Source organism: Spermophilus citellus, assembly GCF_964194105.1.
Source record: "Spermophilus citellus genome assembly, chromosome: 1".
In the NCBI taxonomy this organism is placed as follows: Eukaryota; Metazoa; Chordata; class Mammalia; order Rodentia; family Sciuridae; genus Spermophilus; species Spermophilus citellus.
The window spans coordinates 238530803-238674981 of NC_138182.1; the positions used below are offsets into that span (position 1 = coordinate 238530803).

Sequence of the window (144179 nt, forward strand, 5' to 3'; positions counted from 1 at the left end):
AACTCGGGATGGTTCACTTCCTGACAAGTCCCGATTTGTCTGGGCTTGATCCTGACAACAATGAGAAACTATTGAGGAATTTTCTGAGGGCATGTCATGGACCTATTTTTGTTGTAGAAAAGATCAGTCACGGAACCACCATTTGACCCAGCTATCCCACTCCTCAGTCTATACCCCAAGGACTTAAAAGCAGCATACTACAGGGACACAGCCACATCAATGTTTATAGCAGCACAATTCACAATGGCTAAACTGTGGAACCAACTTAGATGCCCTTCAATAGACGAATGGATAAAGAAACTGTGGTCTATATACACAATGGAATGTTATTCAGCATTAAAAGAGAATAAAATCATGGCATTTGCAGGTAAATGGATGAAGCTGGAGAATATCATGCTAATTGAAATTAGCCAAAAAAACCAAATGCTGAATGATTTCTCTGATTTAAGGATGCTGATTCATAATATGCTGGGGAGGGAGAGGATTAAATTAACCCTAGATCAGGCAAAGGGGAAAGGGGGAGGGAGAGGAAGGGAGGGAGAATAGGGGTAGAAAAAAATGGTGGAATGTGATGGTCATCATTACCCTAAGTACATGTAAGAAGACACAAAGGATGTGACTCTACTTTGTGTACAATCAGAGAAATGAAAAATTGTGCTCAGTATGTATAATATGATTTGTAGTTCATTCTGTTATCATATATAACAAATCACAATTAAAAAAAAATATCAGTCACAACCAAAATAAAGGGAAGTTCTTATATGTGTGGTCCCAGACCCACCAGCATCAAATTCATGTGGCATGTCAATTAAAATTGCAAAACCTTGGCCGCCATCTTATATTTGCTGAATCACAATCCCAAGGAATAAACCCCAATGAGCCTACTCACATATAAGGCATTCTCAAAGTGACGCTGATGCCTACTAGATACTTAAATGTCAGTGGTGGTAACATCTTAGTACTGAGGACCATATAATAGGACAACCACCTTTAGGGACACAAAAGGAGTTTCAGGTGCTGACAGATACTGGAGGGGAGGGTGGGAAAGCTCTAATCCTTGGCATGGGAATTAGAGATCTCTGACTCTTTAAGCAAACTTTGATCCTGAGAAACAATTGCTGCGATTCCTTCCCCACAGACACAAACACAGAAAAGTCTGGTAAAAGAAGATAAGGAATAACTCTCCCTCCTCTGGGTAGGCCACGGACACTCAGAGAGCCTGTTCACAGGATGTGATGGGACTGATGCTGTGGAAACAGATCATACTCCAGGCCAGGAGAATTTGAGCTGAGAACATGGATGGGTGACACATTGCACGCTGTGGCATTTTTTTTTTGTTGTTGTTTGTTTTTTAACTAAGTCAACTCAATATTCATCCTGTGGCTTAGAAAGTTGACACTGACAAGGACAGAAACATTTTGATTGGTGCATCTGCAGTCTGCCTGCACCGACGAAAGGTCAAAGTGCTCCTCTTGGCTGGCCAGGCTTGGAATCAGTAAGCAGTATCTGTAGGACTAGAAGGCATCATGTGTTAAGACTGCTAAAGCCCGAAAGAGACCAATCTAAGAGCAGAATTCTCTCCTGCAGCAGAAATCAACGTCACCTGCATTTTTGCTGGGGTGATTGCTTTTATGTATTTTCCCTGTGGGTGGGTGGTTTTAGCACGCATGCTGTAATTTTCCTTGGCTGAGTACCCAAAGCCGGTGGGGGGCAGACCCAGGAATAGAACCTAACCTTCTCACCACAGCCGACTACCCCCAAACTGCCCAGCTGCCACATACCACGAGTGACCTTTTCCTAAGACGTAGGAGGCCAGAAACAACTGGGAGGCTTTCCAGAATAGAGTTCTTCCCTGTTTATGATATTCACTACACTCAGAACCTGGTTTAGACTCAAATAATCCTTTGGAGTCCTGTATCAGGATGGTTAGTTATTTAAAAATAAATAACTAACCCTCCAAATTGCAATGACTTGACACAATGAAAGTTGCTCCCTCCTGTAAAGTTCAATGCAGGTGTTCTTGGTTTTCTATTGCTGGGGTGGGAAAGGGCTCACCTCCTAGGTTATAAAGGCTCAGCATGATAGGGCTTTACTGCCTTCAACCCTTAACTTTCAAGGTCACTGGGGACATTCCCCAGCCAGTCAGAAGGGAAGCATGGAGGATGGCGGTTTTGAAGTACAGGCCAGGAAGTACTGCACCCTACTGCAATGAAACCACTTCCACAGTCACACCTAACTAAAAGAGAGGTTAGAAAATAAAGGAGAAACAAGTTATGGTAAGCAAATAAGAAATTCCTGAAATCTGTGGATCAAAATGGGGGAGCTTCCAGGAATAGTTGTGGCAGAAGCCAGGGAACTCAGACCAGAGACTCATTTGTTACTTGCCATTTCTAATTTATTCATATGCTACCTATTTCATAAGCATCTTTTAAGCTCTTGTTGTATATCAGGTACTGTGTGAAATCATTTGAGGCATACAAAACTTGGTCCCCCACCTCAAAGAGTTCGCAGAAAAATCAGAGAAAACTTTAAAAACAGTAACAAAGAATGAAGTAATTTCTGCAAGAGAAGAATTATACAAGCACACAGGGGAGGTTCACCTTCAAGGATAATTAAAGAACTTTCCAGAACAAAAAGACAATTTCAGATAGAGAACAGCATTGGAACTCATAAAGTTATAAAAGAACAGGGAGTATTCAGAAAATGGAATTTGGTGTACACAATGAGTAAAGCAAAGAGCTTGGAGAGAGACAGGGGAGGCAATGGTGGAGAGATTGTTAGAACTAGATTTTAAAAGGGTATGTGAACCTGCAGAATATTTTTGGCATTTACTCCTAAGCCAGTGATTTTCCCTTTCTCTGATTATTTCCTCCTTCACTGGTACCTGGTTCAAATGTGTCCTGTCTCTGAATATTCTGGAATAAAGCTATAGATATGACTGGATTCAAGACGCAGGTTCTCACCATTCAGGCTAAGTGTCAAGTTAAAGCCTCAGGTTCTGCACCTGAGGAGCATGATGGCAAAAGCAAACTTGGCCCTGTATTCTCTCAGGCTCAGGTTCAACAGTTCATCAAAGATCTGGGGTGTCATTGGCCTAAGGGGGCCCTCATATCCTGATTCCTAAACAATATTTATCTTGTTTCTAGCCAAGTGTCAGATTTATGCTGTACTTCTGATCTTGGGTTACTGGAAAGATGATTGCCCCCAAAGAAACCAAGGTACCCTATCAGGTGATGGGTGAATGGTCACTTATGCAAGAAAAATGTCCACTACCCAGAATTCCACTGGGCAGACTTTCCAGTCGAACTGGCCTACTGCCAACACTCCAAAATATGCCTTGGATTTTCTAACAACATCTACTTTTATTAAACCACATCCCTTTTTGGAGTTTTCCTAGCTGGTTCAAATCCTATCTTCTTTTAAAATAAAGGGGGGAAAATTCCAATCCATTTCCTTCACAAAGCCTGATGGGTTGGTTGGTTCACTCCTTCCTGAAAACAATTATAACACTTTTTATCTACACAGCTCTTAAGGAAACAAATGTTCTGTACCTTCAAATGCTTGCTGTTAATGAGTACAGTTTCTGTGAAGCTTGACTCCAAATTCCTTGAGGGAAACGATGATATACTTCTTTATCTTCTCTTGATACTTAATTCATATTTCACTCAATATACATGTTCATATCTCACCTTGTTCTAAAATGAATTTAAGGTAGCATGCAAAAATGCATAGGTACCACGAAGTAGAACAAAACTGAAAAAATAAGTGACTTTCTTTGGAGAGTCCAGTTACTCCACAAGAAATTTGACGGCTGTGAGACTGCCATGCTGTGAGGAAGCTAAACTTATCCAGTGGAGAGTGAACTGACCATTAGCCCTTTGCTTTCAACTATTCTTGTTCCTTCACCAGACATATGACTACAAAAGCTGTTTCTGACATTCCAGACTAAGCTAAAGCCAATAGAGAAAAACAGAGGAATCTGGCTAATAGCCAGAAATTAGGACTCAGAACTATGACACAGCCAAGCTTTCCCTGATGCATCCAGCGTATCTGAGCCATGTTGTGGAGGCCTCAAACATGATGGGGTAGACACCTTCCAATGTGCTCTGATCATTCTTGAGGTGACTCATAAAATCTTATTCCAGGCACTGCACTTAGAAAGGCTTGCAAAGATGATAAATCTTGCTTCTAATCTTCACAGAATATAGAATCCATTTTTTTCTGCTGATATTGCCCAGACTGTATTAAATGTAGCCCAAAACCTGGAAATGGTGTGCAGACAGAGCTCCTGGATCAGCCATCTAGTGCAGGCTTGAGCAGGAAAAGGCTTTCCTAATACTCAGATAGGAAGATATTCCTCAGTGTTTTTTTTCCTTGTCTCTCATTTCTGAACCTCCTAGAAGTTTCATGGTAGAAATAGTACAGGGGTTTACAGGAACCAAAAATCTGAGGAAGTGTTACCTTCCTTTCTGATCAGTGGATTTGCAGCACCAAAATGTGTGGCACCTACTCTTGCTTTCCTTTCTTTATCTGGACCTGGGCACAGCTGCAAGAAGTTTGTAAGCAAGTTGGGTAAATAAGGCCCCATCCTTCTGACTAGAGAATTAAAAGAGGAGTCCAGGTCAATAGAAAGTATCAAGGAGATCACAAAGGGAGAAAAGCCTGGAGGATGGCCCCACAATTGGTTTATGAACTCCTAAACTCACTCTTAATCTATTACATGTGAATTTGACGCTAGATAGCATAGCGGAACTTGAGAAAACTGAATTATGGAGTAGAACACTACTGAGGTCTCAGAGTGGCCAATGGATGGCATACATACAGGACAAATCTAAATGGCACTACAAGAACTTTGAAGCCAAAATCGGAATCAGATTCCCCTAAAACTGGACTACCTGGCCTAAACCCAACCATAGAAATTGTTTACTAAAACAAAAATACCAGTGTTCTCCACAGGATTTCAAAAAGACCTCCAGTTACACAACAAAATACTTAAAGTGTTCAGGACACAATCTGCAAAATTACTCAGCATATAGAAAGCTAAGAAAATCCCATTCAATTCACATGATGTTGATCAATAGATGTCAATGATAAGATTAGAAAGATTTTATGCAGCTATCACAAAAATACACCAACAGGAAAGGATGAAACTCTCCAAGTGAATAGGAACATAAATAGCCTCAGAAAAGAAACAAGAAATATAAACCTGGTGCAGTAGCCCAGGCTATAATCCCAACAACTGTAGGCTGAGGCAGGAGAATCAAAAGCTCAAGGTCAGCCTCTGTGACTTAGCAAGACCCCATCTCAAAAAGGGCTGGAGATATAGCACCCCTAGGTTTGATTCCCCCATCATACACGTGCACGCACACACACACACACACACACACACACACACACACACACACACAGAATAGAATATATATATATTCAAGAGAGAGAGAGAGAGATAATTTAGAATTGAAAAAAAAAAAACCTGAAATTCTAATACTCACTAGATGGGCTCAAGAGCAGAATGGAAATGGAAGAAGAAACAGTGAATGAGCTAGAGGTTAGACCAATAGAAATCATCTAATCTGCACATCAATGAGGGAGGGAAAATACTGGAAAAAAGAATAGGCCTCAAAAACTGTGTTAAAATATCTAAACATGTAATATTCCTGTCATCAGAGCTTTCAAAGGAGAGGAGAGAGAATACAGTGGAAAAAAATAACTTCACACACACACACCAAAAAAAAAAAAAAAAACACTTCACAAAAATTGAGTGGAAAAGACAAGTCTACAGATTTAAGGAGTTCAGCAAACACAAATAAGATACATTTCTTTAAAGAGTGCATGCTCAGACACATCAAAATAAAACTAGTGAGAACAAAAGCAAAAGAAAATATCTCCACAGTAGCTAGAGAAATGACGGCACATTTCTTGTCAAAAACTACAGAGACCAGAAGGAAGGGGCACAAGTTTTAAAATAATGAAAGAAAAACTCTCAGGCAGGAATTTTTATGCAGAAAGAATACACTTCAGGAAGAAAGGTAAAGTAAAGAAATTTTCAGGTAAAAGAAACCTGGAGAATTTGTTGCTAAGAGACTACTCTTAAAAAAAAATGTTAAAAGGCATTTTGTTTTCAGATAGAAAAGGAATGGTGCCGTAAGAAAACTTTCCAGATAAGAAATGAATAGAGAACAACAGACAGGGTAAATATCTCAGTGAATATAATGGATTATTATCCTTTGGGGTTTTTAAAATATATGTAGATATAATACACAAACAACTACCATATAAATGGATGATGGCATAGGGGCCTATATAATGGTAGGGTTTCTGTATTTCACTTGAAGCAGCAAAATACTGACTCTAAATAAACTGTGAAAGGCCTAAATATGTATAATGCAATCACTAAAAAACAGACACACAGTATAAGAAAAGTACAAATGTCTCTCCTGATGTTTGACACAAAAAACTACAGTAAAAGTAAATCAAATTATGCAGTATATGAAAAAATATGACATGCAAAAATCATCATTTTCTATTTGTTGGCAATGTACAATTAGAAATAAATTTTTTAAAAGCAATGCCTTTTATAATATCTCAAAATAATAAAATACTCAGGTATAAATTTAACAAAACATTTGCAGGATCTGTATGCTAAAAACTACAAAACCCTGATGCATAAAAATAAAGAAACCTAAATGTTTAGAAAGATATACTATATCCATGGGAAGAGTCACAATATTAAAGATAGCAATTCTCCCCAAATGGATTGACCGATATTATGTAATTCCAGTCAAAATCCAAACAGGAATTTTTTTTTATTGGTTGTCCAAAACATTACAAAGCTCATGATATATCATCTTTCATACATTTGACTCAAGTGGGTTATGAACTCCCATTTTTACCCCAAATACAGATTGCAGAATCACATAGGTTACACATTCACATTTTTACATAATGCCATATTAGTGACTGTTGTATTCTGCTGCCTTTCCTATCCCCTACTATCCCCCCTCCTCTTCCCTCCCATCTTCCCTCTCTACCTCCTCTGCTGTTATTCAATTCTCTCCCTTGTTTCCCCCGCCCTTTCCCCTCACAACCTCTTATATGTAATTTTGTGTAACATTGAGGGTCTCCTACCATTTCCATATGCTTTCCCTTCTCTCTCCCTTTCTCTCCCCCTATTCATCTTTGTTTAATGTTAATCTTTTCCTCATGCTCTTCCTCCCTGTTCTGTTCTTAGTTGCTCTCTTTATATCAAAGAAGACATTTGGCATTTGTTTTTTAAGGATTGGCTAGCTTCACTTAGCATAATCTGCTCTAATGCCATCCATTTCCCTGCAAATACCATGATTTTGTCATTTTTTAGTGCTGCATAATACTCCATTGTGTATAGATGCCACATTTTTTTTTTTATCCATTCATCTATTGAAGGGCATCTAGGTTGGTTCCACAGTCTAGCTATTGTGAATTGTGCCGTTATGATCATTGATGTGGCAGTATCCCTATAGTACGCTCTTTTAAGATCCTCAGGGAATAGTCCAAGAAGGGCGATAGCTGGGTCAAATGGTGGATCCATTCCCAGCTTTCCCAGGAATCTCCATACTGCTTTCCAAATTGGCCTCACCATTTTGCAGCCCCACCAGCAGTGTACAAGTGTACCCTTTTCCCCACATCCCCGCCAACACTTATTGTTGTTTGACTTCATAATGGCTGCCAATCTTACTGGAGTGAGATGGTATCTTAGGGTGGTTTTGATTTGCATTTCTCTGACTGCTAGAGATGGTGAGCATTTTTTCATGTACTTGTTGATTGATTGTATGTCCTCCTCTGTGAAGTGTCTGTTCAGGTCCTTGGCCCATTTGTTGATTGGGTTATTTGTTATCTTATTGTTTAATTTTTTGAGTTCTTTGTATACTCTGGATATTAGGGCTTTATCTGAAGTGTGAGGAGTAAAAATTTGTTCCCAGGATGTAGGAATTTTGTATATATAGATGAACTGTTTCGAAAATTCATATGGAAAGGCAATGGAACTAAAGAAAAGCCAAAAGGATTTTGAAAAAGAATCAAGGTGGGGGAAATATACCACCTGATTTCAACAATTACAATAAAGTTTTGGTAATCATATAGTCTGAAATTGGTGAAGGAATAAATATATAATTCAATGAAGCAAAATAGAGAGTTCAGATAGAGAGCCATATAAATATACCAATTGCTGACAAGTACACAGATATTAATTTAGAAGGATAACCATTTCAATGAATGGTTAAATTATTGGGTGACCCTATACAAAAAAGTAAAAATAAAAGAGGAACCTTGAGACAAACCTCACAACTTCAAGGTTTATTCAAAAATTAACTCAAAATGGATCACAGATCTAAATCTAAAATATTTTAAAATAAAAATGTTGAATGAAAATATAGGAGAAAATTTTCATGAACCACAGTTAAGCAAAGAGTTTTTGACATCCCATGAAAAGTATACCATTAAAATTAATAAATTTTACCTGATCAAAATTCAAAAAACTTCAGCAAAAATGCTGTGAGAGTTATGAGAAACAAACTATGATGAGAATACTTTCAAATCACATATCTGACACAGGACTTGTGTTAAAGATACATAAATAATTTTCAAAACCCAAAAACAAACAAATAATTAAAAACAAACAATTACAAAATAGACAAAAACTTTAACAAGCACTGAACCTTTGAGGGAGATGTAAATAAAACAATGTGTTATGGTTTGGATCTGGAATGTATCCCAAAGGCTCAAGTGTAAAGGTTTGGTCCCCAATGTAACAATGTTCAGAGGTGGGGCTTTTGGGAATTGTTTGGATCATGAAGGCTCTAACTTCATCTATGAGTTAATCCATTGATTGATTCATAACTGAGTGGACTATTTATTGGGAGATGGAGGAAACTGTAGGAGGAGGGACTTAGTTGAAGGAAGTGAGTTCTTGGGGATGTGCCCTTGAGACTATATCTTGTCCCCAGCCCCTTCTTCTATATTTGTTTCCCAGCAGTCATGAGGGAATCAGCTCCACTCTACCATGCCCTCTCTACCATGATGTTCTGCCTTACCATAGGCCCATAATATTTGGAGTCAGCTCCAAGGACTAAACCCCTGAAACCATGAGCCAAAATAAATCTTTCCTCCTGTAAGATGTTTTTCTCAGGTATTTTGTCACAGTGACAAAAATCTGACTAATACATTATGACAAACCACAGCATGTCTATTAGAATGGTTTAAGAGTACAATTTCAAGGGCTGGTGAGGATGAGAAGCAACTAAGTCTCACACATTGCTGGTGGGAAAGTAAAATATCTCAGCCACTCTGGAAAACAATTTGATAATTTCTTGTAAGAATCAATCTACATGTACTCCATGTGCTAATAATTTTCTTTTAAATGCACTTTAGTGGATTAATGACTAAACAGAGGTACATCTTTACAAAGGATATTATTCAGTTATAAAAAGGAACAAACTTAGATGAACCTCAAAGATGTGTTAAGTGAAAAGAACCAATCTCTAAAGGTGACACACTGTATGATTCTATGCATGTGATATTCTTGACAAGACAAAATTGTGGTGGTGGAGAACGTGTCAGTGGTGTGATTGGTTTGGGTAGGGTGAAGGGTATGATAACAAAGGGAAAGCACAAGGGACCTTGTTTCGGTGATAAATCTGCCCTGAATCCTGACGGTGGTGGTGGTCACATGGGTTAAAACACACAGACCTGTCCCCAAGACAAATTTGCATTATGTTATTTTTTAAATAACATTTTAAAAGAGTGAGATGAAAAAATATTACACCTAGACAAGCATCTATAAACAAAAATTTTTAAAAAAGGAAAAACCAGAGAGCATGAAGGAACAGGTGATCTGAGAAATCTATGAGAGAAACAAATTTTGCTTTTAACATATCCAGAGTGTGACTGTGAAGGGACCCAGCAGCCAGTGCCAGACTATTTTCTTTTCTAGGGGCCTTTCCCAGCCACAAACCACAAACTCTTACATGCTGAAAGCTGCTGTTAGAATGGATGGAGGGATGTGTATGCTGACAGCTTAATGCAGATATTAACTACTTTTTTCTTTTCTTTCTTTTTTTTTTGAGGGGGGGTGTGTGTACTGGGTATTAATTCTGGGGATGCTTTACCAATGAGCTATATCCCCAATCCTTTCTATTTTTTGAAACAGAATTTTACTAAGTTGCCAAGCATTTTGTGAAGTTGCTGAGGTTGGCCTTGACAAATGTAACTTCTATGAAAGCTGGAATAGGTATTGTTTTCATTTTGTGAAGGAAAAGACAAAGACTTCATTTTGTGGAGGTTAAGAGATTGGCTAAAGTCAAGCAGCTGGGGAAAATGCACAGGTGGGGACCCAGAATTTCTGGTTTGTGCTCTTTGATCACTCATTCATCCATTCATCTAAACATGTTTATTGAGTGCCTATTATATGACAGGGACTATGGTCTCCAATTGTTCAAATTCCATCTGATAGAAAATAAAGAGACACATGCATAGATCTTCAGAACAAGGTGTTGTGTGATAAAGGCCCTCGGTGTGGTAAGAAAAATAAGTGACACTAGGATTACACTAGTTTTCAACAGATCAGGGAAGACCCCTAGAAGAGATGAGCTTTGATCTGGTTATTGAAAGTGGGAGAGAATTTTGAAAACTTGATATTGAGGGAGAGACATGGTCCAAATAAATACAAAGTCTGTGTGGTGGCTGGTCTCCCAGACAGCCCCTAATAATTGTTGCTTCTTGGTATTCATGTCCGATGGGGTTTATTTCCACTTTGAATCAAGGCTGTGCTATTTGAGAATATGGCAGAGGTGACAGTGACATGTGACTTACATGTTTTCTCTTGAATCATTCATTGTGGGAGAAGTCAACCACCATGTCATGGGGTCTCTCTCAAGCTGCCCTACGGAGAGGTCTACTTGCAGAGGAACTGAGCCCTCCTGCCTATAGCCAGCATCGACTTGATATCCACATGAGTGAGCCACCTTGGGAGTGACCCCTCCAGGCTCAGTTTTCAGATGACTACAGATCTCAGAAGATATCTCACTGCAACCCCATGAGAAGCCCCAAGCCCAAATCATTCAACCAAGTTGCTACCCAAATTCCTGACCCACTAGAAACCACAAGAGATGACTAATTATTGCACTTTCAAGCCACTGAGTTTTGCGGTGATTTTTACATAGCATTAGGTAACAATGAAATACGTGAGCCAACTTGCAGGAAAAAAAGCAAACATAAGACAAGCTCAAAAGACAGACTTCTCAGACCAGGAAGGTGAAGTTTCCAGCAAACTGGGTATGAGATAGAAAAAACACAAACAGAGGCAATGGCAGGAAGATTAAGAAAAGTAGACAGGAGGAAAGGTGTCTTGGAGAAAGAATTCCCCAAAGACCCTGGAGTTGTACTTCTGAACAATTAGTGGTTATTTCTACTAACATTAATGATTCTGCTAATAGCATTCCAAATATCTTAGGTATTGCAGAGCGAGTGGTTTCCTTTATACCTTACTTTTTGTGCTGCCAAATATGGGATAGTCACTCACCATACTCATTTCCCTTTCTCCCCAGACACAACACTAAATCACATCTTTAACTTCCTTTCCTGCTGGTATGTTTGTGCGGTTGCACTCTGGAATATAAGCAGCAGCGGTGTACAGCCCATAAAACCTCCCACAGGGTCCTTTACCCTGTCTCTTCACCCTTGTGCCCACTCCCTGCAGGGAATGGGAGGATCTCAAGGCTGGAAGATCAACAAGGTAAAAGACCATGGATCCCCAAATTATCTCACAGAATGTCCCCTGCAAAGTAGCTGCATTCAGCAATTATGTGAACAAGAAATAAATTTTTATTGTGTGAAAAAAAATAAATAACTGGAGTTATTGGGACAGTACAAAGCAAGTGTAGAGGAAAATGAGATGGAACAAAGAGTGAGCCCAGCACACACACATGTATGTGAGGTACCGGGTAGTTTTGTGAGAGAGAAGCCACAGCATTATGATCTAGGAGACAAGGCAAAACCGAAAACGTGACCAGTGACATGATTCACAGAGACCATGAAATTTTTAAAAGGAAGAAAGGAAAAAGTTGGACTTTTTTCCAACTTTTGGAAAAAAGAAGTGTGACTATTTCCAATAATGAAATTAAATAGAAGTTTCCTCATTGAGTCCTCATGAAAGACACAGCATAATATAGTGATGTCCTATAAAAAATCCTAGCAGCTAATACAACAAGTTCTATAATTCCATTTCTTATTGTATCCTTCAATGAAGGATAAAATAAGTGATAAAACAACATAATAAAATCATGGGGAGAAACACAATACTTTGTGGCTGAATTAGTTCTCCGTTAGTCCGATTGTACCTAATAGCAAATGTAAATAAATTGTGAATGTCTAAGATAATCCACCTCAATGAGTAATAGATGTTTGGCAAGTATATTTTGGTTAATTGATTCACTAGCAATTAGGTATATTTTTGAGGGTGGGAAAATGAGTAGGAAAGGAGGTCCAAATGTCCCGAGGTGACTGCCCTATGCCTCTACATTACCTGTCTAACCCCATCTGGCTACTTGGGGCTGCCAGGGTGTTTCATCAGTTCATGTGTGTTACTGTATTTTCTCTCAGTGCATTTTCCCCGGGCAGTGTAATTAGGAACACTGACTAGAGAATAAGGGAGGAAGAATAACAGAGTATAAGTACAATTGTAAAAAGTCATTATGATATGCTTTCAAAGCCAGTAATTACCACTCTTGCTTATCATGCAAATCACTATTAGTATTTTTATTTAAACTACAACTGTGTTTTGTTACTTGACACAAAAGCTTTTGAGAAAGACCTAACATCTGCCCACAATTGGATTCCTTTCCAAGCATTCCTTGGAAGAAGAGGAAAAGGACAAGTACGTCAAGAGGGTAATTTAAAGCTTGTAGTTAAAACTTTGTAAAGGACCCATTGTGAGGGGGAAAAGCCCAAGGGAATGAATTATGAAATATGCACAATAATTTCTGGTTGTCCCTTTAAAGCAAATCTAGAGATTTGTCTCTAAAGTGAGAAGCTTCAAAACTGGTCTTTTACAAAACTAAAAAGGTTATATAACATACTGGGAAATAAAGGGTCTTTTGAAGAACAGTCAAGAATTGAGAATGGCTGGCTGGGGAAAGGAAGATGGAAGTCAATAGAGGAGATCTCTGGTCCCAGAGACTTGGAAGACTGACTTAGTAACAGTGGTTGGTGAATATTGCCAGTTTTACTGAGCATTGGAAGAAAAGTAGAGAAACCTGTTCATGGGTGGCTGGTGGAAATTGTATTGTAGTAGTAGTTTGTAATCTTTGGATACAGGATGTGGCAGGAGGAGGATGACTGGAATTAAATGCATTTAAAATATGAGTTGTTCACCGTGTATAGTGATCGCCATTTAGATTCCCCTAGAGTCAGGCAAACTAGCTGTGGATCTGACAACAAGATAGATAAATTGTTATCCTGACAACTCAAAATCTGGCAAGAGCTGGAGAATTCCAGTGGTAATGACAGAAACAGGTCAGGCTCGAATTGAGCCAGAGCTAAGTAACAAATATTTCTAGTACTTTTATGCAAAACACTACTCAACCTTTCCCCTTTGAGTTCAGTGAAGCTTAGAAACAATACGAAACAGTATTTATATGACTTTGGAGGGATTTGGGAGGGCCACAAGCATGCCTGAAATCAGAAGAATCAATGGGTAAAGGTGGATTTATGTCAGTATTCTTTTAACTGCTGCTGTAATCTCAGACTTCAGGTTCTCCCTTCAGAGTGACATAAACCTAATCACCTTTCCCAGCCTTGGAAATATTTCTCCTCCTTCAGACTCCAAGGTGACTTCTACCTCCATCTACTAAGCTGTTCTATTCACTCCTAAGACAATACTAAATGCTTCTTGCCCCATAGTTACGGCAGACACCTGCATTGCCTACTCAGCATTAATTCCATCTTTTTTTCTTAGACAAAACTCCAAATTTGCTCGGCAAATCATCCTTTTCCACCTGGCTGTATGCTTCTCTGGAAGTCAGGGCAATCCCATTTCTCTTGTGAGTTCTTGCTTAGGAATAAGCCTGTTCTACTGTTCTATGCACTAAGATGTGAGGAAGAATCCATTGGGGAATTAAAGGAAAGGATTCTCAGCTTTGAAGAAGAGATACATGGGGGAAAGGAGTCACTCTGTTATGGCTGTGTGTGCTTAATACTGGGATACCAGTCTTGCAAGGGTACAAGTCTAGGAAATGTCAACTGAATAACAATAGCAGAGTAAAAAGATTGAAAGAACGAGCATCTTTGATGCCATCAGTGGCACTGAATCAGCCAACTGGAGCTCTCTACTCTAGGACTTTAAATAGTCTCATTGTTTAAGCAATTTTTTTTAAGAGAGAGAGAGAATTTTTTAATATTTATTTTTTAGTTTTCGGTGGACACAACATCTTTATTTTATTTGTATGTGGTGCTGAGGCATGCGCCCCGGGCATGCCAGGCGAGTGCATTACCACTTGAGCCACATCCCCAGCCCTTGTTTAAGCAATTTTGACTTGAGCTTTCTACTACTTGCAGCTGGAATTATGATAACTGATAAAATACGGATTTGTGTACTTATACTCATTGCATACCACAGTAAACATATTTGTTATTACCCACAGAACGTGCAGTATACCAGGCGTCAATGAATGGTGGCTCCCTAAAGAGAGAAATGCATGGGTAAAAACAAAGATGTGCTACATCTTAACCCTAGCTGCATTCCCTGGCTCTACCAATTGCATCAATATCTACCCAGGTGTGTAAGCCAGAACTCACTTCTAGATTTCTCCCTGGTTCTCTCTTCTCCTAGCCAATCCATCTTCATGTTCTATTCATTCTGCCTTCTAGACACTTTCCAAATTCACTTATTTTTATCTCCCTTACCATTTTGTTTGAAGCTACTGTTTCTTAATTGTACCACTACTACAGTAACCTCTATCTAGCTTCCTAGACTTTTAAAAATCTGTTCTATGTACTGCAATCAAAGGGAATCTTTTCAAAATTCTAAATTCCCCCACTTCCCCTTCCATATTTGATTAAAGGATAAAGAAGATTATTCTGAAATTCATTAGGTGCCCATAGGCTTGCATGGTCTGTGCCTTTTAGTCTACCTTTTGCCCTTGCTGCTCTAGCAGGACAAGCCTGCTATTGATTTCTTGAATGTGCTTCGCTTTGCTTGTGTTCTGTATGCTTAGCAGAGTCTTCCCACCAGAACCCCTACATAATCACGTTGTCTGTGTATTTCATTCTCCATTTTCCAGCTCAGTCTTGCCTTTCCCAGTTGGCTGGCTCTCCCTGCTGTACCCTTTGCTAATGCTGTGTCCTTCTCAGCTGGAATGACCATCCAAACTGGTACACTTGAGAGCGGCTGGGAGTACTATTAATAATTACACTGGAACAATATGTATATAAACAGATATTGTCCTGGGCTGACAGAATGTTTGGTTATCCTTTTCTTAATACTTACCATGTTGTAATTTTTGTTCATTAGTTTATTCATTAGCATCTGCTTCCCCCACATCTCTATGTGGGCAGGGACCGTGTCTTTCTTTCAGCTCACCATCATAATCTCCATGCCAAGTCTGTTCAATAAAAGACAAAAATAATTGTTGGAAGAATATAAGAATGAATGAATACAATAACTCAATTCACATTTTTCTTCTCTATTATTTTTTTCCTTAGACTAGTATTGATTATAATGCTATGCAATATTCTGACTCCTAGTTTTTTTTTTTTTTTTGATATCTGATCGTTTGGCACAGAATTGCTTTATAAGTGACTGATGTAGTGAGCAGGTATCTATGAACACCTATGATGTGCTAAGCATAATTCTAGGGATTCAAGGGATAAAACAGCAGATGAGACACAGTTCCTGCACTTGAGAAATTCACAGTCCCATGAGAGAGATACCTGAAGTCTACTAGGACTCTAGATCCATCCGTTTCTGTCCCATGAGTAGCCAATCAGGGAATGTTGTGGACCTGAAAGAAACTGTGACTTTTTCTCATTTCTTTCTCAGCTTTGTAATTTTCCCTAGTTCATTTCCAAGATCAGTGCCCTGAGGTTTCCCATTTCTTAGTAAAAAGTTCCAGGAAACATTTTAATACTTTGTGGTAATTTCAGATTATGTTAATATATTTAAAATGATATTAGTGAATATGAACTTACAAGACATAAATGGAAATATCAAGGTGCCTGAACTTAAGAGCTATAGCCATAGGATCTGACCACAAAACTTTCCCTATGGGTGGTTTATCAAATTCAGTAATAACTAATTGTATGGACTTTGATACACAATCAGGCCAGATATGAGGCCAGGGGTCCTGTGAGACACTGAATGGAGACCTCACACCCCTTCCTGAAACTATAATGTTCAAAGGGATATGGCATCAGTAATTAGGGTCATGGAAAAAAAAAAGGATCTGCCCACCTTCAGAGGGAAAAGATGAATTTGGTGTTTTAGATCACAGAAAAGGAAAAAAATCTACTCTAACAAAATGAAAATCACAGGCCTTGGCCTCGTGTTGTGTCAAAGTTAAAATGCATACTTCTATAATGGTTTAGGAACTGTCAAAATGAGAAATTTACATAAAAATTAATCCTGGTACAATTATATCACTGGAGTACCCAGTGGCAGTGAACAGAAAAATCATTCTGGAGTGACATTTCCACAGCCTCTTGGAACAGGACTTCTACAGGAAGTTTCCCATTGAAGATGACCTGTAATCCAAGAGATAGGCAAAAACAGAAGGACAGGAACCCAGAAATCTGTGATCATAGAAGTTTTATCTGGAAAAGATGATGTCTTGAGCAGAATCTTCTGGAAACAGATTCTAAGATGGAAATTTGCATGTCGGAGATTTTCTGGAGAATGCTACAGGGAACACCTTTGAAGAAATTAAAGAAGTAGGATGAGTCGGGAGAAGATTCAGTGATACAGTCTCAACAGATACCCCAGCTTAACCTGCAGGGATCTCTGGAGCTAAGATGGCTCTTAAGAATGACCCCCATCAGGCGAGGCCTTTATGCCCCAATATCAGTCATTAGAACACACTGATCCATGGGAAGAAGTCATAAACTTGGGAAAGATGGTCTTTGGGGCCAAAAACCATTTCCAGAGAGATCCAGAATTGGCCATTAGCAGCCAATGCACATGGCAGCAGGGAAATAGGGGCCCTGGTCCTGAAAATGTGGGTGGGTGGGAGGTGGGGACTCTGAGCAGGACAGAAGAGCATCCTCTATGTCTGCTCCCTTTGGCGGCTCATTTCCATTTACTTTTGTGTTTTGTAATTTGTCCTATCTAGGAAGAGCATCACCAGTTTTCTGCTTGTTCTCAATTCCTGATGAACCTTACGTACGTAAACACAGTGGAGAAAGTTAACAATTCCCGCTGCCTCAACTAGTTTCAAGAGCACAGCTAAATTTCATCATCTCTTTCCTATATTACCCAATCTAGACTCTTTTCACTTTTAGCAAGTATATCTCATGGTCTTAAGCCGCTTAACTGGTAGGAACTGTGAAGATCTAAGCCTCTGATCACCATGCCCTTTGGAGGCGGTGTTGATGGTACCTATCCATTAACCATCCAAATTAGGTGGCAGAGTAGCAAGATACGTCCCAATGGTTCATTGGAGTGTCAGACATATTATTCCTTTTCTTCACTATGTAACACAGTTGGATCTCCTCCTGAAGATCAGTGTAATATTACCCTCTTAAGGGAGGTGTATCTTCCCTTTCCTGCTGGCTTCTTGAGATGAGGACCCCTGAGAAACCTGGTGATAGCCATAGTTCAGAGTAAAATGGGATTCTTACCATATCCTCCAGTGGAGCCTTCCACCCTCTGAGAATCAGAACTTCTATTATAGAGCCTCTAGTTTCCAGGACAGGAGGCACAAATTTCACAAGCAGATTCCTGTGAGTAATCCAAGATAAAAAGAAAACAGGAAAGAGTAGTTGAGACAGGTTGATTAGAAAGTGAAAGTTCAACACATATGTCATATGAAATATTTATTTGTGAATGAACACTGCAAAAAAGGTAAGGGATAAGAAACAAGCAAAGTAAAAATATGGCATGTTAAAACCAGAAAATGATGGAAATAAAATCCAATGTAGACAATCACAATAAATATAAATGGACTCACATTAAAGTCAGAGATGCTCTGACTGGGTTTTAAAATTCACTTGTATAAAAGATATATATCTAAAACATAATGGCATGGAAGACTTAATTAAAGCATGAAAAAACTTAAAAGGCAAATTCTCACCAAAATAAAACCATTGTGTTATCCTTAACAAATTATTTTATAAGGCAAAGCATCATTTTATGACTAAAGAAGATCATTAAAAAAATAATTTTCCAGGGTCAGGCGCAGTTGCACCCATCTGTAATCCCAGTGGCTTGGGACGCTGAGGCAGGAGGATCTCAAGCTCAAAGCTAGCCTCGGCAATGGCTCAGTGAGACCCTTTCTCTAAATAAAATACAAAATAGGGCTGGGGATGTGGCTCAGTGGTTGAGTAACCCTGAGTTCAATCCTTGGTACTCCACCTCCCCAAAAAAATATTTACTAGGAATATGTATAGTTTTAAATCTATATGCACTTAACAGCATAGACTCAAAATATATAAATTCAGGGGTTGGTAGCAACCCATCAAATTGCTACCTCTTACATGAATTTTGTCTTTTCACAAGGCTTGCTACTTCATGGGGGAAAAAAGATTAAATTTAAAGAGTGGTTGTTGGATCGATGTAATCTTTATTCAGAAGCAAGGTTAATTTATAAATATACTCTGCAAAGTGAATAAATAGATCTTTTTATCTTGTTAAGTTTGTTTTCCAAGTACAGCTGTGTTTATAAAGTTGATTTTTTTGCTTACTGAATCTAGGAAGTAAATTCAGTAAATGGATTGTGGAATTGAGCTGAACTTTCATAAAGAAATACAAAACCTCTGCCAGTTGTCAAAGGTTCATGCACTATGGTGTACTTTCTAGGTAAATTTCCTTTAAAACCAAAATACTTTTTAAGAACTTTGTATTGGCTGACAGTTCTGTAACAGAGCCAAATTCTGGAAAGAAAGAGGGGTGTTTTCTTTTTGGTTTGTTTTTATTTTCTGTTTTGTTTTTTGCTGAACCAGGAAGTTATTTCTTTAATTAAAGTAAATGTGACTGGCATGGCCTAAGCAATCACACTCTCAATCAGACAGGTCTTCCCCGTGGATTAAAATTCTAACAGAGCATATAACTCTAGTTTTCAATGTCTATTTGCCAAGCCAGACAATCCTCTCCTGGATGCAGATTCTTCCCCTTCTTTATATCTCTGTGATTTTCCCACACATTGTTACTTTTCCTTTCTCAAATGAAAGCGAGATGGAATAAATTAATCAGAGCTTAAATCAAGCAGGATTTCCTAACTGGTAAAGCTGTGACAGGATGAAGGGGTAGAGAGAGAGGGGTGGGAGGGAGAGAGAGAATGGGAGAGAGAACGTAGTATAGAGGCTTTCTGTAGGGGGAGTAGCCTTGGGAAGGGGGTGATAGATAGGCTCTTGATGGCCTTGCTACAGGGGAGATTTGGCTGCTAAATTTGACCTTGCTCCGAAGTAATTGATGAGACGTAGCATTATCATCAGAATGATGGTAATGAGCTATAGATGCAGACTCTCTGCCTGTGGAGATTACAGACAAAATAGACTGTAAGGCAAAACGCATTATTCAAGCTAAAGAGACTCATTACAGAAATTCCTGTTAGGAAAGCTTTGGTGGAGTTATTTGATTACCATAGCTCAATTCCACATCTGAAGAGAGGAAAAATCCAATGGGGGGAAAAAAATATATGTCCTAAAGTGGACTCGGTGGTGAAGTCGGTGCCCCAAGTCTCTTGTCCTGTCATCATCAGGAGCTGGATTTCACTGCTTTTCTTATATTTGAAAATGCCAAATATTCTTCTAGTTGTGATTTTGGGATAAATGAACTTCATTTCTACTTTCTTTGCATTGTTTCTTAAGAATTTTCCTTTGAAGAAGATTCTTGGGTTTTTAGTCACAGTAATTTCATTTTGCAGTGAAGGCATCTCATTTCTGATCTGTCATTTGTCTTGTTAAATGAGATTTCAGTCATGCACATTTGAAAAATTCTGTTTCTGGAACTTTGGTTTACCCTTGCAAATGTTCTCACTGAATCTGGACACAATTTTTCATTGTTTCTCTCTCTCTCTCTCTCTCTCTCTCTCTCTCTCTCTCTGTTTGGCAGCCACCTTTCTATGGGTGTCTACATTTTATTGATTTATGGTAATACATGACCAGCCCCTTCTCTTCTGTCATTTACAGGTTGACCTCCTTTAGTTGAGGTTTTTCTAAAACAGGCACACAAAGCGTAAGCACAGGTAACCTTGTAAATTCAAAGGCTGGTTCCACTGAGTTAAAATTCTATACCATCCAGGTGCTGGATCTTGACACAAATGGAAATTTTAACTTGCAGCTTAGTGCTTCATGCCTCACACTGTGAATGGTTGCAACAAATCTGAGTTTATGAACCTAAGTTGGTGACATCTTTCCTTTTAGGCCAGTGGCCTTTAAACTGTGACGTGCATCCAAATAATGCAGCAAGCTGATTAAAAATGCAGAGTTTTGGACCCTCACCCTAGACATTGATTCCAGAGTTTGAGGGAGCTAGCGTGTACATTTTCAAAAGCTCTCTGAGGGTGATTCTGATGCAGATCATACTTCAACCTCCATGAAAGAGACTGAGAATGAGAACAGCAGCACCAGTCAGCTGGACCTTGACGCTGACAAGAGCTGGCCTGGCTCTGACAGCTGGGCCCTGTGTTTTCCTGGTGGACATAGACAATTTCACAGAACATCAGCATCAAACAAGGCCGCTCTGACCATGAAAAATCAAGACAAAAACAAGACCACTCACTCTCAGTCTGAACTGAGGAGAAAAACAAGAAACAAAATATCAAACATCACCCTCTCTCAGCAAAGATGAGGGACTAATGTTACTTCCCCAATTATAGTTCTGTCTTTGTTCTATCCTGGCCTCGCTGTAGATAGTATCTACTGAGGTACCCTATCATAGAATTGCTCCTCACATCGTCGACTCAGAGCAAAGCCCTGCTTCCTACACCTTCTCCAAGATCACTGAACCCAAGTCCCATCCTACGATGAATCTTTTCTAATACAATCTTGCTGAGATACCTCCATTCTTCCCCATGGTATGCTCTCTCTTTTGCTGAAACAGAGAACACACCTAACTAGCTCAATGACAGGTGGAGACATTGACAAGTCTCATCAACCAGACTAGTGCTTTCCATTCCTCCTCTGTCCCTAGGTGTGCTGGCTGTAGCTATGAAACCACTCAAGGATCTTACAATTCCTGGGTATTGCTTTTCTGTGCTGTGGAAATGTATGGGTACTTACTCTATCAGTCGTGATCCACATAGGGCAGTACACACAATGTGAGTCATCAAGTTCAGGTAATTTGAAAAGTCATTGTCAATAACAGATGATGAAGCACCAGCGTCTAGCAACAGCAGGGAGCTGTCACTACCTCTAGGCCTGAAAGAACAAGAGCAAGGAGAGGTTACCAAAGACCAAAGAGAGCCACGAAGAGGGCCACCCAACAGTTGCTGTGGCCTTCAGAACAGGCATGTGGCCCCTGCTCACTGACTGGCCAGCAAGGCCGGGGCAGGGGAAGAAATGCCCTGATCATACTCTTCTTCCTTCTTTTGATGTCCTGTCCAATATCTATGTGGAAGACAAATGAAGTTGGAGGATGTGGTGAACTTCTATAATTCTTTTTATCTCAGCATTTATTTTGAATACAGGTCTAACTTTCTTGTGCCAGAAGCCTCCCCATTGACACAGTTTTCATTTCTTCACCTCCTCTCAGGTCCTCAGTGTGCTTGATCCAGATGTCTGCCTTATACAATAGCCTCCTGGGAACCATCCCACTATGGGACATCTGGATACGACCTACTTGACTTGCTCCATTGACCCTCACCCCACATGGACTGTGCAGATATGCCACAGCGACCACCTCTCGGTCACAGCATGACTCCATGGAACTTATTCTGGCTTGCTCTAAACCCACCAATCAGAACTCCCCAAGGAAAAACTGCTTGGGTAATGCCCTGGACCCCAATAAAGCCCCATAGGTCTGCTCCCACCACTACTGGCTGAGCACTCACGTCCAGAATGGCCCCCACCTTCTGCTTGGCCCTGGGAGGCACACTGCCCTTTTCTCTCTGGAATCTGTAAGTAATGAAACTGCTTCTGTTGCTTCCTGGGTTTTCTTGAGCAGGCTCTGCTGCATCTGACCTGACTGGCACATTTGAACCTAGCTTCTCTCCAGGTCAGTGCTCCCCTAGAGTGTGGTTCACTCGGTCAGAATAAGCTGGACACAAATCAGACAAGAGCCACAAGAGTGTCTGCCAGCATAAACCAGTTTCCCGTAAGAGGGATCCCTCATCACAAGTCAGACGCTTAGGTGTCAGGCTGACTGCCAGGACAAAGAAGTAGCCTAGGAAAGGTACACTGGGAACCTCCACTTCTTCTGGAACCCCTCTGTTTCATAGGTGCTCTACGGAGAAGGTCTCAAGACCAAATTAGAGGAAAACACAACAGAGGGCCAGAGAGTCCATTATGCAGTTTATAAGATCAGCTTCCAGAGACACAGAGCAGGTGGAACTTGAGGGGCAAATGCAGAATAAGCAGGGCACTTACCAAGAGTCCTTGTTGTGTATTTGTAAACCTATTTATAACACCTGCCCTGTAGATACTACTGTTATTAGGTATTTTATGAATCCACAAAACTAAAGTACAAAACAAAGAGTCCTTGCTCCTAACTAAACAAAGTGAATGCTTGACTGAATAGCACCAACAATATTAGTAGACCAATGTTCGTGATTGTTGTGTGCCAGGTATTGCTTTCAGCACTTTACATCTATTATATTAGTTTCCTATTGCTGCTGTTAACAATTCTCATAAATTTAGTTGCATAAAAGAAAACAAATTTTTCTCTTACTGTTCTGAAGGTTAAAAATCCAAAATAAGGACTTTTAAGGACTAAAAAATCTTATAAGGGTGTCCTATTAAGGAATTTGGAGCCCGACCCCACAATATGTAGATCGTAGCCAACTTTTTCTTCTATCAGACGCAGTGTCTCTGATTTGATATCTAGCTCCCTGATCCATTTTGAGTTAATTTTTGTGGATGGCGAGAGAAAGGGATTCAATTTCATTTTGTTGCATATGGATTTCCAATTTTCCCAGCACCATTTGTTGAAGATGCTATCCTTCCTCCATTGCATGCTTTTAGCCCCTTTATCAAATATAAGATAGTTGTAACTTTGTGGATTAGTCTCTGTGTCCTCTATTCTGTACCATTGGTCCACCTGCCTGTTTTGGTACCAGTACCATGCTGTTTTTGTTACTATTGCTTTGTAGTACAGTTTGACCTCTGGTATCACTATACCTTCAGATTCACACTTCCTGCTTAGAATTGCTTTTGCTATTCTGGGTCTTTTGTTTTTCCATATGAATTTCATGATTGCTTTGTCTATTTCTACAAGAAATGCCATTGGGATTTTGATTGGCATCGCATTAAACCTATAGAGAACTTTGGGTAATATCGCCATTTTGATGATGTTAGTTCTGCCTATCCATGAACAGGGTACATTTTTCCATCTTCTGAGATCTTCTTCTATCTCTCTCTTTAGGGTTCTGTAGTTTTCATTGTATAAATCTTTCACCTCTTTTGTTAGGTTGATTCCCAAGTATCTTATTTTCTTTGAGGATATTGTGAATGGAGTGGTTTTCCTTATTTCCATTTCAGAGGTTTTGTTGCTGATATACAGGAATGCCTTTGATTTATGCGTGTTGATTTTATATAACCTGCCACTTTGCTGAATTCATTTATTAACTCTAGCAGCTTCTTTGTAGACCCTTTTGGGTCTGTTAAGTATATTATCATGTCATCCGCAAATAGCGATAATTTAATTTCTTCTTTTCCTATTTTTATGCCTTTAATTTCTTTTGTCTGTCCAATTGCTCTGGCTAGTACTTCGAGAACTAAATTGAATAGAAGTGGTGATAGAGGGCATCCCTGTCTTGTTCCAGATTTTAGAGGGAATGTCTTCAGTTTTTCTCCGTTTAGGATGATGCTAGCCTGAGGTTTAGCATATATAGCTTTTACAATGTTGAGGTAAGTTCCTGTTATCCCTAGTTTTTCTAGTGTTTTGAACATAAAGGGATGCTGTACTTTGTCAGATGCTTTTTCTGCATCCATCGAGATGATCATATGGTTCTTGTCTTTAAGTCTATTGATGTGGTGAATAGCATTTATTGATTTCCGTATATTGAACCAGCCTTGCATCCCAGGAATGAATCCTACTTGATCATGGTGCACAAGTTTAAATAATAACAAGAATAAACAAATGGGACTTACTTAAACTAAAAAGTTTTTTCTCAACAAGAGAAACAATAAAAGAGGTAAATAGAGAGCCTACATCCTGGGAACAAATTTTTACCCCCCACACCTCAGATAGAGCCCTAATATCCAGAATGTACAAAGAACTCAAAAAATTAAACAATAAGATAACAAATAACCCAATCAACAAATGGGCCAAGGACCTGAACAGACACTTCTCAGAGGAGGACATACAATCAATCAACAAGTACATGAAAAAAATGCTCACCATCTCTAGCAATCAGAGAAATGCAAATCAAAACCACCCTAAGATACCATCTCACTCCAGTAAGATTGGCAGCCATTATGAAGTCAAACAACAATAAGTGTTGGCGGGGATGTGGGGAAAAGGGTACACTTGTACACTGCTGGTGGGGCTGCAAAATGGTGAGGCCAATTTGGAAAGCAGTATGGAGATTCCTGGGAAAGCTGGGAATGGATCCACCATTTGACCCAGCTATTGCCCTTCTTGGACTATTCCCTGAGGACCTTAAAAGAGCGCACTATAGGGATACGGCTGCATCAATGATTATAGCGGCACAATTCACAATAGCTAGACTGTGGAACCAACCTAGATGCCCCTCAATAGATGAATGGATAAAAAAAATGTGGTATCTATACACAATGGAGTATTATGCAGCACTAAGAAATGACAAAATCATAGAATTTGCAGGGAAATGGATGGCATTAGAGCAGATTATGCTAAGCGAAGCTAGCCAAGCCCTAAAAAACAAATGCCAAATGTCTGCTTTGATATAAAGAGAGCAACTAAGAACAGAACAGGAAGGAAGAGCATGAGGAAAAGACTACAGTAAACAAAGACGAATGGGGGGAGAGAAAGGGAGAGAGAAGGGAAAGCATATGGAAATGGTAGGAGACCTTCAATGATACATAAAATTATAAGAGGTTATGAGGGGCAAGGGGGAGGGAAAAAAAGGGAGAGAACTGAACAACAGCAGAGGAGGTAGAGAGGGAAGATGGGAGGGGAGGGGAGGGGGGATAGTAGGGGATAGGAAAGGTAGCAGAATACAACAGTCACTAATATGGCATTATGTAAAAATGTGAATATGTAACAGATGTGATTCTGCAATCTGTATTTGGGGTGAAAATGGGAGTTCAAAACCCAATTTGAGTCAAATGTATGAAAGATGATATATCATGAGCTATGTAATGTTTTAAATAATCAATAAAAAAAAATCTTATAAGGACTAAAATTAAGGTGTTAGCAGGGCTGCATTCCTTCAGGAGGCCACCAAGGAGAATGTTTCTTGCCTTTTCCATATTCTAGAGGCTGCCCACCTCCCACAGCACCTGTTTCTTTCCAGAAATTGCCTTTCCAACCTCTGCTTCATCCTACGTCCTTCTTGATTATCACTCTCCTGCTTTCCTCTTTCACTTAAAAGAATTCTTGTGACAACACCAGAAAAATACACCTATGATACTGCACCTTGTAATCTCTTATCTCCAAATATTAACTAATCAAACCTGCAAATTCTGTTTTCCAGGTAAGGTGACACAGTCACAGCTTCCAAGACTAGGGTGAGTATTTTCTAAAAACAAGGACATTCTCCTATGTAACTACAATCTATCTATCAAAATTAGTAAACACATGTTGGAGTTACTACCATCTAATCTTCAGATCCCATTCAACCTTTAACCATTGGCCCCAATTTGCCTTTTGTAGTGAAAGAATCCAGTTCCAAATCATAGATTGTCATTAGGTGTCACTTCTCTTTAGTCTACTTCTGTCCAGAAGAGGTCCTCCATCTCTTCTTGACTTTCATGACCTGGACCATTTTGATAACTGATAGCTAGTTATTTTCTAGAATGTCCCTTAATTTGAATTTGTCTTCTGTTTCCTCATTCTTTTATTCAAAAATTTCATAAAAGCAAAGTGATGCTGTGATCCTTTCCATGCATTTTGTCAGGTGTCACATAATTTTTATTTATCTCATGTTAAGTAAATATTCAACTCAGATCACTTCTTTAAGGCGGAATCACAAAAACTTTTTCTCTAGAGCTTTGACTTTTTCCTTCATTGTTAATAATTAATAAATAATTTGTGAGGAGATATTTTGAAACTATGTACATATCCTGTTCCTCATCAAATTTCAATCCATTTTTATTATCTCCATAATGTTTTTATTCATGAGATGTAATTTAGTAATATAATCATTTTGGTGCTTAAACTGCCATTAGTTTTGCAGTAGGATCCCTCTAAGCTGGCTACATGTAGCTGCTTCACTCTATAAGTTCTTCCTTTCTTCTGGGCCACAAGAAGATGCTTCAGGCTCATGTTGTGCTTTCCATACCCCAAACTATTTCTTTCCTTTTTCTATTCAATTAATTAATTGGTCCAAACCATTTCTCTAAAGAGTCTTGACTCCTTTAGAAACCAAGATGAGGCACCAGATATCTTCGGCACTATTAATTCTTAAGGTGGACGAAGCTAAAAAACATAGATTACATCTATACTTTTCTATTTATGTCAAGAATCATGGCCAAACTGGTACCTTCAATTCCAAACCAATGCCCTGAAGTTCATTCTAGTTTTCCAGATCATGGAAGGAGACATCATTTTGCCTACTCCACCTATGAACTCCTCATGTGCTTAATCCCTATATTCACCTGAGGATTTAGATTTTTAAAAATTGCCAGCCTGATGTTCCATCATCCCCACATACTACAGTGTGCATTTCAAATAGCTCAGGGTGGGCTGGGGAGTTTCTTTGTAGTCTATTTGCAAATTTTTAGTAAGTTTGTGATTGTTTCAAAATAATGATAGGTTTATATTTTAAAAAAAAAAACACTCTTTGGATCAACAGACTATGAAGTACAATAGCATCCATAGTGCTCCTGGTAGTCTGGATGAGAAGAAGGTACTGTAGTTTGGATGTTGAATGTTCCCTGAATGTCCATGTGTTAAAGGCTTGGTCCCCAGGGTGATACTATTGGGGAGGTGGTAGAACCTTTAGGATGTGGAACCTATGGGAGGTCCTCAGATAATTAGGGATTTGCCCTTGAAGGGGATTGTGAGACCCCAGCTTCTTCCTCTTCTTCTTTTGCTTCCAGCCATGTAATAATCACTTTGCTCTGCCTCATGCTCCTTCACATTGCCACCAGCATAGAACAGCAAGTCTACCAGATCATGGACCAAAACCTCCAAAATTGTGAGCCAAAATAAACCTGTTCTCCTTATAAGTTGATTATCTCATGTATTTTATCATAGTAGTGGAAAACTGACTAGTACAAGTGCTGACCGTTTTCCAAATCAGAGAAAAAAAGAGAAAAGGAAAAACAGAATTTTAATCTCAGAAGGATCAGAGCTCAGAAAGGTGATTCCTGCAGCCTTAACACCCTAATATGGTGGTTCCGAATTGCAATTTTCAACTGGTCACCTCAACTGTCATTTACATATGGACATCCAACAGCAATCCAGACTGGGGCTTCACTCAGAAGCTGGAGGGACCCGATTAGCCAAGCAGCCATCTCAGCTGTGAGACAGCCTAGCAATATGGCAGAACACCTTGGCCCAATGTAATGACTGTATGAAATGCTTAGGTCTTCTTCAGCCCACTCAGTGAGAGAAAAACAGAATAAGTGTGATGACGCATTTGGATCTTAGGGATTCTCCTGAGTCCCCTACTTTATAAAGAAACCAAAATAGAAAGTGGTTCAAGGTTTGACAAATTTCACAGCAGCTGAGTGACAGGACTCAGAAAACCTCACATTCCCATCTCACCTTTGATGGCATTCCAGAATTGACTTTTGTGCATGACTCTGGCAAGATAGCAATACACTTTTGCAGTGGAAGGCCTCTTTGTTCCAGGTGATTAGGGCCAGAAGGAGTTTGGCTTATTAATAAAGTCAGTCAACATAGGGAAGTCATAAAAGGTGATATATAAATACCTTAAATGTTTTGTTGGATTGACGGATTTTCTTTTGGATGTGATCTTTGTCATTTCTGCTTAAAGCTCAGTCCTGACGAATCAGCTCTGACTCTTCCTGTTTCTTTAAAGAGTTAGAAGTTAAAGATACTTGTCAAACAATGAGTGCATAAATATTCTGGATTTATTTTTTTCCTGTTCCTCCTTTAGAATTGTCTTATCCTCATTTTACTGAATGTGTGACTGTGTCTCAGTTGCACTTTCTGCAAAATGAGATGTTACAGGCTGTGTTTTCTCTGCTCCAACCCAAGAATTAGCCAGTTCTCCAAATCTTGGCTCCTTTTAGTGGGGAACAGTATTAAAAACTGACATTGGACATAGGTGTACTGATCACTGTTGGATTGCTGCTGTCCCCACATCCTCGAGGCAAACAGAGCTAAGCAATGTCTATTTCTATGTATTTCTCTATTTATATATTTTGAAAACCGTGAGTCATACTGATGTCTCTAATTCCAAATCAGCCCACAAAGTTTGTTCTTACTTCTTCCTGTTCCATATTTGTAACTCCCTTTTCCAACCACAAATAAACTGGCTTATATTATCCTTAACAGATTTACTTATTTGATCAAGACTCCTGTAGGAAACCAGTTCATTTCCTCTACCATCCCCTTGTCTTGTGAACTCTATCACCCATATCCAGCCCCCTCTCTTTGTGGGCAATCTCCAAACTGTAAGTGGACTCTGACACTCCATGCTGGGTCACCTTCACATAGAATGCCCACTCCATTCTGCTTTGATTCCAACTCAACATGTTACGCAGTCTCCTTCTCCTTGGACATCTTCCTCAATCTGTTCGGGCTTCAATTCCCCACACTGAGCCAATTCCTTGCATGCACACATGGATTGCCTTGCTTAGGCTCTGGCACCCTAAGTCAGGCAGACCTGGTACTCTCTATACAAGCCTCAGTCCATTCAGGCTCTGGCATCTCTGGTACCCTCTCTGTGCCAACATAGCCCCCCTGCTACTTTTGGAGTAGATGCCAACCTTATCCTTTACCTCCTGAAGACATTAGGACTGAATGTTCAGGAAGGAAAGGGGACAAGGAGCATAAGTGCTCCGTCTTTGTCTATAGTATCTTCTCTGACACAATGAAGACAATCAATAGAGCAAATAAACAGAATAAAATGTTTGCACTCTCCCACTGATGTCTCACATCTTGACCTATAACATGCAGAGAGAACTATTTCCATATTTATTTATCCACAAAAGTGGTCATTGCCAAAAGACAGAATTTATTCAATCCAAACACTCTCAGCATCCAGATTGTTGTTAAGATAACCAGTCGACACTGTCTTTTTTATTTCTTTTCACTCCATTCCTTCAGTGCAAAAGCCTTACCTAATTCATCTCACAGTATTTAGCTCTGTATGTATTTTTGATAGACATAAAGAGCTGGCACACATTGTACACTTCATACAGCAGAAGAGTGAGACAGACATGCATTCAAATCACTCTCATTTACCAGCTGTGTGAATTTGGCCAACTTAGTAACCTTCATCTGCCTCAGTTTCTTTAACTGTAAAATGGGTGGCAATATCTACCGTTCAGATTGTCATAAGAGTTAAAGATTACACACACACACTCACACACACACACACACACACACACACACACAGACCATATAGTAAAATGCTCTCTAAATGTCCATTATTATCACTTCTACATCCTTGGCAAAGCCTCGTGTGTGTGTGTGTGTGCGCACGCATGCATACAAGCATGCACATCTATGTATCTGCCTGCTTCTCTGTTCATTTTTTTCCTTCAAAACCTGAGACCCCAAGGAAAATTTCTGGCATATAAAAACTGATCAATAACAACAGTTCTAAATACCCAGAGAATTAGCTTAATTTCTCATTGAACTTTAAATAACTTTATCACCTTCTTTTCTCAGAAGTCTTTGACTGCAGGAGCATATTCCCTGTTCTTCCCTGATGGATTTTCATCTTGGCAGTTTCAGGATTGTCCTCAGATCTTCAGCATGATCCCAATGTGCTCTCATTACAGCCAGGGCAAGGGAAGGCAGAAGCATCATTTCTGAATATCTTGCCTTCAATTACCAAGAAGATGCCCTGCCACCTACTCTTGGGAAAGTCCTTCCTTTCTCCAGTTGGTTTGCCTCACTACTCTCAACCCCGCATTATGGGATTCCCTGTTCCCACCATGTTTCGAAGACCATTCCAAGAGAAGTAGAACCATAAGAGTTGTAAAGAATTTATTGGTCCTTTCTGCCCCAGTTAGTTGGAAAAAAATCTATATTTGCTGCTGTATAAAACTATTCTGTGGCATCCTGCATTTCAGCCTTGTCTTTGAACCACTTCTGCTGAAATAATACTTTTCCTTGGTTATTTTATTGTAATTTTATAGTGTAGAACGCTTCCTCTGATTATACCAAAGCCTCGTGCAGAGTGAAGTATAGCACCTCTCTTGCATGATGAGATAGAAATTGTTATCCTTGCCCCCATGACACCAGAGTAAAATGGGAAACTGCACTTGTCTAATCATGAGAATCCGGACCATAGAAGAGGAGGATAGAATTGTTTCCTTTTTAGGGGGTTTAATTAAAATCATTACTTAAAAATAAGCATCGTGACGACATCATGATTGAGCTATTTTCAAAGGGTGGAACACCTATGAGAATTCCCGGTTCCATGAGAAAGCATCTCTTGGTTTATGCATGTATGTTTGCTGGTTTCAAAACATTAAAAAGAAATCTGTCAGTCTTCTGGAAATGGTGGCACTGATTATTTCACGTGGTCTAAAAGTGAAAAGGATATCAAAATAACTTCATATTTTACAATATTTTAGAGGGTCATTATAAGACATTCTCTTTTACTCAGCAAGGATTAAATAACCACATCTATGTTTTTTATTGCTGATTTCTACGATTAAAGCAAGTACATATAAGCTGAGCTGATTGCAATATAAAGAATTATTCTCTTGGGTCCTACTTGTATCCATTCTCTTTCTACATTTAAGAAAACCCATTCATCAATGACTCTGCAGTAGCACCAGGACTTAGCATGCGCATATTATCTTCTCATATTCCCTTGCAGTCTTCCAAAATCACACGTGTGCATGTGGGTATGTATACACCCGCCCACACTCACAAACATACGCATGCAAGCACTTATAATGGCATCCAAACATATTTACCCATAATTATATTCTAGGCACTTTCTCAAACACAGATATTTTTGCATTCATTTGTGGAACCTGCGAAGAATCCATGCTAATGTTTGGAGTCTTAAAGCAAACTGTAATCTTATAAACAGCGAGGTGAACCTCAGAGGCAGGAGTCTTTTGATATGCAGCATAAGTGAAATGCTGCATAATATAAAATGATGGCGCTATTAATCCTACGGCACTGGTGGTGCCCAGCCCCCCCCTCACTATTGATACCAACACCATTGTCTCGGGCTTTAAACTTCATCAGTATGCAAACGGAGTGTCACTATGATGGGTGGTAACTTGGTTGGATGCACTTTCTACATTTCTGGCAAATGAGTATAATTATTTTCAGAGCTGCGGGCAACTCATGCATGTTTTATCCCCCATCTGGACCGGCACGGTACACAATAGTGATAAAAGATGATGTTCCCCCTTGGATGTTCACAGGCCATCATCGACACAGTCCTGATGAAATGGCCATGTATCCCCTAGCAGTTCTATATCTGCCACAGCTTGACAACAAAATTATTTCCCCATAGTACTAAAACACTTCAAATATTCAAGCCCTCTGTGCATATATTTGTGTTTTGAAGCATTCAGCGTTAACATAATGTGGTAATTTATAAACTGACAAATTAACTATGCAGAAATCACAGAGAGGCCTTATGAGGTCTGCAAAGCAGCAGAAAAGAAAGCAGAAGCTTTTTGCGCTCTGTAATAATAATAATCCTATCAACTGTCGCAGATTGCCCGGCCTCCCATTGTTACAACCCAGCCGCTCGCTCCAGAGCTTGCTTACTGTAGGTGATTCCGCCTGCCTGCCCACCAGAGGTGCCTGCCTCAGACAACGCCAGCAGGGAGACTGGCTATGGCTGCAGAGGGCCATCCCTCTCCAGGTCTGGGGCTAACAGGCTAAAGGGCACCAGGGCACCAGTAAAAAATAAATAAATAAAATAATGCAAGTTGCCCCCATTGATCATTTAGGAGCAGAAAGGGAAGGGACGTGTAGAACGGAATCGGGGGGATGCAAGATTTGCCTTCAAGACAGGAAGTGCATTTAGGACTGGCAAAAGCAATTGCAGCAAAACTGAGATCATGCACATGAAAGGAGAATCAGCCTTCTTTGTTTTGTGGTTATAAAATCATTTTAATGATTAAAATCCATCATCTTGCTAGTCCACTCTAGCAAATGCTGGCGATCCTTACAGGCCCACTATTGATCCTCAGGCAGACAACTAAAAAGAGGCTGCATTCATCACAGGACGCAAAAGAGCGCATCTTCACTTTTATTGTTTTAGCTTAATTCTCTTTCGGATGAATTAAAGACTAATTTTGCTAGACCAAGGGGAGAGTCTGTGCATCTTCTGCTGCCCCCATCTGTTTAGCATGTGGATTCTTAGAAGGCCGGAGTAATTTTTTGAGGCAAGCAAGTATTTACAAATTCTTTATGAAAACACCGAACATTCCTTCATGATATGCCAAGCCAGCTCTGCTTCCTTCCTCCCCCTCTGCACCCTGTTCTCCACTCGCCTCCCCCAATCACCCCACCCACCCACACAGGCACACTTGCTATCTTGCAGATTCACACATGCATGCTACACACACACACACACACACACACACACACACGTCGTCCTTTAAATGGTATGTACCATGCAACGAGGCCTACCAAACATCAGACACTCTTTATCAGCAGTTGTGCCAGGGTCTCCATGGCAACAGTATAATAGATTTGCCCTTATTCAATCCCAGAGGCCACATTGAAGCGCAATGCAAAATTTGCTGGGGCCTGAATTCCTTTCAAGCCATGGCTCATGTGTCAGGAAACAAGTCAATGCACAGACAGCACTGCACATAAAGATGGAAAGGAACCTTTTCTCTCCACTGCTGTTTGCTCACAGTGACATTCAGAAGCCCAGGCTCTTCTAGATCTCATTTCTGTCTCGTTTTCTAGTTATTAATTCACTTCTTTGGATGGAGAGGCGAGTGGGGGAGGGGAACACTATGCTTTGCAATAATAAACCGCCAACAAAAGTGCAAAGCCAGCTGCATAAAAACGAAGGGTGCATCCCAGCCTCCAAGGTTACATAGGATTCAATATGGCTGAAACCCAGCACCGCTGCAAACTCAATGCAGGAGGTTGATGCACCTCAGTGACAAGCAGGACTGAGCATCCTCGCCAACCTCCTCGACCCAAACTGGAGTGGCATTTTGTGGTACTCAAGCAACCACCCCCAGGGGAGGAGAGGCGGAAGAATGGACATGTGCCCTCTTGTCCTACAGCCAATCTCAGCAGGCAGGAGGAATTCCCGGGAGCTCACACCTGAAGTACACTGTGGTTAAAACAAGCACAGCTTAAAAGTTAAACAATCATTTGTTTCAGGTTTATTTTAATCATTAGCTTTGGGACTTCCAAGATGATTACTTTGTGGGTTAATTATTTTCTGTGCTGTGGCTTTCCAAACCTAATTGCTCAACTTCATTATTGTACATAGTGATCCATAGCCGGTTCCTAAAATTACCTGTCCAAATATTTTCCCTTTTGATTATCACTGAGAATTTGCTATTTTTCTCCCTGAGTTGAAACTTTGCATAAATGACTTGGTTGGGAGATGATTGTGTGATTTTGAAGATTAAACTGGAGATATCACTGGGCAGGTGCTAGAACTCAATTAGCACTACTATCAGGATTTAGAAGGAGACTCTTATGGGGCTTTGCCCAGGTGAAGCCTGATTAACCTCGGGCCAGCGGTTTTCATACTTTAACAAGCATAAAAATCACCTAGAGTGTTGTTAAAACTCACGTTCTTAAACCGTATCCCCACAGATTCTGATTCAGTGGGTCAGAGCCAGGGAATGAGGGATTTGCTTTTCCAGAAAGTTCACTGGTGATGCCCGTGCTGCTGGTCCAAGGACCATACTGTGAGAACCACCAACCGGGGCCAGCCTCCATGAGCAAAAGTTCCTCAAGCTCTGGATGAAATTTATTTTGACTGTTTTCCATAACTTCACCTTGTGTTCCTTCTGAGGGTAGTATTTATCATCCTAATATAATTAGCCCCTTCTCCAGTGGGTCAGACCTAGAATTTCCCAGAGCCTCTGGTACACAGAAAGGATAAAAGCCATAGAATGAAATGTGAGAGAATAAGAATGTATCTTTAGGACTAGCACTGTACCTGCTATATATTAAGATTTGTGAGTGAAAAAACATGATAGAATTTCAAGGTTTCTGTATTTCAGAGAAGAGACCTTGAGAACATACTAGTGTTGTTCCATGTTTTAATTTTTACAGTGAAATATATTCAAAGGTCTTATATCGGTTTTATAAAGTGGCACATGGATTTTCATGGCGGATGGAGAGTAAATAATGCTTTAAATTTTCCTAAGAAGCTGGAACCATAGAATGAATCACTGTAGAAAGCAAAATCCTTTTTAATTAAAAACACAGCCATATGTAGTGCACGCACCTATAGTCCCAGATACTGGGGAGGTTGAGGCAGGAGAATCACTTGAGCCCAAGAGCTTGAGGCCAGCCTGGGCCACATAGTAAGACCTCTATCTGAAATAACTAATTAATTAATTTTTAAAACAACATCACTCTAATTTATTTATTTCTGTAAGTTTGGGATTTCTTCAAGTTGAAATTATTGCTTTTTCAGTTTAAGAATAACCAGCTTCTTCTTGAACAAAATAAAAGTGTGCATTTCTGCCCTACATTTAAAACCCAAAACCAGACTCCACTTAATTTCATGTGCCTGCCAAGTTGACCCCCAAATCTGGGTCATTTTAATAACCAGTCTTAACAACAAAAACTTGAGCCCATGTGACATAACACTAACTTAAGATGAGTCTCCTTGCTTTGCCCAGGGTTTCTTTGCTGGTGTAAAGGAAGTGACCCACTAGAAAATGACACCTGGGGGTGGACTGAAGGGAGTGTAAACAGTGGGTTGTTGTGATCTGCTTTGTGAATTACCTAGGCTAGGGGGCTTCCTGATAGGCAACTCATAATGTTTTCAGCACACTGTGCAACATGCCTTCACTTCTGAGGTTTTTCTTTCCAGAACAAGGCTAAGTATCCCAGGGTAGCCTGCCTGTCTGAAGGCAGGGACTACCCTTGCTGCCCTTGCAGATGGAGAGACACTGTGAAGACAAGAGCTCACCTCTCTTCTCTATGGCTTTAGCCTTCAATCATCCCACGGGGACTGGCAAGAAATGCAATTCCCCTCAAAATAAACCCAAATACACAGAAATGGTAGAATTTTTAAATGAGAACTTCCTGCTTCCTTATGCCAGAGAGAAATATTAAGGCTTAGACAAGGTAGATCCCAAAATCATGATTAGTCAGAGGGAAAGTGAGCCCAGCACCTAGACTCCACTGAAGTTGCTCTGTGCCACCCTGGCCCATTTTGCCTGCCCAGGAAAGGTGCTGTCACACTGCTGGAGGAGAAGATGGCCACTCCCAGACTCACCACCATACCACAGACAATCTAAAGGAAAAGATGAATGCAGACTGCTATCAACAACTTTTAATTCAACAAATATTTATTGAGCACCTGCTATATGCCTGGTGCCGCACTGTGCTTTGACTGCATCAGAGTGGACATGACATGGCAGTTTATTACAAAGTGGTTACAACCAGTGAGGTCTGTTTTTCATCACTTTACAATAGCCATCTCTTCTATAAAGCTTTGCCAAATGGGAATATGCCCCAGTGTGTCCAAAGCCACAGATTAAAGTGATTATCAACTTTCCCATTTTCCTTTATTGTAAATTACCCTGTTCCTTTGTTTGTATGACATGTTTTCCTATTCATATTTTAAGTTTTGGATATCTGGGATGGATCCCGTTCAAACGGAAAATGGGTGATTGTCCTTTTATGTTCTGATATAGATTGAGCTGTGTCTTAGAATGATGTGGAAGAATCGAGGTACTACAGGGATTAAAAGTGTGCTCTTTTTAAGGTTCACTATTTCAGAGTGCCACATAATATATCAGATTTAGGTACTTTTTTAAAAAGATGAACAAGGTGTCCAAGCAGTCTGCCCCTTGTGAGGAGCCCCTTCCAGCTTCACTTCACTGCACTTGTACTTTTTGCTCCTCTGCATTTGGGATACATAGAGGGGACCCTGGTTTAGATGACACAGTGTTCATAAATTCCCGAGTCAGGAGGATAAAGTGTCTGAAGGAAGAGCATGATGCTGAGAATTCCAGTCAGAACCCGAACTCGAAAACCACAAAGCACAGGTACCTTAGGATGAACTGGCTCATTTTGATGTCATAAACATCCTAGAAGAATTCCCTTTGCATTTGATTGTTCCAACTGCTGTTAAACTCAGTTCTTTTAATCCCAAGAAAAGCTGGTCTGTCACTTCAGGCTGTGTTGCTGTGGTTTTGCACCTTGCCCCTGGCCTCTGTTCTTTGGGACCAATACAGAGTTTGGATCCTGTCTTTCCCCACTTGTCCTGTCCTGCCACTAGTCCAGCCTCTACTGGGCTGGAGTGGCTAACAAACCATGCCTTTCTGGCCAAGTGGAGCTGAGGCTCTGTGCATGGTTGTTTCACGGGGCCACACTGCTGTCCTCCTAGCTGCTCCATCAGGACACTCATCAACAGCTGTGAGATGGCCGGAATGAAAGAAGGGCCTGGAAAAGCTTCTGGAAACATCAGTTCACAGGTCATGACAACCAGCCAAACAATACTGGATTATTCAATGGGCTCCAGTTCATTTTCCTCTGCTCCTCCCCCACGGTTACCCTTGAGAGAAAACTAATTTGCAGAAAAATAGCCCTTGCCAGCTAACTTCTTCTCTCAAATGTATGCTGACCCCGAACTCTTGTCTCAGTGGGTCCTTATTCTCCTGGTCAATGCTGGAGAGTTCTGAAAAGCTGTCTTCTCCTTTAAAACACCTCCCCCAGCCCGCTCAGCTCCTGAGCCTGGGTGATGCTTTCTTTCCCTCCTATTCTTTGCTTCTCTTTTTAAACATGTGTGCTGAAATTGGCACTTTCTCTTTTCAGTTCACTCCCTTTCTAGTATTAATGCAGGCAGCAACGGAGAAATGTGCGCAATTTTTCCAGTCTGTGCACCCGGCGAGCCCATGGGTGATGGATGCAATGTAACATGCTCTCCCTTACAGATCACTATTTAAGCGAAGCGCCTGGGCCGCCTGGTGATACATGGTGTTCTCCACAGCGCCCTGCGCACGCACACGGGGAGCCCAGGCTGCCTCCACCGTTGTCTGCGTAAATAATGGGGCTAATGGCATTTGGTGCAAATGAGACTCCTATAGAACACATCGGGCTTGTTTATCTCATTATTATTTCTCTTTGTCAAGAAGCTTTCTCCGTCTTTCCTCTCCAAGGCTTCCCCAGCGTGGTCTGCCTTGGTTAGCGGGGCGGGGGGTGCGGGGAGGAAGGTCTCAGGGAGTTCAAGATGTTGTAACTAATATTGAATGCCAGGGAGAATAGATGCCAAGGTCAGGTTAAGAATAAAGAAAATTGATTTAGAGGTCAGGGTCATGATGTGAAAGGCCTGAGTGCTGCCAAAATATTTTCATTATCACTGTTTTTGTTATGGAAAAGACCAGGTCCTGTGTAAGAAGGCTAAGAGGAGAGAGAGGAGTCTAAGAGAAAACTACGGAAATCAGAATTCTGTGATTTATTGGGTTTGGGCTTCCCTAGTTTCTTTGCCTGGCATTTAATGCCTTCCCTGTAAAAGTCAGTGGATGGGCCTTGAAAATGAAGCTTTGCCCCCAGAATGAGCAGTTCTGGGCTTAGACTGAACTGACTCTCTCTCTCTCTCTCTCTCTTCCCAAGCTGGAGACAAGTTCTTTCCGTTCTATTTGCAGGAGTAAGCTATTTCATGCATCACTGTGATTCTGCTTTTCACCCATGCCTACAACATATCTGCAACGCAGGCCTGTATATTTTAACAAAATCCTGTTATTATTGGAGCTCTGACCCGATTTTGTTTCTATATTCTGAAGCAGAAAAGACTCCAGTGGCATGAAATTAGCAACACATTCTGCTAGTGTGTTAATTGTGTGAGAGTTTTTGGCAGGAGACTCTCCTAGCACAACACAGAATTTATTTTTTTTATTTTAGTATGGTAGCGACTTCGTATTGTGTTTAAGGAGAGGCACCATGACTTAAACCACTTGGGATTTACTGTACATTCAAGAAAAGAAAAAAAAAACCTTCCTAATGCAGTGGTGCACAAGGAATTATGTAATTTTTTTAACTTAGCAGGGAAGCTGCTAGTGTTGATTTCTACTTCTTTATGAGAAATTGGCATTCCCACACAGCGGTTTGAGATGTCCTTGGGCCCCAGTGTGGTATCAAAATGCAGTTCTATCTGGCCAGTAGCAAATTCCCTGCATTGATAAAAGCAAATACACTTGAAAAGAAGGAAGTCAAAAATCTTGCAGTCTGGAATAGCTATTCTTTTCTCATGGAGAGTCCTTCTGAATTCCCCAAAGACAAAAGAGTGTATTACACAAATATGGCTGGGCCCATAATGGGGATGGCGGCAAGTCCCAGAAAGGGGGAAGGTAGGCAGACATGCCAAGAGATGGACACTGTGGAAGAGGGTGGACCCCTGCCTTTATCTTAGGGATAGGAGGCATCTCTGGGTGAAGAAGAGGGTTGAATGCCTTTACCTGAATGGCTTATGGAAGGCACTGGGTCTGTTGGCGTGTGCAGTCTTGTTCATACCCTAGCCTTAGCCTAGATATGTCAGCAGCAGCCTCTCTCACACTTCTTCTCCTCTGATCCTGGATCCTTGCCCATCTCCTCTTCTTACATCTGAGAGGCTCTTAGTGGCAGCTGCCTTTGCTGGTGTCTAGCTGTTCCCTCCCTTCAGTTTGAGGCTCAGCCCAGCAGTTCACACAGTGCAGACTGTGTCCCTGGTAGTATTACTTTGGTAACAAGTCTTCCTCTTGAATAAGCCATGGCCTGAGTCTGCTTCATGCTGTACTCCAGACAGACAGAACAGCACTCAAATCCAGCCCTCCTGCTTTGCACCTCTGGGAAGATTATTTCTTCCCAGGGTCTGGGTTTCTGCCTCTGTGAAGGAAGCACACTTGAGGCAAGAACTAAACAAGGTGATGGATGTAGAGCACACAACCCTGGGGCTAGCCTATGGCCCCATGTGGTCCTTTTGCTTCCTGACCCCACAGTCATGGAAGTCACATCTATTGAATCCACATGAGGGGCCAGCCTCCATGCTAAGCTAGGCATGAACGGAGATGTCCCCAGAGGTACCACAGAGGACATACAACACCTCATTTAATCCTCACTACCTCAAAGGGGCAGAATTTCAGTTCTCCACCTGCAAACAGAAAATCTGAGGCTTAAGCAAGGGAAACCACGCTGTGAAGGGCAAAGCTGGGTTTTCACCTCGATTTGTCAGATTCCATAGGTTCTTCTTTTAACTCAGTGCTTCTTTACCAGGGCTATCTGGGGAGCTTTTAAAACACTGATACCAAGACCCCTGCCCAAGAACAACTGCATGGAGGTGGGGTTGAGTGTATGTAACCTTTAAAAGTTAACAGGAGGAGTCCGTTCTGATGCCCAGCAAGTGATGAAACTACTGTCTTAATTACGTACCACTCTCTAGTCCTAGACTACTGCCCAGCCCCACAGACCAGGGCTTCTTTACTAACAGAGGAATTTCAATGATCTCTGCTCAGTAATAATCAAACCAGTGTTTACCATCAGTGAAGGAGCTACCATAGGCTCCTTGTTTTCTCGGATCCTCACAGTAAGCACACAGGGATGAAGTTAGTTCTCCTTGTTCAAAGAACTTGCATGAATAACTTAGTGCCTGGTACATGTAAGCCCTCAGTTGATAGGTTTGTTGATGTCATCTTCATCATGTCCTGAGCCCTCACAGAAGCCCCCACACCTGTTGACTCTGTTTCCTGGAACCTGTCTACTTCTGGCCATCCCTGCATCCCCTTCTCCTGAATTCCTGTCATCTCTCACCTGGATAGCGGCCCTAGGCCTCTCACCACTTCCTGCATCCAACCTCAGCCTCCTCTAATCCACTTCCTACACAACAGTCAGGGTGATCTGCCTGCAAAATGTTGGGACCTGTCAGGGCTACAACATGGAGTCGTAGTTGGGCCCTTCCTGAGAGCACCCAGTGCCCTTCCTGAGAGCACCCAGGGCAGAGGCCAAAGGTGCTAACATCCTCTCCGGGCCCTGATTGCCAGGCCCCAGGCTGGAAGACTGTTTGGGCCTTGAGGGGATGTCTATTTGTGCTTTATGGACCCAGAGCCTGTAGGGTTTGTTTTGAAGGAGGCATGTCCCTTCCTGATTCACACAAAGGCTTGCGCTTAACAGCAGCTGCCCTGACACTGAACTTGCCTCGCTGAATCACTGTGCTAGATGAAGGTGAAAATTTAAATAAAACGGAGGCTCCCTGGGGGAGTTAGAATTTGAGCCCACACTGTCAGTCTCTCAAGCTCCCACCTTAACCCCTATGTTTTCCTTGGAACAGAGAAGTGGTGCTTTCCAGGGGGAATCTACAGATGGGCAATTCCTTGGGCAGGCCAGCTGGGGGTCAAAGATGCCATCCCTCCCTCTGAGGCCAGAAGAGGCCAGCCAAAGCCAACCATTTGTTCCCCTGGTCTTCTCATCTGGTTAATATCTCTTTCTTTGACCTTCAAAAAAAAAAAAGAGAAAAGAAAATGTGATAAAACTTTTGATGAGGAAATATCCCTCAGCAGAGAGGAATTTAGGTGACAGGGGAATGGTTACATTGGCACCTGACCTCTATTTCAAGTAGATTCATCTCAGGCTGCCTACTGGATAGGTGAGGTAGAGACAAGGAAAATGAGATTTTAATGAGATAATCTATGATTGTTATTCTCTATCAGATCATTGCTTTGCTGGCCTCAGACTGGATGCTGAGCACAGCATTTTAGAACTAGAAGGTCCCTTGAAAATAATCTAGTCCAATGATTGGCATCCAAGAGCCCTTTAAAGATAAGGGTCTGCCAGGTGCAGTGGTACAGGCCTATAATCCCAGCTTTGGGGGAGACCAAGGCAGGAGGATTACAAATTTGAAGCTATCCTGGGCAAGTTAGTGAGATCCTGTCTTAAAATTTAAAAAAAAAAAAAAAAGGCGGGGGGTGGGGGTAGGGATGGAGTTGGGAATACATCTCAGTGATCAAGTGTCCCTGGGTTCAATCTCAAATACCACAAAATTAATAAGAGGGTCTTCACACAACCTTTCGATATTCAGGGGAGCTCCACTGAGTGTTAAGCTGCCACAGACTCACTGAGACATCCTATCTTTTCACCTTTAACTATAACTAGTAACATAACAGGTGAATGCTTAGGGCCTCCCATGCGAAGTTCTCGCTTGCAGCTATACATCTTTAATTAATAAAAATGAAAATGAAACCACATGACCCCAAATCCTACACAGAGTCCATGGCAGAGAACTGATTCCCAGACCAGGGTTTATTTCCACCATACTCTCCTGTCATCTCTTTGGCATTTATGTCAGTGATGAATTCTGTTTGATAATTAGTTTCAAATCACCGGCTTGTGTTTCAGTGCAATAAATTCTTTGTTCAATTTTCATTTTAGAGAAAACTATAGCTACTGTAAATTTAAAACCAGATCAGTTGCCATGAAAAGAAATTAATGCCGTGAAAACAAAGCATTGTGCTGGAATTCCAGCTCACCCCGTAGCCCACCAGGGCTCTTAAAGTGAGCCCTGTTCACTTTCCGTTAAAGAAAGAAGGTGGGGAATATTAGGAAATGTTTGGGAGGTGTTAAAGGGAAATTGGCACCAAACTGAGGCTCTCTCTAGACTTATTCAAAATATGGAAAGGCAATAAAAAAGGGAATACTTTCCTTACAAAAATTATCTCATGTTCCCTCTGCCTTCAACCCATGGGAGAAATACCATTTATAGAAGCTATAAAACAAGTCAGAAATGGAGCCGAGGCTCCCATTCATTATCTCTCCCTTTTCTGGTTTGGACAAGGACTCACCCCTTTTTCCTCTTAGATGGACTGTTACTATGGCTCCTTCTCCTTGTTTTTTCGATTGCTTCATCTCGTTTGGCTCCCTGCTAATACCAGGGCCCTGGCTATACTCTACTGGGTCTTGAGTCCTGGGATTCCCAGCTGGATGGTGAGGGGTTTCAGATCCTGGAGGCAGAAGAGGGAGTGGAGTGAGGAAGAGGAGGTGAAGGTGATGGTGTTGGTTATGGTGGTGTTTAGAGCCCACCATTCTCTACCAGGTTTTTATATTCCCACTCAATGATCCAGGCTGGTTTTGCCCTTTACCTTCCTTCCTGTTTCCATTGATCTATGGGAATTCAAGGGAACCCATAACGCTAACACTTAGATCCTGATAAAGCACCCACCCTCTTCTCTGATAGCCCTTCTGCCCTTTCCCCTGTCCCTCCATAATTAGCAGGATGCACCAGTCTTATCCTTTAAAGGACTCTGTCCTCACTTCCTCCTCATTCATAATTTGCAAGACATTTTGTCATTTGATGGTAGAAGGTAGGTAGATTATTTAATTACCCATTCATGACCCTATCCAGCTGAAGTTTGGAAACTCATTCAAAGCCATACAGAGCACGGTTACAGATACCAGGCCTCCTTATGCTTCACTCTTTCGGTCTGTCCCTCCTGCTCTCAGTGTTCCTTGTGTTGAAGAGCTAAATTTCCAATTATCTGGAACTCCTTTATCCAGAAACTTTGCTATCTGAATGGGGTTCATGTGACTGGATGTGTTTCATTTACTTTGAAAATGGTCTGGCTCCCCTGAACCCCTGCTTCTCTGGTCTAACTCAATGTTTGCAATTCTTCAGAGCAGCAGGGCCTTGGGGATCCCAACTCCATTTCCTTACTGTTCCACCTCTGCTGCAGAACAACTCCAACTGCAGTCTTCCTTCTGTGGTGGAGACACACGCCACGTTATCTGAATCCTACAGTTGTTCCACTGTTTTTGTTCCTGCTTCCTTTTTAAAACCCACATTAAAAAAAATTAGTAATTGGACTTTTAAAACCTCCTATGGAATCGTGAGGTAGCAGAGCCAAAGAGAAAGGAAGCTGTCTTGAGATGAGGGGCCTATGCTCTTGGCTTGATTTTGCAGCTGTGTATGATGTCAAGCAAGTCCTCTAGAACCCATGCATGTCCACTTCTGAAGCAGCCGGTAGGGGATTATAGTATCCAGACTTCCTTGTTACCCAATGTTCTGTGGATAATAGGGAGTACAGCTATTATCCACAGAACATTATAGAAAGTTTTGGGGAAAGTAGCCTTTTAATAATTAAGCTAAACACAAAATCATTCATAATTAATCATCTAAAAAGTTCTTAATAATTATTTTTATAATAGCTCACATTAGGCAAAGAATAAGATTGAGGAATATTACAGGGAAATCAGCACCAAGTTGAGGCTTTCTCGAGACAATAAAAAATGTTGATTCCTTGCACATGAACACCCTCACTCTGTGCACACTTTTCCCATAATAGAAAGATCACCGTTTCCTTTCAACATTTCCATTACTGAACTCTTGATTTGATATTTCTTTCCTGCATAGGGCAAAAAGAATCCCTTCATGGAAATTTCACCTGGTTGCTTGTCCTACTGTAATTCAATTTATCTGACACTTGCCAAGCACCTAGTATGACAAAGTCATGTGTCAGTCACCTGGGGTTACAGAGGTAAATTCAGCTTAGTTACTGAATTCAAGATCTTTGCAAGTAGTGAGACACCTAAGACATGTTCTACAAATGAAAACTCAAATGCAATGTTAGATTTTTGAAGATAGAGATACTTCCACTATTGGCTAAATTGGAGGAATGGGAACCAGACTTACCTTCCTTCCTGGAACAACCAAAATAATGAACAGAATATATGAAACAACAGTTTTCAAAACACTGGATACAAGGGGGGAAAAACAGTAAATCCCAAGACGCGGGAAACTAACAATTGCCCCTACAAAATAGGCCCCACTAAGTTCATTGCCTGAAGAGAGTTTTCAGGCCCCTGTGCAAGGCTCCAGGCCTAGGAATCCCGTTAACTCTCCAAAGAAAGATGGAATCAAGTGATTGCTGAAGACTGAGATAGCTAGATTTGCCAGACAGAGTACTGAAGAGGAGAGAGCTTCCCACAGTAAGAATACCAGAGATCTTCAGAGGGTTTCTCCCTTGAATGTTCAACAAAGAAGTGATCAACAAATGCATGTGAAAGTCCTGTGCAATGAAGCAATTACCATCCCCCAAAGCTGGAGGGAATAGTTTACTACACACAGTGCCTGTTTCCACCAGCCAGACTGGAAAACCTCAGAGTTTGTGGGGCACTGGGTAGTCAGAATGCTTTTTTTCTCAGCAGTGAAAAATAATTCACCCTAGACTAAACATGGCTCTGGGTTCCTTCTAAGAAATCCTAAAAACAAGACCCAAAAGGAGCAAACTGCTTACAAGCAACTTAACTGTATCCCAGAACAAAGCTCAGGAATATTTATAGGAATACAAAAATAGCCAGTGCCCAACAAAGTAAAATTCACAAAATATGGCATTCAGTAAAAAAAAAATTACCAGATATTCAAGGAAGCAGGAAAATATGACCAATAATGAAGAGAAATATCATCCAACCAAAACCATCCCAGAACTGACACAGATGTCCGAATTAACAGACAAGCATATTCAAGCAATTACTATAACTGTATTTCATGTGGCTATAGAGTACAGACATGGAAAATATTTTAAAAACCCAGATTGAACTTCTTGTAACGAAACCTCTATTTCTAAGATAAAAATTACCAAGTGGTAGATTGGACACTGCAGAAAAATAAATTGAAAAGCGTTTAAGACATAGCAGCAGACATTCCCAATTAAAAACAAAGAGAAAAATGAATGAAAACAAAAGACTCACTGACTGTTGAATAACAAATGGCCCAACAGTCATGTAGTTGGTGTCCATGAGGAGAGCAGAAAGGGGTTTGGGGAGACAATTGAAGCCCAGGCACAAGAATCTTAAAGAAAACTAAACCAAAGGACATGATTAAAAAAAAAAAAACTAATAAAGGAAAAAAATCTACAAAGCAGCTACAGCAAAGAGCCACGTGATGTACAGAGGAACAACAACAAAAATGGCAGCAGTTGCTCATCAGAAACAATGCAGGGGAGATGGAAGTTGAGTGAGATCTTTATCGGCAAAAGACTGTCAACCTTGAACTCCATCCACATCCAGTAAACAGACCTTTTAGGAGAGAAGAAAAGTAAAGACTTTTCAGACACAGAAGAAAGAAAGAATCTCCTGGTGAGAAAATTCATTTAAAAGAATCTGAGAGGGGAGAAGCAGATGTAATCAATTGTAAGTTTTTAAGTTATGTGTGAAGTACAGTACAACAAAACAAAGTGTTTTGACTGAGACACTTTATGACTTTATGTTTCTTGAACAAAGAACATAAAGCAGAGTCATAGAAAATACTGAATCTAAAAGAAGGCAGAAAGAGAGGTAATTACAAATAACAGATTGGAAAAATGGGGAAAAGATCACAAGAGAGTACTCTTAAATATAACTAAATCAATAATCACATTGAGAGATCTAAATGCCAAAATTAACAGACAGAAGTTGGCAGATTAAAGATAAGACCCAACCATATACTACCAAGAAGAAACACACTTTTTGGATCAAAGACATAGGAATTAGACCAGAGACCCTGTGCCTAATAGAGGAAAAAGTAGGCCCAAATCTTCATCACATCAGATTAGGCCTCAACTTCCTTAACAGGACTCCTACAGCACAGAAATAAAACCAAGAATTAATAAATGGGGGCTGGGAATATAGTTCAGTTGGTAGAGTGCTTGCCTCATATGCACAAGGCCCTGGGTTCAATCCCAGGCACCATGGAGGAGGAGGAGGAGGAGGAGGAGGAGGAGGAGGAGGAGGAGGAGGAGGAGGAGGAGGAGGAGGAGAAGAAGGAGAAGAAGAAGAAGAAGAAGAAGAAGAAGAAGAAGAAGAAGAAGAAGAAGAAGAAGAAGAAGAAGAAGAAGAAGAAGAAGAATAATTAATAAATGGGATTAATTCAAACGAAAAAGCTTCTTCTCAGCAAAAGAAACAATGAGGTGAAGAGAGCGCCTACATTTTGGGAGCAAATTTTTGCCATATGCACATCAGATAGAGCACTAATCTACAGGATATATAAAAACTCAAAAAACTTAACACCAGGAAAACAAACCCAATCAATAAATGGGCTAAGGAGCTGAACAGACACTTCTCAGAAGATATACAGCCGATCAACAAATATATGAAAAAATGTTCAACATCTTTAGCAAATAGAGAAATGCAAATTAAATCTATTCTAAGATTTCATCTCATTCCAGTCAGAATGGCAGCTATCAAGAATACAAACAACAATATGTGTTGGCGAGAATGTGGGGGAAAAGGCACACTCATACATTGCTGGTGGGACTGCAAATTGGTGCAACAACTAAGAAAAGCAGTATGTAGATTCCTTGGAAAACTTGGAATGGAACCACAATTTGACCCAGCTCCTTGGTCTATACCCAACGGTCTTAAAATCAGCATATTATAGTAATTCAGCCATATCAATATTTATAACAGCTCAATTCATAATAGCTAAACTATGGAAGCAACCTAGATGCCCTTCAACAGATGAATGGATGAAGAAACTGTAGTATATATACACAATGGAATATTACTCAGCATTAAAAGAGAATAAAATTATGGCATTTTCAGGTAAATGGATGGAGTTGGAGAATATAATGCTAAATGAAGTAAGCCAATCCATAAAAACCAAAGGTTGAATGTCTCTCTGGAAAGTGGATGCTGATCCATAATGCACAGGGCAGGGTGCATGGGAAAAATGGAGGAACTTTGATTGGGCAAGTGAGGGGGAGAGGAGGGGAGGAAGTATGGGGGCAGGAAAGATGGTGGAATGTGATGGATGTTATTACCCTAGGTACATGTATGACTGCCCATATAGTACAATGCTACATCATATATAATCAGAGAAATGAAAAGTTGTGCTGCAGAGAGAGAGAGAGAGAGAGAGAGAGAGAGAGACCCATTTTTAGCTGGGCATAGTGGTGCATGCCTGTTATCTCAGTAACTCAGGAGGCTGAGGTAAGATGATCACAAGTTCAAGGCTAGCCTGGACAATTTAGCAAGATCCTGTCTCAAAACAAAACAATAATAACAATAAAAGGTGTACTGGGTTCAATCCCTAGTACCACAAATATATATATATATATGGAGAAAGGGAGAGGGAGAGGGAGAGAAAATATCTCACTTTGGGAAGAACTGACTTCTCAATGATATTTAGTTGTTTAACCCATGAACACAATATATCTCTGCATTTATTTAGGTTTTTAAAATTACTCTCAACAATGTTTGTAATTTTTATTGTACAGATCTTGAACTACTTTGTCAGATTTGTCTGTATGTATTTCATGTTTCTAATATTATTGTAATTTTAATTTCCAAGTCTTTATTCCTACTAAATAGAAATATAATTTATTACATTGATCTTGTATCCAACAACATTGCTAAGCTCCCTTATTCTAATGGCCATATGACTTTAGGATTTTCTACACAGGAGATCTGCAAATAAAGACAGTTTTGCCTTTTCTTTTTCAATTTTAAGTGCCTTTTGTTACTTTTTCTTGCCTTATTGCACTATCTAGAACTCCAGCACAATGTTGAACAGAAAAGGCATTCTTATTTCTGATCATTAAGGGATAACATTCTACTTTTCATCACTAAAAAATTTTAGGTAAATTCTATCCTCTGTAACAATGCAAGATGAGCCCACCCCTTCTTTAAATGAAAGCATACTTGTGTATCTATTATGTGCCATGTATTAGGGGTATAGCTGTAAAAAAAGAAATCTCTGTCCATCATGGAGCTGATGGGGCAGACAGGCAATGAACAAGATAAATTAGTAAAATACAGGGTGTTTTGGATGGTGAAAAGTGCTGGTGGAAAGGGGAAATGAAGTGTCAGGGGGCTTCATGAGATGTTAGATATTTTGGCTTGGAAAGGCTAGTGAGCATTTCAATGAGTCATCTCTTTTTCCTAACCATTCATTCTGTTATTTCTCATGTGTACTACTGCAACAGTTCCCTACCTGGTATCCTTGCTTCTGAGCATGTCCTGATCCAATTCTCTCTCCACACTCCTGCCAAAGTGCTCCTTTAGTAAAGCCCCATTTCTCATGGGATAAAATCCAAATTTTCTCTGAGATTATAACATTCCTTTGGTGAGCTTGCCCTTATCTTTCCAGCCTTATCTTCCCCAACCAAAAAAAACAAAACAAAAAAAACACTTGCTGTTTCTTACCTTTTGAGCCTCTAAGCATTTACCTCAATTGTTTCCTATACCTAGATGCCTTTTCCCCATCAAATGCACCTACCAAATCCTTAAGTCCTTTTTAAATCATTTAAGTCCTACTGTAAGCACCATCTCTAGGAAAAATGTCTCTGAACCTTTTAGGAAGAGTTAGACCTCCCCTTTTTGGTTCCTGGGCATTCCATGTATCCAGAAAGTATGCCACTGAATTCTAGTACTGACTGGTAGTGGTCTATTTCTTTTTATGTCAGTCTTACTGGACAGTGAGTATCTTGAAACAGCAACTGGTCTGTGCATCTTTTGTTTCCCTAGAACTGTTCCTGCTACATAGAGATTATTAACACATTTTTTTTTTGGTAGAATAGATAGAAGGATAGAAGAAAAGAAATACCTGACTTCATTTGAAGACACTCTGGCGTCTTGGGTATTTGGCTTGTCATGGATTCTTGAATAACTGCTGAATCCACACACCCTCTTCCTAATGTATTTGGATCGATGCAGTATCTAGTTGGACAATGACCTTCCTTCATCTAGGCACTTTTTTAAATTAATTCAGTACAAATTTCATTAAATCCTTTGGGAAATGTGCCACACTTTGAGCTTTTATCAAATTTGTGCTCAACTGAGACTTCCAAGTCTTTCTCACTGATGTAGAGCCAAGCTTCCCCACCCAGCCATGCTGGCCAGTCTTTCCTCACATGCTGGATAAAACTCTTCTCACTTTTGTCCCAATGTACCCCCACTTAGAGACATCTTTTTTAATTCATTTTTTATCCTTTCTTCTTATTAGATTTATTGTTATTTAAAATTGTAATAGTAGCCACCGAGATACCAGGAGTGGCACCATTGCCCTAACAATGAAGCTCAAGGCTTCGGCAGAGGGATGTAAAGATGTTACATAGGAAGTCTCAGAATGTGCTCATGTTCCTGCCCTGTGGGAGCCATTTCAGCTAAAACCTAATCTTAAAGTACTCTTCTCGACAAAAGTAGCTGATTTCAAATCTTGTTTTAATCATTAGAGTGGAAAAAACACAGAACAAAGAGATAGGATACAGCTGCTGCTGATCAGACCAGAGAACACTCAAATTAGAGCAAGAAAGAGCAAATCTGCAGTCAGATACCAACACGGAAAAGTCATTCTCTGGACTTCAAGTAACTGATGGCATACATTTAGCATAGGAGGAAGTAACCTCCTTTAAACAAACTTTGAAAAGGTGATGCTTCAGGCAAACTCTGGGGGCTGACGTTGTAACTCAGTGGTAGAGCGCTTGCCTGGCAGGTGTGAGGCACTGGGTTCTACCCTCATCACTGCACAAAAATAAATAAAACAGAGGTATGTGTTCATCTACTACTAAAAAACTTTAATAAAAAAGCAACTCTTTTAGTAATGTCTTAACCTAAAATTGAAAACATACAAGTGGGATACAGGTTTCTTCCAGCATGCAGGAACTACTCACTCAGGGTGTTTCAGTTGATGGAGGTTAATGTTGGTATTCATGGGGAATTCAGAAAGCCAGAACATCATTCACATTACAGAGCCTGTCACTCCCACACTTCATAAAGGACTGGAGTTCCCGCTGCTTTCTCAGGGCTCCTTCTTAAGGTTACCATTGCTTCCCTGCCTCTGGTCCCCCACTTTCTCCCCATCTGTCTCTCAACACCATTTGTCACAGACAGGCCCATGTCAACTCACAGACAGGTTCATGGAGTCTGCTTGGCAAGGTTCTGGGGCACCTTTAAGCTCTGCAACCATAGGACAGACTGTGCTGAAAATCAGGGCTAGAATTTAATTGTGAGGGTGGCAAGCCTGGAAAGACGACGGAAGACACAGCTTCGACAAGTCTCCTCCCAAAATGAAAACTCCTGATAAGGAAGGAACAGGATCCTGAGGCCCGAGATGGGGACATACAGATAAGCAAGCCTGAAAATAATAAACCAGATTTCTGAACTGTCTCCCCAAGTCTAGAGCAAGACAAGTTCCATTTATGTGGGGACACTCCAAAGATCTTATCTGAGCAGGTGCTTCATAAGCCAACACTTATGCTCCAGGAGATTTGACTTTGTCCTCTTAGTACCAATAACTAGAGTTAGGAATCAGCATATCCTGATCCAGGAGTTAAATGGCTGCTGCTTCAAACCAAAAAACTTGCAAGTCCTTGCAAATAGACATTGGCAGAAGCCATGAAAACACATGTGAGAATACATCTTGAGTGCTTGCATAAGGGAGGACTGAGGACAAGATGGATGGGGAGCACTGATTGATATGGCAGCCTGCTTGCCTGATACAGGATTTAACATCCAGATGAAAACATCTGGATCCAGCGCTAACACATTGCTGGGATAACTCCTTGAAGCTTGTACACAAGGAGTAAGGTGGAGTTGCTAAAATGACCTCAGCAAAGTATCAAGGAAGGGTCAATGGGAGATGGAAGGGTCAATGGGAGATGGAAGGGTCAATGGGAGATGGAAGGGTTAAAATGGATTTTTCAGTGAGATCAGAGAATTCATCATCTCTCTATATTCCCTTAGGAAGTTCCAGAGCATGTTCCAGTGATGAAAACAATAGGAAATACACTGATGAAGAGAACACTGGTATTTTTTGAGAAACTCCAAAGTTTGTTGTCTCTACAAATTGGTATTGATAGAAGGAGATGCTACCATGGGACTAGACTCCTTAGCATCAATAATGATGATAGGATTCTAAAATGTCAGAGGCCAAGTAGCAATTCTTAAGTGACAGGAACAAAATATTGGTGATTACTGTACTTGGGAGACACTTTGTTCCCCAGGCACCCGTGGCATTCATCAAAATACCTAGGTGTTCTCAGTGGTGAGACAGATAGACAGCCAACTCAGGTGGTCCTTGACTTGAAGGATTGGGAAAAAAAATCTTCCCACAAGCATAGCTCAAAGTTGATCCAATGGTCCATAGACAACATGTGATTATTTCCACATTCCCCAAATGAATAATTTGGAAGATAAAATAGCCATTAGAATCCTCTCATTGGTCCCCTGACCTATTGAATAGAACTAGTAGGGTAGGATGGGCCAAGTTGGAGCCCCTGAAACTATCTAACTTCATCAACCAAGAGGTAATACTTGAGTCAACACCATATTCAGAAAAATTGGTGCCCTCATCAAACTTAAAGTATATGGGATCATGTTCTCCAGCATATTCCTACATAATTCACATGCATGGCCCTTGAAAGTCATAAACTGACAGACCATGGTGCCTGAGAATGGACCATTATAATCTCAACCAAGAGGTAGGCTCAATCTTAGCTGCTGAGTTAAATGTGGTATCTTTATTGAAACAGACCAACACAGCCTCTGGCACTCAGTACGCTGCTATTGATCTAGTGGATATGTTCTTTTTAATTTCTCATCAATAAACAGGATCAAAAGCAGGTCTCCTTTAAGTGGAAAGGACGTCAGTTCACATTGATAGTCTTGCCAAAGGCTATAAGAAGCCTCTTGTGCAATGTCACAAAGTAGTCTGCAGGGATCTTAATTGTCTTAATATTCCATAGGCACATGGGATATGTTGGAATACTAACATGATCACATCATGCAAACCCAGCACAGCAAGCACAAGTAGCAACTTTTGTGCTAGAGGGTAAGAAGGAAACCCTCGCAAAGATTCCTCCATTTGCCCCATCAGTGAGACTTTTAGGAACCTAGTGATTTGGGGCATGATGGTACTAACTCTGAGGTAAAGGACAAGATGTTAGGTCATGCATTTTGTTCCAGATTTCTATTTCAAGTCACCCCAAAACCTAGTGATATCAAATACTGTCATATTACTATATTCAAAGATTCTCTGAGTCTGAAATTTGGATAGGACATAGTCTCTACTCTTCAATTTCTGCCAGCTTTTCTAAACTGGGATTCCATGATAGAATTTAGCCCTAATGCCCTAAGGCATCCATTTTTATGGAATAGACCAATTCCTCTTGTATACATCTAGAATGGTATTAGTAATGTACTAAACTTGGGACAACTGAGAAAATAATTATTCAAACAGCTGAGGAAGGCTGACCAGAGCCTAAATTAGGAAAATGCAAATGGCTGAGAGTGACTCAAACTGGGCTGGAACCTTCTGGAATCATCTTCACTTACGGGACTAGAAGTAAAAAGTCTAACCAGATTCCAGAAGATGGGATGTGAACCTCTTCTCTTCATAGAAGAATTATCAAATATTTTTAGGCATTTTAAGACAAAACAACAAAATACCCTTAGAAATTAGAGATAGCATAAACCACTCTTGGAGAAATTGCTAGCACCTGAGTTGGATGACTGGAAGGCCAGGTTCAGTGAGGATGACCAGAACACCAACTCATGGCCCCTCCATGCAACTTAGACCCCCACAGTATGACAGCGTCAGACTAGTTGGAAGAGCAAGTGTTCCACTGACCAAGGGAGAAGATGCACAGCCTTTTATGATCCAGCCTCAGAAGTCAGATGGTGTTATCTAATCTTCCACCATATTCTATTAGCTGAAGCAATAAAAAGCCTAACCAGATTCCAGGGGAAAAAACATGGACCCCTTCTCTTGATGGAAGGAGCATCAAAAAATGTTTAGGTATTCAAAAACATCTGAAAATATTTAGATTGGCCAAATTAGATTATTAAATCATGTGCATGTATGAATATGTAACAACAAACCATATCCTTACGTAGAGCTATCATGCACCAATAAAATATGCGAAAAAACTTTTAAAATCCAAAATAGCAAATACAATCCTTGGGAAGATTGCTCTAGGCTATTTATTGGGTGGACTTGAAAGGTTGCAGTGTTGAGTGTCTGAGAAGATATGTAGCACATCTAGACTGTGGCAAAAGTGGCCATATCACTCAGACTATAAGACTAGGGGATCTAATGTTTTTTACTGTTTGTTGAAAATGAAGATGCTGGATGTATGGATTCTCTGTTGGGCTCAAATGAGTGAGCTACAGCATAGATCCTGTGGTTCTGGAGTTAGGCCTTCCTTCTATAGCAGTAAACTACATGCCATTTGAAAATCAGCTACTTCCTGAGCCCTGATAAAGATGGGTCTGCTACCCATGGGCCATCAAGTGACTGTGTGGTGGAAGGTACCCATTCTGAGCTAGATATTATCAGATCCACAATGTTGTTCACAATGTTGAGCAGGCAGAGCAATAATCCTTCATATGATGGAAATGATCTAGAAGAGCTCAAAGGGGCACAACTAAGTCCCATCTGCCCCAATTCCTGTGTTCTTTACTTCTCTACCTCAGTTCATAATTGATACCTGATAGTCCTCATAACCAATAAAGGAGGAACAGAATTCAATCTTAGTTCATAGACAGGTTGACTTGACAATTGTTGATAGTGAAAAGTGGGTTACCAGCAGACTATAGCCCCTTTCAGATGTGGTCCTAAAAGACAGTGAAGGTCACTCTTCCTAGTGACAGTGCACTTGCTCATTCTCTGTGTAGGGAGGAAAAATTGACATCAGACAAGGGGATACCTTGACCCACTGCATTGGTGAATGGCTGGCTTGCTGGATGGATCAGAAACCTCAAAGAAGCAAACTTCAAGTGTCAGCATGGAGGAACTCATGTCAATGTGGATGGACCTGTGGTACAGGACACATAGCACATGATTGATCTTTGTTTCACATCAAGGTCCAGAACTGACACATATTTGGATATGGGTTGGCCTTCCTTGCCCTGATGACTCCACTAGCATGCTACCCATTAAACCATTCTGACATGTTTGCACAACCTTTGACCAATTTGTGCCAGAATTTGGAGCCAGAAGTCAGGAAATATTTCTCCCTCCCATTCCTGGGGGAGACAGTCCTAAAATATAGTCTCTACAGTTCTTCAGGGGTCCAAGCAATATGGAGCTCCATTTGACCACAATGGGGACCAGCTCGATAAAGCACCTGGGGCTTGCTTTTCCTCCTTCTTTCATATCTTTCACTCTTCCATTCCTGGTGTCTGTATTTCCCAAAATACAGGACCCAGGCTAAGACACTATCCCATCTGTGCCTATTCACAAAAACGTGCTTTTTCTATAAAGTGAAAGATCCACGTGTTGTAGTTCAAGCAACCTCTACTCACATCTGCATCCTTACACGTTCAGTAATCAAGTTCCTGCGTAGGTATTGTGGAGGCTTTGGGAGGATTCTATTCGTGGCTATGTCATCCATCACCCTGTCCTGCAGGTTGTGCAGCTGGTGCCCTGCACAGGGGAACCTGACCAAAGGGCAAGTGGGGGCTTCATTCACCAAGCAGAGCACCCAGAGCAAGCTCCATCTCAGAGGAAAGTGCACCTATTCCCAATTTACAAAAGGGAGTGTCAGCTCACTAAGTCGTGACCAGAGAGGCGTTTCCACAAGGGGAAGTGACAGTTTTTCATCACTAGAAAAATCATCCTCTTTAGGGATCAGAAAATGTCCAGCATCCACCCACAATCCCATCTCAGTTTTTGTTTTGTTTTGATATCAGGGATTGAACCCAGGGGCACTTAACCACTGAGCCACAACCCAGCTCTTTTTTATACTTTATTCAGAGACAGTTTCTCCTTAAGTTGCTAAGGGCCTTGCTAAATTGGTGAGGCAGGATTTGAATTCGTGATCCTCCTGCTTCAGCTTCCCAAGCCACGGGGATTACAGGCCTGCACCACAGCACCCTCCTCTCAGCTTTTAACAGCCCAACATTTAATTCAAAGCCCTGAGCATTTTCTTGATTAATTAAAGACTCAACACAGCTCAGCAGATATTTTAAAGACCTTAGATTCAGAACTAGTGAGAAATCATATCCTTCTGAAGTTAGAAAGAACTTTAGAAATAATTTAAAGTTTAGGCCACCCTCCACACACATTTGACAGGTGATGAAACAGAGTCCACATCACTTCTACGTCACCTCCTGCCTTCATTAGGCCAGATGCCAGGCTCCAGCCAGGGTACTGCCTGGCAATATCACTGATGCAGCTCAGGGAACTTCACAAAGATGAGGAGAGTGAGAAAAGGAAGCAAGTCGTGCCAACTTAAATCTTAACACTTTTCACTTGTGTGTGATGTTCTTGAAGGAGTTTCTGCCGTCTATGAACACTAGGCAACCTCCTTTGACTTTAGTTACTAGGCATCTGTAAAATCGAGGACATGTGTTTGCATTCACATTATTTCAATGTACAATGAAGAACAGGTCGAAAACAAAGAGAAACAAAAAGATATAAAAGGAAAAGAGATTTGTTGAATGGCCATTTGATCGTTGGGTTTTCAACAAGCCTCGGACATTACTTTGGGGCCTTTTGACTCACTGGTGACACAGCTCTCAGCGTGTTCTGTTGTAGGTGGTAATTGATCATATTTCACTCTAAAATGAAAGACAAGACTGACAAAAATCTAGTTATAAAGCCTCTGGCTAAGAGGAAGCCAAGAAAGAGATGCAGGTGAGCTTGTTTCCAAGAAATGAAATAAAGAACACGAGGGATCACACCGTGGCCCAGGCTCAAAGAGTTCTTGAATTCTCATCTCGGCTCTGTCAGTTACCTCTGCTCCTGACTTTTCATAGGTTAGGAGATTAAGTAATGACGGTGATGTGTGTTTGCCATCCTCCACGCAAGGAAGGGGTCTGCCCCGACCTCTCCTTTGAGCCAGAATATGTAACCGAGCTCCGGCAGTTACACTTGGGCACTTTTTCCATGACTGTATACAGTGCATATTTTGGATACTGAGAACCCATTTAGGTGATCCAGGTCCTAAAGTTCCCCTTACAACACTGGTTTCCATCTACCTGATAGCTAGGATTATGAGATGGACAAGCATCAACATACCTGCCTGTCTGGGGGTACCTATTGTCAGGCTCTGTACTCCTCCTTATGGCTGGAAAGGCCCAAGTGACCCTGGAGGGGGTGAAGTTTAAAGGATGGAGGGTATTTTCATAGGTCATCACTTGGGCCACAGGGCGGGGCAGAGGGCCCAAAGTGTGAGAGACTCATTTTACATCTTATGCAAGCAGAGGTCAACTACATCTCTCTGCTTTCAAAGTAGCAGGGAGGAAACAAAAGGCAGGGAGCATCTTTTCATGCAATGCTGGATAATGGGTAAAAGCCATGTCCAGTAACCCCATTTCCTGATTAGAGTCCCAATCCTGCTGCTCATCAGCTGTGTGACTTGAGGCAAACACCTTCATGTCTCTGGGCCTTGGCTTGCATGGGAACAAGAGAAGAGAATAACTGACACTTTTTGACTGTTTGCCAAGTGCCACACCCAGTTCAGAACCCTTACTAATATTTATTCACTTTATCCTCATAATGATGCCATGGCGTAGACACTATTACTGTCCCCATTTTGTGGATGAGAAAACTTGAGTCACATGTTTGGGAAGTGGTAGGAGCAACATTCAGAATCAGGAAGTCTGGCTCCTTTACCCATGTTCTCAGCCTCTTAGTAAAGTGGTTGACGGCATCACTCTCTTCACAGGGTTGTTGTGAGACCTGAATGAGTTAATGATGTTGAGTGCTTAGAGCAAGCAGCGCCTGCCACCTGGCAAGCGCACAATCAACGTGCTCCTCTTGCTGCTCCATCATCTGGGGCTGGTAATGAGGACCCTGAAGTGGAAGAGACAGGGGAGTGGGGATGGAACAGCAGGAAAGGGCAAGGTGGACTGGGGATGACTTGGCTCTGCCTTTCCCTGGCGGTCCCCTCTTCCCCCCAAGCAGCAGGGATGAAATCATGAGCATCCAAAGGTGTACAATTTTATCTCTGTCTAAAATTCCACAAAGAAATTCTGCACTCAGTGGGGGCCAGGAGAGCTCTGATCTCATTCTCATGCTTTTGAAACTGAGCACAGGCAGAAAAATCACCTCATTCAGCTCCTATTGCCCCCAATAGACTCTTCTGTTTCAGTCTCCTGACCAAGAGACACCCCTTTTCTCCGGGAAAACCAACCCCCACACTTTACAGTGTGGAAAAACCTTACATATACATTTTCTCGATCGAACCTCACAATGTCAGTGGCAGCCAGGGAAGGTGGACTGTGTCTTAAGAGGGGTGACCCTGAGACGGCGGCAGAGTGGGTCGTGCTGTATTTGGGGAAATTGAACATTTCCCACTGATCCCGTGTTTTGCTCCCCGTGTTTTCTACTCATCCTCTTTGTCAGGCCCATTTTCTGGCCTCCTCCGCCCCAGGCTGTGCAGCACAAAGCTGACGCCAAGGGACTGTGTCCCAGACTCCCTTGCCAGCTGCCTCCTGGTTGGACTTGGTCAAAGTGACCCTCTAGCAGGAAACCAGAAGGCAAGAGAGAGGAGGGAAGGCAGGGTGCTACTTCCCTGCTTCCCTGGTGTCTGACCAAGGCGGCGACCCTTTCCCTGTGAGGCATCCACCTGGGGCACCCCTCCACAGCTCCTGTCTGTTGGGCAGTGGTGACTCTATTTCCTCCTTCGGGTGGTCATGGCTCTCCACTCTTCCTGGGAACCTTGTCATCCTGTTCACTTCCTCTGTCACCCTCACAGCCATGTCTTCATTCATTGTTTCTCATTTGCACCATCTGGACAATTCAGGTCCTTGCCAGGACGGTGGCTGATTCCTCTACATGCCCGGGGATTGCTTTACCCACGAGGCCCCATAGTAGAGCTGAATCTTTTCCATTAATTATCATTATAAAAGTTAATCTGCTTGAAAATGCTGACTAGTTTATTTTTAACATTTATTGACATTAAAATTAGAAGTGATTGATGAGCATGAAAAAGAAAACAAGCAACCCACCTTATTCAGGCCACAAAGATAGCCACTCTTTTACAATTTTTTTTTCTTACAGCAAAAATATCACGTTACCTCTACTATTATTTACTATGTAATAAAGCTTAAGTATGTTACGAACAATTTCCTTCATCAACAACAATAAATTTAAATCTTCGACATCAATGAATTTATTTCTACTACTTCTAAATCAAAATTCTTCAGGGCTGCATCGTATTCTGTCTAGGCCTATACCACAGTTAGTTGGTCTTCTATTAAAGGAACATTTAAGTAGATCCCAAATTTTTTCCTTATTATTCGTACTACTGCAATAAATATCTTTGTGCAATTTAAAAATATTTGAAAATATAGCATGATCCACTCTGTCCTCTGAAAGCAAACCCTGCATGTAGTATGCAGCAGTCTCAGGGTCACCCCTCTTAAGACACAGTCCACCTTCCCTGCCTCCCACTGAAGTTGTGAGGTTCAATCAAGAAAATGTATATGTAAGGTTTTTCTACACTGTAAAGTGCGGGGTTGGTTATTGGAGTGCATTCTTGTTCTTTCACAACAAACCCACCAGGCAAACACGGTGGATATATCCTCAAGGCACATTGTGCTAACAATTTCACCAGACATAAAAGAATTGAAGTCTTACTCTGAGGCTTTTATATATTTATTTCTCTTTAGCACAACAAAGAATTGTGTGTTGGAAAAGCAGCCTTCCTGTCCAAGAGTAAACTACCAGCTGGCAATCTGTTCTATCTGCTTGGTGCACGTTAATTCTTTGTGTTCCTTCTGGAGGATGATCACCAACAATTGAAGGAATTTGAGTTGCTTGGAAGGTCACTGTGGCTCTGAAGCCCCTCACTGTCAACGTTGGTGACTCCAACTCCAAAAGGTGATTAGTCATAATGACTACTTTCTGTTCCTTTCTTGATAGTCTCTTCTAAAAAGCACTTTAGATAACTGCTTGATTTTTAAAAATTGAGGAGTAGTTTAGTTTTTTTTTTTTAATGGGAACTTTCATGTCATGTAAAGAAGCTACTTTGACACCTCACATGAAAACTACCCCATCACTCAGAAGCCACTCCATTTTGGATGAATTTTTGATTCTCCTTCTGTGAATCTAAGTTCGTGGATTTTTCTCTGCTCTTGCTAAATACTATTAACATGTCAGAGCACAATTTCCTGGAGCAAGAGTCTTACAGAGTTTTCAATTCTTAATGAAAGGCACCAGACACATTTTTAAAAACTGACTTGAGTCATGCTTCATGCTATTTGTTAAGTAGTGTGAAAAGAAAAGTCTTGTTACCTGGGTGAGGGTAGGTGTGTTCTTCCTGGGTAAATGGTGTTCTGGGGCATGGTATTCTATCTGGTTGCTTATTTTCTATTGCAGTTCAGTTTCTCCATGAAAATTCAATAAAGGGGACATAAACCTACTTTAAAATGTCAAGAAGGTTTTTACTTTAAATCCCCATGAATTAAGAAATGCACAAAGCTGCCTCTTGGACTCTTTTCTCAACTATTTGATCGTTTCTCTCCCTTCTGTAAAGAATAGAAAGGGGAAGCAGGGCATGCCCGGTGTTTATGTGCCAGATGTAACTTTCCTTCACAGAACGAGGGGCCCAGGACTTGTTTTCTGTGTGAGACAAGGAAGCACCTGCCACCTAGAGAGACCGGCCTGGTCCGGGGGTGCTGGCAATGGAAGATGTGCAGGCCCTGCAGAGAGATATTGAAATTGCTTTTGTTTCCTTCCTTCCTTCCTTATTTTCTCTCTGTAGATGTTTCACTGTTTCCATGGGTTGATTCATTTCCATCACCCTACTCGCCCCACTTTTTTTTTTAACAGCTGTGTGTTCAATCCAAGAAAACAAGTAAGAAACACAATTATGATAGAAAGGTGAGAGGAGACCCTAAACTACCATATTTGAGGCTCATGGGAGACCTGGATTAATTTTCATTTTCATTGTTTAGTTCTGAGCTTAGCCTGTTTCAGTAAATGTGTGAATAAGTAGGATTGGGACCGGGTTTCCCTGCAGCTTTAGGAAAAAATCCAATAGCCCAAGTCTCTTTTTACCATGATGGATTCTTAGAAGGCAAGAACTTTAACTCCATGAGCACAAGGTCCCCACACCACAGCCAGCGCCTTTGTCATGTAGCAATTCCTAAAATGGGAATTCTAGTAAACTTTAGAGAACAGCTGGAGTTAACCAAGTGGTAGGTGAAATTGTCCATCCCTCCGTTTGTCTCTCTTGTCCTTTCTTGGACCCATATTCTCCTGTGCATCTTAGATGCTTAAAATACTAAATAATAATCTAAATAAAATACTAAAAAATAATCAACTAGCAAAGAGTTACAAGAAGTAGAAACTCAAGGAGCCCTAGTTGAAACAAACAAAAGTACCATCAGGATGACTTTGCAAAGAATACTTGTAGAAAAATCACAATAATATATTTGGAAAGATCAGGAAAAGCTAACTATAGGAGCACAGAAGTGAGCTGAGTCTTAAGTAGGTGGGAAAGATGGGTGGGACTCCAAGGTGCATGGGGGAAGGAAGATGTGGTATTTATGGAGTACAAGTCGGCCGGAGTGCAGAGGGAAGTTTGAATAATATGTTAAAAAGACAGTGAGTCTGACTAGAAAAGTGTTCCTGGACGGGCAATGGCACCTAGGGGACCTATGTTAGGAACAAGTTTGTCCAATGAAGGAAAGCCCAAGGGACTTGGACTTCATCCTGGAGACACCAGAATCACTGCATATTTGGGGACAGGAGAGGAACATGGGAAAACATGCCTTTAAAGATGATTAAAATGACACTGATGATCAAGATGGGTGTCAGGGGGCTCCCGACCAGTCTAGCTATGAGACCGCAGGAGCTGGGAGAGGGTGGTGGCTGTGGTCAAGGAGAGAGTGTTAAGAGGATGACCACTGCCACAGAGACTTAATGGAACTCTAGGGGTCGCCCAGGGTCCCCTCAAGGAAACATCTGGCAAAAAAAAAAAAAAAAAAAAGCCTTTTCTCTTTCTCTAAGAATTCCATTTTGCTCCCATACTTTGTCCTTGACAGTCTGATAAACTATGCTGTGCTACAATGTTAAGGGTGGATTATGACTTAAAGTGGGTACAAGATAACACAAAATTGCACAGTGATGAGGAATATGAAGCAGGAGGCACACTGGGAGAAATAACTTCTCATCGAACACCCTCAAATTATATGTAGGAATACATAGTTTTCAGTAGTAAAAAGTAAAAAAAAAAAAAAAAAAAAGAAAGAAAAAATCAGTGTTCAAGAGTTTGGAGGGAGAGTTACACAATAAGCCATTTACTCCAAATTTTTCTTCAAGTTGTAACATCTGGTTGTGGTTGATTGCCCTGACATCAAGAGAAAGTGAGTTAGCTAGGATTAAGTGTCATTACCTAGATTCCTCAGGGTCATTGCGTCTCCTGTATCTGGACTCCCCCGAATGAGTCATTTAAAGAGGCACCCCCAAACAGAAGTTTCTGTTCTTGGCGGTTGCTCTCTGCAGTGACTGTCTGCTTGGACAATCTGATAAACAAATCGGGGAAGAAATCAAGAGTACCTAAAAGAGCCATGCAAATTTTCACAGGTTTAGGGTCACCATGAAACAAGGACTGGCCAAAATGACCTCAGGCATTTGCCAAAGAGAAGAGGCTTGCTTCTAAGAATGTTCTCTCCAGCTTCTGTGTTTCCTTCCATTACAGGCATCAGTGGTGTGACAATTAGGTGTGGTGGGTGGGCACTTCTGTGGGCTGGCAGCCTATTTTAACTTCCAACTGTGGGAGTGAGCTTTAACTCTGTGCTAAAATTAGGGGAATCCAGCAACTCCTGTGGTTATTTCAATCAGTTCCCACTTATTGAGTAGCAGCAGCACAGTTAAGTAATAACATGGTAACCTTGCCAAGACATAAATGAAATGCTGAGTGGTGCCCAGTTGGATCTGAAGTTGCTTCAATGATCTAAGTGGAGAGCCAAACCAACAAAAGGGCTGCTGGAACCTCTGAGGGAGGGGAAGCCAGGGACATGGAATAGAATCCCGGGAGCAGCTCCCCTGATGCAGAGGAAAATTTTAAGGGAACAGGAGTTGATTGGCCTGGTAATCCAAATATCACCAAAGAAATGCAAAGAGCCTTCCTGATCAAGGAAGGTTTGGTTTGAATCTGCCTCTCAGAGAGGGCACACAGGCCCTGCCAGAGGAGCCCACCACCAGAGCCAGGGCCTCCAACAAGAACTTGGCCCCTGGTGCTTGAGCTCGCAGTGCAGTAATGAAGATAATGATGGTGTAGATAGGCAGCTTCCACAGCCACATTGTGCAGAATGTTGCTCTGACCGGCTCTGCATCGACAGGAAGATTTTCTCTAGCTGAGAGAACAAGCGGCCGTGATGCCAGCTTCACATTCAGACCAGCAGCCCAGGTAAGCAGAGGATGCCAAGGAGCAGGGCAGAACCAGAGCCTGGGAGGAAGGTTCTATGAGGATGCTTGGAGCACCAAGAGGCTGCCCATCCTGAGATCATCCCCGCTGGGTTGGAGTTAGAGTAAAAAGAAGGTAGGCAACGAGGTGATGCAGGTCGTCAGTGGCAAAGGTCATCAGTAGCTACAGACTGATCACCCACGTTTTAGGAATATGCAGGCTTTTTCAATTCGCTTTCCCCACTCTTCTTGACTGACCATTTTCTCCTGGGTAGCTATGACCTGAGTTTAAGTTCAACTTAAACTCAAGGGGCAGAGTTTACACAAGGGCAGAAGACAGGATCATTGGTGGCCATGGCAAACATCTGCCCACCACGCCATTATCATTTAGCCTGAGAACCGGAGTAAGTAGCCTCTGGCACTGCATCTCACGGTGGTGTCAAATCTGGCTGCACTTACTAGGAGCTTTTATAAAATACTAATACTGGATACCACCCTGGAGATTCGAATTTAATTGGTCTCAGATAGGCCAAGGCATCTTTATTTGCATATCTCCCTCATGTAATTCCAGTGAGCAGCAGGGTTGACACACACTGATTTGGTCTCTCCACAAACGTCAGGTAAAGGAGGAGACTGAGGTTTTGGCTAACAGAAAGTATGGCACAAGCTCTGAATGCATGTTAAAAGTCATCAGAAGGGCCTCCCCAACACCCACCTGAGGGTGGACTCACCTCCACACCATCAACCACACGGACAGCTGCCCCTTCTGCCCATCCACACCATGGTCAGGCAGCTCACAGAAGGACACAGCTGACTGCCCTGAGGTTACCTATGCTGAACCAATTTTGGTGATCTATTGTTACTCTCATCCTTTGAGTTTTAATAGAAAAAACATGAAGAAAATTCTACAGACTGTCAAAAAATATGTGAGCACCAGCTATATTATTGGATGGAAGCTTTGATCCTACTACCTGTCAACAATGAAGGCTGCTCAGGCCTCAGCAGTTCTTAGCTCATCTTCTATCTCTGCCCCTACAAACGCACCTGCCCAGTCTCCTGTTTCCTGTACACCACAGCATCTTTCATATCCTAGCAGTGCCAAGGGAATAGAGCTTAATGTGTTACTTTGAATTTCGTTTTAACAATTACCTTCACTGCCTTATCCTGAAATTGGGACCATATAGAAAAGTGGGTAGCTTTTGTAGCGTGAATGAATGTTTCCATTCAACAAATGTTTAATAAAAGCCTATTCCGTGCCAAGGTATGCTAGGTTCCAGAGGATTTAATGATGGGGCAGAATTGGCCACTGTTCCTCCCTCACAGGAGCCCTAACCAAATACCCACAGAAATACACACAAGTCCCCACTGTGATGGGTGGTGAGCAGGAGAGGTGGCTGGTAACCTGAGAGCCCATCTCGAGGTCTGACCTTGACTGATAATCGGAGAACATTTGGAGAACATTCCCTTGAAGAAGTGAGGCTTGAGCTGAGGAGGAAGGGGAGAGGACGCGTCAGTACAGGGAGGATGGGTCTGAAAGAGTGGCCCAGGCAGCAGAAGGAGCACAGGGAAGGAGCATGTGTGCAGGAGGAACTGAAAGATGAGCTATGTGGAGGGACAGCATTCCAGAGAGAGGGCATGGCAGGACAGAGGCTCTAGGGTGGAAACAGGAATCCTGTGGGGTGTTCCAGGAACACCAGGCGGTAGTGTAGCTGGAGTGGAGTCCCCAGGGTTGGGGCAGCCAGAGATCATTCCTTGGGAGTAGAGAGTTATGATAGCAGAGAGGGAACAGGACCCAGATCCCAGGCACCCATAGATCACAGTAAGTCTCCTGAGTCCATGTTGCAGTGGGAAACCAGCATCTATAAGAGAGGTGGTTAAGTGCTGAGGGAAAATACGTAAGGTTAAGGGTTAAAGAGAGACTAGAAGGCTGGGCAGTTTACTTAAAACCCAAAGACAGAAGATTTTGTCTGAATTCTCTGACAGGAAGTAACCTCAGGGCTGAGTTTTGAACAATCTGAAGCACCAACCATGCAGACTTTCAGGGGAAACCAGTTCCAGGAAGAGAGAATAGTGCTAAAGTGGGGATAAGCATGACATCTCCTGGAAAGAGCAAAAAGGTCAGAATGGCTGGAACACAGGATGGGAGGGAGGAGTGGGAAGGAAGCAGCCTGGGGAGGAACACAGGGCCAGATGGAGGCCCCTAGAGGCCGGAGCCTCTTGGCTTTTATTCTAAATGTTTTTGGAAGGTTTGGAAGGTTTATAAATGGAAAAAATGGCATGATGTTTGTCTTATTGCGATTGTTCTGATTGCTGTGTTGGAAATTGACAACTATGGGGAAGAAGTGGAAGCAGGGAGGCCAGACAGGAGGCCTTTGTACTAGCTAAGGCCAAAGATGGCAGCAGCCTTGACTTGACTAGGTTCAGAACCTATTTTGGAAGCAGAACTGAGGGCACTCACTGTACAGAGGATATAGAGGATATCATTGGATAGAGAGCAATCAGAACGGCTCCTGTTTCTGTTATGATTGTCCTTTGTTCATCTGTTGAGGGAACTGGCTGAAAACCTTGTGGATTTGGGGTGTTTGCTCTTGACTAAGAAGAGTACAGAGCTCAGGAACAGCCTTAGGCAAGGCTGGGTGAGGGGCCATAGCCTGAGGACAGTGAGACATGTAGGAAGAATGGGGCAGTCCTGGGAGCAAGGAGAGCAAGGGAAGCAGTGTATCTCCTTGAGGAGAATGGGTGGGAAGACCTTATGCTCCCTGGATTATTATTTCTTTAATCATTGTGCACTACAATTGACGTTGCATCTGTGTATCTGTACAGGTCTAGGAATGTTAGGTGCTGTATAATACATACAACTTCTACCACAGTCAGGACACAGAACAATTCCATTGGCAAAACAAATCCTCCCTCATGATCCGCTCTCCACTACTATCGTATTGTCTGTTTGAGACATCCATATAAATTGAATCATACTGTATATAATCTTTTGAGACTAGATTCTTTCACTCAGAATGCCTCTCAAATGCCTCTGAGATTCATCCAAGTTGTTGCTTTTTATCGATGAGTAAATATTCCAGTGTGTGAAAGTACCACAGTTTGTTTATCCATTCATCCATTGAAGGACATTTGGATTACTTCCAGGTTTGGACAATTATGAAGTGAGCTGCTAAAAAATATTCATGTACAGGCTTTTGTAAGAACATAAGTTTTCATCTCTCTAGGGTAAATACCCAGGAGTGGGATTGCTGGGTTTTATGCTAAGCGTATGTTTAACTTCACAAGAAACTGTCAAACTTCCAGTATGGCCATTCCATTTTACATTCCCGCCTGCAACAGATGAGAGTTCCGTTTGTTCTGCAATGTCGCCATCATTTTGTGTTTTCAGCCTTTTTCTTTTATTTCAGCCATTCTAATAGGTGTATAAAGGTACTCAATTGTGGTTTTAGATTTCCTTTTAGGTATCTCATATAAGTGGAATCAGACAATATTTTTCCTTCTGTAACCTAGCTTATGTCTCTTAGCATAATGTCTTTCGTTTATGCTGTTGATATAACATAATTGTCTTCTTTTTTAAGCCTGAAAAATATCCCGTAGTATATTCATACCATATTTTCTTTATCTGTCCATCTATTGATGGACATTTATGTTGTTTCCAAACCTTGGCTATGTGAATAAAGCTACAGCAAACATAGGGATATCAATATCTCTTTAAGATCCTGATTTCAAACCTTTTGGATATGTATACCCAAAAGTGGGATTGCTAGGTAATCTATTATTTCTTTTTTTTTTTTTTAGTTCTTTTAAAAACCTCCTTATTGTTTTCCATAACAGCTACACTATTTTGCAATCCTACCAACAGTTTAAAATGGTCCCAACTCTTCCACATCCTCACCAGCATTTGTTATCTCCTTTTTTGGTAATAATTATCTGAATGAATGTGAGATAATATCCCATTATAGTTTTGATTTGTATTTTCCTTATGATGTTGAATACTTTCATATACCTACTGGCTAATGAAAATGTCTGTTCAAATCTATTGCCCCTTTTAAATTGAGTTATTTGGGGTTTTGTTTTGCTATTGGGTTGTAGGAGTTCCTTATGTATTTTAGTTGTTAATCCTTATCAAATATAAGATTTGCAAATATTTTCTCCCATTTTGTAGGTTTCCTTTGTTTTGCAGAAGTTTTTGTTGTTGTTGTTGTTGTTGTTTGTTTGTTTTATGTAGTCCCATTGTCTATTTTAGCTTTTGTTGCTTGTGCTTTTAGGGATCATATTCAAGAAATCATTGCCAAAACCAACATCATGAAGTTTTTAATCCTATATGTTCTTTAGGAATTTTATAGTTTCAGGTCTTACTTTTAAGTCTTTGTACAATTGTGCAATTAATTTTTGTGTCTGATGTATGACAAGGGTTCAATTTTCTTCAATTTTCCCAAAACATTAAAAAATTCATACATCATGACCAAGTAGGACTTATCCCTGGGATGCAAGGATGGTTCAATATATGCAAATTAAATAATGTGATACATCTTATTAACAGAATGAAGGACAAAAACACACAATTATCTCAATAAACGCAGTAAAACTTCTGCAAAAAAATCATAAAAACCATCAACAATGTAGGTATAGAAGGAATTTACCTCAAAAAATAAATGCCATATATAAAATCACACACTAATATCATAGTCATGGTGAAAAATGAAAATGTTTCTAATATTAAGAATGAGGCAAGGATGTTCACTTTTCCCATCTTTTTCTATTCAATGTGGGAATGAATATCCTAACCAGAGTAATGAGGCAATAAAAAGAAGTAAGAATCACCTGCTGTCCTCTCTGTTTGTAGATGTTGTGACCTTATATATAGAATATGTAAGACAAAGACTCCACAAAAAAATAAAATATTAAAACTAGTAAATAAATCTAGTAAAGGTGCAGAATAAGAAAACAACATTCAAAAACCAGTTACATCTCTATGCACTAGCAATAAACTTTTCAAAAACTAAATTAGCAATCCCATTTATAATAATACCAAAATGTATAAAATACTTAGTAATAAGTATTTTAAAATTTAAAATTTAATAAGTGTTTTAAAATCTACCAAACAAGAAAGAAATTTTAAAAGATGCAAATAAAAGGAAAGACATCTACATTCATGGATTGGAAGATTTAAAATTGTTAAGACGGCCACACTACCCAAAAATATCTATTTACAGAAAGCAATTCTTATCAAAATCCCCATGTCGCTTGTTACGGTGTGGCACATGTCTGTAATCCCAGTGGCTCAGAAGGCTGAAACAGGAGGATCCCCAGGGTCTTTCTCTAAATAAAATATAAAATAGGGCTGGAGATGTGGATCAGTGGTCAAGTGCCCCTGAGTTCAATCCCCAGTAACCCCCCCAAAAAAATATGGCACTGACATGAAAACGTATTTATATATATGAACCAGTAGAGCAAAATAGAGTCCAGAAGTAAATTCATGAATAAATTAATCAACTGATCTGCACTATCAATGCCAAGAATACACAACAGGGAAAGAATAATCTTTGTATAGATTTTTTTTAAAAATCTGCCTGCCTATACCTACAAAAATTCTTGCAGGAATTTTGGTGGGAATTTTGTTACATATAGAGATCCGTTTAATTGATCTTTTTAGAAGTTTTTTATTGAGTTTTTTTAGTCCAAGAAAAGGATATGTTTACTTACTTAGGTCTTTGTTGATTTCTTTTATTATCCTTTCATAGTTTTTGACAAATAGACCCTGTACAAGTTTTGTTATGTTTACAGCCCAATATGTTACTTTTCAGAGATTTTAAGATATTTCTTTAAAATTTTGGTTTATACTTATAAATGACTAGTATATAAAATACAATTGATTTTTTGTGTTTATCTTGTATCTTGAAACTTATTGATACTAGAAGTTGCTTGTTTATTTTTTATAAATTACTCGCACTTTTCTTCATAGAATATATTGCATCAAATATATTGCCAATGAATAGTTGCTGCCTTATTTCTTCCTGTCCAATCATGTCTTTCTCTTGCCTTATTATTCTTGGTCATACTTCCAAAACACTATTGAGTAGAAATAGTGAAGGTGGAGACTATTACTTTGTACCTTATCTGAGAAGAAACCATACAATCTTTTGGTATTTGTTATGCTGTTAGTTATGAGGTTTTCGTTGTGGTGGTGGTAGTCATCATCATTAACATTTATAATTTTGAGGTAGTCTTCAATTTCTGGTTATCTGAGAGTTTTCATCATAAAGACATGTTAAATTTTATCACAAGATCTTTCTGCAACAAATGAAATAAATATGTGACTTGAGTTTTTTAGTGTCAATATGGTATATTGTTCTTGGTCATCGTATAATTCTTTTATATATATTGCTAGATTTGACTTGTTAAAATTTGTTGAAGAGTTTTTTGTGTCTGTATTAATGCATGTTATCAATCTGAAGTTATTTTGTATTGTCTTTTTATTTGTGTTATTATTTTTGTGTTGCCTTTGTATTTGCACTTCTGGAATGCATCTTTGTAAAATGCAGATTCAGATAACATAATGTTTAGAGGAAAATTTATAGCATTAAATGATTACAGAAAGCATTTAATAATGCTAGAAAAGAATAAAAGCTTCAAATCAATTATCTAAACCTCCACCTTAAAAACTTTTTCTTTAAAAAAGGTAAAATAATTTAAAGTATACAGAAAATAAGTACAAAGTTAATTAAATAAAACAGGATTTAATTGATATCAAGTTCATGCAGGTCTCATGAGTTAGTAAGTGTTCCAACATATTCAATTTTCTGGAAGAGATTTTGCAGAGTTGGTCAAATTTCTTATTTAAATGTTCTGGAGAATTAACCAGTGAAATCATTATAAACCCAGGAAATTTCTTTTTCAGAAGAATTTTAGCTACAAATTCAGTTTAACAGTTATATTACAATTTAAGTTATCTATTTCATCTTGGTGAGTTTGGGTAGTTTGAACTTTTCAAGTGATTGTACAGTTTTTTGTTTGTTTGTTTGGTTTGGTTTGGTTTGGTTTGGTTTTTGATACCAAGGATTAAACCCAGGGGCACTTAGCCCCTGAGACACATCCCCAACGTTTTTTATACCTTATTTTGAGACAGGGTCTAGCTAAGTTACTTAGGGACTTGACTTACTAAGTTGCTAAGGCTGGCTTTGAACTTGCTGTCCTCCTGCTTCATCCTCCCAAGCCGCTGGGATTACGAGCTTGTGCCATCACACCCAGCTTGCACAGTTCTTTTAATATGTTGGATTTACATGCAGAAAAATTTTTTCTAGTATTCCCTGGTGATTTTTTCAACTGCCTATAGGACCTATAGTAGTTACCTTCTCTTTCATTTCTTGGTATCCATAAGTGAATCTCTCTCTCTCTCTCTCTCTCTCTCTCTCTCTCTCTCTCTCTCTCTCTCTCTTTCTCTCCCCTTCCTTTCCCCCACCCCCTTCTCTCTCCTTCTTTCTCCATCATTTTACTAGGGACTTACAAGTTTTAATGATTTTTGTAAAGAACTGATTTTTGGCTTTCTTTTTTCCCCTCTATTATTTTTCTGTTTTTCATTGATTTCTGCTCTTCGTTGCTTCTTTTGTTCCCATTGCTGCCATTTAAGAGATTGCTTAGGAACTGGGGTGTAAGGAAACAGGGGAAAATATAAAAAGAAATATGTGTTTTTGCATGATTTCTGAGTTAGGAGTCTCCTTTCCGACTCCTTGAACAAGCTTCTCCTTGGCTCTCTGCTCCCTGATGCCTACTTCTGGCCTTTAGGGCTGCACCGAGTTCAGGATGGGAGAGCACAAGGAGAAAAAGTGGTAAATTACCCTAGTTTCTTGACACCCCAAATTCTGGTTTTTTTCCTCAGTTTGCTCACTATTTACCTTTGAAGCCCTCATACAGTCTGTCCAGGTTCTATAGCTGCAGTCACTCAGAGCGACCAGACGAAATGTGTTTCTTCCCTAGGAGGTCATCTCAGCTTCCATCACCACCCCAGCTCCATCTCCCTGAGCTTGCCTTCCATCACCACTGCCTTCACCAACAGCCCATCTCCGTGAGTCCCATGAGAATCATCTGCATCAAGACAAATTTGAAAATGGGCACATCCAGGAGTAGAAAGATCCTAGCCATCTAAGAAGCTTTTTTTTTACTTTTTCCTTCAGAGAGCAATTCCTGCTACATGAGAATTGGTAATTTGTTCCAAAGAATAGAATACTTAGGATTCTCAATGACTTTAATCTTGGGGCATCATGTTCAAATGTGGCCCAAGTTGTCCTGAAGGTCTTTGGAGGGTTTCCTGACAAGCCAAGACTGATGATTTGGGAGATGACTGGATTTTTCCCAAAGGAAAACTGAGGTTCCAGGATCATGCATGAACCCCATGGTCTTTTCTAACACTAGGTTAATTGATTCCACATTTCCAGTATTCTCAGAATTCAACATCAACTTGAGCTGGGCCTCCATATCGTCATTAAGTATGGTACCAATTCTCCCAGTGCAGCTAGAAAGTAAAGCCACAGTTGGAATAGCCTTGCGGGCTCTATGGAGAGGTGAATAGCCTGACACTAAACAACAAACTCATCCTTTCCTATATGCCTGCCTGAGCCGAAGGAGACTTCTGTAACTATACAAGGGCCTGTCTTTATAATATATTTTAAAATTAAAATGAACATGGAAATGGGGAGGGTGGGTGGCTCAAATTGAATGGTCATTGTGCACCAGGCTGGTTATCTCACCATTTGTTATATAATAAAGAGGATCAGATAAACACAGGCCTAACCTCTGCCTCCATTGATAATGTAAATCATCCCTTGTATCATTTGTCTTTCCTTTGGGCTGGATACAAAAGGCATAGAAACGAACAATTCATGCCTAAACACCAGAGAGCTTGAAAGCATTGTAAGTCAGATGTTTATTCTAGGTCATCATTAAGGGGTTGAGCGAATTTGCTTATAAACACCGGGCTATTCATCAGTGGGGAGTAGGAGAGCCCGGAGTGAATGTTGCAGTATGGAAACAGCTCTTTTAAAGACACATTGCAACTTTTCTGCCATGCACAGTAAGTTATATAGATAATTCTTCTTATAGGATATGAAATGTTGTCTCCTGAGCGGTGCAAAGCATAATATGCTCTAGAAACAGTGTTTTCACTTTGTGCAAATGCCATTTTTCATTACCCACTGAGTGGGAGCTTGCTAGAGATTGAAATGAAAGCAGAGTTGCCCCTCCCAAAGATGGTCAGGCATTTCCTGACACATGCAGCAAAGACCTTCATGGGAGCCCCAGGAGGTCTCCCCCAGCAGCTTCCCCCACAATAAAGTCTGCAGTGCCAAGCCCTTGAAGGATGTTCAATCTGTTCAGCCCATCCATTTCCACCGCCCTCGTGCTCAGCTGAGGGTTTTGTGGGTTGCTGTTGTTGTTTCTCCCACCCAGTCCAACCGAAGGCCACTAAAGAAAAAGTGCCAAGACAAACAGAACAAGAGCCTTGGGGACCTGGTAATGGGTACAGAGTGTGAGTGTGGTAATCATTCTTTTGATTTGTGCTCAGATATGTTTTCTATTTGCTTTCACACAGAATGCACATTTTTCCCCTGGATTGCAAATAATCTGAACCAGGGCAAAGCCATTACAAAGTGGCCTTTCAAGCATCATGTCTGTCTTGAAACCCAATGACTGATCAGACATTTAAATATGGAAAAGGGGAATTTGGGTGAATTGCATTGACATGGTTTAAAAAAAATACTCTGAGATTTGTTTAATCTTTGCTTTCTCTCTCTCTCTCTCTCTCTCTCTCTCTCTCTCTCTCCATTTAACTCTTTTTAAAAAGAATTCTGCATTTTCCCTTTTAATTTGTTCCCATTTCAATGCTGGGGTTTTTTGTTTGTTTTTGTTTGGTTGGTTGGTTGATTGGTTTTGGGTGCTAGGAATTGAATCCAGAGCCTTCCACATGCTAAGCATGGACTCTATCACTGAGTTACACCCCAGTTCAATGATTTGGTTTTATCCACAAAGGTAAAAATCAAAGAAATCATTTTTGCAGCATTCCTAACAAATAGAACAATAAAGCAGATGGAGTGGAATTTTCAATGTTTCCGGTGACTGGGGATGACTGCCCTTTTTCTGAGACCACAGTTCCTGAAGTAATTGACATCTTCTTACCCACCCTCAGTATCTGCTGACCAGCCTTTTTGAAGTCAATCACAACAAAGAAAAAAGTACACTGGTGGAATGAGTGCTTCAGCTGACCATCTGCCATCCCCACCCAGGAGACAGAGTGGAAGAGCTCAATTGGGAAATAAAGCTAATGTGCTCGCACCACGGGGCAAGGCCCTCCTCTGGTAGAGCCCCTGACAGCCGTCAGGCAAAGCATCCACCATGGGCTCCGAGTCCTAGGTTAATGTCAAGTGCTGGTTTTTCTTTTAGTTACTTAAGGATCAAAGGAAAATTATTCAATAAAAAGGAACTTAAAGGGGACTTCTGGGCCCACACAAACCTTAATCAAAAACACTTGTTCAAATGCAATTCTTTGACCTACCTTTTCCTATTGTCTTTCTAGTTCTTACACACGTTTGTGATTAAAATCAGCATTTTCTTTCTCACAATTCAACGTTCCCTTTCCTTTTAGGTGACCAGAATTTCACAAAGATGACATGACAGTGTATCGCTAAGGAACTGAAGACTATGTCACAATTCAGCATCCTGATGAAGAACAGTGAATACTATTCAACAGATTGGATATTGAGTATAAATAAGTTGTGTGTGTGTGTGTGTGTGTGTGTGTGTGTTAAAACTGATGAGAAAGCAAGCATGAGAGTGTTCCAACTGAGATGTGGATTATTAGCCACCTCTCCCCTAAGAACTACTCCAAGAACTTCCAGTTACCCCTAACTTGTAAGGATACCACTCATGCACTTGAACTGTTTCACTCCCTTTTTTCAGATCCTCGTGCCTTCATACATTTTGTCAAAGATTTATCTCGCTATGACCTTAGTCACATCCTCCTTTAAAAGGAGTCAAGCATAAACTTCACAAAATCTCTAATATTTTAGTTGTGCAGCAGGGAGACTGGAACATGAAATTCCTCCCACTTGGAGCACACCCACATCAATGCTTCTCTCAAATCTATTTATCTTAGTCACGACCCAGAGCATGAATAGAATGTGGTGAATGTTCCCTGTGTTCTGTGTGCCTGAGCACTGGGAAAAGTTAGAATTTATACAGTTGTAATTTCTAGGGAGAAGTTCAATAACTTCTTGGGGGTTTTTGTTGTTGTTGTTGTTGTTGTTGTTTCAATAGAATTCTCTAAGAAGCAGAACATTTCAAATGTGTCCTTTCTTTTTCTTTGGCACCGTTACAAAAGTTCTCTGTATCTCAGTTTGGTTCTCCCGTTATTTGTGATGCTGATTTTGTGATTGTTGGATTAAGAAAAATGAGGAAAATCTAACGGTAGATGATCCCACAAATGAATGGTACACACACAATAATACATAAGTACATGCCATGAATAAAAGAGGAAATGGATATATGCGGAAGAGGAAAGAGTGATCCTTTGAAAACTGAAGATAAGAGTTCAGCTACTTATATAGCAAAGAACAGGAAGATGTGATCTGAATTTGATTGAAGGGAAGTAAACTTCAGTGGTCAAATCCTTGGATGCTGGGCCAAGGTTTTGCTTGCACTCTGTCTGTATCTAATGCAGTGCAGGGCAATTCAGAGTAATGCATGTTTACTCTGCCTAATTGAGGAGGTTGGACACTAATGAGTTTTCTGAACACTGCAAAGAAGAATGTTGCATGTGAAAGGGAAACCAATGGGTACATGGAATTGAAAAAACAAAATGTCCTGGGAACGTGGGAAAGTCCATTCTGATGGGCTAAGAGAAGTCCAAACAAAATAGGTTTTAGAAAAAGGTGATGTGGTTAAAAGACACAAACTCACCCAAGCTAGAACTGAGCTATACATGTAGAGTTTGACCCTGACCTCCCATAAATGATACATGCATGTGTTGACAAGCAAACCAACTCCCAGAATGTCACTTGATCCTGCCCATTATGAGTGCTACATAGAATTTCTGTGTTCACCCTAAAAATATAAAGACTACACACAATCAAAATAAAAAGCAAGAGGTACTTCAAAAAATTAAATTAAATTAAGAAAAAGTCTGTGCCCTTGGGGCATTCAGACAAGGCAATAAAAAACATCAAAGAGACGGGATTGCATAAGCAAAGGGTTGAGAGTGCCTCGGGCCAAACACACTACAGAAGAGATGAGTAATCAGGGAAGGCCTCTGGGAAAGGGAGATGCTTGTCCTGAACCACAAAGCCTATGGGGATTCAAAAGGAAAGGCAAGAAAGTTGGAATAGCCCTGAGATGACTAGGAATATTCTAGTCTTCCATTGGTGTATAGCAAACTACCTTAAACCTGGTGGTTTAACACATTGTGCTTTGCTCCCAATTTTTGTGTTTCAGTAATTCTGACAGGGCTTCACAGGTTGGTTTATCTTGGATCTGCAGGCTTCTGCTGGGGTTGGAGGGGACATTTCCAGCATGGCTTCTTCCAAGTTTGGTGCTTGGAACCTGTGGTTGCGCCCTCTCTCTCTCTCTCTCTCTCTCTGTCTCTCTCTCTCTCTCTCTCTCTCTCTCTCTCCATTAAGGGTTCCGAGAGAGTGCTCCCAGGGGCACAAGCCAAAGTTGCAAGGGTTTCTATGACCTACACTTGGAAGATCCAAATATCACTTCTACTGCTTTCTAATGTTACAGCAGGACACAGGGGCCAACGACATTCAAGGGAATGGGAGTTGGACTCTGTCTATCTCTCAATGGAAAAAAAATGCGAAAAATGTGTAACCAACTTTAATCTACCACAGGGAGCAATGAACAAAGCAGAATGGTTTAAGTAAATGGTCAGTGCTGGAGAGCAGGGGCAATCATCAGAGCGAGAAACAGGGATGAGCACAGAGGCTTTGAAGGTGAGGTTGAGAGACTGAACACATCAGGAACAATACCTTTTTCTCTGGGCACGGTCTCTTGTGGAACTGCTCTCAGCCAGATGAAAGAGAGCAGCATGATCTTCCAGAGTTCCCAGCCATTGGACTAGGTAGAACTGGCCACTGCCATTCCCACCGGAATCTTTCAGACAGCAGACTTTCCAGTCAAGGCGCATGTGGTTGTGAAGAACAGAAACTCATTCAAGCCAGTTTCAGAGAAATCAAGACCTATTCAGAAGTACAATGAACAAGCCTAAGAGCACCCCAAGAATAAGGGGAGCTGGGTCCCAGGAAGTTTGACGAGCCTGATACCACAGAGCCCAGAACCAGGGATCCTGTCAGGAGCCCAAGGTTTCCCACTCATTGCTAGCTTTGATCTCTTGTTTGTCTTCTCAGACAAGCTTTCTCCACTGACTCATCAGAGCACAGACAGCTGGCAATGGCTGCCCCAGGCTTCCACGACCTTTGCTTCCTCTGCGACTGAATATGTCTTTCATTCCAAGCACATGACATTATCTGCCTGCAGACTGTGTCTCCTGACATGTATTCTGGAGAGGAGATACGCAAGTTGGATTAGACCAGTCCATGGTTCCCTTGAGTTTAATGTCCACTCAGGGTACGATGAATGATGGCTGCAGAACAGGCTTAGATACTTAAAGAAAAGGACCATCGCCTAGCTCCTCCTGCCACCAGTTAGAGAGTGTAAGTGAGGAACAATTCAAAAGAAAACTGTAGAATAGCTAAGTGGCAAGAAAGAGAGACCACATTAAAAATATGCCATCCCAGTACTGGGACTGGGATAAGGACGGAACAGCTTTGTCCCCAAGTCATTCTTCATTCACATTCCAGACCCCTTACCTGATAGAGTCAGACCCATTTCCTATTGAACTTGTCCTGGCAGCCTTGATGTATGAAGCGGTAGAGTAATGGACAGTAATGGATAGTATTGAAGCATCCTTTCTTATCTGGCTCTCACAGAGGATTTTAATGTGTATGATAGTATTGGGGGTACTGGCCTTCTCTTTCTACATTATTCTCCAGCATATATGTCCATACCCCCACGTCACGGGGGAAAGATGGATGGCATAAGTGTATGTGCCTTAGTAATTTCAATGAAAATTATCAATTTAAAAAATGAGTAAGAAAACAAATCCCAGTTGGAGAAAAGTATTAATGACACTTCATACGCCGCTAGAAAAAAAAATGCAAATCAGGATTTTCCCTTTCCCTAATTAGCAGGCATAAATCAGGATAAATTTTAAATGGATGAGAGCTCTTTCAACACCCAAGAAAGATATTGACCTCCTTATGGTAAAGGTAAGTATGAAGTACATTAAAATCACCATGTTCTCGGTAATCAAGTTTACCTCTACAATAACTTTGGACTATGACTCTCCTTCAGAAATGCTGTCTGCTCAAAATTCTCCAAACAGCAGCACTGAATGGAATTCTGCTTGGGTAGGAGAAATGTGGCCGGGCAGTCAAAATCAATTTGTTCCTGTGATTGACATCAGGGCCCTTGTGTCAGCCAAGCTCTCATACCATCTGTGCTCTGATTATGATCAATAGGTATTTGTGATATGCCCAGGAAATGTGCTGTTTGATTACTTTTACATGGAGAGGAGACAAAAATGTCTCAACCACATGGGAGAGGAGACAAAAATGTTTCAACCTAGAGTGTCCCTGATGTAGATGTAGAAGCTACTTGATGAATTATTAGAATATAGAGTTTGCACTGATAAACTTTTGAACTTTCATTGAACTTGTAGATTAAGAATAGGCAGTTTTTCCAAGAGGAAAATTCACCAGACAACCAACAATTTTTCTTTCACATATTTAAGCGAGATGTTCGATCTGGTAAGGAAATAATAGTAATTTATGTCTTTGATAATTGAGAAGGATTATAGTTCTATACACAGAAAAAGCAACCATCACCCAGGCCCTCTGAGTCACAAAGCCATTAAAGAAGACGTTTCCAGCTTAAGAGCTGATGAAACCTCCGGATTTGGAGGGTGGTATTTTCCAAGAGGGAGTTAAGACACAGAAAAGAAATCCCCACATACTTGTAAAATTAGGGCCCCATCTCTGCCTTCCTTCCAAACAACCATGTTGATGCTTTTCAGACACAGCTTGATATCCCACTCTAAAAGCAAAACACACATACAGAATTGCCTCTCTCTGTGCACCTAGCTCCCCTTCTGATCCTGCCACACCCACACGCACATCACCCGCCATGACCCTCAGTGGGAAGCAACCCTCCAGCAGCAGAGACGAAGCTGCCTACTTCAATCTGCAGAGACCTATCTTTCCACAAACATCATTTGTCCTGTAATCTGTAGGAACTGCCTGGAGCAGATTAAAGGTTAAGAGGGAAGATTGCTGAACAGCTGGAAACATGTATTTGGTACTATCAACTCACTACAAGAAATTATTTTACTGATAAAACAGTGTCAGCTGAGATCCGATTCTTGAGAGACGGGATTCGCTAATTTTGTTGCTATGACACTGAATAGCTGGTATTAAGAATACACGCAGGTTTGTAGCTCTTTTGCTTGGTTGGTACAATGCACCAGAGACTTCAACTAAATGCTAGCCACTCTACAGCTTAGTTGCTCTTATACTAATGATAAATCCTGTCACCTTCTTTCCAAGGTCTCTTCGCTATAATGCTCTTGCTTCTCTGGAATTCGGTTTGAGTCAGCCCTACGTTATTTTTAAGCATGTGCCTTGCTATATGATTTAAAAGGAGGACACAATCCTATCACAATTTGTCAATAGCTGATGCTTATCAGGTGTTCTAGTGTAAGGCTGAGAAACAGCCAATAAGAACAAGGAACACGGTCTCCAAGAGACTAGAGATGGAGCCAGCTCCATTTGAGGGACCCAAAGTAGGCTATCTTGATTGCAAGGAATGGAGATTTCTGGAAGTTTTCGAAAGTAATGAGGGTTAGAAGATGTTATTATTAGAATCTACAATCTGGGAGTGAAAAGGAACTTAGGTCCTAGGATCCCATTATTCACTCCATATATTCCTTTCATGGCATCTCTGCCATGTGGGCATATTTGTCCTCCCCTCCCATCTCTACTGATTGGCTTACTTAAAGCCAAGTCTGTTTCGTCATACCTGTGGTTTGCCTATGACCCCTCATGACCTTGACTCTGTCTACAGGTATTTTAGCTTTAGTTTTACTGCTAACTGCCCTATTTGAATTTGTAAAATAAAGAGAGATAATTTAATTGTACCTGCTTAAATTTCATGAATCACTCTCAGCTTATTGGCCAGCCACCAGATGGGTTATTCTAGTGTTGATTACCCAACCAGGGATCTATCCTCTATAGTCAAAAAGATCAAGTCAAGGGGTATATGTAAAACCACCTCTTCAGCAGCTCAATTTATAAAGGGTCTGGCAGGTGTTCTGAAGATTGGCCTGCCTGGTCCATGGCATAACTAGACAAGGTTCCATGGAGATGGTGACACTTGAGATGATCAGACAAGGAATCCAGAGATGGATAAGCAAAATATGGAGGAAAGGTGAAAACCAGAAATAGGAAAGTAGTCAAAAACCAGAAATAGGAATGTAGGGAGTCTATTTGAACTTTCATTTGGCTAGAATAGTACTTCTCAAACCATGTGTATGTGAATCACCTGGAGATCACCTAGAGAATTGGAAGAACTGCAAATTCCTATTCCTAGGTCCTCAGTGGGCCTGAAATTCTGCATCATTAACAAGTTCCCAAATTACGCCCACATGCTGGGACATACTTTGAGTAGTAGGGCTGGAACAAAGAATATGTCAAAGCCTTGAATGCCAGGCTAAGAAAGTGGCACGTAATCTACCTCAGTAAGAAAGAAGCAGCTCTGAAAAGATGACATAATTAAGGTGGTGTTAAAGGACAATTGATTTGGTGATGCTTTACAGGATAAATCAGAAGAGAATTGGAAGAACAGCCACTTAGCAATCCTAAAGGCCAGTTAGGAGGGATGATCACACTGTGAAAGAAAAAGAAGGGACATAGAAGAAGACATATATAGCCAACTGAACATGCCTTCCCCCTCTCTGTACCCAGGCCTGCTGCAGATGACAAGAAGAGCCACTTCCTCAGGCTTCGTCTGCTGACATCTTTCCATGTCCCTTTGAGGGTGTCTGCTTTTCATTTCAAATCACATCTTAAGATATATCCTCTCTTTTACCTCTAACCCTTAATTTCATTCTCTCTGCCTAACTGCATTTGCTATTGTGTGCAACTTGCTGCATGATTTAACTATATTATAACCATGTAACTGTGTTATTTAGCTATTATTTCATTGTGTACCAGTAACCAAATTCAGTAACTATATTTGTTCTGCTGAGGAGTTTTGTAGCAAGCATATCTGAAGGGCACTAGGCAATGAAGTAAAGTCTATTACCGACTTTATCACCATCAGGAAAATGATCTGTTTGTTTGCAGTTCACTGAAGTACATAGCAAAGAAATTGAAAGAGAGCTTAGGGAGAGTCTAAGTGAAGTCCAGATATGGAGATGGATGGAAACTCTAAATACTATACTGTGTTCAAGATCCCCAAATAAAATAGCTAAGCTGATATGCAGCAGAGAAGTTTCCAGATCGTGTGTGGACGGGGAGAAAAAGGTAGGGAAGACAGACCCTGTCTTGGAATTCAGAATCTCTATTATTATCCAGCTTGCCCAATCTCTACTATACAGTTGAAACCAAGCCAAAGATAAGCTTGGCGTTAAATACAAATTCCCTCTGAAATTTTCTTAAGGTTAAAGGTTTGATATATCCTAAGATTATGGATATAAATGAAGAAATCTGTGCTTACCTACTGGATTGTTTGTGGCATTTTTGAGGTCAAATCCCTGATTGCTAAAATGGCTTTCCAAGGCTCCTGTGCATTAAATTGTTTATCCACCAAGCAGGACTTTTAATCCAATCCTTTTCCTTCTATTTGGATGGGATTTTGTGAACACATGTATGCTCATAACTCAAAAATGAAACCGTTGTTTCTGATCAAAACAAAACCCAAACAAAACAGCAATCATACCAGGTCCTGGCTAAATAAAAGAAAGAGAGAGAGAGAGAAACAAAAAGGAGCTGTCCAACCCTGGGGACTAGAGCTAGTTTGATTGCACAAGAACATAATCAGAGTCAGGAACACAATGGTGGAAACAGTCCCAAAGGAAATCAAGATTAAGATGCACACTTTGGCCTCTTCCTACAAGCTCCAACCTCCCAAGCCCACAGGTCATTTTGTTTGACAATGTCACATCGATTCACATTTTACAATGTGCTCTTAACTTCAGAATCTTAATGTGCTGGTTGGAATTAGCTGCATCTCTGGAAAAGAGTCTCATCTTCACTGTGTTTCCCTTTCTGGTTTGTTGGACGCACCAGCAAGATGTCTTGTTACTCCACTGAATGAAAACCCAGGAAAAAATTAATTATATATATATATATATATATATATATATATATATATATATATATATAGTACATGTATTCTATATACATACATACAAGCATATGTGCTTATTTGTGTGTGTGTGTGTGTGTGTGTGTGTGTATATATATACACAAATATATATGTGTATGTATACATGCGTGCATGTGCTTATAGAACTGCACATGTGGTGTCTCCTTGCAGGACACTGCAAAACTGCGTTCAAGAGCACATGGATTTCTGAAAAGCATCCCAAGATCAATAAGAAATGAGATTTCCCATGTGCAGTGAAGCTAATCGTCATGGGTCAGATGCTCTGTCCCATTCTTAGAAAGTAGAGTTGCCACCAGGAAGCTACTAGAAAGAAGGGGAAGGCTTCAGATGAGTGTGTGAACCTGTGGAAGTTAGTGGGCAGAGAAGGAAACTCGAACATTGTCAGGCCCTCAGCTCCATTCAATGGTGGGACTCAGGAGTCTGAGTCCTGATGATGGCAGGGGGCGGAGTGGGGTGGAGGGAGGAATAGCCTGCCATCTTGATAATCTCTGTTATCACAGGAATTTCCTCCAAGGACAATCAGGAAGGAGATCCCCCATTGCCACAAATTCTACATCCTGCTTCTTCTGTGATACCTTTTGTCAAACCCATCACACCAGAACCATCTTCATTTTAAGAAACATCCTTCTCAGAGAGGTTAAGTGACTGGTCTATGATCTCACAGCTGTTAAGAGTCTTCAACAGGGGGCTGGGGATGTGGCTCAAGCGGTAGCGCGCTCACCTGGCATGCATGCAGCCCGGGTTCGATCCTCAGCACCACATACCAACAAAGATGTTGTGTCCACCGAGAACTAAAAATAAATATTAAAAATTCTCTTTCTCACTCTCTCTTTAAAAAAAAAAAAAAAAGAGTCTTCAACAGAAAAAAAGGCCAGCCTGTTCTGATACAGATTCGCACATGATATTTTCTCCCCATCTCTGGAGCAGGATTTTCAGCAGCGATGTGGCTGCCCAGTGAGCCCTGTCCTCTGAGCTATGGGCAGGACACTGGATTCAAACCTCCTAGAGGAGGCTGATCTCACTTGGTACCTGCTGGCCAAGGTTGCATCCTGCTCTTCCCTGAAATGCCACCCATTAGACCAGTCATAATGAAACCTGTCCCTGGATGTCAGCAGCACCAGCAAACATCTACTTCCCCTGAGAAGGGCAGGAGGGTTGAGATTGACAGACCAAGTGTAGATGCCAGTTAGAACATTTTTAATGATAGGAGAATGATAGTGAAAACTCTTTGAGGACAGAATTGTATTTAATGGCCCAATGTGTATTGAGAAAAATTCCCTGAGTAAAGTTATTGTGAAAGAATAAAAATGGGGCTGGGGTTGTAGCTCAGTGGTACAGTGCTTGCCTAGCATGTGTGGGGCACTGGGTTTAAGCCTCAGCACCTCATTAAAATAATTTTTTTAAAAAAAGGTATTGTGTCCATCTACAACTTAAAAAAATGTGCAATATGTCAAAATACACTCTACTGTCATGTATATCTAAAAAGGAAAAAAAATAAGGAATAAAAATGATGACAAAGAAACATGTCCCAAGTGGAGTGGAGATTCTGGTGGCATGAGGGAGAGCTATGGGTGTTGGGGAACAACTCAAACCCAATAGAAGTTTGCAAATTGAGGTGAAGATTCACAGATATGTGGGACACCAGCCAGAAGTCTCTTCCACTCTGAAGAGCCCAGGTGGGGAAGCTTCCAGGGAAGCCAGGGGTTGAGGACAGCACAGAAATGGCTGCTTAGGAAATGCTTGGTTACAGAGGCAGCTGCTTTACCCAGAAGACAGCAGCAAAGAGCCTGGCTGTCAGACAGGGGAGTCCTTAGCCCTCCATAGCCAAAGGTCAAATGCAGAGATGGTGGGAAGATGTAGAGGAAGCTGTGGACTAGCTCACTCAACTTCCCTTCCAAATACCCCCTGGGACCTTCTGCACTGCCCACTCTGAAAATGAGACTCAAAACTACAAGCTTCTATTGTTCCTTTGCTTCTAGGGTTCCTCCACCCAGATGTTCACTCAGGAGCCCAGGTAAATGGGTGAGAAGCAGGGCATAAGCTCTTGACTCCGCTGGCCCAGATCTTGGAGAAACAGTGGTCCTGCAGGGGACATGGAGACTTGGTGTTCTCAGACACATCAGAGTTAGGGTCATTCTGGGAATGGGAATCATTTCTAGAAGCTCCAACTTAAACTGCATGCCTAGCCTTTCCAAAACAGTTGTAGGCCAATTAATACCTGACCCATAATCCCCTCCTGTCTCAACGAGATGCTGATGCCTGTTGTCTCAGCACAGGTGGTGGCAGGCCTGGCCACTGGACACCCAAATGCGTCATGGTTTGAATCTCCGCCTCTATAAGATAAAATTATTTTCAGTGGTAATCAGACTTTATTCTTCATCTCATGATTCATTCATTAGCTTTAAAAACAATAATTTTAAAGGAAAAAATTTTGATTTTAAGGATATTATTCAGGCAAACATTTCATGTATGAACTGAAATTTGCATTTACTAAGTTTTAAACACAAATTTAAATTCCAAGTGGTCACATGAGGGAATGACAGAATTGAATTGAGATTATTTTTGTCCTGGTTTTGTAATCACAGCACCCTCACCCTTTATCAATTGTTTAAATGCCAGCATACCTAATGCCACAGGGGCTTTAGACACCTGCCAGGCCTAAGGCCAGCTTGAACCATCTAGAGCTACTCTTCCTCACAGGGAGTTCAAATTAACTTTCACATAGAAGATATTTATTAGAGAATAAGTAATAAAATGTTCACGTCTGAAGTGTGTGTATACAGATGCATATGCACATATGTATATCTGAATATACATATATGTTAACATGTATAGAAACATATGTAATTATATAATTAAAATTCAACAGTCACCACAGCAACTGTTTAGAAAGTGAACCAAAAAAAATGTGGGGGGAGGATTATTTTATCACTGACATTGTTTAGAATTGCTGGCCTGGGGATAATAAAAAGCAGACTGACTTACAGTCGATTTTATTATTGGGTTTAAATCCTCTGCACATGATGCAGCCCTAGATGGCATGCACTGGGGAGGACACTCCTTCCTCCCAGCCTCTGGTGCTGTGGAACCCCACGGTGGGCCTGAGCCCACCCCACACTGAGAGGAAGCGGTGAGGTGAACTGAGATACTAGGTACCACCACATGGCAGGTCGCTCAGCCTAATCCCCTCATGATTCTGCAGACCCCCAACACTGATGACGTTTAAAGACCCTTCACACTTGCCTTTGGTGATGAGGAACTGAGAGCCCAAAGCTGCGGAAACCGTGGTGCCGAGTTCTCGGTGGTGGAGTGACTCACCCACCCCACGAGATGGAAATGTGCGCTTCAGCAAAATTGAAAGTCATTTCACGTCATGAGGGCGCCCACAAATAGTTGAACCTGTAAATGTTAACTCTGCCAGTGCCAAAATTCTACCTTAACTTACACCCTTGGAGCCCTCCTTTTCCAGGTCCAGGAACTGCTGGAGAGAAGGCCTCCAGCAGAGGCAGGCTACCCTGGCAAGGCCATGACACAGGGCACAGCCCGTAGTGACAGAGGCTTCTCTCTCATCCCCTCTGAATCCTGGTTGCTTTGAAATATGGAAGCTTTGTGAGGGCAAAGGCCAAATTTATGTCTAGTATTCCTCAAGGTACCCACTGGGACAAGTCTGAGGAAGGCTAATTCCCTACCCTTAGGGTGAGCGGAGCTTGTCCTTTCTCCTCTAGATGAGGAGTTTTTAACATAAAGGTACAGACTCTCAGAGGGTGGCTAAAAACAAAGCAATTTTCTATCATGGCTTCCAAGATCCTATGGGAACCTAGGGAGAATGTCTCCCAAGACAAATAAGAAAGCAGTACTCACCACCACACTGGGAGAGAGCACTGCACACTGGGGGACAAGATGCAGGGGAGCAGCGTCTGACTCACACCCACAGAGCCTCAGAAGACCGTGACCTTCCTCTAGAGAACAGCAAGCCAGATGCCCATCAGCAGCTTCCAAAGATTTTCCCAGCAGTAAGGGCTGCGTGCCAGTCTTCTTGCCTGGCACTGCCTGGGAGGGTGCCACCAGCACCCCATCCTGCAGGACCAGTACATGTGGTCCTGCCCTTACATGGAGTGGCCAGGCAGGAGGGGCCCAGCAGTCTAGCCTCATGGCTCGTGCCTAGGTGTCTGGGAGCAGGAGGGCATGCACTGCTAATACAGCTTTGGCACCTAGAGAGATCGCTATATTACTGTCAAGTGATGTCAGGCAGCCTTATATCTAAGGACTATGGGCCTTAATTACTCCAGAGAACAGCCTGGTAGCCAAACAAAGAGAGGCTTGTTACAAAGGCCTCTTTGTTGAAAGGGCCTTTGTCCCAGGGAGGGGATGGCTTCTGGCACCTCTTACCAGTCACCAGCCCAGCATGGGGAGGTCATACAAGTCTAACCAACCCTCGGGTATTTCAGAAGACCTATCATCAAGTCCCAGCTGGCTCTGATTTGCTGGCTATGGGATCTAGTGTAAATCACAGATCCTTTCAAAGCCCCCGTTTCCTTTTCTATGAAATGGAGATAATGGATGTGAAATTCACCTTCTTTCCCCCCAGTGCCCAGGCAGGGCACCCCCGGGCTGTTGGAGGTGTGGGGCACCCTTGACTCATACCCTTGCACTGCTGAGCAGTATTTATGCCTAGTACTGTGGCAGGCAAAATCAATGTTTCCCCACCCTCAGTCATCCCACGTGCAGTAAACACACATGTAATAAGAAAAGGAATGTGTTGATGCTGGATATTTCTCCTCTTTCCTTCCCAAGACCCAAACACCCTGTCAGAAATGAGAGGCAGAAACTTGCCTCCCACCTGGAAGGCCAACAGGATAGCTATTCCTTCCCCTCACTGCCTAGAGACGGAGAAGCAGGCTGGACCCACAACTGACCAAGCCAGCACACCCACCCTGAACCTGGAATTGGGGCATGAGACGGAGGCTCAAGGAAGAAGGAAACTCCTGGTGATACTGGTGGAGAGGAGAGTCCCAGGCAGTGAGGAGGGCCTTGGACACAGTCCTCACAGCCTGTTCTGGGAGGGTGGGGGTTTGGGGGCTAGACTATTCCTCCCAACCCCTTGCTGCCTTTCTGAGCTAGGTTCTCCAACCTCCTGCCAATTCTGTAAGCTACAGAATTGCCTTCCAGTACATTCTTTCTCTTCTTAAATGAACCAGCCTTGGAGACTATGGTTTGCAACCAAGAGTTCTGCCTAATACTGTGAAAGATGCAGTCAGGGAGAAAGTCATCCAAGATCCCCAGAATTTTTTTTAAAAAATGTTCTTATACAAATATATTTATTGCAGCTTCACTTAAAACTGTGGAAACTGAAAAGAGCTTATAGCTGATAGTCGTGACATGGTTAAATGAACTCTGTTTCCTTTGCTTGGTAAAGTGCAATCATCAGAGTAATGGGTATAAAGATGATAGGGTGACAAGAGGCCCTCATGAGGTAGACTGATGAGTGGTAACAGGACAAGAAATCGTATGTACAAGATATTTGACACCCCTCCCAACCCAGCCAAGACTGTATGCTCCCTAAGGAGCCAGACTTTTATCTTTCTTATTCAGAGTCTCAGCTAGCCCCTGGCAACAGTAGGCACTCAACTAATATTTATGGGATGAATGAATGAGTAGATGCACTATACCCAGGGGAGGTGTAGGGAAATACCTTTAAACACTACTCATGACTATTATGGGTTAGTCAGAATTTTTAAAGTCCTTTTTTTTCTTTCCTCAATTTCCAGCTTTTCCCATCATGCACTTTTATCCATTTTCCTGAGAAGAAAAGAAAAAAGTTTTTCTTATTCTAAACCACTGGTAGGTGACCCAACTTCCCCTAATATTTATGTACCCTCTCCTGAGACCTAAAATGCAACCAAGCAGGGTGATAAGGGCAAAGGAAAATTTGCTCCCCTTGCCAAGGGGAAATGCTCAGCCAGAGCAATCCATTAAGGGGCCTGGCTCTGCGGCGGAGTAAACACCGCCTTCCTGTGGGCAGCAAGTGCCGAGTGACCTTCACAGCCCACAGCCGGAGCCTGCAACAAGAGAGTCTGTCTGGGGCGATGCAGCGTCACCAGATGTCCTGGCCAAGTCAAAGGCCGGCCGCCCGGCTCTCCTGTCATCTCTGCTTGTCATCATGGGCTTTGTCACTCGTCCTCGCACACCACAGAGCCTGGATAATGGCAGATTCCATCGCCAGAAGGAGTTCAAAGGAATCGACTGCCCCATCAGATTGGCATTCAGCTGAGGCTGCCACCAGCTTAGCAAGTGGGATCCTGTCCCACCTCTGAATGACTAAGCAGGGACGTGGAGGAGTCAGCACTCTGCTGAAGTCAAGAGGTTGGCTTCATGCAGCCCTGAGCTCTCGCAGCAGGAGAGGAAAGAGGATTTTAACCAGCCAGGTGAGCCATAAGGAAGTGAAAACTGCTGGCCATGGACACCTGCTAAGACCACCACCAGCTTGCACTCACTATGATAGATTCCCTCTCTCTCTCTTTACACACACACACACACACACACACACACACACACACACACACATTTTCATTATGATAAAATCCATCAATCACACAAAGGGAAACTCTGGACATGGAGAAAAGGAGATGCACACAAAAGCACATACCTGCAAAGGCTCCGATTCACTAACTTCATGCCCTTTTCTTTTCTGCAACCATCACTTCCCCTTCTCCTGTCAAAACATGCTCTGTCCTGGTTTGATTCAACCCAGGGCTACCAGACCCAAGATCTAGGACACACCCTGTGGCATGTTTTGCTCTTTGTAAAGGGGAGCCCGCAGTGCAGCACCAGCTGGGTGGCAGCCCCCTCTAGGCTCAGTTCCCAGCCCTGCAGGGTCTTTTCTTCAAACTCTGAAAGTGCCCCTCCTTCAAATTCTGGATCCCAGCTCTGTGTGATCCCTCCTCCACACTGCTGAGGTAACTGCCCCAGATGTCTGTGTTCTGCTGTGCTGGACCCTCCTCAAAGTAGCCGGTGTCTAACAACCCCGTTCTTTTGCCTTTGCCTCTTCAGCCCATGGGGCCATACCTGCTTCCACAGCAGCTATCTCTGAAGTACCTCAGGATTCCGTTTTTAGCCTTTTTGAACTGCTAATGTTGGCTTAATTAATTCCCTTTATTAAATTCTCCCTGTTAAAATAACTATCATGATCAACTCCTCATCTTAATAATGTTTATATGATCAAAAGACTCTTTGGAGTAGCATTAACAGTTTTGGTTTCCTTAGTTAGTTTCACTGTATTCAGTTTAAACCAAAACTCATCCTATTTTTCCAATGATGCTTTAATTTTATAATCATCATATGTGTGTGTCTTCCTGATTGGACTCTTACTGATATCAGAAAAACTAGTAGGAAAAAAATGTGTCTAGTGGAATCTGCTCATTCATGAAGACAGGTTTCTAGGGTTTTGATGGAGTGATCCACCTCCTCCTCCCCAGGGGTGGGGAAGAGCTTTTCATCTGTCATGTTCAAATGGTACTTCCCAAGGAACTGTGTTCCAAACCTAATTGGAAGTTACCACCCACTAAGCTGTTCAAGTCATTGACCTTTTCTCACTTAGATTCTAAGGAGTTTTATCTACAGTTAAACAGAAAAGGGGCACGTGTCCTTGAACATAGCCAGGGGTTCCAGAAGAAAGAAAGGAAATAAATTCTGAAGAAAGAGGGTCTCAGTAAGGAAAAGAAGACCCAACTGGAGAAGAAAATGCCATAGAACAAATACACAGAAGGAGTTAAGCAACCCAACTCTTCCTAAAGACCAAAGGGAGGCCACCACACTGGAAATCAGGAGAGGGAGGTCTATTAAAATCACAGGTGGTTGCAATAACCACACATACATTCAGTGCTGAATTTCCAATCCCTATCTCCTTACTTTGGGAGCAATTAGTCTCGGGTGAAAAATTGCACTTGCAGCTAATTGCACCTGCAATTACCTACTTCCGGGTGCAATTAGCCACTTGAACCTAATTCTGAGTGTGCAAGTGTTTAATTGCATATGTGAGGAGGTGATTCCAGACACAGTTAGTTGTGCCCTCAGTCTTTGCACCTGCAACTAATTGTGACTAATAAAACAAGTCTCCATACAAGTCAGGTTGAAGGCACATATGGTGACCCTGTTTGGGGAACCAAGAATTGGATTGGTTGAGCTGATAGACATACAAGTGTACTAATGGGAACAAAGGGACAAATAGTTAAAATTGTCATTCTTTGGATGTATGATAACATTATCCACATCCCTTCATACATTCATGCTCCTCCTGGGCTATGGAATATCAACTCAGCTGCTTAAAGGCAGTACCCTGTCCTGGCTGGCATAAATATTTGCAAAGATAGCAGTAACACTTCTGCTGACACTGAGGAACAGCCATAAGGTGAAGGTCAGGACTACATTGCAGCCAAATCCCCATTTTTGGTTTAACTCTGATGAGAGGGGTCAAAAACACTCAAGTACCAGGTATTTGTTGAATACCTATGTACTACTATGTGCTAAGTCACATAGCGAATCCAGAGATCAATAGTCATGGCTCCTGCCTTCAATTTCCTGTCGGTTCCACAAATAATTATTGAATACCTACCATCTGCTTGGCATGTCAAATTTCTCATGAGTTTATTGGGAAAATCCATTTATTCTGTCTTTCTACAAATATTTATATATCAAGCCCTCATAGAACTCAGATTTAAGTTGGGAAGATAGATGTTAAATAACTATTTACTCAATTAATGTCCTCACTGCAGGGGCTATGAGAGTGCATGATTAAGGCCTGCCCTGGGCTGAACATTTAGGTTAGGATTCTCAAAGGCATTTATGCCTGAGCTGATTTAAGATATAGCTAGAAAGAGAGTTAGGGAGAGAGGACCCCAGGCAGAGGGAAAAAAGATTCTGAGACAGAAAGGAACATGCCAGCACTGAGAATAGGAAGAAGACCAGCGTCACTGGAGCAGAGTAAGAGGGAGAGGGGCTGAAGTTTATGTAATAGGCAGAGGAGGTCCTCCAAAATACCCAAAACTTGCCCCAGAAGAGGACTGATGACCCCATCAAAATGAAGGCATTGTGTGTCTATCAACAGTAGCCAAGTGGGAGTCCTGATGTGAGATATTTTTTGCCTCTCTTGCTCTTATCTCACCAATACCCATTTGGACCTTGGAAGAGCTAGAGAGAGATGAGATAGAGGGAAGATCAAATGGCAAACTACTCCCTCCTTCTCAACTGTGCACAATCCTGAGCTTCAGCTAAGGTCAGTAACTGTGATTTGGAAGTGAGATTGAAGTTTTGCAATAAACTTGAAACTTAATCTCCTTATCAAAATTGTTCTAATAGTTGGGACAATTCAGAAAGCTATAGATCTGTGTGAGAAGTCTCTTCAGGATGAGACACAGGAACTCACCTGAGCGGGTTTGAAGGCTAAGTGGGAGAACCATTCAGTGAGGAAGGATTCCCATAACCCTCCAGAGCTGAGGTCAGAAAAGGCAGGAAGGAGCTGGGCATAGTGGTACACAGTTGTAATCCCAGTGGCTCAGGAGGCTGAGGCAGGAGGATCACGAGTCAAAGCCAACCTGAGCAACTTAGCAAGGCACTAAGCAACCCTGTCTCTAAATAAAATACAAAAAAGGGCTGGGGATGTGATTCAGTAGTTGAGTATCCCTGAGTTCAATCTCCAGTACAAGAAAGAAAGAAAGAAAGAAAGAAAGAAAGAAAGAAAGAAAGAAAGAAAGAAAGAAAGAAAGAAAGAAAGAAAGAGGGAGGGAGGGAGGGAGGGAGAAGGAGGGAGGGAGGGAGGAAGAGAGAGAGAGGAAGAAGAAGAAGGAGGCAGGGAGGGGAGGGGAGGGGACGGGGTGGGGGGGAGAAAGGAAAAGAAAACAAAGAAAATGCAGGAAGCATCCATAGAGATAAGAAGAACCCAGAAGATCTGTATGGAGATGAGGGACCAGTCACTGTAGGAAGAGAATGTGGAGAACATGGGGAATGGAGGCCATTCTCTCCAGGTGGGAAACCCCAGAAACTTGGCCTGGTTGGAGTACTGATGTGAGGTATGAGAAGTGGAGTCAGGTAGGACATGGGCTAAATCCCAGAAGGAACACTTGAAAGGTGGGCAGTGGGAGTTAGGAGTCAGGAGTCTCGGATGGGCATTTTTCCAGCAGCAAAATGACTTGGCTTCATCCTAAAATGAAGGATCACATGATGAGCTCCCATCCAGGGATGAAATTATGTCTTGTTTCCTCTCTTTCCTCTCTGTGTGTTGTCTTGGGGTTGGAGGGGGATGTGAAAGTCATCACGGTGAGGACATTCCCTTCTTTTCCCAGCTCCTTCCTCCATGCCTGGCCAAGATGGAACCTGTGGGGGTTGTCAAGTTTTGGAGGGAGAGTAGTAGAATCTCCTCTTTTTCTACCATCTCTCCTGTGGCACAGATTGGTTGGACACCATCACTCAGCAACTCCTTCCTCAACACCCAGGAGGACCGAGTTCACAGCACCCCCACAGTCAGGTTTCGGTCCTGCAGCTGGAATCTTGACAAGAGGTCACCCTAACATTCCACACCCTTTGCGCTTCCTCCCGCACCCCCCCGCCCCAGTGCATGAGCAAGGGACATGAAGGACCTTGAGATGATGGAGGCACAGGCTGCCAAAAAATCTGTATCCCTCCTTGGAACTGGTCCACAAGGACTGCATCTGACCTCAGCACTGGCAGGAGAGGGACACTGGCTTGGTGAAGCCGCTGGATGTGGACATCACTAGTCACTGCAGTGCAGCCTCACCCGTCTTAACATATCTACCCCTACTCCAGCATCCCTGACCTTCTCACTGCCTCCCACTGCACTCTTCCCACAACTCCTTGGCTTCTGGCATCTTCTTGAAGCAGAGTTTCACAGTTCCAGCAGAGGTTGGGGAGGAAGGCCCACCCCAGGGAAGACTCTGTGCTTTCTCCTCAAGCCCACAGCACACCTCCACTTGCCCTGGCCTCCCGCTTCCTGCAGTCTCTTCCTCCACCTGTTCTCTCAGGTGCCTTCTCCTCAGCTGAACTGACCCTTTTCAGAGAAGACTGCTGCCACCCATGCACAGCCACTCACCGTCACAGCGCTCTCCTCGACTGCCTCTGAAACACTCCTTGACTCATGAAAACTCCGTTTCTTGTCTTTCTCCCTGTAGGATGTCCTACGCAGGAGAACCGGGGTTAGGTTTTATGTGTTCCAGTTCCTTTAATGCCAGTAAATGCTTTCACCTTCTCAAAAGGGATAGGTGAATGAATGAATGAATGAATGAGTGAGTGAATGTCCATATTCCCACCTCCAGACCATCTCATCCCTTTACAAATGAGAAAATTGACCCTTTCCCCAAAAAGAGGAAACACAAAAGCAACAGAGGCAACTCTACTGTGCTGGAATGCTGAACTTGGATGTGATTTATTCAAATTAAAACTCTGGGGGAATTGTTTCAGAGGGATCCATAAAACAAATGTCATTTTCACCTGGAGAACTCACCCAACCTTCTAACCAATTTCAAATATAGTTCTTTAATGCAGATTTGACAAATTTGAAATCTCTTACACAAAGCCATTTATCATCTAATATGTGCCTGCCCTGCGCCACAGTTTAAGTTATAGCTTTTTAATGGGGTAAAACATTTCTATAAAATCATCAAGATACCTTAAACCAAAACTGCCTATAAGAAATTGATGAGCTTCAAGCATTGATTCAGCCCCTGGAAACATCACCCTGGCCATTGGCACCGCGGGCACTTCTAATAAAAGCAGCTAAGGAGGTATAATGAATATCTAATGAACCATTTTGTATGTCAATGTGGTTTCTCGAACTGGAAATAAATCAATGAGCCTTACAAAATGCATATTTTAGTGGTATATTCATAAACAATAATCTTGTTTTTCTATCATGACTTGAGTGTCATTCTTTTTATAACACAACTGAAGAATTTATTATATACATCCATAGCCCAGAGCTTCAACGGGGAGGGTAACTTAGTCCATGTGTGATTTTTACAATGTCCTTGTGTGTGGAAGCTTCAAGGGTCATAGAGGTCAACCATCTAGTAGCAAACAGGGCATGAGAATTCTAACTCATAAACAACGTTATGGAAGCGTCCATGAGTACACCACCAGGAGAAGCCCCGATCAAGTACTGTGGGCTAAACGAAGGAGAACACTGTGACAACCCGGTCTCCCAGGCACTGCAGCTAGCCTTCTGGGCACGGTCAGCCAGAGGCAGCCTGTAACACAGGACTGGAACTAGCTCCTCTGGTAACAGCCTTCTAGTGTGTGCACCTAGCTCCTGCCAAGGGTTTTAGCTGGGCTGTCCCATCCACTTCCTTAACTGGAAATGGGGTAGTTGCTTCCCCTCCTGTTGGCTCAGACCCTGTGACCCAAAGCTGCCTCTCTATCTCAGTGACTTCCCTTCTAGAGGCCAAATATAACCATCCCTTTCCCGACTCACAAAAATTCCAGTCAGACTGCTGTACACAGTGACAGACGGCCAGAGAGCATCTCACCGGCCCAGCCCACAGCCAAAAATAACAGCCACTTGGTTAACATAGGCTGGGGATTTTTTTTTTTCCTATTGTTGGGACTTTGTTGGGAGTTAACTTTTTTAGTTTTGTTTTTGTTTTTGTCTTTGGAAAGTAAACCGAGTAAATGAAGATGTTGCTACATCAACTTCCCACAAGAGACTCAGGGGTTTAGTTTAGCCAGAGTGGGTCATGACCAGGAAGGCATTCACCCCTGAAGTCTCCCCGAGGCCTACACAGAAGGAGAGGCAGGCAAGGGTTTCTCCTCCCCACTCTGTCCAGCACTGCTTCCTGCATGGCCAAGGTCATGCTGGAACCTCACCAACAGGCTCCTCCTTCAGTCTAGCTGCATGAAGTCTGGACTGCAGGCCAGGTGGGGACCTTTGTGTGCCTCTACCCATAATACACCTGAGCTGCAGCCAGGCAACTGTCAGCTGAGTGTGAGTACTCAAATGATTTAAATCATTAATTTATTTCTTTAAAAGTAGACAGTATTCAACAACAACCAAGCCCACTTTTGATCTGTTTCATGTACATAAGGCTCTTGTCAACCCCGTCTTTTTGCAGGCCAACACACACATCTTATTAAGTCTTACCTAGCGGGTGACATTAAAATGAAGCATCCTAAAGAGATCGAGGCAGGGAAAGATGATTTTCTCCATGCCCTGTTTCCAAATGCAATGAATAATAAGCAATTTTGCAAAACTATAACCTTCAATTGTTGGAACATCTTTGTACTTTTGTTCTTCAAAGGCAGAATGTTTTCTGGCATTATGTTGCCACCTGAGAAATAAAAACATTCCTTCAATTTCTCCATATGCAAGCATATCACACAAATATATCTCATTTCTTGTCATGTTGTATGCTGTCCCAGAATCAATAAATAATTTATGCATTTCTCAGCTCCTCTGTAAATGTGTGCATGTGTGTGTGTGTGTGTGTGTGTGTCACACACACACACACCTATAATCTTCTATGTACTAGTGTCAGAGATGTCTTCTATATTAACAGAAAACAAGCAACCTCTTGGGTATTTCTCTACCATGAAATTAACTTTGCATCTTATCCAATATATGAGCAAAAAGTGATAACAGGTCCCTGTTCTTTACAGGAAACTAAGTGCTAATCTGCAAAAGGTGTTGTGCTAAGAATTTCATGTAGCATGTATTCTGAAATTGCTGTCTCCCCACTCCCAACCAGGAAGGTGTTTATTACTCCAGGACTACTTAGACTGTAGAGGGAACACAACTCCCTAAGTTTCAACTTGTTCTATTTAAGTTGCTTTTTCTTCGATTCCCCCTGGATATTTATCATGCTTGTCATTAAGAATGGCTTCTGAGCATCTAACAGTGCCAAGCGTGGCGCCAGGTGCATGTGGTTGGCAGTCCTCACCTCCACTGCTGTCCACAGGCTCCAACTTGGATCTAAGCATGTCATCCTTCACACCCACATGGCAGCAGCATCTTGGGGTGACACCAACATGGGGACTAGCAGCAGGTGCAGACACGAGGACAGCAGCTGCTATGGGCAAAGTCATGTGACTGCACCTGGCACCTGCTTGTCTCTGTTCTGCCACCTCTCCCCACCCATCTCCCCATTTGGAAAGCTTTTGTGTTTCACTGATGTTGTGAACAAGCCACAGGAATGATAGAATCATAGAGGAAGGGATCCTAAAGATAATCTTGTCTAACTTACTCATTTGAAAGATAAGGAAATTGAGGCCCTGGGGGGTTAAGTTCCTTGGCCAAGTTCATGCAGGTGGTTGTCGGCAGAGCAAAGACCAGAATTTAAGTACAGTATTTAACTCACTTTCCAGTGCTTTTGCTACTATGTCAGTGACTTCCCGAGAGTTGTTAATATAATCCACGTGACCCACCACAGGTACATACATGTAACTAACACAAACATTTCCAAAAACAGTACTTACCTTTACTATGTGACACACTTTCATATTTTCCATTATAATAGGTTCATGTTAAAATATTCTGGAGCTTGCTTAGCAGCATGTACACTAAAATTGGAACAATACAAGGAAGACTAGCAGGGCCCCTGAACAAAGAGAACATGCAAATTTTTCCATATTTTTTGTGCATTTACCAAATGGTACTTTTCTTTCCAGGGATAATATTTATAGGTATTCAATCCTATGGTTTGCATTTCTCCTAATTAGATGCATCTACTGAATGTGTAAGAAGGTGGGGGCTGGGTTAGATAAAGCACAGGGTCCCTTCTAGTTCTAACCCATCACATGCTTGATCTGGAACTATCTTACTGTCTAATCTGCCCTCGATCCTGAAAGGTAGAATGATATATAAGAGAGAACACTGGACATAAAGTCAAGACCTAGCTTCTGGTCCTGGCTCCACCAACTACTAAATGTGTTCATTTAGGCGAGTTTCCTGTGGGTTCTGTTATCTCATCTGCAAGCTCTAGCTGTTGCTAATTGTCAAAGTTCTGAGAAGTAAATGAAATAATGCAAATTAAAGTAATAAAAAGCTCTATACACAAGTCTTGTCCTGGAATAGCAATGATGTTAAATTCTCACATTTCAAAGAAATACAGTATCTCAAGATGTTTCTGGATTCTCATCAAAACACCTGCATAATGTATTATGAATACATTTGGTAGAAGAAAGAAAAACTATGCCCTGAAACTCACTCATTTTGAAATACTTTCTGCAGGTGTTTGAAGAAGAGGGGTTGACCCTAAATCTTGAGGCTATTCAGCCTCAAAAAAGTAGAAGATATTGTGCCCAGAGATGATGCCATGCCCTTGAAAGGGAACTATGATGAGTCTCAACTTGAAAAACATTCAGGAAAGCTTAATTCTAGTGAATAGAAAGAAGAGCTGAATGGACAGTCTGCAAAACAGTCTCAGAGGGCATGGGCACACTGGAGGCCAGGGGGACAAGCCAGGCTGAGCTAATGGAAGGGAGCTCAGGAGACGCTGAGTGGGGCTTCGCTGATGAGGAAGAAGGCTCTTCCAGGAAGAGGCTGGGCTTGGATTCAGGGTACCCCCTCTTTGCACAGGCTAATTTCAATAAATAACTATCAAAAAATTGAGATAGAAATTATTTGTTAAGACATTCAGAATGCCTGCAATGACCTTGCCAGGAATGAAAGTCTGAAGGGCGCTCTCCAGCTGAGAACTCGGTGCAAAGCCATGGAGCTGTGGGTGTGAAGCCTGGAGATTTTGGGACAGGGTGGGAGAGGCATCTGGAGCTGGCTGAGGTGGGCGGGGCTGCCGCCTGCGGTAGACAGCGCACAAGTTGTCACGCAGATCCTAAAGAGGAGAAGGACCCTGGCATGGGCGGAGTGGGTGGAGGTGACATGGGAGGTGGCTGTGTTCCGATTCTTAAAATAGTGCGTTATCACTATTCATGAATGGGTTGCAGGAGTCGTGTTTCTCACCAATAATCTCTGAGAAATCACTTGAGGGGAAAAAAAAAAAACAAAACAAAACCAAAAAAAAAAGAGAGAAAGAAAAGGTTATGGGTTTCAGTTATGGGTTCCAGTTGATAAAGTCTATGAAGGTTATAGCTGTCATTGTCCATGCCTACAGATAACTTACTTTGTGTTTTTGAATGAAAAGACATTTGTACATTCCTTAAAAAAAAAAAAAAAAATGGCTCTGCTCACAAAATCAATTCCACAACCTTCCAAGCAAACAATCTGGAAACAGTGCACCTGTGGGGTGACAGGTGGTGAAGGGCAGCCCCTCTCCTCCCACAGCCTCCCACACCTGCCCTGATCTTCCCTGGCACTGGCTCCACAGCATCTCATTGCAAGGACTTTCCCAGTGCCCTCTGGAACCTTCATCCCAAGGTAAGCAACCCCCTCGACCTTGGTGGGGGACAGGAGGAGAAACGTCCTTTCTCTTCCTATTTCTACTCCAGCAGAGCTCTCACGGGCCACAGCCAGTCCCACCCCACTTTTCCCCAGGCCCTTGCCCTTCTGAGGGACCGTTTCTCTACTACCTTCATGCAAATCCCCCTTTTCTTCCTTGCGCCTTCTGCTTGCCCATCCCTAGCCTGGATCTTCCCCTCACAGGTTGATACCTTCTTTTCTATTCTAGATCTTGCCATTGCCTCAGGCACTTGCACAAGCCACACACTTCCTTCCACTCACCTTCAATCCTCCCTTCCCCAGCCTAACTTTGGAATCACCTGGAGTTGTGCCATTTTCCCTTTGCTCTGTGATCACAACTCACTCTCCTGCAGTCCCTGTTCCTGGAAATCCTCTAGACCTGACTTTCTGTCTCCTTGAGCCCCTCCACCCATCATTCTTTCCACATCCGCAGAGATCTCTCACTCCTTATGGTTTTGCTTCTTTCCACTTCCAGGCTGGACGCAAGGGTCCAGCATTTCAACTGTACTCTGAATGATACGCTAAACAAACGGTCTAGGAATTGTTCCATGATACACATCCAACAGCGAAGTGAAAAAAATAACGAAGCACATATTCTCAACATTCTTTTTTTTTATTCATAAATTGAATTACTGGACTTTTTTTATATTTTAAAAGACATCACAAGAGCAGAACAGTGTAAAATGACCAAGAGTGAAACAGGTAAATAAGTATTTTGGTATTCTCTGCCCATTCCCATTGGATCATCTTAGGCAACCTCTGATGATGGTATGCACACCCCAGTTTGGGAACCACAATCCTAAACCCTATCCCTCTCTTCTCCCTATGTCATATCCACCCTGAGAAGCCATACCTGGACCCATCTAACCATGTTCTCTGCCAAGTGGTGGAATAGTGCCAGAAGACCAGCTCTATCCCAGTTAACTTCTCTGGACATATTCTTTGAGTTTATAGAAATGTCACTGTTGGTCCTCAAGGGACAACAGGCAAGCCATCTGCAAGAAAACATCTTTCATCTTTATCACAATGCCCGGCATTTGCCAGTTATCCACAAATGTTCTATGCATCAAGTTCTGTGCACATGTAGCATTTACATCCTGCTGGCTGCAGGTTATCAAGACCAGAACACCAAAGAGAAATACCAACATGTCAGGAAGTCCCTGCTGAGCACATGCTTAGATCTGAAGCTGAGTGAGTGTCACTTAACCATTCCAACACCCCTCATGAAGGATTCCTGTACTAGAAGGAAGAGATGAACAGAAGAGTGACATGTCTTAAAGGAGCTGCCTGAGGCTTAACCAGGATTTAAGCCACCAGGTTAAGCCCTTAGGAGAGGCGCTGGTCAGAGTACAGGAGACTATTGTGACCATTGGGACAGACACACACACACACACACACACACACACACACAATGGCCACATGGAGATGCAGCCCCAGGTAAGAGGGTCTTGAAACTGCTCCACACTGTCTTAGAGGGTAGCAATGATTGCACCAAAATTTCCTCACTTCCTATCAGTTCTCTTTCTCCCTTTCCTCATCCAATGTTTCCTAACAACTTGTCCATACACTGACTCTCTGCATCTTTAACTTATGGCCCAATATAAATGCAGATTCCTGGGCCTCATCCCAGATGGATTGAATCAGCAACTGTAAAACTGCCCAGGAATCTGCATTTAAACATTGTTTTGCATGTTAACGTTTGAGAACCATGAAAAAAAAAAGTATCTTCTCTGTTCTTTTCAACCTTGCATCCTTAATCCATGGCCAACATTTCCCCTCTGCCCTCTGTCCTCCAGGAAGAACCTGGAAAGAATTAGGATTACCATGGTTTTCTTCTGGGCTAAGAGCTATTCCCTTACTGTGTCTTGACTTTAATCTATGACAGTTCCTCACTTGGTCCTCCTAGATGCTCTGCCTGCTTCACTGAATTTAGCCTATGTGCACAACATGAAAACTGGGAAAACCTGAGAACTTAATACATGGAATTCCAGTAGAGTTGCCTAGAGGAAACCCAGTGAATCAGGTAGCTTATAATTGGGTCTAATTTTGATCTGTTTTGGGCCGAAGCCACCATCAACTAGTAGGGCTCTACTGATAGACTTACAAAGATGCTAAACAAGAGATAGGAATAGTAAAGACATTTTGCCATCTACCTACCTCCCGGGGTTGGGGTATAAATTAGAAGTGACTCTGACCATGAAGTATGCTAACCTTAGAGAAAATTCTCTGAACCATCTTTCCACTCACAGAATTTCTGCAGCACCAGTCTCGGTGCAGCTTTGATGGGTGAGCTATTTTAGTATGAGAACAAGTAGAGTTATTGTTATCTCTGCTCTGAATCAAAGATAAAAAGAAAACGTGAGGGGGGGAGAGGATAATAGAGAGAAAGAATGGGGTGAGATACAGAAATACAGAAAAGCAGGAAGGACTTCAGATACCAAAAAAAAAGGGAGCCAGGTGCTCCACACAATGAAGTAACCAAGGGCCCGTTTGTGAATCAAAATCACCACGGACTCCTCAGGAGCCATAGTGACAGTCCCTCCCTTTGAATCTCACAGGATTCTGGAGGGACAAAGACAGCATGATTCACGTCAAAGAGCTTCCTAAATGGTGAAGTGTTATCCACCAGGTGTTGGTGTGGACTCCCTATCTGTGACCAAGCAGCTACTACGTCTTCCCAACAACCCCACCCAAAGACTCCGCTCACCATAGACCCAAAGGCAGCTTAAATAGTAAAGCCTCCTCCATCAAGGGAGATACAAGGGACCTTCTCCCAGGGCCGGAGATTACCTAGGGAGCTTAATGAGGGTGCTATTTTAGCAAGAAACCAAAAATGAGGAAAGACTATGCCCTTGAAACATACTGCCTAGCTGTTTAAACAGCCCAGAGGATGGTGGGAGCTCCACGCATTTTAAGATGCTCATGCATATTTATTTGGAAATCAGCAGGGCCCAAGCCACAGCTTCCTTCCTGCATCTGCCTTGTCAGCATTAAAGATTTGCTCCCATAGGCACCTCGAGCTCCTTCTGGGGCCTCTCCTTCTCCTCTGGGACTGAGATGACAAGTTTACCCCACCACTTAATGTGTTGACAGTCTTTAGTTCCTATTTCTGCCTCCCTCCTCTTAACAGTTAAGGCTGACTAAAGGTGAGCGTGTCTCCAGGACCTTGCCACTAGAGGGAGGCAGAGAGCAAAAAGGGCTAAACATTTCCGCGGAAAGAATGGAGTCCCCTCACATCCCTCTCTCCTTCAAGCCCAGAAGCTGCCAGGCTTCCTAGCACTTGCCAATCCACTGAAACAAACATTTCACCTTCCTTAGTATAGTTCCTTAGTAAACTTATTTTCTTCTTTATCAAGTTTGGATAGAAAACAAAACAATTAATTTAAAAAGCAGCACACAAGAACCTAAACATTATTTATGTCTCTAATTATCTCATTCTAGTGGGTATTTTAGTCCCTGTCTGGTCAGGACATTAATTATCTTCATAACTACAGCAAAAGTTAAATAATAAGCACCCAAGGCTACAGCACTACTGTAATGCGCAAGCTTAAATGAACTTATAAATTTTATTAATGGATGCTTTATACAACTCCATATATTATAAATCAAACAAGAAACCTATTTCTATCTTTTAAGGGTATGGTGAAAAAGCTTTAACATTATTGAGGATAAATTTTATTAAGTTTAAAACTCTCTTTCTTTTTTTTTTCATTAATGAGACTGTTATGAGGATAATTTAATCTAGTTTGTCATGAGGCACCCTGGCTTGTTAAATAAGTTAATAAATGACTCTGCATTAATCAAAGTGACAAAGCTATGAAGAGCTGGGGATGGGAGACAATTCTGGTGATAGTATTAATTAGTATTTAATTAGAAACTTAGGGCCCATAAATAAAAAAAAATCATGGTAAAGACATTTATGCAAATTGCTTGGAGCCTGCAGAGGAGTAGGCTTTGCTTTAAAGAAACATGATTTTTTTTCTAGCATACTGTACATCACAGCACCATGGCCACATCACGTGGCTCCAACGAGCTCTTCTTTTGTTTCCAATTTGTTCCAATTACAGGCCTGTAAACTCGAATCATTCTTTGGACTGTGTTGATTGAAATGTAGAGTTTCCACGATTTCTGCTGGGTGTTCTTTATTTTCTTCTTAATAAAGAAATGTTTTAAAGACATGGAAAAAGAGTTTAGGATTCTTCTCCTGCTCTTTTAATTAAGATGTGTGCCACCATTTTCCAAGAACAATTGTGGATGCCATTTGGAACACAAACAATGCCTCCTTTTTCCAATCCTGGTGCTCTGTAGCTGGATTTCGTACGTTATATTACACCGAAGATGAAGTAGGTAAAACTGCCATCATTTTTATGATAATCACAGCACTTTTACCTTTTCTCTCAATAACATATTTTGATAAATGGGCAATTTTTGATGGCCCAAAAGGATAATAACCATTTGCTTCTGAACGTCACTACTCTCCTAAGGTACATGTCCCCCCTTTTCAACCTTTATTATTTGTTGCATTTATTCAAGAAAGGTTATCCACAGTAAAACTGCTTTTTCTATTCAACAGTCTATCTCTGTCATGGTTCATTTATGTGTGAGCATGACGGACTGAAACCCGTATTATCCACAGCTGACAAGTGTCAGGGCGACAGTTCAATCAGCCCTTCCTGGAGATGACGCCCAGGGCCCCGTGTTTGAAGTAGGACAATAAAGCAGGGGACACAATCAGGGGCAAACGGATCTAGTCCCTGTACATAAAGGGGATTCTGCCTAATAACATAGAGTGTTTTTTTTTTTCTGTCTCAAAACACATTAGTCCTTAAACAGTGACTTAGCCCTTAAGAAAACCTGTGACTGACATGAAAATGCTGAAGTTTTAACGCGGTTGGTTTATCCATAACCTCATGGGGCTGCTTCTTTGTGCACGCTGGTTTTGTCAAAGTCAGAAAAAATAATGTATTCAGCGTCTGATCATTTTTAGGGAGTTGTTTGAATGGGATTTTAAGTCAGACATTCTGATGTTGACACAGGGATCATTTTCTTGTCCTTTTGTTTTACATTTGTGGAGCAGATCATTTGCATCAGCTAATAAAATTAAAGCTCCAAAATGCATACAAAAGCCAGCTCCCTTCAGCAACCCTCCTCAATTCCCTCCGGGAGCCAAGTAAGCAGAGTAGCCAGGCGTGTTTCTTTACATGATGTGTCTCTGGAACACAGACTACAAGGCAAATATGTCTACAAAATTAGTGCTCCTTTGGCTTGGGTAGCACTTAGACACAAATGCATATTAAAGCATTTCACTATAAATCCTGACAATCAACAGCAGAGCCAAAGTCAATAAAATGCTAATAACCTACAGTCTGCTCCTCAGAGGGACAAGGGAGATTGTTGCCATTGCTCTTTTCTAGCCTTCAAGTCTCCACTGACGACAGGCAAGGGAAGGTGCTCACCTCCTTAGAAGGAGCCAGAACACTAAATGCCTCTATGAGGGAAGAAGCCAAAGACCCCCTTCAGCATTGTAAAACAGCCAAGCCAGAAGATACCTTCAGGAACATCGAACCCAACCTCCGTACCTTGTGGTGAGACCCAGGCACGTTTTGTGACTTCCAAGGTCAAAGAATTTGTAAATGGCGGCGCCAGGATAAAATCAACAACCACAATAAAATCCTCGGCATATTTGCTTCTCTTTATCTAGCTTTACTAGGCAAGGCCAAGTTAGTTATGAGTGTCTGATGAAAAGCAGAGTCCAGATCAGACTGTGAGTCGTGGTGCCAGGAGCCACCAAACATGATTTATGCCAATTCCCTTGTGGAAAATTCTGGGAGTTCTAAGCAGTATGTTCTCTCTGCACTGGTTATTCCCCCCTACAGTGCTCTGTCCCCATCCATACATCGACCTTGTTTTAGTCAGCTTTTTTGTTGTTGTGACCAAAAGACCTGACAAGAACAATTAGAGGAGGAAAAGTTTATTTGGGGGCTCACGGTTTCAGAGGTCTAGGTCTGTAGATGACTGACTCCATTCCATGGGCCCTAGGTGTGGTAGAAGATCATGGCAGAAGTGTGTTGTGGGGGAAAACAGCTGGGAACCTGGCACCAGGAAGCAGAGAGAGCTCCACTCAATAAAATATATACCCCAAAGGCACACCCCTAGGGACCCACCTCCTCCAGCCAAACACCCTACCTGTCTATAGCCACCAGTTAATCCCATCAGTAGATTAATGCACTGATCAGATTAAGGCTCTCATAACTCAATCATTTCACCTCTAAATCCTCTTGCATTGTTTCAAACATGAACCTTTGGGACATACCTAATATTGAAACCAAAATGTCTACATTCTGCTCTGGGCCTGCAGACCACGTCACTCAGGCTCCACATGCTGCTGGCTGCCAATTGGGTTCCAAATCAAGAGGAGGTTCTAATGGTCATCAAAGTGTAAAAGAAAGGGTCAGAGTGTGCCCTCCTGCTTTGCTCCTGCTTTAAAGAAGCTGCATCCTTCCAGAATTTTGCTTCCACCAAGGGGTCCCTTCTCCAGGGCTCCAACTGCCCCAGACCCCTTCACCCATTTTCCTCCATTGGCCCTGTAGTCCTAGGAGCTAAGAGCGCCCCACTGTTGCTAGATGTGGTGCCTCCATTTCTCTTATTTGTTCACCTAACCCTGCCCAGACTTCTTTAAAGTCTCCACCAGTATTCTCTCAAGTGGGCTCACTTCCTGATGGACCCTGACTAAATATTAAGTGACTTAGATTCCTAACTAGAATCCTTCCCACCTCTAGTCCAATGGTTCTTAACCTATTTTGGAATCCCACAGAGAATGTGATGAAAGTTATGGGCTCTCTCTTGGGTGGTGTGAATCACTTACACACATATACACAAAATTTTGCATATTTGTAGAGTACTCATGGACTTCCCAAGGTTACCTACAAAGTCCCTAGGATACCCCTCAAACCTCCAGTATCTCTGCTAAATGAACCTTCCTCAGCGCCCATTTAGGAAGGCATTCCATTTGATCCTACCATGTTCCTCCTTCAAAGCCTCCAGAGGAGCCATGCCAACTACCCTGAGCATGAGGCCAGACCCCTTAGCCCAGCACTTCAGGCTGATTCTGACAGGTTCCTACTAACAGAGCTGAGGAGTGAGGATTTAATACAGGGGAGCGGTTGGTTGCCAGGTGTTGAAAGAGGAGAAGAGACAAAGGGATGGTAAAGCAACCCAAACAAATATTGGCACCAACAGGAAACCACTACCTAGGGCTAGAGGGACAAAGGGAAGAGGAGAGGGTACCAGAGCCCAGGAGCCAGGGATGCCTAAGGAGCCAAAATCACAGCAGCTCCTGGAGCCTAGAAAATGATCTGGCCTCACCAGAGATGCTGCCCAAAGCAGAAAGAAAAGACGAGAACTCTCAGACCTCTTCCTCTCACAGCTCTCCAATTCTCCACAGACCTCTCTACTCAGCAGCCAGGTGGCATGGAAGCCTGCAGGGGCTGAGTGCCTTGAGGTCCAGGGCAGGAGTCAGGCTGGAGATGGACCTAAGATCAGTCAAATGAGTCCCATGGAAGACTTCATGGCCTGGCGTCCCCTGCCATGGAGTCCTGACGGTACATGGTTGCCCTGGGAGGTACATTCTCTTCATATCTATTATGTACCAATCATGTGCCTGGCACTAATTTCAGGAGGAAGGAAAGCTAAGGAATTCTGCCCAAGAGCTGCAAATAAATATTCAAGATTGAAGCTGGCAAATTGTTCAGGCAGAAAAGTAGTGAGAGTGGTTAATTAGAACAAAGGACCACAGAGGTTTTGCCAGGCTGGTTGGGCTGTGATAACTCAGGCAAGACAAGGTCAGGAATCAACTGGGATAGGCAGAGAGAAACTTTGATGGCTTAATCAGAGACGTTGGAAAATGTGACCAATAGATTTGGAAGAAACCAAGGAAACCACACCCCGGGCCTCTGCTCCAGTCATAGAGGGATCAGATGTACTGAGAGCAGTGGTCATACATGGAAATCCCCCTAGAGAGCTTTAAGAAAAATAAAGATGCAGGATCCCACCCACTGATGTGCTGAAGCCAGTTCTTAGCAGCTCACAAAAGACAGTAGTAAAATTTCTAGGAATTTTTAGTCAGTTGTTAAACATAGCTATCATTAAAAATTAGATTATATAAGCTTACAATTAAATGTTTTATTAAAAATAAAGGGAACAAATACTCGAGTCATACCACTTCATAATAATTTTATTCCCCCTAAGCTTTTGAGGCTGTTTATTGCATCTGAATGGTGGAAACACTAAATAATGATGTGTCGTTACACATGCCTTCCCAACTCCAAATTCAGTGCTACCACATTCATAGTTTATGGAATTGTTACACCACAGAAATTAGCAGATGCAGTATAGCAGGGCTTGATTTATTGTGTTGTTAGATTGTCTAAATCGGGAGTTGGTAAACTACATACAGCTCACAGCCCAAATCTAGCCAGCTGTCTTTTTTTGTGTTAGCCACAAGTTTTTATATTTTTAAATAATCATAAGAGAGAGAGAGAGAGAGAGAGAGAGAGAGAGAGAGAGAGAGAGAGAAGGGGAGGGGAGGGGAGGGGAGAAAGGAAGGAAGTGGAAGAGGGAGGGAGAGGAGAGGGGAATAAAAGGGAGAGGAGAAAAGATTAGAGGAGAGGAGAGGAAAGCAAGAAAGAAGAGCAATTGGAGTCCACGTAGCATAAAATATTTAGCTGGCCCTTTATTAAGACTTGCCAACCTCTGGTCTAGACTTATGAAAGTGATGGAGAAAATGTTAATAAAGCAAATTAAAAATTTTATCATGTCTATAACTGTTAATAGCACAGAAAATTGAGGAAATACTCTTCTAGTATTGACAACTATTATCTAATTGGTTAAAAAAAAAGTCTTTCCTGTCATTAATGAACAAAGGAGCTTCTATACATCTCTATAGTCTTACCCTCATCTTATTTGTTAATGGAGATGAAAATATCAACCACATCCATGTTAGAGCTACACTCGTGAGTCAGTGACTGAACTTGACAATAACCAAGCATTCACCGGACTTTGTCAAATCATGGTTAAATTGCAGCCATGGGTTAACTACCCACACAAGAGTTCAGCAAAAATCCCCCCAAAAATGTCATGTGAGAATCAACTGGCTGAAGATCATTTGGTGTCAGAGTATTGTACTGTATAGTTTATTACCATTTGTAAGTTGGGTGCTGGGCATCCTTTGTATCAGTATATTTATAATAAATTTATGTGCATAAATACATGAGTATTTTTTCTTCCCTAGAGAGCTAGTTATTAAACTTGTACAGCACACCACAGACCCCACTGCCAGAGTCCTAATTTGTTGGTCTGGCATGTAACCTTGGGGAGTTTTTAAAATTTCCCCTATGTCACTCTAGTATGTCGCCAACATTGAGAACCCCTGGCTTAGGGGAAAGGTCAAAGTGCAAAGAACAGATCCCCTTAAGATTTTGTTTTCTTTAATCGGAAAATCCACTTTAGCATGAGCCAAGTGGCCTAGGGAGTGAACATGAGGGGTGTGTGTGTTGGGGTGGGAGGAGGGGGGTTTCCTCCAGGAAATGGACACACCTCACTGAGCTGACCCTTCCCCAACTTCTCTGAACAAAATTTTCCTGGAGCAGCCTTCTCACAATCTCCTAGACCTGCCACTGGGTTCTTCTCTCCCAGAGTTACTCTCACTGTAACTCCACCAAGGGCCCCTTCACTGCTCCTGTCTCACATTCCACATTAGCAGCTTCTCTTCGAACTTTCCCAGAACTTCCCCAGCTATGGCACTGCCCACCCCAGAATCCACTTACCCCGTGCTAAGAGAACCCTGATTTACTAAGACAGCACTGAGCCCTGCCAAATGCAGTTTCCAGACATTGCTGGCAGCCAGGTTTGACCCATGTGACACAGCTTTAGCTATTGAGACCTGAGCTGAGGGCTGGGTAGAGCCTGTGTCTTCCTGAGGATGTGTTAGGCATGGATCCGGCAGTCCCTCCCCAGTTAAGAGTCATAAGCAAAGGATGAAAGAGCAGAAAAACAAAGGTGTGGGCTGAGACCATCACAGAGCCACAACACCAATCCCTGACTTCTTGCCTTGGCAAGTCTTAATCTGTGTGGAAAATAATGCTCTAACTGTTCAAGCCTCTCCAGATTAGATATTCTGTGGTTGCAACCAGATGTAATTTTAATAGAAATGCTGGTCCAATGACCTCACAATGACTGCCCCTCCTATGACTATACTCCTATGCTTGTATATTTGTTCTGCTCTCCTGTGACACTTTCCACCATGTGAATTGGTTATGTCCCAGATATTTAATTATAAATCATTTATTTAAAATTTGGATGCATTTTGCTATATGATCGAGTTATCCCAGAAAATTCAGAGCAAAGATGGATAATATTATGTCAACTCTTGGAATAATTACGGTGATTAGAAACAAGATTTAGAAAGACTCATGTAGCTTCTTCTTCTAAAAGAAATGAACTGTCTAAACATCATTTGTACATAGCAAAGATAGAGTAGGAAATGATTCCCAAGGATTTGGCTTTTGCCTACAACTTATTTTTGAGGCAGGAGGAATGTGCGTTAAGTACAGCGTGAACTCCTTGGGTGCATGTGCTTGGATCAGAATGCAAAGGGCATAGAGCACACAGAGGCCACATCTGAGAAGTGCATGAGAAAGGAATTGTGACAACTGTGCACCAGGCTCAACAGACCACATTAGCAATAACGATTACATACACGGTTGCATTCTATTTTTGTATCACATTAACGGATATATTATTGGTAATTGTTCTTAATAGAATCACAGAAATGAGAGATGGAAATGCCACATGGTATGATGGAATGCCATTCCTTTACCATTGATCATTATAATAAGCCTGCTCAGTCATTACTCACAAACCATACTACAACTTTGCCAATGAGGCAGACCGAAATGAGGAGATAAACAAAATTGGTTTCCTTGCTAAATGTGAAGCCTAAGTTTTAAGATATTTTACTGAAGTTTTAAACTGATTGTCAATTAGTCAATGAGCTATGGCAGGCAGTGTATTTCTGGGTAATTAGTGTGTGTCTTAGGGGGGTTATTTGGCATGAGGCTGAGGGCAAAGTAATTTGTATCTCCCAGGAAGTGCAATAATTGCCTCAAGCTGAACTGCTTGGAAAGTGTATTAATTCTATTAGGAAACATTTATGTTATTTTATATGGCATCCTGTATACTCATGAAATGTACTCATAAGCCATGAATTATTCGTCTTAGAGGTTTTGCCATAAAAGTATGGCATCAATGATAACCAAGGAAAAGGAGGAAGAGTTGCTTGTCCAGTTGAAAAACTCATGAGTTGTCAGAAAAGGTTCACTTTGGCTGATGAAATCCATCTCAAGAACATTGGATCTTAGCAGGAGGAAGAGGTGGTTTTGAGAAAGGTAAGATCAAAGGTAAGTTCATTTTCTCAAAACTAGCTTTTCAGGAAGTCAGCAGGCCTTCTATTCTGGGTTTTCTACGCAGCCTGCAAGATAATATGATTGATCTTGGTACTTCGGGGCACTTGCTTTCCCAATGGTGTTCAGGAGGTTAAGGGCATGACAAAGTCAATCATTCTCTAATTTATTCAATAAATGTTTACAAATGGAAGTTCAGACAGCCTAGTTATCCATTGTCACATAACAACATACTCTAAATTAGCAACTTACAACACACATTCATCATCTCACAGCTTCTGTAGGTCAGAAAACACAAATGGGTTAGCTAGGTCCTCACATTCTCTCACAAGGCCATAATCAATGGATCAGCTCAGAGTTTGTGGTGTCTTCTGAAGGCTCGTCTGGAGAAGGACCTACTTGGAAGCTGAGCTCTAAACCCTCAGATTCTTGAGGGCTATTGTACTAAGAGGCCAAGTTCCTCAATGGATGTTGACCAAAAGCCACCCCCAGTTCCTTGTCACATGGATATAGAAGCAATTTTCATCAAAGTATGCAAGCCAAGAATGCAAAAGAAACGCCTGTTAAACAAAGGTCACAGTTATTTGAAACTTCGCTACAGAAGTAACATTCTATCGCCTCTGCCATAGTCCATCAATTCAAAGCAAATCTCTGTGCTCAGATTACACCACAGGAGAAGGCATTACACACACACACACACACACACACACACACACACACACACGTGAAAACCCAGAGTGTGATATTTGGGTCTGCCTAAAACACCACCCTCTGCCTTCATGGCTTCCTAGTCTACCAGCAGCTCTGGAGTCTGACAGGAAGTTACAGGAGAGACTTAATTCAGGTGGGATGAGCAAATTACACTTAATTTGAAGCCTCCATAATGAAGAAAAGTTAGGTACAGAGTTGGGGAAGAGCATGACATGCCAGAAGAATTGAAACAAGACCTGAATGGGGGGGGACAATGACAACAGGGCAGGTGTGACAAGGTGAGGCTGGAAGAGTGAGCAAGAGCTAGATGGTGCTGGGTTGGAGGTCAGGACAAAAAGGTGAATTTTATTCCAAGTGCAAGTGCAAAGCCCCTGGAGGGTTTCAGCACAGAGTGGCATGATCTAATTCACCCTCGTTTCTGCCTAGACAATGAACTAGAAGCAGAGAGAGCAGAGAGGAGCCCCCACGGCAAGAGGCGGTGTAACCCAGGCTAAGAAGATGTCCAGAGAGATGTGGGGAAAAGGATGCATATGAGATGAGCTTTAGAGTTTAAAAATCAGCATCCTCAGTGACAGTATGTGCACATCAAGTTGCCGGGGTCATGACTTGTTCTCCTTTTTGTCCATTTTTAAGAGAAAGAAAAATAAAACTGAAGAAAGGATCATGTAGCCAAGAAAAGATCATGAAGAAGGGAAGCAGCAGGCGGGCAGGTGGAGAGCGGTCTGAGGGAGGTGCACCCATCCCTGCACTCCAGCTCCGTCACCACGGACGCGTCACTCCATTTCCATGCTTCTATTTCCGCTACTGTAAAAATATCTGCCTTTCAGGATTATGGAAAGAATTAAATTAAATAACCTCATGGAGATCCTGGTAATTTTCTGCATGGCTCATTGACTCACTTTGTTCTGATCTCTGCTCCATTGCCACAACCTCCCTGACCACCCCAGCTAAAGAGCCTGCTCATCCCCCCCCCCCAACCATAGTCTGCCGCTTGAGCTGAGCCCCACCTGCATCACTTTGTGCACCCAGGGTCTGGAAGAGTTCCTGGCACACAGTTGTTCCTCAGTATTTGCTGAGGGTTGCAGGGTAGAGTTGCTGAACAAGGGTATGCAGCTCAGGTAGGCTGTCCCCAGTGTTTCCTGGTGTATCACAAACAATGTGAAATAACCTGTGTGGGACACAACGTAAGTCACAGCCACTTGTGTATCTGAGTATAACCTGTTTAGGACTTCACAATGTACAAAAAAAATCTTCCTTTGACTCCCCTGTATTAAGCCTCTTAGCCAGTCCTTGAGATAGGTAATGTCCTCGTGTACAGATAATGCAATCAAAGGTGAAGGGAATTAATAAACTTCTCCAAAGTCCAGAAACAGTGGACAAGGGAAAGAAAACCAAGACCTTGTTTTAGTATAAATTCACTCCCCAGCAGGGAAAAAGTGGAAATGTTCCTCCCGACTCTCCAGCAGGTGTACTGGCCCTGGCCCCCTGCAGTCACCCTCACCCTGCACATCTCCATCTCCTGTGCTCAGAGGCAGCTGCTGTACAGTTGCTATGTGTGATACACACAAACACACCTAGCGGAATTGTTGGCAGTCAGACAGCAATTTGCTGGCCAGCCAACTTCACATCCTGGCTTCCTGTGTCTTGCAGAGGAACTCACTCGTGCCTCACTGCATTTGTCAGTTGAGTTTGATTAACCAGCACAGACTTCTGGCCTTCCCTTTGGCTCACACACTCATCCAATGAGTACCGAGTGTCTGCTTGGTGTCAAGCACTGTGTCCTGAGACTCAAGTGGTCAATCAGACAGACAAGGTCTCTGCCCTTAGAGAGTTTTCATCCAGAAGGAAAAGCAAACTTTAAGAACAAATCATGACTTAGTAACAGTGTGGTGGGCACCATAAAGAACAAGTACAGGGTGGCACAAGGGCATCAAAGGAGGGGCTATCCAGCCCAGCTTGAGGTTGGGGAAGGCTTCTCTGAGGAAGGGTCATTACCCAGATAGGAAAGACAACAAGAGTTACTCAGACAAGAAAGGAGAAGTACATCCTGGGCATAGAGAACTATCTACAGAGCCTGAGACCTGAATGGGTTTCTAGAAATTACAAAAGGGAAAACATGAACAGAGGAAGCACAAAAAGCCTGGCATCCAGTGATGAAGGAAAAGGAACCACAGCACCTAAGAGGAGCTAGGCCCACCTCAGCTACTCCCCCCACTTCCCTCCCTACAAGCAAGAACTACAGGCCACCACCTCAGTCTCACTTGATAGCTTTGGTAGAAACATTGTGGCACTAATTTGTACCTAGAAAGATGCATAATTATATCCCCAGCCTTGTCAAGAGAAAGTGTGTTGCTTCTGTCTTTGTGGTACAGAATGGGTCTGTGATATGAGCCATTGTGTCTGCTCAGCAGTCACATGCTTGTAAATGTGGTTGAGTGGATGCAGTCTGTCTGTGGCTCCTTCCAGGCAAATGCACCTTCTGCTCATAGCAGTGGGCTCTGATGAAGTGTGTTTCTTGAAGCTTTCACCTGTGGTTGCTCTTCTTTCTCAGTTCCTCTAGGTTAGTGGTTCTCAGTGAGGTATAGTAGAGGCTTGAGGGATGTTTCCAGTTGCTTCCATGATTGGGAAGCATGTCACAGCTACTCGTGTACCTGAGTATAACCTGTTTAGGACCTCATAATGTACCAAAATCTCCCCTGTGTTAATCCTCCTAGCCAGTCCTTGACAGAGGTAATGTCCTCATGTACAGATAATGCAATCAAAGGTGAAGGGAATTAATAAACTGCATTTATTGGGCAGAGACAGAGCTCTGGACCTTCTGCAAGTATTGCCCAGTGTCCCACATGACTTTAAAGTCCAACTAGAGATGGACATAAATGAAAACCCTACTCAGTTTCCTGAGACTGGCGCCTAACTATGTTTTGCACATAAAAACATTTTTTTTTGCAGTTTCGTTAAATACTCAATTGCCTAATAATGAAACTATAGTGGAAGTTGGTGAAAGATGTACTTTTTTTTCTTTAAGACTTTCCCTAGGGTTTATTGTCATTTCTAAAAGTCATATCATGGAATTTGAGTGACCCATAAGACACCTCTGTATAAATTTGTCTTTGAAACTGTCGCATTCACAATGATTACATATATATGTTGTATTTCAAAATGTCAGTTCTTAAGATAGTAATATTCAGTTAAATGTATTTCACTCCTCTTGGGTCTACATGTATTCATTACAAGAAGAGCAAAGCATCATGTGCTTCCTAGTTCCTCACTACTAGAGGGTGGTCCACAGACTAGAAGCTCTCCAACATCGTGGTGGAGCTTGCTAGAGGGAAGGATCTCCTCTCCAGAACCCCAAATCTGAGTCTGCACTTCAATACTATCTCCAAAGGATTCCTGTGCACATAAAAATTTGAGAAGTTCTCTTCTAGATCCAGTAGGCCTGAGCAGTGGGAAAAGTATTCTTTTATTATAAATTACTTTCTTTCATTTCTCCTCTTTATTACCATTAGGACACTATATAAATTTTTAAAATTATATGTAAAGATGCATTATATTATCAATGAATTTCATCTCAAGAAATTAATGGGAGTTACAGAATATATTTTAATGAAAGACCCAGAATTCAATAGTTGGCTGTGAGGAACTGTGGAGTATCTAAATGAGAATAGAACATCAGGGTCAAATTTCTCTGGACTTGGCCATTTATAAACTCTAATGACTCCTAAATCTGTATCTCCAGCTACTAAATAACAATGTTTCTTGCCCTCAGAGCACCGTGGATCTATCCCTGCCTTCGAATAAATATCGACTGCATCACAGAATAAGTGTCCCACTGCTCCTGCAAGGTCAAGCCACGCTCACTGACTTATTCTAGAAACAATTGCGGGATCCCCTTCTGTGGGCAATGCAACCTCACAGGACTGCAAGGAACAGGAAGACAAAGCCCACCTTCTGGAACTTCCAGAGGGGAGATGAGAGGCTCACCAACAAGAGCAGAGTTGGAGAGTGGTAAGCACACCAGGGAGGCACGGACAAGTAGGGAGAACATGAGAGAGACAGAGAGGACTTAAAGACAATAGGAAGGTCACTGAAAGTCCACCCATCCCTCTGGCTCCCCAACACAGCTATTTAAACCTTCTCTAGGATCCTCAAACTAGGTCATCAGTGGACCTTGTTTCCTTCTTCTCAAAGTGAATAAGTGACCAGATGGGAACTTTGCAACTCCCCGCACCCCCCGCACCTCTCCAGTTCTTCCCCTGGCTCTACTATTGTGACCATAGCAGGGTTGTCTACCCCTGGGCCAGGCTCCTGTGCACCCCATCCCTGCATTCCACCACCTCCTAAGATGCCTTTTGACTACATGGATCATTCTATCCTCTCCCCCAGAAGGTCAACAAAAACCCACATTTCAGTGTGTCACAACGTCATTTTTTAACTCTCAAGCTCACCTTCCACTTAAGCAACCTGTCTTTACCCTCTTTTACAAATGAACTTATTTAATTTTTTTATTTGTTCTAATTAGTTATACATGACAATAGAAAACATTTTGACACATCATACACAAATGGAGTATTACTTCTCATTCTTCTGGTTGTACATGATGTAGAATCACACAAGTCATGTAATCAAACATGAACATAGGGTATTAATGTCCTATTCATTCACTATGCTTCCTACTCCCATACCCCCTCCCTTCCCTTAACTCCCTCTGTTAAAAACAAAATGTGGCCACTCTATTCCCACCTCCTTGACTCCTATTCATCCTTCAACCCACTGCAACTAGCTTCTGATCACACCACTCATGGAAGATGCTTGTCCACACCACCAACAACCAACTTGCTACCAAAGCCATCTAACTCCTCTTTGCCTTAACGGCACTTGAACTTTCAGTGGCACTGGCCACTGTGCACCAGTCCCTCAAATAGTCTCTTCTCTGGACTCACATGACCCCACCTGCCTCCTGTCTTCCCCTGCCTTTCCGACTGCCTGCTCCTCCTCAGCCTCTCTATGGGCACCATCTTGGAAATACTGGTGTTCTGTGGAATTCTGTCCAAGGTTCTCCTGTCCCTCACACACATTCTCTGGGCTTGGTCATTTACATTCTGTAATGACTCCAAAATCTATAGCTCCAAGCTAGTTCTCTCTTGGACAGACTTGAAGGAAATTCTACTTAAATATTCCAAAGTGACCACAAACTCAGAATATCCAAATCTAAATTAATTCATCATCTCTCACACCAAGGAATGCGTTTTGTTCCTTAACCTCTGTGTCAGTGAACGGCACTCACAATTCCCATCTGCCCAGGCTAGAAACTGGGGCCTCATCTTTGATTCTTCCCATGCTATCACCCCTGACCAGGCACTCAAAAATGCACACCTTCTCCTGCAGCCAGAGTCCTCTCACCTGATAATGTGGTCACTTCACCACCATGGTCCCCTCATCACCTCATAAGAACCCAACACAGAGAACTTCCTCCCCTGCTTCACTTCCTTTTCATTTCCTCCACCAGCTTGATCATTCTAAATTATAAATCTGATCAAGTTATGCTTGCCCCCACACTTCCAGAAGCTCTGTTGAATATGTATTGCCAAAAGGACCAAACCAAACATCCTAGTGAATAAGGCTCTAAGAGAAGAACACTGGGCACTCAGGTTGGCCAAGATGTTGCTCAGAATATCTGGAGAGCAGTGCTCTTCAAGGAGTCGGGGAGAGGTGCTGGAGGGATATAGAACCAGGCAGGAAGGGCCTTGACTCCCCCAAATAAGGAGTCTAAACTCATCTGAGGGCAATGGAAAATACATTCTGGCAAGGTTTTAAGAGATTCTGCATAGATAGCGCTTTTGGAGCCTCACACCACCTTGCCTCTGCCCTCCTCTGACTTCAACCTCAGCCATGGCGGGAAGTTCAGTGGGAGTGCAGACTCCCCTTGACCAAGTCCAGCTGCCAATGTGACCCACCTCAAACTGACACCATGTCCATTTCCTCTTTCTGCCTCAGTGACTCCTCCAAGACAGACAAAAACTGTCACAGACATGTAAAAATGCCATGGAGAATTACACACACACACACACACACACACACACACACACACACTTCCCAACAGCTTCATGGTAAGAGAGAGGAAAAAAAAAAAAGAAGGCAAGGCTGAGTTCCATTGCTCAAGCCTGGCTATCTGAGAAGATGAGGATTCCACTGATAGAATCATGAGAAGCCTCATTGGGGGACAGAAGAGCTGGGGACTATCAAGTCAATGAACAGAAGAAAGAGAAGGGAGGTGACCAAGTCACAGGACAGGTGCAAGTAACTCGGGGTGCTCAATCTGCAGGAGAGACAATGTGGGGAGGACACAAGAGCGCTCTTGGAGAGTGAGAATACATGTTAAGAAGTGGAGTTGGGAAAAAGGAGGAGAAAGGAGGACTATGAGCAAAGGATGGAAAATCTCAAGCAGGTGGATTAGGGCTCAGTCTATGCACATGCTTTCTAATCCCTGCATTGACTGGGAGGCAGGGAGCCTTCCATCTGGATCCCAGGTCTCCTCAAACAAGACCTTCAGGAGAAGATGTGTCCAACTCTGAACTCTAGAGAAGGCTGAGCTAAATGAGGCTGAATCCGGCCCTAAGACTCTAGAGCTCAGTGGTCCAGCCTCCACTTTCCACTCACTCATTCCTGATGTGCCCATCTTCACATTCATGGTGCAGCCTCATCCCACCTTTGGCCTCAGAAGCAGCTGAGCAAGATGAGGGAAGAGGAGATGCTTGTCCCAAGGGCCCTCCACTCACTGCCCTCTCTAGGGACCTCTGCTCTCCCACTGGACCTCCCCTCAAGAGTCCCAGCACTGGCATCCCTTCCCTTCAAGCCTGCCCTCCCACTGTGCCACCTCTGCAGGCTTTCTACCCCTTCAAAACACTCCTGACAACATGCCCTGCTCCAGGGTCCAACAGTCTGATAAATTGAGCTGTACTTTGACTTTATTTGTACAGTTTGAGACAGACCAGAAAGCCAGGTCCACTGGTTAGGTGGGCTTTTGGCACTCCCTCAACGTATCATGCACACCTTGTCCCCCTCACCTCCCGCACCCTGAAAGCTTCATGAATGTTTTGCAATAGTACCTCTTGGAAAGAACAAAGACTGCTTCTACCTTCTGGGTCAGACAATGTGGCTCAGCAATGTGGCCCTTCTTGTCCTTTTATCCTTTTATGGACAAATAGGGACCTTTGGCCTTTGACTCAAAATATTTGTTAGGAAAGCAATTTTCTCTCTCTTTCTCTCTGTCTCTGTCTTACACAGAAAGGGGGCATGCAGAAAGCACTGACTTAAAAGCAAACTGGCGAATTCATGATCCGATCTTCTGGGACAAAAGTTTTATTCTGAACAATCTCCAAACAAAGGGAAATTATTTCAGGTCCTTCATTCAATAAATACTGTTTTTGAACACCTGCAGTGAACTGAGCACTAAAGGGTACAAAAGTAATTTCCCTTGCCCTGGGAAGAAGAGACACACACACAGAAAGTCAAGTAACAATACAGGCAACAAGATAAGGTGACAGCCAGGTGGCTGGCAACCTAGTATCCCTTAAACCCTACTTAAGAATTCTTGGGATATGGAGTTATTAAAAATGCAGACTCCTGGGTTCTATTTGGGAGATTCAATTTGCTAGGTCTCTGGTGAGTCCCAGAAATCTGCATTTTCAATCAACTTTCATATGATTCTCATACTTGTGGTTCACAGATCACCTTTGGTGAACACTGGTCTAGCCAGCAATTCTCTGTGATGCTCAGACAGGAAGGGAAGCCTGCTGGGCAGCTCAGGGCAGAGCTATTTTTGTGTTTAGACATTGAAAAACTGACGAGGAATCCTTTTCATTCCTCCTCTGCACGGTCGAGTGTTTTGAAGGGGAGCCAATGCCTTGCCCTCATGCAGAGGATGTATGTTGGTGCTAGGAATAAAAATGAATGTGTACAGCTAAGTTCAGAGCTGATGAAACCCGTTCATCTGAATCTGATTCAGGGCCTTTTAATGTTGAAAGGTGGTGTTATGACTCACTGAAGCTTACACATCTATTGTTTTTCTTTTCCTGGGTAGCTTTGCCAAGGACCTTATAGATATCATTATTTTCAGATTACTGTTATTACACACATTCTTCTTGAATAAAATACTACTTTGTTTTTATCTCCATAGAGCAAGACCAAGTTTTACTTGTTTTCTTATCATTTTACATAAAACAACCCCAGCAATGAAGTCTTAAATGGAAGAAAAATGCTGGGCCAAAGATACCCAGAGTAAAGGCTCATTTAGTGGCTTTCCATGACCAGGTGGACAGGCTAGTACCAGTTCCCAGTACACATACCAGAAACTGGGCTTAACCTGCATCATGAGCCAAGAAAGTTTGATTTAAAGAAAAGGAGTTTCTGCAATTTAGCAGGAATGAGTGATTGACGAGTAACTCTATCCAGAAACTGACAGATTGTCAAACCTGCCTGCTACCCCTGGGTCATTTCAGCCATGGAATTTCTGGCCCAGTGAGAGCCAAATCATTGCTTTCTCCCTCAGTAGGTTTCTCTATAGAGTGCTCAGAAGACAGAAATATCTGCAAGCTTTTGGGAAGCCACAGGCAAACTACAGAATTTTGTGCATTGTGCCTGCATTGGGCTTCGTCTCTGTCTGCACAGCAGCTCTAGTTATATGTAGTTATCAGGCTATTTGAGGCTCACTGGTGTGTGGCACTTTAATGAGCAGATTATAAATTAAAATTCAAAGTATGTTTGATGGCAAATGTTCTGCTGATCTGGGATCTGGCCTTAAAAACAGACGCTTAGCAGAGGTCAAGTAGAGGGAAGATACCTGCCTGATTTGCTTTGGCCTGAAACCATTCTGTATGGGCCTGGCCTACATAAGGGGGCTAGATATACCACAGGATGCCCAGGTAAAGTCAAGCTTCATTCAAAAGAACAAATAACTTTCAATATACATATGTCCCATGCAGTATCTGGAATAGATGTATATTGAAAAATTTATTCATTAAGAAGTTATGCATAATGATATGACAAGCTTTTCTGAAATTCAAATTTAACTAAGCAGCTTTTAGTTATATTTGTTAAATTTGGCAACTCCACCTATCATAGTAACTAAATACTGTATTTCCCTTGGCTCTTATTCAACACACAGACCCCCACTGGGCTTCTCAAAGTTGGATTTCTATAACTTTGGGACATCCTGGTGGATAAGGGGGCCCTGTAAGGTGGAGCCCTCAGACTAGTTATACCTGCTTCCAGCAAGAATGTAGGCAGATGCACAGTGATGCCCCCCTTGTCCGTGAAAGATGTGTTCTAAGACCCCCAGTAGATGCATAAAGCATGGATAGTACCAACCCTCCATATACCATGTTTTTCATACATATGATACAGTTTAATGTATAAATTAAGCACAGTTAATGATTAACAACAATAATACTAATAATAAAATAGAGCAATTATAACAAAATATCCTGTAATAAACATTACATAAATGTTTGTTTTCTCTCACACACTCTCTATACCTATGTCCAAATATCTGATTGTACTTTTACTTTTTCACTTCTAGCAAATACTTCACAACCTCTCTTTGGCATATCCAAATTGCTAATATCACTACTCTTATGCTTTGGGCCATTATTAAAAAAATAAGAATTACTTGAACATAAGCACCATGATACCATAACATTCTGATAACTTAGAAGGCTACTAAGTGACTAACAGGCAGGCAGGGTATATAGCATGGAAAGGTAGACAAAGGGATGGCAATTCGTGTTCCAGGTGGCAATGGAGTGGGATGGTGTAAGGTTTCATCATGCTTACTCAGAACAGTGTACAATTTAAAACTTATGAATTGATTACTTCTGGAATTTTTCATTAATGTTTTCTGGCTGCAGTTGACCACAAATAAACTTCCAAAACCAAAATCAAAATCATAGATGGGGGAAATATAGTATATTCCTAAAAGCTCTCTATAGGGCAGGGCTGGCCTGACATAGGAGTTATTATACAAGACCAGATTCAAAGATCATCCTCTGTTCTATGGCCAAAGGTCCCAAAGTACAGCCCATGGCTTAGCCTGACACACTTCATATGTTCATCTTAAAATTGAGTGTGCCTGGTTCTCTAGAGGAGACAATATTCCAAAACATTTTTGAACTTCCACTCCTACACTATGGCCTCGATCCCTAAGAGTACACAGCTGACCAAAGCAACCCTTCAAACCATGCTTTCTAACCCATGCTCCTGTTTACATTTGCTCTGTGTAAGCCCAGAGGCCCTAGAGCATTCATTCACCTGCTCACCCTTCTTCTCTTATACAATCTTAGTTACCTGTCCTGGGCTCCTTGTCCTAGGCACCAAATGGCTCTGTCCTGGGTACCAAATGGCTCTTTTATCAGAATTAGTTCTGAACTCTGAACATGCCACCTCAGCCAGCCTGATTCCCAGATTCTGCTGGCCTACTCACAGAGAGATGGGACATTATAACTATATAGTGTCTGTCCCTCCATACCATCTCCTGAAGCCACAAATGCTATGCTCTGCTAACATGTTACATAAATAGTGCTTCCCCCATTTCCCTAAAAATAGTCCCTTAGGTCAGGTGTGGTGGCACACACCCGTGATCGCAGCTACTCAGGAAACTAAGGCAGGAAGATCACAAGTTCAAAGCTAGCCTGAGCAACTAGCAAGACTCTGTCTCAAAATAAAATTTTTAAAAAGGGGTGGGAAGAATGCTTGCTAGCATGTGGGAGGCCCTGGGTTTGCTCCCCAGTACTACCCAAACAGCAACAAAAAAATGTCCCTTAGTCAAGCTCAACCCCTATATGCTAGTTCAGAATTATGTGACCATCCCATGTTTGCATGATCATCCCTTGGCCTTGACAGCTGAGGCTTGATGGTGTAGAAGCACTGGAAGACCCTTCAGAGATGAGGCAGTTCAGGCTCCTTTTTTTGCAGGCCCTCTGATATGGGAGGCATCCCATCTAATGGTCTTGTCTTCCTGGCAGAAACCACCTCTCACAACCATTTGGGGTCTGGCCTCTGGACCCTCTCTCATCCCATCTCTAAACACATCATCCACAAATATATTAGGAATTCCTCAGGCAGTTGAGCCCTGCTTTGATAGAGGGATGAGGTGAGGTCATTTTTCACCTTATTATCCTGAAAAAGCATAAACCTGCCAAGTTTAGGAGACCGAATCATCTTCTAAGCAGACAGTATCTCCTCGCTGACCCAGTTCTCTCTCAGAATCAGGGAAACCAGCTCCTCAGCAGCAACAGACGGGCTGCTGTTTCCGGGTGTTATTTTCCAAGGCCAAAGCCACAGTTGTCCTGATTGGGCCTTTGCTTATTATTTAATTGTTTATCTTGACACACAGGTTTGTCCCAGAGGGGAAGGCTTAAAAAGTGGCATGTTGGCGGTATAGAACGAAATGCAGCTCAACTTACCTCAGCCTCCCTCCTGCCAGACTCCTCCCAATTATTCTGCAGGCCTCTTTGCCCTGAGGGCAGTTTGCAGCTCCAGGGGACTGGAATTGGCTTTAAAAAAAAAAAAAAAATTCTTTCCTCTCCATGCCCCATGTGAGGGGGCATTGTGTGCTCTCTAAATAATAAGCCTAGCTTTGTGTGACCTAACTGGACCAGGCCCTTTGAGAGATTTTTTAGTTGCAGAGAGCAGTCAGCTGCACCCTAGGAAACCAAGAAGTTTCCAGACCAAGGAGAAAAGTCTGTGACAGCAAGACTTTTTTTCCATAAGTATTGTGAACTCATTCCTTTCTCTTTCTCTCTCACTCCCACTAGTGTTTAGCATAATTAGGTAAAAGTGCAACAGAAGAATTCAAAGTTATATTTTGGATTGAATAAATAATAGTTTTTAATCCGGTGCTCCCCCACCCAACTCCTTACCACCAAAATAACGAACAAGCAACAAATCATCTTAGAGCACTTATTAGGTGCAAAGCATTGTCATCAATGAAGATAATTAACTCTTATATTTATTGATTTCCTACTCAAGATCCAGCAATAGCTAGAAGCTCAAGGGTTAGAAAGAAGGAGAACCTATAGTCCTTGCCTCAGGCTTACAACTCACTCAGAGTACTACAAAGACCAGAATAAACCACCCCCCAGACCAGAATAAACCACTGTACCAGGCAAAGTGCTGGGGATTCACATGCACAGATTACCTCCTCCAATTGCCTCAATAACCCTGTGAGAAAGACAGTCTGCCTCCATTTCATAGATGTGGAAACAGATCCACAGAGTAAACATGTTGTGCAGAAAATGATGCTTCCCTCACTCAAAGATCTGAAGTCTGAGATACTTTATCCCAGATGGTAAAGAAGTCTTTGCAGACATAGTTAAGGATGTGGAAGTGGGGAGATTATTCTGGATTATCTAGATGGGCCCAGTGGAATCTCAGGGGCCCATATAAGTGGTGGGTAGTAGATCAGATTCAGAGTGACAGAGATATGACTATGAATTCTCCTCTGAAGCCCTCTGAACTATTTTGAGTTTCTGATCTCTAGAACTAGACATAAACTTGTGTTATTTTGAGTCACTGAGTTTATGGTAATTAGTTGCAGCAGTAAGAGAAAGCTAATCCACTGTGCTATTCACACCTGCCCCAACTACATTCCACAGTAGATTTAAGCTGGTCAGAGAAGCTTACTCCAAAGTGGTAGAGCCACGCAGGGCTGCCATGATGGCCAACTGGCTCCTGGAATTCTATAAGCAGAGGCCCAAGAGCAGGATCCAAATCAAGTCAATGAGTCCTTAAAGTCCATGTGTTTTCTTCTTTGCTGATCCACTCCCTAAAGATAAAATTTGGGGGCAAAAGAAATGAAATGCTAGAAAATATTCCATAACATGTTTAATAAGTAATTAAGGAATTCAGGACATGAGCTAGTTCTGAAAAAGAGCTTCTGGTGTGTGCTGCAGTGGTCAGAGAAGACTTGGTTGAGCAGATTCAACTTACTGTGGGTCCTGCAGCATGAGTGGACTGGAGGTAGCACCAGAGGCAAACAGAAGGCCTTGCAAATGGAGGAATGACCTGATATAAGAAATGCCCCTGCCATCAGAAAGGATAATTTCCTCTCCCATCCTCACCCCACCCTCTCCCTGCGGATTTCATCAAATCTTCCAACCAAAGTCTTGGCAAAGGCCTTGGGCAACATACTGTGTCCCTTACCTTATGGATGGCAAGTCCTGACCCAAAGGGATATCGCTTATCTTTCTTTCCCACATTACCCAACAAATCAAGTCTCCCGTTCATTGTTCTTCTGTAATCATGAACAAAGTTTTAACGGTTCTTCGTAGTCCACCAGCACACTCTTTGTTGGTGGTCAGTTTGCTTCAGCATGTCCCAAGGAAGAAATTTGGGGTTAGAATTCCAGATTTCTACTTCTACAGGGAAATTTTGTTGAATACAAGATGTTATGGTTTAGATATGAGGTTTCCCCAAAAGAAAACTCTTCTGTGAACAATGCAAGAAAATGTAGAGATTGGGTTATAAAAAGTTTGACCTAGTCAGTGCATTAATCCCCTGATAGGAATTAACTTGGTGCTAACTGCAGGCAGATGGGGTGTGGCTGGAGGAGGTTGGTTGATGGGGGTGTGCCCTTGGGGTCTATATTTTGTCCACAGATAAGAGGAGTTTATTTTTTTTTCTCTCAAAATCAATCTCTCTCTCTCTCTCTCTCTCTCTCTCTCTCTCTCTCTCTCTCTCTCTCTCTCCCCTCCCCTTCCAGAATGTCATGTTCTGAGCTGCTTTCCTCTATCACATTTTTCTACCATGATGTTCACTCCCACCTCAAGCCCCAAGGAATGGAGCCTGCTATCTATGGACTGAGACCTCTGAAACTCTGAGCCCCTCAAATAAAATTTTCCTCCTCTAAAATTTTCTTGTCAGGTCTTTTGGTCACAGGGACAAAAAAGCTGACTAAAACCATCAGTCCAGAGATACACTTTTAAACTACCTTTAAGGCAGCAGAATACAACAGACACTAGTATAGCAATATGTAAAACAGTGGATGTGTAACTGATGTGATGATGCAATCTGTATACCGGGTAAAAATGGGAGTTCACAACCCACTTGAATCAAAGTGTGAAATATGGTATGTCAAGAACTATGTAATGTTTTGAACAACCAACAATAAAAATTAAAGGAAAAAAATGAAAAAAAATAAACTACCTTTAACTTATGACTAAGTAAATTTTGAATGAAGCAGCAAAAGAATCCAGTCTTCCTGTTCCTGGGTTCTGTTGTCGCCTGCAACATAACATTGAGCAAACTCTGTTACATCTTCTGTGAAATGAGAACTTGGTCTTTAGATTCCCTCAGACATTTGAGATCCTTTGGGCCATGGGGCAATACAAATCCTTATTCAAAATGATTTGAATGTTAGGGGAATGCATTATCCTGTGTAACAAAAAAATTGAACAACAAGGTTGCTTAGAGGTTGATTGATTCAGTGGCTCAGTAATGTCATCAGGACATGAGTTCTTTCTGTCTTTCTGTTCTTGCCACCTGAGTACCAGTTTATACTCCTGCTGACAGTAAGATGGCTAATATAGTTTTACAGTCACATTCTGCCTTCACAGAGCACTGGCCATAACTGAGTCACACTTGTGCATTTCTGAATCAATTTCTGGAAAGGAAACCCCTTCAGGATAGGGTGTTAGGCCTGTCCTGCAGCAAGTGGAGAATAACTAAAGAAAACCAGAATCCTGTGTGGAAGGGAAGTTGCTCCTGGATTGAAACGTATAGTGACCTCTAGTCCTTCCAAGGTTCCTTCCAGCTTCAAAAATGCCATAAATCAGAAGTCATTTGGATGCCTGGTATGGTTTCGACCCAGACTGCCAATCTACATGCCTATGTAGAACCAAGCCCTGCGCTGGGCACCAGAGATACACCAGTAGGCAAGAGCCATGGAGCCTCTATGCATGGAGCACCTGGTCCAGGGGATCTGACCACCCTCAACTAGACAATCAGCCGCACTGCTTCAGCCCTTGTAACTACTAGTCTCCAGCAGTGGTCCTGGAGGAAGGCTCAGAGTTTAGGTTGAATAGATAAATGAGAGAAATCTGTTGCTATTTTTTTTCAAGTTATATTTGAAAAGTTGGCCAAATAATATCCCTGTTTCTCTACCCTCAAACAACCTAAAAAAAAAAATAATAATCTGTTGATGTTACACAGTAGAAGCAGGGTGGTAGGTGGGGGTATTATATTTTTAAAAAAGACAATTCAACTTGGCTACTGGAGTTATTGACCTCACATTGACCATTGGCAGGTTGTGTCTGTTTAAACTCATTTTCAGAGTACTTCAATGAGGAATGACATTTTTCCCCTATTGTAGACTTGGTCCCTAGAGTCATTTCTTACAGCCACAATGACTATTCTAAGGAAAGGAGAAAATAGAGACGGATGGATGTTTGATGGGGAATTTTACACTTCTCGTTAGTCTTTTTTTGTGAGGCTCAGTGTGTTTGCTCAATTCCAATTACCTGTGTCTTTCTTCTCTGGCTGGATTAGTAGCTATTCAATTCAACCAAGGCATAGAACAGTGTCACTAAAATGATTGTTCTTCTCCCAGCAGGATACTTAGGTTTTGACTGAGTAATCAAACTCTGTACAAAATTTCACCAAGATATTTATTATATCAAGTAATGGGAATAGGAGGTATGTTTTGTTATAATGTATTGAAACTAGCTAAAAGAAATAGACAAAATACCTTCCTTAAACATGAAAGTCACACTCTCCATCTTCTTTAGCATGTGTGGTGATAAATTTATGCCCCCCATCTCATGACAGTCTTACCAAATGACCATTAGAATAAGAAGTTATAAAGCCATAAATATATCTGAGTGAAATAATATAGCATTTTTTTAAGTTCTAATTTATCTATTAAGTCATTATTGCCAGTTGAACTAGGGGTGGGAAGGGCACTCTGCTCTTACAAGGTTTGAATTTGCCTTACATGAGTGGGCCTGGCCAGGACACAGAAGTAAATTTCATAAAACTTGCAATAATAATTCAAGCCCCTCTTTCCCTCCATCAAGCGGCTCAGCCAACCTAACACAGATGTCACTGCCTCCTATGAGGTTTATTTCCACATCTCTTCCTTGGTCAGGCTGCTAGTGAGCAGTGAAACCATCAAAACAAGGAGAACAAGGGAAAAGAACCAAGAGGGAAACAAAAGCCTAGAATTTTCTACAAGCAGTATAATGCATAGCTGAAAATGGTGGTCCTAACGGTAACCAAATGAGAGAATAGGCCAGATTTGTCCATTTCTTTCAGACTCCCATGTCAAGACCTAAGGGTATCCTATCTTACCAACTATCTCATTAATAGGAAAAGCACATTAATTTGGTGGAGACTTCTTACTTGACATCCTTAAGATCTTACAGAGCATTGACATTTTTTACAACATCTTTTGTTTTCCTGCTGAGGTTTCTCCCTTGGGTGGAAGGTCTCTAAAGTTCTTTGCCTTTCATTCTCTCAGGATTCATGTTCTGATTCTCGATGCACTGATTATAGTTCCAACAGGGAACAGGTCAAATAACTCTACAGTCAAAACCCATAAACAAATGGTTCCTTTATTCCAAGTGAATGTAACAACTTGAAGGTCTCCTATGGCAATGGGCTTCTGCCTAAAAATGAAGGGATGTCAGAGTCAGATGGCTAGAATTCAAGCCCACAAGTCAGGCTTGAATCATGGGATCTCTGCTCAATTTCAGCTGAAGGCCAAGTGACTGTGTCATTTTCTAGCCACTTATTTGCTCCAGGGGATGCTGAAAAGAGAAATGCTTAAGAAAACTGTGGGTAGACTGAGCACATTCTTCAAGTGTAAACCTTGAACTACCAAGGACATCAGTCCATCTGATGTCTTATTAAAAATGTGTTTTCCTGGATCCTATCCCTGGCACAAGGATCAGCCCTGGAATCTGCCTTTTATGCTCACTGAAGTTTGAGAGCCACTTCCAGACTCTTGCCGTAAGATTGATTCTGAGATCAGAGCAACGCATCACCTTGTTAGAAAGGTAGAATCCTGGGTCCTCCCATCCCAGACCTACAGAATCAAAACACACATTTTAACAAAACCCCCAAACAATTCTTTAAAGCTTGAGAGATATTTTGCTAGAATAGTCTTGCTGGGAAGAGAGAAGTGCAGTTGGCAAGAACAATGTGAAAAGGGACTTCTCAATCCTAATCTACATGTTATAATCACTAAAGAACTTTTTCACAATACTGATACTGAGGCCCTATTACAGACTGATTTAATTCAGCCTTCTGGATATGGGGCCCAGGCCTCTACAAGTTTAAGGGCTCCACAGCTAATTCCAAAATGCAGCCAGAATTGAGAATCACTATTCTACTAAAGCAAATTCAGAATCAAATCTTTAAGCCCTACATGCTGAGATTCTGCCCAAGCCCTGCTCTGTCCAAAAGTCATTAGACATTTTCCTACTAACAAGAGATTCCTAAAATATTTGCCCTTTTCTAAAAGGAGTCAGCATCAGCTTTTTGAATGGCTACTCATTGTCCATGCCTCATAAAAATATTCTGGGCCTCCACTGCTGGGAGCTCAAGAGCAGAGTTCCTAGTCCCTAGTTCAGGGCCTCCCCAAGATGGGATATGGCTCCTTCTGAGGCAGCATTTCTCTTCATTTTCTCTGCCCCTGGGATTTGTGATTCTGGACAAGGCATACGCCTTCTCACCACGTCATTTTCCTCATTTGCAGAGGGAAAACACAGTGTCCATTGATTCCTTTGGTTAAGCTGACTGGTGCCCCTGGCTCATGTCCAGTGACTATTTCCCTGCAGCAGCCCTTAGCTGGGGGCAAGCCAGGCAGGGAGATGGCTGCCCACTTTGAGCTCAAGCCCGCGTGCTCTTTGTCCTGTGAGCTTTCCAGATGCCAGCTCATTCAGCTGATTCACCTCAATGCAGACAGTTCCAGCAGAAAGCCTTGGAACCAGTTTGAGAAAAAGAAATACTAATGGAATCCTTTGACATGTGTGTGTTTAGTGCAAGTCTGGGCTCCCGTAGAGCCAGGCTTTAGAAATGTAAGGCCTTCTTTTCAGGAGACCCTCCTAATTAGGCAGATAAGCTCTCTGGAACTGCAGTGCATGCACTTACCACCTTTGTGTCTATAATTATTGAGGCAGTCTGTATTTCTTTGTAACATCTCCATGGCCCATGCTGTTGCAGTCATTCTTCCCATCTTCTCTCTAATAATATCAAGTGTTTGCTATGTGCCCAAGTGTTTCACATTCATATTGTCGCTTTATCCTCACCACCATCTGGAGCGGTAAGTACCACTATTATACCCATTGCATAGATACAAAATCAAGATTTAAATAAGTAATTCACCCACAGTGAAAATGACAGAGACTGGGCTTCATCCATATCTCCATGATGTGATTCTAATGTATGTGGGACTCCTTTCCCGATTTTGAGAAGTTTCTCAACTCTTCGTTTCAAGTCTCAGTGTTTCTTAGAGGCAGTGTTCTCTAATGGTTCTACCTTTTGGGCTTCCTTTGTTTGGGAATTGATTATAGTGTATGGCAGGGTCAAAAGAATTCAGATCCAACAAAGAAGATGGGGGAGTAAAATTAGAAACAGACTTTATACTATATGCCAAAATAAATTTTATATGAATTAAAAATAAAACAATGGAAGCCTAAGAAGAACATATAGTGAATAGTTAGCAAATCCTGAAATAAAAAGGGACTTTACAGAATATTCACCAAAGGGAGAAGCCATGAGTTACAATATTAAGAATTTTGACTGCACAGAATGTTAAAGTATAAAAATGCTAAAAGAAATTGACAAATTGGGGGAAATTGCAAAATGTATGAGAAAAAGTTAGTAGATTGAATATATAAAAAGTTCATAAGGCCAGTGAGAAAAATAGGAGTTCTCCAATTTAAAAATAGGCAAAGAAAGAAGAATAAAAAGAAGACTAACATTTATGACTGATGAGGACAGAACTCCGGCGATAGACCTTTTGCATTCTCTGCAGGTGGGAGTGTGAATTGACATAGCCTTTTTAAAGGTCGATTGGACAAAATGTAGTAAAACTTTTTAAAAATGCACAACACTTGACCCAGCCATTTTGAGGAATAGATCTTAAGGAAATAATTAAGGACCTGCATAGTGACCCAGCAGGAGAATGACCCTGGAATGATGTGGGCAGAGGTTTAAAGAAAAAATGGCAACACCCTAAAAGACCAGAAAAGAAATGGCTGAAAATATCACACTCAGCCCTGCTACAAAAGTACTGTATAATCATTAAGGAGATAGTATATTCGTTGAACTGTATTCATTGGAAGGATGCTCACATAGAAAGATATTCACAAAACTTTGCTCAGAAAAAGAAAAAGCCAGTTACCCCAAAGAATAACTGTGTGTGTATTCGGGATATACAAGAAAGGTTTGTCTCTAGGTAATGAGAGTATGTTTATTTGTTTTTACTTTCTTCCTTTTGTATATTTGCATTTTTCATTAACTCTATAGTAACATGTACTGTTAGTATGAAACAGAACACATAGAAGAGGAAACATCACAGAATTCCAGTCTCATCACTGGGTGGCTTAAAGTGGGAGGGCAGAGATTTAGTCTCAGCCTTGATCTACATCCTTCCGAGAGGAACCTCCCACCAGCATCTGCCAGAGGAATCCTCTGGCCCTGTTGGCAACCTCTGGCCTTATGGATGCCTGCCTCCCCTGAGGCCAATAAGCCATCCTCACCAGCTCTCTCCACCCATCTTTACAGAGATCTGGGTCCCTACTCTGTGCCTGGGACTCCAAGACAGGTCCATGCCCCATCAAAGACACCAAAGAAACTGGCGGTGCAAACATACAGCCTTTGTTGAGGAAGATCCATGCGATAGGCAAGACCCATAAGTCCAGTTTTGGCCTCTCTTTTGGCCATATTGTGTTTTTTATATTCCAGGGGTAGGTTTCTTTCTTTTGACCTGCCTAAAAATACCCTTGACTCTCCTGCCCTTGATCAAGTTTCACTCGTGACCCAAGGTGGTCGCCTCTTTGCAAGTATTGACCAACCCACCAGCCCATCGGTTGCTGCCTCTCACTATGATCCCTCCAGGGTCCTGGGTCAACCCCAATTATGCCTCAGATTACCCCTAGGAGGCTCCAGAGCCGACCTGCAGAATGGCTGCTGGGTGAGGACGGGGTGCAAGGGCAGGGCTCTGTAGATTGGTGGGAATCCATTTGCATCCCAGAAAGGGACCCGGGTGGAATTGGGAAGATGTCCTCCCCTCGACTCCGGTTCACAGGGATCCCGCAGAGACCTGTACCCCCAGAGCACTGGTTTTCATCTCCGGAACCCCAGGTGCCCCCACCCATCACCGACATTTTCCTGATTCTCTGGCAGGATTGTATCCGATTCCGCCAACCCTGGGTCCCCCGACTTGGTGAATTAGGAAAGCCGCGCTCCGCAGAGGCCCCGCGGATGCCTCCTCTGAGGCGGGCGTCGGGTGGGGACAGGCGAGTACCTCGGGATAGCCGACGCGATGCTACTGCCTTGGGTCTTCGCGTCTCCTCTTAGCCAACCTCGGGATCTCGAATTAAGTGCAGTGACCAGCGCCGCTCAGATCGCGCTGCCACCTCGGGGGATCTAGCCAGCTAAGCCCTGGAGTTTCTGGGAAGCCCAGCCACAGGGTCAGGCAGGGGTGCAGCGGAGCTTCAGGTCCGGGTTGCTTCGGTGCTTCTACGCCCCCGACCGCGGGGGCGGAAGGTCTCTTAGCAGCACAGCGTCTGCCAGGCGCGCATGACCGCCCTGGGCAGTGGAATGCGGAGCTGGAAGGGTCCCCAGTCCCGCCGGCACCAGGCCGTGGGCGCGGAGGAGCGCGCGGGGCGAAACGGACACAGGACTGGACTAAAGGAGGTGAAGGTCCGGCAATCGGGCCACCTCAGAGTTGCTGAGCTCACGGAAACCAGAACTAGTTTACCAACAGAACAAATTTTAAGAGGAATTTTGAGACAGAGAACGGCACAGGGAGTGAGGGTTGAATCACGCTTTTTCACGCAGGGACTCAGATTTTGCAATAGCATTTAATTAAAATATATTGATGCGGTAGGCAAGTCGCGTTCCTAAGAAGGTAAAAATACAGTGGACTCCCCCACACCCCAGATGCTCCACCTGCCTGCTGTAATTACAGGGCTTCAGAGAGGAGGGGAAACACACGACAGAGAAATCTGCTTGCATATTTTTCTTCTATTGTGCTCAGCTCATTTGAATTATAATGTGTTGCAGGCCAGAGTAGGAAATTTTGTGCCTTGAATAATGAATCCCCCTGGAGCCCACGGTACCTGTACTTCTTTTTAGTGTCCACCGAGAATAACGTGTTCGACATTCAAGTGACAACACAGGATAGGATTTCAAAGCCCCGGAGCCCCAGAACGCTGTACATCTCGACGGCTCTTCTGCCTGCCCTCTCTTTGCCTTCCATATGCAGCAAGCTCTTTCTTTACTTAAAATGTGTTCATCTTTCTCGCTGGTCCTGGGTGTACTGCAGAAATACCGTACAAATAGGCAGCGGCTTGTTCGTGTATCTGAGCTCGTCCGGTCCTGCACAAAGCTTCAAAGCTGCTAAGGTTCAAAAATACTGTCCAGATTTTTTAAATGGAAAAGCTGAGAACAGAGAGGCTCCAAATCTTGTTCCAAGCCAAAGCAGGCTTTTCTAGTGTCAGAATCACTTAGGCTTAGGTGGGCTGTCCATAGAAAAGAGAGTGAAGAGTCTGTTAGTTAAAATAGGCAAGGTTTAAGTCACAGGATGTATCCAAACCTTTGGATGCTCGGCGTTTCTGAAGAGCTATTTGACAGAGGTTTTAAGTTAAGGGGCAAATGCAGGAAAAAAAAAAAAAAAAAAGAAGAAGAAGGAAGGAAGGAAGGAAGGGAGGGAGGGAGGGAGGGAGGGAAGGAGGAAAAGAAAGAGAAAAAAATCTCCAGATAAGAAAACGAAATCTTTACAAAATGATAAAAGCAAGTGACCTCACATTCAAAACTTTCAAACTTTTTTGTTTGTTTGGGTTTGGGGTTTTTTAGGTGAGCATTCTTTCTGGTTTGATACAGATTCAGAAGTCTTTTTTAAAAAAACAAATCACTTTTAGCTAACAATATTAAGGTATGTCTATATAATGCCAGAAAAACTGTTTTTTTTTTAAGAAAAGAAAGTTCTTTACTGATATTGAAGAATTTTCATCATAACATTAGAAGGTAAAAAAAGCAAATATACTATTTGTATAGGTTAAAAAACAAAAGAAATATATAAATGAATTTGGCATTTCTATTTCTATCTATCCATATTTGTTTGTATAGTCCTAGATTATCCCCAAGTGGATCTTGCCTTTGGGAAGGGATGGTTTGGGTGGATAGAGGAACTGTTCCTGCTTTATGTTAAGTCCTTTGTTTTAGTTCTTTGTGTGGTGGGGATTGAACCCAGGGCCTCACACATGCTAGGGAAGGGCTCTACCACTGAGCTACACCCCAACCCTTTTGTTTTGTTTTTAAACAATATAAATGAATTGTTTAAAAAATTTAATGAAATATGATGAATATTGAAGTCATTCCTGCTGTAATGCAGCCAAGTGAAGACTTGGTGACAAAGACAGGATTAGGTCTTGAAGCCACTCCTTCATCTTTTCATCATGACTGTTAACCACTTCCCAAAGGAACCTGTATGCAGCTTTTGCCCCTGCCTGCCCCTAGGCTAACATAGGTGCCAACAGTCAGGGAAATGTGCCCAAAGTGGGATACAGGAAGAAACAGGAAAAAGAAGCAAGTCTAAGTTTCAGCAAGATAACAAAGAGCAACTGGCTACACTTGTTCTTTCTGAGCTGTGACATTTCCTTTATGTTCTAAGAAGGAGTGTGGGACCTTTTGAAGTCCCCACTTACTAACATTCTAAGACCTTAGAGCTGAAAAGCAGAGAATCCTGAAGTCTAGGAAAGACAAGAACGCTCTCTGCCAGACCTTTCTTTGGGTCCTACCTAAACCATTTTGAAACAGCTGTTTAGACTCTGCTGTGCCATTTTCAACAACCATAAAGAGCAGGGAAATGAAGAGTATCATCTACATGGTCTGAGATGTTTTCAAAGAGCACTACGTTTTAGCAGCTCAACCCCACAGTCCACCTGATACCCAAGATGCCCAGAGAATGAGACCAAAGAACCCAGCAGGGGATCACCCTCCAACTGATGACCAACCTCCTCAAAGACAAGAGTGTGGAAACCTCTGGGACAGGCTGCTCCTGCCCAAATGAAACAAAACAAACATAAAAGTCCCTCTCCCCTTTTACCTGCTTTCTTATTTCTTTTAATTGACTGTAACTTTCTTCCATTTAGAACAACATTTTGCCACCTCAGCACTACTGACATTTTGCACCAAATAATTCTTTGTGACTGGGGGGGGGGAGGGGCGGGGGGCTATGTGCATTGTATGATGTTTATTGGCTCAGCCTCTGTGCACTAAAGGCCAGTAGCATCCCTCCCCAAGTTGTGATAACCAACAATGTATCCAGACATTGCTAAATGTGGCCTGGGGAGGAGCCAAATTGTTCCCAGTTAAGAACCACTTGGGGGACTGGGAATATAGCTCAATTGGTAGAGTGCTTGCCTAGCATGCCCAAGTCTCTGGGTTCAATCCCCAGTTACTGCCAAGAAAAAAAAAATCACTTAATTCAAGGCCTATACTTACAAGAGATGTAGTAATGTGTGTGTGTGTGTGTGTGTGTGTGTGTGTGTGTTTAATAAAGTGGTAAAATGTAAATTCTATTTCTAAAAATCATTACAGGACAAATAAAAGTAGAATAAAACATCAAAACTGTTACCATACCAGGGTGCTGGGTTCATTGTCTCTGTTCAGCAAAGAATTGAGGAACAGTACACACAGATAGCAAGAAAGAAGTATGTTTATAGGTTTATGCAAAAGCAATGCAGATAGATTTCTCTGTACAGAAGGGCCCCTCTTCCTCCAGAGCTGGGAATCCAGTGGGGAAGTTTGGGCTTGTTCTTTTGATGGTCTCTGGAATTTCTTCCTTTCCTTATCTCTTCCCCTATCCACGCAATCCTCACAATTATTGATTGGTGTGCCCTCTGTCTTCTGTTTTAGTTTTTCTATTGGGTCCCTCACTTAGGAGCGTAAGTACAGAAGGGTCTGTCTGATTGGATCCCCTCCTTGTGTCCATGAGCACTTTCATCAACCAGATGTTGACCTCTTCAGAAGACCCTCTCTATGCTCCTTTGTTCTGGCCCTGCCCTGACCTCCTCACTTGCCTAAGCAAGCCCTTCTACATCTCCATCAAAACTGGAGGGGGGTGGGTGCCCCCGCCCAAAAAACATGCAGGTCATTGAGGGTATGTGTATATGCTGGGAATCAGAGAGATGGTGGGATCCAAGTAACACTAGATATTTGGCTGGATATATTCCTTTTACCCCATTTACCCCTTTAACTCCACTCCCTGCTCTTCTCTACCCTGTTCTGTACCTAAAGAAGTTGACCCTATGGACCACATCTGCAGACACCATCACAAGCACGTGCATAATTTCTCTCTCCCTCCCTCACTCCATGTGTGTGTGTGTGTGTGTGTGTGTGTGTGTGTGTGTGTGTGTGTTTCTGGCTTTGGTTTCATCAATGGGAGGAACTGGACAGTGGAGGTGGTTGTAGGAGGACAATGAGGTTGACTACTCTGGACGCCCTTGGCCAGATCATGGCGGGTTGGCTGTTTCACTCTTCCGCAGGCCCAGAGCCATTGGCTGCATCAGGGAATCTCTCTGGCATGCAGAGACTGCTTCCTGCCTGTGGCCCTTCAGGCTTAGAAGTAGTAATGGATCCCTGTTGTTGCTGCTCCAGTTTACTGCACTGTCCCTCTCTGCTTTGTCTAAATCCTGCCCATGCTTTTATAAGCCATCACTTTATTAAAATCTCCTCTGATTACTCAGTTTGGGGGTGCTGTTTCCTGTTTGACCCTAACTGATACAGATAATATGAGAAGTTACTTAGTCTTGTCAGTCTAAGACAAGATTGAGGAATTCTTGGGCCCTTTGACCAAACACCAAGCTGGCCAAAATGCCCCAAACCAGAGAGGGTTATGGTATCCCTTCTATCTGTACTTCTCTGCTGGAACCAAAGCCAGGATTGAGCTTTCCTTGGCTACTTGCATTTGTCCCCATACCGAGAGGGTACGTGGACATCTAGACCACCTCCAGCCTCCTCAAACAATCATGATCAGGAACAAAAAAGAGCATCCACAAAAGAGAAAAGGTAGCAAGTTCTTCCCCTAAGAAGTCACACTGTGCCTGTCCCTTTATCATTTAAGCTACAAGGATGTGATAAGCAAAATGACATCTTTATCCCTTTGGAAGCGCACTACCTAGAAAATGAGAGCAAGTCAGCATCAAAATTCTTCTTCAGGCATAGAGTGCCTGTTTTAATTCTAACATGAGCAGAAGGAGAAGTAGAATATGTCTGGCATGTGGAAGAGCTGGGGACCCTCTGCAGTGGCCCCTGCTCTGTCTGGTTTGTCCCAGGCCTTGGCTGCCAGGAGGTAAGAAGGAGCACAGTTCCCATGTGGTCTCCGCCCTGAGCACCCAATGATGAGGAGGGATGAGCCCCAGCCGGAGCCGGCTCTGCATCTGGCAGCGATGCTTCTGGGCCAGGTCAGGACAACAACCTCAATTGTCCCTCCCCACAGTAGCTCTGCTGATCCTGGAGGAAAGAAAGCCATGGGGCCATTTGGACTAAGCCTCTGAAGGAAGAATGCTGCCCTTTCTCTGCAGCTCTGGATCCCACAGTCATGGAATCAACAGCTCAGAAGCTGGCATCCCCCTCTGAGGCCTGGGCAGCCTCCCCCATTGTCACATGGCCTAAGACACTCTGTTCTTTGTGACAGCTATTTGGATGGGTGGACCAAGGACCTCTGCAGACAAAGATGCTTCAGGCGTCCTTGAACCCCTGGAAATTGATGAAAGATATCCATTCATTGGCACCCCCAGTATGCCCAACTCACCTGACCCCTAGGCCTCCCCATGACCTGAGGCTTGACTGTTATTTATGGTAGAGACAGAGATGGCATCAGATTCAGGGGGCAAGAGGACAACACAATCACCTTTAGGGTTTGCCTCCTGCAGCTAACGTCAGCGATGTTTTACAAAAACAGGAATGGAGGTCACGTTGCTTCTTGGATAAAAGAAATTTGCTTGGTAAACAAAGCTAGGAAAATTGCCAGGATATCACCAGGCAGAGCCAGCTACCTTTGAGTGGCCCTGTATTTCCAAAACCAGTATTTCACACTGGATCAGGGATCCAAGACCTGATCACTGAGCCCCTGGGGCCTCTGGTTGTCTGCTCTGTCAGAACACAAAGGCTGGACTAAACATACCCACACTGTGTCCAACTCTACAGTCCATGAAGATTTAGGAACATCCTGTCCTTTGGCATTATGAAGGAGAAGTTAGCCAAGAAAGGAAAGGGAAAGCAGCGGAACTGGAGCCAGACGGCCCAGGTTCCACTAGTAACCTTCTAGGCATGCTGGCAAGTCATTTTATTTCCCGGTGCCTCAGTTTCTACATCTGAAAAGTGGAGATAACTTTAATTCCTGTTTCATAGGGTTGTCATGAGAATTAGATAAGACCACATGGGGGAAGCGTTTAGAACACACCCAGCACAGGACAGGCACACTGGTAGCACTTGCTATCTTTATGGCTCTTTTCACTTTTACAGGCCACCTGAGCCTTTTCCTGTCACTCATTCAGTCTTGCTAAAAGGAGTTTGGCAAACAGGTTCACGCGGGGCAGGGAGTGGTATTTCTCGGGAGGAATTGAAAAGAATGCCAGCTTTGTTCCTTTCTCGGCTAGCATTCTGCTGCACTGGGAGGGAGGGTTGGCAGGGGCTCTGGCCTTCCCTACAGAGTTAAGCAGGACACCATCTCTCCCAGACTGGGGAGAGAAACAAAGCACAGAGGCTCCATTTGAGCCATGGCCAAGGCTCTGTGCAGACCCTGAGCCCACACTAGGATCTTCTACCACTCGCCACATCCCCCAGCTCCTAGTAAGAGCACCCCTCCCCTCCACCATGTCTCTGATTGTTGCTCAAAGTAGTCACCTCCAGCAAGTCATCTCAGATCATTTCCTGACACCCAGAAGCCACAGCCACAGCCACAGCCACAGCCAACTTAGGCAGCAGTGGAACCTGGATGGAACCTGAGGAACCCCCATCCCTGGGGACCAGGAAAACCACCACAGAGGATAGGACCGGTCGCCAGTCCTCCGACAACAGAGTGAAAATGGCTCACGCCAACCATTCAGGTCCTAAGAGTTCCCATCGACCAGTCAATGGCCAAATACGCCATCAACAAATGCATGCTAGGCTAGTCACTGGCTATAACCTCTTTACCCCCTAAACCTCCCTCTACCTTCCCTATATGGCTCTAACCTTGGTAGAAAGCACCTCTGGGTTCCCACACCCTCTGGCTTCTGGTTGGTTTGCCAATAGGAGGCAGTAACATGAGAACAAAGGGCCAAAGGGAGGGAAATCAGGCTGTATGTTTCCCTGACCCCACTCTCACCCTCATGCCAGGTCCCTTTATCAGAAGCTGAAGGCACAGCTCCTATCAGAAAGCCATTGCTCCAGACTTCATTCCCTCCCCTTGATCCCTGGGGGCCTGGAAGTCAGTAGGACCCTTCCAGCCCTGTGCCCTGTTGTTTTCCCTCACCCTGCTCTTGCCTTTGTCAATAGCCCCTACCTCTCCTCAACCAATCCACTGGAACATGCCATCTGATTCCTGTGGGATTCTGAGATAAGCTGAAGGCACATCACTCTATCAGCTTTGCCTTCTCTCTCTCTCTCTTTTCCATTTTTGTACCACAAAAGCATATAGCATGTGTGTATGTGTGAGAGAGTGTGTGTGTGTGTGTGTGTGTGTGTGTGTGTGAGAACCTATGAAGCCACCACTCATGTTAAAATCGTAGAGCAGTATTAATACCTTGAACTGTTCTGTGTGTTTCACGGCCACCTCCCCATCACCAGAGGCATATAAGCAAGTGCTACACACATGGACACGATACAACCACAGCAGAGGGCTGGGGAAAAACGGTCACCTTCCTTTCCTTCTGGTCAGCCCAGGGATCACCTCCCAGCTGTTTCGAGTCCTGGGATTGCTGTGCAGCCTGACAGCCATGCAGAGTTAGCGCCTCCATGGGCAGAATGCTCACTGTGGCTGGGAGCACTGCAGTCATTCTGACCATGGCTTCTGCCTCCTAATGGAAAATGAGGAGAGACTGCCACACCCCCACAACTTGGGGTAGCTTTCCTTCCTTCCTGCTGTGATGATCATTACTGTATGCAGCCCAGCAATTTGGCGCCTCAGCAACCAGACTCCTGGTAGGTGCCTGGGCTTGACCATTACAGGGGGATATTATGATCATGATTACAGGATGACTGAGCCGTCCAGCAAAGTGACCGGTAATTTGCAATCTAATGGCATTCAGTAGTGGGTAATATTATGGACCTTACCCTGCAATTGTAAAACAACCAGCCCTCTCTAATGTAGCAGTTTTCCCATCAAAAATCCAGACTTTGCTTTTGATTTCTGCTAATCAGTAGCTGTGCCAGTTTCAGCTTTAGATTTGGAAAAGCTAAACAAGGGAGCCTGAAATGATACACTCCTCTTTAGAGCCCCTGAATGGGAAGTTTAGGCAGTTCTGTAAGTGGAAGGGGGTGGGGGAAAAAAGTGAAAGAAGCATCTGGAAGGCAATCTCATTTCTTAAAAGAGCAACAGAAGCTAGCCCCTCAAGCTTTGCAGAATAAGTGTTGCCTGGAAATCTGGGAGACCAACAATGACAGGCATGAGGCACTCAAATAGCATGTATCCAGGTCCAGTTAGGTGCATACCACAGCCCACGTACCCTTGTGTGCATGAACACACACATGCGTGCGCGCGCACACACACACACACACAAGAATACAATTTCCTAATCATACAGGGTTGCTTGTTGACAGACACCAGGTTAGATTTTGAAGGTCCCTCCTGCATGTTGTCCACAATTCTGCTTGAGGGCACAACCCAGTACTACTGTCTCTGAGGTCAACAGCCATCGTCCAGAGGGAAGACAGTGTGATTAGAGGCTCACACTTGGATCACAGTCTGCTGGGACTTCTTATTTAAGCCACTCTTCACAATTATATAACATAGCCAGTAGGAACTACTGGGCACTCATGAGTTCAAATCCATCACAGAGGACCCAGCTAACTTTGAGGGGTCAGCCTCAGCCAAGCTGGCATGGAGAAAGGCAGGGAAAAGAGTCAGTGACAAACTTGATGTATGGCTAATGGCTTAGTTGTTCTGAACCTTAGTTTCCTCACCTGTCAAGCAGGAATGATAATATCTTCCTGGTATATCTCACAGCAGATGTCCTTCAGAACCTTCCTTCTAAACCCTGCACCAGCTCACTCCCAAGCAAGGAGTTAGTGGAAGCAGGCAGTTGAGTAATATGGCTTCCACTGGCTGGTGGTGGTGGGACTTAGAGATGAAGTTTCCTCCAGTTCTGGTTATAAACTATCCATGTGGTCAGAAAAGAAAAGCAAGAAGAGGGAATTGTGACCTGTGAGGTTCAGCTCTGAGGTTCAGCTCCAGCCTGGTCAGGTCCCTCCTTCTCTGACCTGCCCCACTCAGGGGCATGAGACCATTAAAGGCTTGCCCTAACAGATTAGGAACACACTGCCCTGAAGGCAGATGGGTCAGGCCAAGAGAGACGATGAACAAAATGTGATTCTTGTCATTCCTGGTCTCAGTGAAATCTAGATGTGGGGTGCCCACCTGCAATTAATTTAGAAGGGGCTTTCAATGGAGGTGTAAGGTAGAAAATAAAAAAGTCAGTTGGCAAATAGCTAAGAAAAAGAGAATTACCAGACAGAAAGCACAATCAACCAAGACTAGAAAACATGAAGAGCATTGGGTTGACTCCTCCAAGTGCACTCCAGAGGTGAATCTAGACCAGTCCAGTAATCCCAATGGACATGTGACTGAAGGGGAATCTACGAGGCGTGGGAGGAAACTTTCTCCCTCTTAGGAGGTAGGGGCAGTCTTGCTTCCCACTTTGGACAACAGCACAGCCACATGTGATTCCTGGAACAGCTGCAAGCACCTTGCTAGCAGCTGGATGATGAAATCAATATCAAAGATGACTCAGGGAAGAAGCACAAATAATGGGTGCTTGCTGATGTCATTAGTCTAAGAAACAACCAAGCCTGGCATCTATCCAACCTGGATCTTCAAGTTACATGAGATTAATATGTGGACTCAATTCCTTGTTTGAGCCGATCTCAGGGAGGTTTATATGAGTTGCAGCTTAGGGTACTTTAATTGCTATAAGAACCCAAACCAAGGGAAACGGGAGCATTCAGGCCAGAGTGGACCTCCAATAGACTGAGTGCTTACACACTGAGAGCTCTTTTCCCCGACCCCTGTAAACCCAGGAGCAACCCCCAAGCAGCCTGGAGCAGCTGAGTCTCCAGGCTTGGCGTTTCCAACTTCAACTGCCACTCAGAGTTGAGAGAGCACAGAGCCAGCCAGACCATTATAGGATCCGTTCAAGGGCTTCTGGAACACAAATGTGCAGGCCAGTTGGGCACTTTCCTTCCACCTGGGGCCTCCCCCTCAGCCTCCTCATCAGCAGGCCCCACAGCTGCCAGGCATCGAGGCTGACTCCAAATGGCTGACTCCATTGAGCCCCTCTCAGGACGGTATATCCCCTGACAGCTGGGGCTTTGGGGCATCTGTTCCCCTGGGAAAACCACTCATTCCAGAACAGTGGACCTGCACATTTACAGGCATGGTCTCAGACCCCCTACTTGGCATGCTGGGAACAGTAGAATTGTCAAGTTGAAGATGATTTTGGCGGGGTCAGTATTTCCGACTCTCAGTTTAAATGCCTCCTTGGTTCTTAGCCTATTTGTGATTGACACTCTTCCAACAGGAAGGGCAATCCAACAAATATTGAACTTCAGCATCCTTCAGAGATGCATAGGATACCAAGAGAGGGAATGCTTAAAAAGTACAACTCTTGGTTTTATAGGTGAATAAATGGAGGTCTAAGAAGATGAGAGAGGTGCTCGTGGTGCCTCATAACCAGCGATTGAGGTAGGCTGGGGTTCAGGTCCCCTCACTCATGTCCAGTGTTGTTTCTTTCTTTAGCTGTGACCCAAGGCCAAGGTGAGGATGTTTAGAATGGGCTGGTAATGCTTCAAAATGAATGGTGCTACTTCCCAGAGGCCTCTGGGGATGAAGGTCCTTTTTCACGTAATCATGAATCACAAGCAGCACTGTGAGTATATCATGTGGCTCAGTGGCCAACAGGAACAGATGCAAGTGACAATTACTTCCTAATTTAAAAAAGAGGTAAAGGGATTATTTGTCTGTAGGTGGAGAGCCCCAGCAACAAGAATTGTGTCAGCAGGAGGTGTGGGCAAGACAAGGGGCATCGTGGTCTGCAGGCAGCTGCAGATCAGAATTCCTTGAGGGAATTTTGCCCTGCGCCCCACCCCAAGCCACTTCCATTGGAATCTGAGTGGGGACCAGGCATTGAGACTTCTCCAAACATCCCCAGTCTATTCTAAGATGTAGCTGATGGACTACACATCTAGACGTGGGCAGCGTGGAGAGGAACACCCCAGCTTCCCAGGAGGAAGAGAAGGAAATGGTTCTTTCCAGGGTCTTTACACTTGTGACAAAGTGTTTTTTCTGACCAAACTGAAACTTGGTGGGGACCACTTACGCCCTGAATAGGCCTTCTGCCAATTACAAGTGAGAATTTGGCTTGGGGAGGAGCACATACCTTCCTGGCATGGAAGGAAGGCTTTATGGAGTCCTATGCCAGCCCATGGTGCAACCTTGTGTGACAGAATCTCAGGATAAAGTTTGCACCTGAGATTCTGTCACGCAGTCACAGGACACCAGGGGAAGGGGAGAAGGAAGTTCCTCAACATGGGCAGCCCTCACTACAGTTCCTCCTTCTCGCCTTCTTCCTAATACCACAAGGAGCTGCACAGAGGGGAAGTGCAATCTGTGGACGGCTCTAATCCTTCCTGAGTGCAGACCTTGAGGACTCTGAGAAGGGCCCGGCGGGGTTCTAGTATAGGGTTCAAGACAAACCTGCCACTGCAGTGTCAGGGGTGTAATTGCAAATTCAGGTTTCCTTGCCGGACTCCAGAGACTGATTGAGAAGGTCTAGGAGTTGCTTGTTTAATAAATTCTGCAGGAGTTTTGCCCCTGCGGCAGCCAGCCAGTCCTTCCACAAGAAGTGACCTCAAGGCTCAGAGATCCATGCCGCTCTGCTTGGGAAGGCACAGAAGGGCAGAGTTGAGGGGCCATGAACTTGGTCCTTCTGATGGGTCTGGAATATCAGCTCCACCACTCACTGCTTGGGAGACTTTAGTGAGTCTCCTAACCTCTCTGCATCTCCACTATTAGAAATTTCCAAGAGGCTCAGGTTCCCCCACGGTGTATCATAGCACCAGACTAGAAGCAGCCTAATGTTCATCAGGGAGCAAGCAGTCGTGAATCACAGCACATGTGTGCTGTGAAGATTCAGGAAGGAAAATAGCTAAACAGTGGCTCTGTGCCTGATGTTGTAGAGAGTGAACAAAGCAAGGTTGGGTCATGTCTAATATCCTCACCTCCATCCCCCTCCTGCCTCCTTAGTGGTCTCTTCTTTCTCTTCAACTCTCACATCCAGGAGAAATCCTTCACCTGGGAGACTCCTGGTCACTAATGTCTATCTAACTCATGTCCATGGCACCATCCTGTGTGCAGGGAGCCCTACCACAGCTCCTGGACAGCTCTCCCTGCTCCAGCCTCACCCTCCCAGCTGGCCTTCCATGCAGATCTGATCTCTCCTCTCCCCTCCACCATTAAATCTCTTCAAGGGCTCCCCCTCTCAAGGCTAAGCAGGGTCTAGAAAGCCATTCCTGCCCCTGCTTACTTCTCCAGCCCCTCATTGCAAAGTCCCATTGTCCCCCCAACTCCCCACAGAACTTTCCATTCTTAAACACATCGAGATCCCTCTCAACTCCAGACCTACTGCTCCCTCCCCTCTTCGCACTGGTATGCCTCACCATAGCCACACACTCTTCACTCACCTAAAGTGTCACTTCCTTCACAACTTTCCCTGACTCCATACCATCCTCTGGCCTCCCTCTCACAGCAGGTTTCTTGCCACTGTTTGCCTGATTCTGTCTTCGGACCTTTCAGTGCACCCTAAGGTCTGGGAGAGGAGGGCCTCGGCCTATTTGATACCTATATCTCCAGTGCCCAGCACTACCAGGAAGTAGATGCTGAATAAGTATTTGTCCAGTGGATAAATAAAAGTGCTCAGCACAATGTATTAAAAATTCCTTTACAGTTTGAATCTTAAATGTCTCTCAAAGGCCCATGTGTTAAAGACTTTGGTCCACAGCCAATGGTACCATTGGGAGGTGAATCTTCAGGAGGTGGGGCCTAGTGAAAAGAAGTTAGGTCACTGAGGGTGTGCCCTCGAAGGAGACACGGAGACCCCGGTCCCTTCCTGTCTTCCTGTTTGTTTCCTGTCAATTCTCCCACCATGACGTTCTGCCTCACCACAGGCCCAAAAGCAACGGGCCAACCAACTAAGAACTGAAACCTCTGAAACCGTGAGCCAAAATAAACCTTTCCTCTTTTTAAGTTGAATGTCCCTGTGATAGAAAGCTTTCTATCTAAACATTTTTGAGCTCACTAATGATGAACCATGTCCTCAGCACCTGCTGAGGACAGAAAGCTGAATGGGATGGTGTCTGGAAGAAGCAAAACTAAAAAAAAAAAAAAAAAAAAAAAATGTCCACTGAGTTCAAGGAGACTCTCCTCCTGTTGTACATTCTACCACTCCAAGTGCTAATCCAAGGTGGAGAGACAAAGAGCATCAAACAACAGGAACCCAG

The 144179-nt window shown here is 42.5% G+C and overlaps 1 long non-coding RNA gene across 3 annotated transcripts; it reads left to right on the forward strand.

The window, feature by feature from the left end:
• The first annotated feature begins 1485 nt into the window (after positions 1-1485).
• Positions 1486-74402, forward strand: LOC308647649. 3 transcript variants are annotated; one of them, XR_014021673.1, is made up of 5 exons: positions 1486-1619; positions 2118-2276; positions 21935-22298; positions 26016-26049; positions 73756-74402. It is a non-coding gene; the product is annotated as an uncharacterized lncRNA (long non-coding RNA). The 3 variants fall into 3 exon arrangements; XR_014021674.1 differs by lacking the exon at positions 73756-74402 and adding an exon at positions 30350-31157; XR_014021675.1 differs by lacking the exon at positions 73756-74402 and adding an exon at positions 27583-30338.
• Positions 74403-144179: the final 69777 nt, after the last annotated feature.